At 35.6% G+C, this 144,179-nt stretch overlaps 1 protein-coding gene, 2 non-coding genes and 1 pseudogene across 4 annotated transcripts; 2 read left to right on the forward strand and 2 right to left on the reverse strand.

Annotated features, from left to right (window-relative positions):
* Positions 1 to 3,320: 3,320 nt before the first annotated feature.
* Fut8 (fucosyltransferase 8) lies at positions 3,321 to 105,493 on the reverse strand. 2 transcript variants are annotated; one of them, XM_042691830.1, is made up of 9 exons: positions 105,267 to 105,493; positions 70,416 to 70,531; positions 70,126 to 70,288; positions 66,545 to 66,659; positions 51,448 to 51,685; positions 20,809 to 21,055; positions 19,100 to 19,276; positions 10,719 to 10,869; positions 3,321 to 4,308 (listed from the first exon to the last, which is right to left on the reverse strand). In XM_042691830.1, the coding sequence occupies exons 1-9, from the start codon at positions 105,467 to 105,469 to the stop codon at positions 3,991 to 3,993; spliced, it is 1,728 nt and encodes a 575-aa protein (XP_042547764.1). In that variant the 5' UTR covers positions 105,470 to 105,493; the 3' UTR covers positions 3,321 to 3,990. The 2 variants fall into 2 exon arrangements, with proteins under 2 accessions (XP_042547764.1, XP_042547765.1); XM_042691831.1 differs by lacking the exon at positions 105,267 to 105,493 and having other exon boundaries at positions 70,126 to 70,214; positions 70,416 to 70,494.
* On the forward strand, positions 8,584 to 8,690 carry LOC122118002. The gene has a single exon (XR_006149282.1). It is a non-coding gene; the product is annotated as a U6 spliceosomal RNA (small nuclear RNA).
* On the forward strand, positions 81,822 to 82,603 carry LOC122117984 (annotated as a pseudogene).
* LOC122118004 lies at positions 105,088 to 105,190 on the reverse strand. Its single transcript, XR_006149284.1, has one exon. It is a non-coding gene; the product is annotated as a U6 spliceosomal RNA (small nuclear RNA).
* Positions 105,494 to 144,179: the final 38,686 nt, after the last annotated feature.

Raw genomic sequence — 144,179 nt, forward strand, 5'->3', positions numbered from 1 at the left:
GAACAATGCAATCACTTATATGAGATCCTTTTCTGTAAAGGTGGTAGGAATACAAAATTAAGATAATCTTAAGGATAAAAAGAACAGAAACTGGACTGGAGGAAGGGGCAAGGCTGAATAAGCCAGCAGATACTAAAGAGTCAAAAGATTCTGATTCACATAAAGAGCAAAAATCACAAAGGGCAAGTACTCAAACATGTATATCTATTTATATCAATGACGGTTGAGCCAAACTTCCAAAGCCTGCCTCTCCCCTGCCCGGAGTCCCAAAACAGCTCCTCCATGTTTCCACAAGGGAGACTACTGCTAGAAACCGGTAAATATGGAGATAAATTCTCCTGTGTCCCCTTGGGACACTGCACTTTAAAATTTCCCTAGAATCTGAATCTGGAATAACTTAGGTTATTACAGCCAAATTCTGAAATTCATCAATCCTCAAACCACGTACCTATTTTGCACAGGTCTATTAATCCTACTGCAGGCTCCTGGGAGCACAAATGAAATTCACAGCTGGCTATGGTCAAGCAGAACTTACGCATTTCTTTTGCACTAAGAAGTCTTACTCTCAATGACACAGAAGCTTCAAGAGGCACCTTTTGGACCCCAGTATTTTCCTGCTCCCTGAATATAATGATTGTATTCTCTCAGAGCTAAATAATGACAGTAATGACTGTAGAACAGGGGTGGAGCCCCTGGAAATTTAAAACATCATTTGTAGATCATACATGATGATCAATATAGGTATACAGGCTAGTCCTTTACCAATAATTTTGCACGCCTTCTAAGTCTTGACAGAGGTTGGGAACTACACTCCAGGAGATGGCTTTGTAATGTGCTTTTTTTTTTCTTCTTGAACTTCAGTTGCCTCAGGAGTTAACACCATTTCTCAACTTTACTTGGAGGGAATCTAGTAGGTAGGCTTGGCTCTGTAAAATTGAAAAAAGTAAAACTCAGAAAAAAAAGCAACTTTCTTCTTATTCATTTGGGACACAGCAAAACCCTGGATAGGGTTAGCTTTTGTATACTCCTTCAGTATCCAGGTAGCACTGCAGTAGACCAGAACAGAAGGAACAGGAGGGACCTGACAAGCCCTTTTCCTTGTCTTTAATATGTAGGATTCTGTATTCCACATTCAATGAGACTAATAATGAATGGGCTCACTGTGGGACTAATCATGTGATTCCAGACAAGTCTTTTTTTCAGGAATGGGTCATCTAACAAGGAAAATATCTAAATCCTGATAATCTAATTCCAATGAAGATATATAAGCACTACAGTGGTGAGAACATATCAGCTTCTCCTAAATGGTAGTGTGTATAAAAGGGATCATCATCACATACATGATTTGCAAAACAAAACATAGCCCTAAGCTTCTCAGGAAGATGCACTCCAGTATTTCTTAGTCCTTCACATCTGTCCATTTGACAATTCTGTTCGTTCATCTTGTTGCCTGCTTGGGGCTACAAGCCAAGTCTAACAGAGGCTGTCGCTGGACTAACTAAACCTAACCCATTTTCACGTCAGTCTCTGCAGTTCCATTTCTTAAATGGTAGATGGAGTAAATGATACAGAACCAATTATCTAATGGATAATAACCACAAATTTCAATACAATACTAAAACAAAACAAAGCAAAAAACCAACCACACTATGTAGGGTGCTGAACAAAAAAATTAGGCAAGTTTTGGAGGGAGATTGAAACTTTAAAAAAGAGAACGGCACAAAAATTGAGTTACCCATTTTTATGGCTTTTCAGCTGATATAAAAAAATGTAGTTATTCTGGTTGAAGAATCATAGAACATCACACCAACTATAACTGCTAGAAAATGAAAATCTCAGAAATGGTACCCCAATTCTGTGTGTAAATTCAACCCAAATTTCTGGCTGACTCCTCAACTATGTAAAGGACAGAACCCAGATAAGCTGAAATGCTTGTTGCCAAGACATAGTTGATACATTGAGTCCAACAAAGTTAATGCTCCTAACATAAAATCAGAGGAATGTAACAGAACCTATAAAATTTACAATGTTTAGGAGTGAATCTAAAATTAGGTAACATGAAGAACCAAAACGTATATCCACCTCAAAAGAGAAATAGTTAAATATAAATTTTAGAACTGAAAAGACTATCCAAAATTAGGTCTTTTCCTCCATTTGGAAAATATTCCCATTTTCTTCAAATTTACATTCTTTGGTCCTTTCACCTGGAACTTGGTCTATTCAGAAAGAAATGAGACTGATTTACCTTTGGCTCTACTGCAAAGGCACAAGTGAAAACCACAGTTAGTGAATACAAGTTAGATCAGAGTTCGAGAAGAACTTATTTTAAAATTTACCTCTCCTGGGGATTGTTTCAAATGATTTTCATGTATCGGAAACTAAATGGAAAATTGCTTACTAACCCTGTAGATACTTAATTTTTGCTCTTTGGAAATCCTGAAAGATGGGGAGAAAATTGGGGATATTTGGTAGGAAGATTTCATTTAGTGAAGTTGTGCAGGCCAAAGCTTTTCTTTTGGGGATTCCTGAGACATAATACTAGGGCTGATGCTGGCTCCCACAAAGACCAAACTTTTCTTTCTAGAGGCAGAACACATGCTATGAAATGGTCTTGCAAGGAATCTGGAGGAGGCTGGTACTACATACAAACTGGAATGTTTTTAGGAGTAGAAAAGCTCAGAGAGAAAGCACCAAAGTCTTATGAAGTGATTATAACACAAAATTACTAAAATGAAGTATTTGGGAAAATTATCTCCAGGTTTATCATGGATCTCATACTAATGTCTCTGCTATGATCATTAAATTCTATATAGTCCAAGATATACACTTCAGAAAGACTCAGCTTTCCAACCTCAAAGAATCCTGGTACTTTCAAAAGCAGGGCAAAATAGGAAAGGGCACAGATTGGCTCCTGGCTGAAACAACAGGACCTAATTCACACACACACACACACACACAAAAGAACAAACACAGTAAGATTACCAAACAAACCTGAAATGGTTAGTTTTACAAATGGAGGTAACAGTTCCTTGGGAGCAAGGAGTATGGTTATTTCATTCAATTAAAACAAACCAACAATGTCTAAAATAAGAGAATGAAAGCTTCCCTAAACAATGTTCTTAGAAACTCTGTAATGTACACCAACTAAAATAAGTTTTCAATATTAAAATGGACCAGTTAAAACCTAATTAATTATTCTATCAGAAAGAGAAAAAAGTAAAATTGAAAAGCTAGGAAATTGTTTTTCTGTCATAGCTCTTCTAGTATAAAGCTGATTACCACATCATTCAGTGATAGAAAAATCTAGAAACTTTACAAAATTCCTTTTTAAAATTTATTTTGTTATCAAAGAGAATGTCCAGAAACATTGAATACTAAAGAATTTGTTCATGGCATCGTTTTACAAAAGTTCCTAATGGAAAGTGAATATTTTATTTTCTGATGTATCCTTCACTTATTAATGATGAGACTGAGAACTGAATTGATGCAATTACTTTAAAAAAATCTAGACAACCTTATAAAGGAAAAAAAATCCATTCTCATTCTGAATCTGTTGTCTGGAGTTATTTCGGTAGTCACACTGCCACCACTGGCTAAGAATGAACTTTCCCATGGGAGGGAGCCATTCTTGTCTTCTTAGTGAATCACACAGGTCTCTCAGATATAGGCACCATGTTTGAAGTCTTACGCATAATGTCTGTGTCACTTAAATTATATAATGTGGCAGTGTTTGTTTCATGGGCACATAATATTTAAAGAAGGGGCAAAGTAGAAAATAATCTGTTTCCATGTTATATGCAAGTACATTACTGTACTGTGCATGGGCATGAGGGCATGGTAAAGAGGAATTCCACCAAAAAATCAGCTGAGAGTTCCCAGTTGCTCTTGTTGCCAAGGGTATCTGTCATTTACCCAAGTAGTCTTCTTCATCTGAGGGTTGGCAGAAATGATGCCAACTGAGTTTTGCTGTCCATATCATACGCCTGAACTTTATTTTTCAGCCTCAGGATATGTAGGATATTTGACTGTTTCTATCTTCTCACGGACTTTGTAGGAGGGATACAGTCCTGTTCTTCCCAGTTTTCTGTTGACACCTTTAGAATAGCCATCCCAATGATTTCCAGCCACACCAATGATATCTCCAGGTTCCATGGGAATTTCCTCTTCAGTTCGAGGTTGGTGAGGGTAAATGGCAATTTGATTGTGGGCATTTTGGCCCCCAAAATAGTAGATGTCATCTAAGGAATGGAAGTTTGCAGAGGCATCAGGATGCAAAGTCTGCATGATTTCATAAGCAACTCGGCAGACCTTGGGAAAGAATGGGGAAAAAATTTGTTAGTACAGTGTATGATAGCTTTACCTCCTAAGCAATCTGAAAGCTGGTGGCCAAGGATGGGCCCCTAGACAGAGAGGGCTAAGAAGCAGTGAGGTCACAAGTTTTCAGTTTATGTTCTGTCAAATAATATCACAGTCATTCTTCATCTGTTTGTCTCTGTTAAAAAAAGTACACAAAAGACAAAAGCAATTTAAAATATTAATTCAGTTAATATTAACAAACATTTACTGAGAGCTATACAGATGTCTAGGTTGGGCACAAAAATGAGTGTTAGTACCCTGAAGGATTTTAGTTAGGATTAGGATTGTAAAAATTTAACACAAATGCTGTTGTTGCTCTATTTGCTTCATTTACTATTAGTCAATTGCACATTCTTTTCTGCTAACTTAGAACTTGATCTCAGAACCCTTCCACTAGAGATCTGTGTAATTACTGATAATCAACTCTCATTGGCAAGTTAGTTAAGACATAACTGCTATTTCTGTTCTAAAGAGTTTTAGGTGTACTGTGTACATAGTAGTATACTGACAAAAGTGTTTTGGGAAGGTACATCTCTATGATTAGTGTAGTTTTAAGGCTACTTCATAGGTTCTTCTATCCAAAGAGTATCTTCTCTGTCCGCTGAATGGCAGGTAAATTTCCACAATTTGAGTTTCATTCCTTGAGCTTGATAAGCTTGGTGATAAACTATGTCCTTTTAAGAATTAAGGAACAGATTTGGTATAAAGTAAATGGGTCCCAGAAACTTTTATAAAGAATAGGTAATGACAGAAGAGAGAGCAATCTTTTCCCTAGAAAATTCTTCCTTTTTACATTTAACTCAGGTAAAAATACATCCCTAATTTATTTCAAATTTTCTTAATCTCTAGCTAGTTGTGGTCATCTCAGTTAATGAAATTTCATTGTTTTCACATGAATACTTTTGCATTTATTTTAAATGGTATTATTACTAATAATCATTTACTTATAATGCAGCACTTTGGTATTACTCAGTAAACTTTTACAATGTTGTATTCATACAGATCAAAAAGAGAATGAAGATGCTTTTTGTTTTTGTTTTTTGTTTCAGTGCTGGGGATTGAACGCAGTGTCTGATCCATGCCAACTAAGTTTAGTATTATTTATACCCCTAATCCAAGATACACATTCTTTTTTTTTTTTACATGTTTAATAATAATTTTTATTTTTTTATTTTTATTTTTAAATTTTATTCTATTTTATTTTTTTTATTGTGAAAATACTGTACAGAGGGGTTACAATTACATGGGCAAGATAATGAGTACATTTCTTATCAAGCACTGCAGCCTCCTCCTTTGTTTCTCCTTCCTATCCCTTCCTATCCTCCCCTCACCTCCCCATCCAATCCAAGATACACATTCTTAACTGGTAGAATCAAATGGAATCTGATTAGGTTAACCATCACCTCATATTCCTGAAGAATATGAATTTTCCATACTTCAGGAAGTTCAGAGGGGCAATCTTGAAATGCTCCACATGAAGCTAAGGTTAGACAGGTTACTTCACCAACTAACAAGTCTATCTTGGGAATGTCAATACAATTGGAACCACTGGTAGAATATTGAAATCATAATCAAATGAGGCTCAAACATACTTGGAACTTTTAGTTCAGATTCAGCCAAAATCTACACAGAACAAGTGAAAGTAAGTGGGAACTCTGGAAAGAAAGGGGCTAAAATACTGTCATGTGCCACATAATGACATTTCAGCCAATGACAGACCACATAGACAATTATGATTCCACAGGATTTTCGCTTAGAGATGTCATAGTCATCTTAGTTCATATAAGCATATACCTTATTCATGAGTGTACCATCATGGTTATACAACACATGACTGTAATGTAAACAATGAAGCCCCAACCACGCAAACTAGAATAAAAAGGCAGAGGCTAATATTCATTAGCTTTTGCTGTCCAATATTGTTTTTAGGTTATCTGATGTAATCCTCTCAGTATTACCAGAAGATTCTATCATTATGCTCTCAAGCACACACACACACACACACACACACACACACACACACACACACACACACACACAAAAGAACCCTGCATTTAGGTAAATAATTAGAACATCGGAGGGTACATAGGTGTCCAAAAATTATCTGATGCATGCATAGTGTACTATGCTATAATAAATATTTTCTCCAGAATGGACATGCAAGATCATGGATGATATTTAATCTTGAAAGTCTGCATGTAACATTGAATAATAGTTGTCTTCTTCTACTGATGAACTGATCAATTTGTCAATTTAATGCAAAGGCCTAGAAAGATTACTATAGTGTTGAAGTTGGCATTCAATCAGCCTAGGTTTTTTTTCCTGGATTTTACCAATTCAAGTCATGTAGCACTAAAGCTTACAGTTGATGCTAATATTCTTTAGGTACTTGGTAGGTTACATAGATGAGAATAGTAGTCTATGTTGTATAAACATACAACATGACTACATATAATTTTTTAAATACATCACCAAGCATATTTACTACCCAAAGACAGCTACACAAAACAGGAGTCACACACCTATGTGAGGGAAACCCTCTTTGACCTTTACACTCCTCTGAAGACATTTACTGTTGATGATTCTGTCTCTGAGAAGCTTCTTTTCCTTTCTCTTGATAAGGGATAAGGGACATACATTTGCTTGGTTCTTCCCAATTGTTTTTGAGGATCTAGCTATGTACCTAACTGGCCAATTGGTAGGTATACACAGTAACCTCTATGCATACCTGACATCTCCTATTAGAATGAATAATTAGAGTTACTTTCCCAGGTGTGTACTTTCCCTGAGGTCTAGACTTTAGGACTACTTAAAGTCTATTCCTCAAGTCCAGGGGTCCAGAGTTTCCTAACCTATATACAATGGCATTTAGGGGCAAGGTAGCTAGTCTTTTTTTTGGGGGGGGGGGAGGGGGATCGGTCATGGGGCTTGAACTCTGGGCCTGGGTGCTGTCCCTCAGCTCTTCAGCTCAAGGCTAGTGCCCTACACTTGAGCCACAGTGCCATTTCCAGTTTTCTGGTGGGTTTATTGGAGATAAAGAGTTTCACGGACTACTTTCCTGCCTGGGCTGGCTTTGAACCATGATCCTCAGATCTCAGTCTCCCACATAGCTAGGATTACAGGTGTGAGCCACCGGTGCCTGGTGGTAGCTAGTCTTTGTTAACGAGGAGCTACACTGTGCATCATAGGATTTTTACCAGCATCCTTAGTCAGCAGTACCAACTCAAGTCGTGACAACATAAACATAAGCATTGCCTCAGTTAAGAAACACTGTTGCAGTCATAAGTCTAAAATAAGTCTAAAATAAGTCATAAGTCTAAAATAAACAATGTTTATGTGTAGATGGTACTGATACAGTAATGTATTCAGTGCTTTTGTTTTCTGTCTTCTGATCCTCTTGTTTTTTTCTTTGTCAGTACTGGGTCTTGATCTCAGAACCTCATACTTGTTCAGCTGTTGCTCTACTACTTAAGCCACACCTCTATGCTGGCCTTTTGATATTTATTTTGGAGATATCAGCTCACAGACTTTTCTGCCTGGGCTGGCTTCAAACCAGGATCCTCCCTCTGGATCTCAATCTCCTTAGCTAGGTTCAGAGACATGAGGCACGGATGCTTTGCAAATTACAGAACTGTTTGTTTACTTTGGTAGTACTAGGGGTTGGAATTTAGAGCCCCAAGCTTGCTAGGTGGCATGATACCACAGTGCTATGCCTTCAGTTCTTTAACCATTGTTAAGAACGCTATAGTGAGCCAGACCACAATAGGAAGAGCGTGCTTCCCCAAATAAAGAATACTGTTATAAAAAAGCTGGGCACTGGTGCCTACCCCAGCAATCCTAGCTATTTAGGAGGCTGAGATCTGAAGATCAAGTTTCAAAGCCAGCTTACGTAGGAGACTTATCTCCAATTAGCCAACAAAAAGCTGGAAGCTAAACTGTGGCTTAAGTGGTAGAGCACCAAACTAGAGGATAAAAGCAAGGGCAGAGCCCACATCCTGAGTTCAAGCTGCAAGGACTAGTATACACGCATAAAAAGGACACTACTATGTGTGGAAGGGAAATTCTTTTTCTGTTCCCTTTTTTTTTCTTTTAAATATGTGCTTTCAAACTTAAGACTTTATAACTAATTGTTACCCAAAAGCCAATCACCTGATGATGGAATTTTATCCAGGGTTGAAGAGAAACTCTACTGCTCTGCTCTGTTTTACACATAATAAAACCTCAAAAGTGCTCGCTTCGGCAGCACATATACTAAAATTGGAACAATACAGAGAAGATTAGCATGGCCCCTGCGCAAGGATGACACGCAAATTTGTGAAGCATTCCATATTTAAAAAAAACAAACAAAAAAAGCCCTCAAAGCATTGAGACCACAGATTCCAAGAAACAGTTCATATGAAGAAAGACTAATGCTGAGAGAACTCTTTGTATCCAAATAAATGAGATTCATGGGTTGGGAAGGTGGCTCAGTGGTAGAGTGCTTGCCTTGCATGCATGAGGCCCTGGGTTCCATTCCTCAGCACCACATAAGCAGAAAAAAAAGCTGGAAGTGGTGCCATGGCTCAAGTGGTAGAGTGCTAGCCTTGAGCTGAAGAGCTGAGGGACAGCACCCAGGCCCAGAGTTCGGGCCCCACGACCGGACCACCCCCTCAAACAAATGAGATTCATGCTTACATACTTTATTATTTCTAAAGAGTCTTGTTAGTCAAAGTTCAGCCAAAATAATTTATTCTCACTAGAACAAAAGCAAAACTATGTCCAAAAATAGACTTGAATACCTTGAAATGTCTTATGCCAAATTTCACAAACAAAAGGTTAACAGTAAAAATACTACATGTTCATATCTTGAGTGTTAGTTTGCCAAGTATGATCACGTCCATTATCACCTATCTAGTTGATGACTTTAGCAATTCTAGCACTTCTCTCATGTGTGGAAGTTAGAACTAATTTATAGTTGAACAAGTAAATAAATACATATGAGGTTGTAGGCAGGTGTATCCAAAGATATTGACTGAAGTATGATATCTGTAGGGGATAATTCAAATAGTCTAATAATACTTGGGTAGTACATAGTATTCTTATTCCATATTAAAGGGGATTGTAGCCTTTGCCTGGCTAAGTGTCTTTCTAAAATTCCTACCTTATACCAGGCATAGTGGTTCAGTCCTATGATCCCAGCACTCAGAAAGTGGAGGCAGGAAGATCATAAATTTGAAGCCAGCTTGGGCTATATAAAAGATCCTGATTCAAAAACCTCTGCATTTCTTTATTTTCTATGAAATCTATTCCAATGGAAATGATGTGGCTATTCTCTTTCATGTTTTCTTTTCTGTGCACTATCTCAATATTTAAGCACACTTTTTTTTTGGGTCCGGTCGTGGGGCCTGAACTCTGGGCCTGGGTACTGTCCCTCAGCTCTTCAGCTCAAGGCTAGTGCTCTACCACTTGAGCCACAGCGCCACTTCCGGCTTTTTTCTTTTTGCTTATGTGGTGCTAAGGAATCGAACCCAGGGCCTCATGCATGCAAGGCAAGCACTCTACCACTGAGCCACCTTCCCAGCCCCTTAAGCACACTTTTATTTTACACTAATTTATACTTTGGGGAAATTCTTCTTCAGTTGTTTCATGTGAGCATTTTGAGTCTGAATGAGGGCGAGGACTGTTATCTCCTTTCAAGTTCTCTCAGTGCCTTGTATAAACTTGAGTACAAACAGTCATTTAACAGCTGGTTAAATCAACTAACTAATAATATGTGCATAAGTGAGAAAGAATAAAATTCAAAATAAATATTGTTATATTGATATTCCACAGGGCATAGGCTGATGGGAAACCTTATAAAAATATACAACCAAACCTATAACCTATAATTATATGCAACAATTAAACTCAAAGAATGAATGTGATATTGTATGGCTTAAACTTAATATATAACTTCTTGCTTAGTAGAAATGTAATAAACTTGAAAAGGAATTTCATTCACTCTTTCTTCTCTTCTATAAAGCAATTAAATGAGGCAAAATGCTGGGCTCTGAAGTCTCTCAGTATCAGTGCAATGATGTGTTGAAATGGACAGATTCTGGTTACAAGCTGTTAACAAGCTGAGTACTTTAAGTGACTCTACTAACTGGCTTTAGTGGAGATGAATTCAACCATTGCTTGTAAACAACTAAATATGCAATGTACTCAAATACTGACTCTATGGAATCTTAATTCTTTCACAAAAGATGTTATTACTAAAAATAAAGAAAACTGTACCTGAGTCATGCTAACATTAAAAAACACACAAACATAGAACAATCATGTTTTTGACCCTGAAGTGTCCCCAAACAACTGTAATTTAAACATGTCCTACTGTTACTTACCTGTGATGAAAAAGTGCACACTAAGAAGTCTGCCTGAGAGAGAAAATGTATATCCAAGATCACACCCCGAAGTGAATTTTCTGTGTATCGATTGTGTAGTCCAGCTGACCAAGATATAGAATTATCACTGATAAATTCATAATTGGGGTACCTGGAGGAAGAAATAAATTTGTATATCATCACTGAGATTACAGTTTCTTATTAGGAGAGAGACCATCTTTTGATCAAGAGCTCTCTTCTTTGTAACAGCAAGGAGAGCATTTATTTAATAGAGACAGCATTGAGGTATCTTTGAATTCATCAGTGGAGTGGAAAGCATTTTAAAATGTGGTACATACTAAATATTATTGGAGCCAGGTATAGTGGTGCACATATATAATCTTAGTTTAGCAAGAGAATGGTCAATTTGAGGCTAGCTTGAGACACTGTCTAAAAAAATGTATTGCTGGTATATTATACAAAAAATACATACACACATCAAAATGTCCTTTTATCAATGCATGACAGAGTTGAAAGCCGAAGGTTCCTTATTCTCTTCGTAATGAGTATTTGATCACTGAACTGTAGAGTATACATACGATAAAATTTCATTATTTTTTTCATTTATAATTTGTGATAAATAAGATTTGGATAAACTTTATAAATTTCTTAGTCACTGATATTACAAGTTAATAATATAAATAAATAAATGCTTTAAAAATGTGTCAGACATAACAGTCTCCTCTAACTCTCTTAAACAATGATGATGGAAAAGGTAACCCAATGAATTTAGAAAGACAAATTCCATGTAGATATCCACCCAATAATAATATGTGATAGTTTACTTGAGGCGGGATATGTTTCAAAATATTAAAAGTCTGCCACATGTTCAAATGACTTAGATGTTTCACTGTTCTGCATATCAAGCAATCCATGGTCTCAATGCACACGTTATGCTGCAAGCCTTGGGCAGTTATATGAAAAGGGGATAACTGAAATCACTTTGTAGAATTAGTAAGAATTAATACTCTAAATATCTAAGTGCTGAGAAGAGTGCCTGACATGTTGTAAATATTAGCATTGATTATTAAAACAGCATTCACCAAAATATCCACCTAATTTTATTTCCTACTTCTTAAATGTCTATTCAGTATCACCTCAGCAGTGAGGAGTTTGGCAATTCCTATCTCTTTTTCCTGCTTAATTTTTCTCCACAGTTTGTCAGTTGACACAGTCATTGTTTGTTTATTGCCTACATCCATTTCCCACTTCAATTAGCCCTAACTGGATCTATAAGGGGAGACATTTCATCTGCTCTGTTCACTGTATTATTGTCAGCACCTAGAGAATTAGGAGTATAATAGAGGATAAATGTGTATTTCCTGAAAGAATAATAGTTCTTATTTAGAATCCTTGAAACATTAGGAGTCACTTTACGTGTCAGTCTTTTAAACAGTATTTCCCAAAAGTTAGGGTCACATCTTATTTTTCTTCACATGTCAGTAACAAGAAGTCTGAACAATGGTGTGCCTATAAATACAAGTGAGTGTTACATTTGTCTGGGATTTTATCCTAATCCCCTAACAGCTGCTTCAAATTTCTTGTCATTTTGCAGCTACCATAGAGCTTTTCTTCATTGCCTCTGTAACAATGACTGTAAATGCAAAGTTTCTGAACACTATTTCAGACTAGCATTCAGTGTTCAGATCTATTTGACCTTATTATTTGATATTTTGTCCTTCTTGGCTTAGAATTAGGGAGATGAAGAAAATTCTACTTTTGTTCTAAAAGAAAAAAACCCTGAAATATGTTTAGTATGATTCCTATGAAGCTACATACCAAGGTATGGGGCAGAAACAGTAACAGATACATCTGAAAATGCTTGAGGGTGAAAGAGAGGGGAACTGACAAAAGCAGTTCAGATTTTATCCTTGGATCAAGACTAATTTTGCCAGCATAGTGTGGGTACTCAGTGAAACAAAGGAAAGATCTGATTATTGAGAAGTGATGTTAATATTAGTAGCAGACGCTCTACAACTTGAGGCTACACCTCAGCTCTTTTTTGCAAAAAGGGTCACTCCTCTCTAGAACCAAAACAAAAAGATACCATAGTTTCTTAGACCTTTCGGTATATTTGAAAGATGACTCCCTGAAGAATACTGAAAGCGGGGGGGGGGGGGGGGGGGGGTTCAGGGAAGTGAGTAATGGGGAAGATTTTGCATAAATACTTTTTATGTTTTGCCCCTAAATACATCAGCAGTGGAATTCTTCTACCTTGAAGTTGCAGCGATGGTAATGAAATGTTTTTCTTTTTCTTCTTTATAAAAACCTGTTTTTAATCATCTAGAACTAGACTAAGAACTAGACTGCAGTATAAACTACATCAAGATTTTTTAAAATGTTTTTTAAAATGTCCTGGGATTTGAACGCAGAGCTTTGGCGCTATCCTTGAGCAAGTTTTTTGAGCCATAGTTTCACTTGTGGTATTTTGGTGGTTAAATGGAAATAAGAGTCTCATGGACTTTCCTGCCTGGGTTGGATTCAAACAGTGATCCTCAGATCATCTCAGTTTCCTGAGTAGCTACGATTATAGGTACCTAGTAAGGACATTTATTTATGCTATAATTACTGGCTGTATGTACATGCTCTCTACCACCTGGCTATTCTGTGGGGCAAGAAAGCCACATATCATCTTTTATTTGCCTTTGTATTGCTAGTGCTCGATATTTGCCTCCCATGTTACAGGAACAGAAATAGTAACTACACCACTTATTCCTTAGTCTTCATTTTACAGGGCAACCAAACACTTTACAAAAACTTTTAAATGATTTTTTCTTGCCTCTTCTCATTTTAATATACACAAGGAAGAATTCGTTTCACATTTTTTATAAAGAAAAAAACATGTAATTCTTTTATTAGTTTCTTTTCTTTTCTTTCTTTCTTTCTTTTTTTTTTCGGTTGTGGGGCCCGAACTCTGGACCTGGGCACTGTCCCTCAGCTCTTCAGCTCAAGGCGAGCGCTCTACCACTTGAGTCACAGCTCTGCCTCTTTTTTGCTTATTTTTTTCAGGTAGGGTTTCACTGGGCACTGGCATTAGATTCCTCCCTATGATTGCCACATAGCTTGGATTACAAGTCTGTCACCATGCCCTACTGGCCAAGATGAGGTTTTGCTAGCTTTTTGCCAGCCTTGAATTATGATCTTCCTGAGAGTTGCATCACAAGTAGCTATGATTATAGGCTACCATTCCTAACCCAACCTGGGAGAATTTTTTTCATTTATCTTTATTTTCAAAATATTGTGAAATATTCCAAAGGGGAGTTTTTATCAATGATAAAGTTTGCAAACAGCTTATAGTACTGAGTGTGGCCTTTTATCTCATGATGCTTTTCCTTAATGAACAAAAGTTCTTCCTCTTAATGAAATAATTTACTTTTTTCATTACTGTCAGGTGTTCAGCCTGTGCTACTTAACAAATCTTTCTCTACCATTCATCCAACCTTATTTTCAACTATGTGGAAAAAATTCTATTTAAAGTCTATCTCATAAACAAATTTCATCATTTTGTTTATCCTCCTTCCCAATCAGAATGGTATTTTTATAGTGTTTTCTAACTATTATTGTGGCTGTCCCATAGCAAAAGATATCCTCATCTTACCAATATCTATTATTAACAGATTCCCAGATATGGAAATATCATTTCTTCTCTCCATTCCACTTAAATGTCATGTGTTATAATCCTCTATGAAATCAAAATCTCTTTGGAGAGAGGAAAGGGAATAACAAAATGCTGAAGCAAGGACACAGGATGACCTATTGCAACAATGATACTCACAAGACACCATGTTGGAAATGAACTTTACAACTTTAGGAAGGGGAGGAGTGGAGGAAGTGGGGGAAGGAAGGGATAATAGGAGAAAAACAAAGGAGGGGGTGTAACAATGCTAGACAAGAAATGTACTACCCATTACCTTACTGATGTAACCTTAACCTCTCTGTACAGAATCTTTACAAAATAAAATTTACAAAAACAACAACAAAAAATATGGACTAGAAAACAAAAAAAAAATCGATATCTCTGGCCTATAATTGTTTAATTACTATAATTATTACATTGGATCATATATATCACTAGTGTTTTTACTTCAAAATATCATTTATCTTTCTTTTGTCCTTTATTTCTATTTGCATCCATCTATTCCAAGTGAAACTATTTTTTATTTTTCCTGAAGAACACTTTCTCATAATTCTATTGATAGAATTTCTTTGCCTAAATATGACATGGGCCTTTTTTTGTCTCATGTTTGAAAGCTACTTATCATTTTATGGCTTTCACAGTTTCTATGAGGTTAGCTGTAAGTCTGCTTGGCTCCCATTTGAAAGTAATATCTTCTTTTATGCTGTGGTCATTTTCATTTTTTCTCTTAGCTTTTTCTTTTTTTAAGTCATTTTATTATGTTGTGCCTGAAAGTGTATGTGTATATATGTGTGTGTGCATGTGTACTATACTTCTTGGTTTTTATGGCATACACTGAAATCTATAGATTAAGATTTATTTACTGCTTTGTCTGCCTAACCCCAAGAGTCAGCTGAAATCTCAGCTCAGAGTCAGTTGAAAGTTCTGCTCAGCAATTCAGTAGTACCAAACCAAACTGGAAGATTTCAAAGGCTTGTTTATCATTTTATTTCACCTTAATTTTCACTATCTTAGAAAACAATCTTGGATGTTAGGCACTGGTGGCTCACGCCTGTAATCCTAGCTACTCAGAAGGCTGAGATCTGAGGGCTGTGGTTCAAATCTAGCCCAAGCAGCATGAAAGTCTGTGAGACTCCTATAGTGATTACCATGGTTTCCTAAAATAGCAACAGAATTTTAAATTATATGTTTCGCTATCAAACTAATTGTGAGAGCTATAAAGCAGAGTTAAGTTATAGTAATAAAACATTTTAAAAATAATGGGAAAAATCTCCAGAAAATAATAGAGAGAAACAGCACTTAAATTTCTGAGAATATCTTAGAAATGATAGAAAATTAAAATGAGAGTATTTCCAAAAAGGAAAAAAAATCTGCATGAAATGTCACCCACTGTAATTTATAAAAGACTATAGAGAAAATTGCTGTCTAGACTGTCACCAGGACAGGAGTTGAAGCTGGTGACTACAAATAGGAAATTCAAGTTTTATTGTTCCCATAGTCCAAGTAGATACTGCTAACTTTACTACAAGAGCTGCTTATATACAAATGTCATGCTGTGCTACTGGATCGGTGCTACAAAATGTCATTATCCTTTAATGTAAATAGTTCAGCCTAGAAAATAATGCAAATATTTTATGTAAACTCTGTATCATTATTTATGAGTACACATAAAAACTGGGAGAGAATGAAGGAAAGGAAGACATTGTCCAAAAAGTAATGTACTTATTACTTGACATGAAATTGCAACCCCTCTGTACATCATCCTAAAATAACAACTGAAAATCTGAACTGGGCACTGGTGGTTCACGCCTGTAATCCTAGCTACTCAGGAGGCTGAGATCTGAGGATTGTGGTTCAAATCCAGCCTGGACAGGAAATCTGTGAGACTCAGAAAAAGCCAGAAGTGGCACTGTGGCTCAAGTGGTAGAGCACTAGCCTTGAGCACAAAGAGGCTTAGGGACAGAGCTCAGGCCCTGAGTTCAAACCACAGGACTAGAAAAAACAAATCCCTAATCGCCCCCCCCCCCCCCCCAAACTGAAGTAGAGGTATGGCTTCAAGTGGTAGGGCGCTAGCCTTGAGCAAAAAGAGCTCAGGGACGGTGCCCAGTCCCTGAGTTCAATCCCCACAACAGAAAAACAACAACAACAACAAGACATACGAAACAGTCTTACTGTCCAATATTAGGAGAACACATGGTGTTCAATGGTGAGCAATGGTAGATCTATACAGTGAATATAGTCACTAAAAATACTTTCATATTGTACCTCTCTAAAAAATACTGAAAGCAGATGGGAAACAATATTTTATGCAAATAGAATCTGAAAGAAAATCAGTATCTACACTTACATCAGAAAAAATAGACTTTAAATGAAAAACTGTAAAAGAAGAAGGCCAAAATATAATGTCAAAGAGGTCAGTTCTCAAGTAGTTATAAATGAGCACCAACATCAGACACCTAAATACACAAAGAAAATAGATCCAAAGGAAGAGATAGCTGAAAAAAAAAAATCAAGGAACTTCAATACCACAACTTTTTTAAATACTGGAAAATTCTAGATATAAAATCAGTAAGGAAACAATTTTACGTATGGCTAAGACTAACCGAACAGTTACTGTATCCAAAAGCAACAGAATACACATTTTTCTTAAATGCACACAGGACATTTTCCAGATCATATGTTACGCCACAAAACAAATCAATAAATTTAAAAAGTTTGATATTAAGTATTTTTTTTCTGCCTGTAAAGGAAATAAATGCAAATTTAACAACATGGTCCTGAACATCCAATGGGTCAAAGAACAAACCAAAATACATCTTGAAACAAGTAAGAAAGGAACACAACATACTAACACTTACACAGCAAAAGTGGTCTTGAAAGGGATATGGATAGTAATGAACACAACATAAAAATAAATAATATCATGTTTCATCTCAAGGAACCAGAAAAAGAAAAAAACTAATTAAGCTCAAATAAAGAAAGAAATAAAAAAAATCAGGAGAAATAAACAAAACAGAGATCACAAAAACAATTTAAAAAATCACAGAAGATGACTTTTTGAAAGAGAAAATCAGTAAGCCTTTAGCTAGATTAAAGAAGAAAAAAGGAAGATACAAATTAAATCAGCAATGAAAAGAAAGATTACAACTGATATAAAAGAATTACAAAGGATCACAAGGGACTAGTACAAGCAAATATACATCAACAAATTGGATACTCTAGAAGGAATGCATGAATTCTTAGAAACTCTACCATGACTGAATCAGGAACAAGCAAAAAATCAGAACAAACAGAACAGTAATGAGTAGTGAATTTGTAATAAAACATTAATACTGCTTTTAAACCCTTCCCAAAAACTGAAGAGGAAGGAATACTCCAAACCCCCCGCCCCCTAATTGTGGAGCTTGAACTCAGGGGCCTAGGCACTGTCCCTGAGCTTTTTTACTCAAGGCTAGCACTCTACCTTTTTAAGCCAGTTTTTCTAGTGGTTAACTGGAGATAAGTCTCATGGACTTTCCTGTGCAGCGCTGGCTTCAAACCATGATCCTCAGATCTCAGCCTCCTAGGTAACTAGGATTATAGGCCTGAGTCACTGGTGGCCCTCGAACTTTCTTTTTTTGTTAAGACTGAATGTTGGTACATCATTTTGGCTGGCCGCTAACTCATGATCCTTCTGTTGTGACCTGCTTACTGCTGGGATCACAGGTATGTGCAACCATGCCAAGAATACTCCCAAACACTAGGCTAGTCTTACCTTAATAACTAACCAAAGTCAGACAAGAACATTACAAGAAAAGAAAAATTCAAAACTACACTGCTGATGAACAGATGTAAAAATCCTCCACAAAATACCAGCAAACCAAATTCAACATTAGATTAAACAGATCCTCCACAATGATCAAATAGGATTTAATTTAGCAATTCAAAATAGCTCAACATATCTAATTCAACAAATGTGGTATGTATTATGAGAATGAAGAACAAAAAAAAACACATTATTATCTCAACTGACAGGAGAAAGCATTAGATAAAATCTGGTATCCATCTATGATAAATACTCAAAAGTAAGTTGTATTTTGGAGAAGTATATCAACACAATAAAGGCAATACTTGATGAGCCCATAGATAATATCAAACTCAACAGTGAAAAGTTGAGAACTATTCCTCTAAGATCTAGTACAGGAAAAGAAAAAAAGAGGGTGATGAGGCACCCTAAAGATTAAAAACAAGTTTGCAAACCATACATCAGATAAGAAACTAGTCTCCAAAATATGTAAAGGAACTCAAATATTCAAAAGCAAGAAAACAAATAACTGGACTCAAATATAGCAAAGAAACTTAACAGATACCTCTCAAAAGAAGAGATATAATTCAAGAGGCTGTAGTTAGGACAAATTTTTGGTATGGAACTGGCTTCCAGCAAAAAAAAAAAAAAAAAACTAAAAGGGGAGGGAGGAGGAAAGCTGGGGACATGGCTCAAGTGGGACATCTACCTGTATTTCAGTATGAAAAGTGAGATGTTACTATAAGGTATCAGATATAATTTGGTTAGATTATGATAGTCACACAAGATGTGGTCATTTGATCTTTAAAACCTCAGTAATTAGCGATAACATTTTGACAAGAATCACGTTATGTGAATAAAGGGTAATTTTCAACTAAGAGAGACAATCCTACTTTTGAACTATCAACTTGTCTAACTTACTTTGTTTTTGCTTCCTTTAATAAAGAAGGGTCATCAGTGGCCAAATACACTCTTTTCTTATCCACCTGCATTCTGCGTGCAAGAAGCTGAAAATGTTCTTCAACATGTACCATGTACTCCTCAATGGGATGGAAGGCTGCTTCTGTTCCCACTTTGTCTGTGCGTCTGACATGGACTCTGGAGGAGAAATTGAGATTTTTCTGATCATGTACATATCCATTTGTATTTTGGGTGTATTTAAATCATATCCCCAGACAAGGGGACATTATGGGTATCTTAAATAAATTTTTATTCATTTTTATCATTAGAAAAATATATTAAAAGGATCCTCACAAAATATTTGTTAGCACAAGATGAATTAGAAAATAAAGCTTTTGAAGAATGTTTTCTTATAGAGAAAGTAATTGGCATATCAGGAATAAAAGGGGACTAGGTAGCAAAATGCCCACCAGTTATTCACAAAGAAATAGAAATAGTTTATAAGGTTTATGAGACAAAAATGATACCAAGATTCACAGTTGTATTATAAAACATTAAAGATACTGTGTATACATTTTGATGCCAAAGGGTTTTTCATTATTTTACCCTGTAGAGTTATTATAATTGCCACCTTGTAGAATTTAAGGTTATCCCAGGAAAATATAGCCTGCATGGGTTTTTCCGTTAGCAAAGTTAAGGCAGGCAAATCTTTAAAAGAATTTTATTATTTTATGTTCATGGAGTAAAGTTCAAGTACTTTTGATGTGTTTATAATGAATTTCCTTTCTCCGTTTCACTCTATAGATGATGTAGATCTTACCTACTCTATTAAGGAAAAACCCTAAGATTATAAAATTAGGGACACAGATTTGCGTTGTCCTGCACTGCATATGGCATTGCGTTCTACTGCCTTTCCTTTCCCTTTTGGTACTGGAATATAAATGGAATAAAAATTTCTTTAGAAATAATCAAAGTCCAAGTTTGTTTTCACAAATAGACTGTCTTCCACCTCCAATTACAAAACCACTACTTGTGTAGAAAAAGTAGAATAATAACTTTGTATTCTTGTGGGTCCTGGCCAAGCTGCAGACCACTTTGTTTACATTGTACATTTCAAGTGGGGCTCTGATTTCACTGGGGTTATAGCCAACGTCCTGACTATTCTTTCCTTTGTATTCCAGACTACAGTCCAAATGTGAACACGATCACAGAACACCTATTCTGTTATCTTCTTCTTCCCACACTCTTAACCACTGCTTCTCTATGGAAATTGCAGTTGTTCAGTGTGCTCCATAAAGATGAAGTGGGGCAGAAAGAGTGATTACACTGAATTTCAATGAAAAGTTTCCTGAGAAACACTATTTAATATTCTGATTTCACCATGTACTTTCTTTAGCTCCAACATTTAGAATAGGGAGCAGTAATTTCTCTACATATAAAGACTAAGACACAAAGGAAGGTGTGGAGCCAGAAATGTGAAAACAAAAACTAAAGGAGATCTGTAATATGGAGGAAAAGTTGAAGAAAAATGAGCACTACTGAGCAATTTCTGTGCTGTTCTAAATGATCAAAGGAAGAATAGTCTTGTGTTCTAAGGTCAATTCTGGAACCTCTATTCTTTGGTGAGATTATGAAAATTATACTCTATTGTAAAGTTCAGAATACAAGGCAAACATACACAACCCTGCTACTTTCTATCATTGTTTGTGAAAAATAAATCAGATTCTTACCCAATAACTGGATGTTTGAAGCCAAGCTTCTTGGTGGCCTCTTCTATTTCCTTTTCCAGCCAAGGTTGTGGGCGAATCAAGTATTTGACAAACTGAGACACCCACCACACTGCAGGATCACCATGGACTCTTACGAGTCGGTCTGCGAGGTCTTCTGGCACAGCCAAGGGTAAATAGGGAGGACGAGGATGAAGACTGTCTACAATGGGGAGTTCGACCACTTGAACATTTTTGTCCTTTACTTCACCTGACAGAATATCAAAACATATCATCACTACACTATATTCCTTATATAGCTTCCATACTACAACAAAACTACAACAACTCAGTCTAGGGGCATTCTTCCTCTTAGGAACACTGAAGAAGAGGGATAGTTTTCGCTTTACAGGGGCAGGTAAGTTACCAGAACAAAAGTATCAGAGCTGAATTTCATATGCAGTTGGTCTACCTCTTAAGTTCATGGCATATAAGAAAATTAATGTCATGCTGTTATATTATCACTTTACACTCCTCAAAGTACTTAATCAGAGAAAAGCCAGTAGACACAAACAGCTAGACACAAAGTTGTTCATTATTTTGTTTTGGAATTAGACAAGAAAGTGTCCACAAAACTTTCTTCTTGCCATTATGCCAAATGGATTTTGCATTACTTTCGTGACAGCACAATGATGGAACTATCTAAATATTACAATTATAAACCAAGAACCTAAATCTTTTAAGGGGAAAAAGTAAGCTTTTCTGAAGTATTTTTTCTTGGGCAAATAGAGCTATTTTATTTTGAATTATGGTAATAATAAAAACTGTACTGCTTGATATTAAAGTTCAGAGATTGGATGATAATTTTTTAAATAACAATTACTTGCAAAATTCATCCTCTATACATAATTACAGCTGTTCTATCAATATAATGTAAAGAAAAAGCCTCAATACAATAGCCACCTTGAGTTGACTTTACATATTAACGATTACACAGTAATAGCCTAAAAAAAAAAAGATAAAGGCAGAGAGTTTTCACTAGCATAAATTGTACCAAGTTAAAAATTAATAACAGAAAACATTAGCCTAAACATAGAAAATGACTCCAGTTAAGACATCATTGTTCATAACAAATTAGAAACACAATGGTGGCTCAAGTCTATAATCCTAGCTACTCAGGAGGCTGAGATCTGAGAATAAGTACTTGAAGTGAGTTTCACATGAGTCTGGGCTGAATAGTGAGACTTTACCTCAAAAACACAAAAACAAAAACAAGTAAGCTTAGTATAATAAAGAATTAAAAACCTTAGAGTAATATTCTCTTCATATTTTATATAAAACTAATTTCAAGATTCTTAGGTCAAAATCTTTGAAATATGACATTCATTGCATGAATAAATGATACTATCAAATTTTTACCATTAGTATTATAGCTCATCTATGTAGGGTGCTTGTTGAGAAAGAACTGGATGCCTTTATCAGATCAGAAACTATAATTAAGAGCATGAGGGGAAAGAGTAAGCTGCAAAATCATAATAATCTTCCCTAAGGCAAAGAAAACTAGGGTATTTTCCCTATGTGGGGATAATCACAGAAGTAGGATATAACTGAAAGAAAGCATACATGAAACAAGAAAAAGACACTTCTTATAAAGAAAAGTTTAAAAAACGGAATAAAGAAAGGCCCCTAGCCTCATCCATTACAGTGAATTCTGCTTTCCAAAAGTGAAAGCAGTATTAATAGGGTTGCCTTTTCTTTGTGACTTCTTCCTAACTGAAAGAAGTTTAAGTAGCTCCAGATTCCACTTACATGAAGGTCTTACCATGACTGCCTCAAAGCCTCAACTTCCTTGTGGCTAGCCTTATCGACAGCTTTTATGAAGAAAGCAAAACTATACCAACACCTTCAAGATAGAGAATTTAGCTTCTATTTTTGCTCTTTGTTCAATCTTCTCTTAACATGCCCAAATATTCGCTGAATACTACTATATATCTACCATGGTGTTACTCTGAATACACAGTGATGACATGCTTCTTGCTATCCAAGTAAAAACTATTTATACTTGAGACAGGCTGAGTCTGAGTTTGAGGCCAAGCTAAACTATACCTACCAAGACCCTGTCTAAAACACAAAAACAAATAAGTAAAAAAAAAAAAACAAAACCCTATTATTAAAGATTTCCTCCAAACTTTACTCATGCTAGACTGTCTATAATGAAAAATATAATAAAATAATTAACTATCACCAACAAATATACTATCAAAATATATTAATACTCAACTGACTAGTAAAATATTAAGGCAAAGATATTTATATTTACAAATGAACATACTGGTAGAAAATAAAAGTTGTATCCCCAATAATAATATATTCTTTTTCTTTCATTTCTACTCTCGCTCTCTCTTCCTCCCATCCCTTCTTTTCTTTTCTTTTCTTCAGGGCCTTGTGTATATTATGCAAGCTCTATCACTGATCTACATTCTTAGTGTTAAAATACTATATGTGTTAAAATGAAGGAAAATAGCCCAGCACATGCTATGTTTAGAAGGTCCTCTCTTTTACTCTTTTTACTATATAACCTATTCTACTGTAATATGCACTTACTTTGTAAGTGGTCACAGTCTTATTCAATATTTAAATTTTAGTCATTTGTGTCCCAATATTAATTTACTGGATTGGGGACATGGCTCAAGTGGTAAAGCAGTATCTAATCCTAGACACTTGTCAAGTAGATATTGGGAGGATTATGGTTTCAAAATAGACCAAACAATAGACCAGTGAGATGGATACGGTGGTATGCATGTCATCCTAGGAGGCATAAACAGGAGAAATAAGGCCCATGTGGTTCAGACAAAAATAAGACTATTCAAAAAATAACTAGAGCAAAATGGCTGGGGTGTAGCTCAAATACAGTATTGATTTGTCAAATGCAACTCTATAAAAACTAAAAACTGATTTAATTTCTAAAACTTAAATGGATTTGCTTTATGTTAACCATAAATACAAATCCAGTGAAATTATACCCATACAATTAAACCACAGAGAGAGAGAGAGAGACAGAGAGACAGAGAGACAGAAGGGGGGGAGCAAGCGAGCATGTATGTTAAATAGTAGGTAGTTACTGTTGCTTATGGATGGCTCTGAGTCCAAGACAAACTATTGGCTGGGTGCCAGTAGTTCATGCCTGTAATCCTAGCTACTCAGGAGGCTGAGATCTGAGGACCGAGGTTCAAAGCCAGCCTGGACAGGAAAAAAGTCTGTGAGACTCTTTTTTTTTTTTTCTGTCAGTCATGGGGGCTTGAACTCTGGGCTTGGGCGCTGTCCCTCAGCTCTTCACCTCAAGGCAAGCACTCTGCCACTTCCGGTTTTCTAGTGGTTTATTGGAAATAAGAGTCTCACGGACTTTTCCTGCTCAGGCTGGCTTTGAACCGTGATCCTTAGATCTCAGTCTCCCAGTAGCTAGGATTACAGGTGTGAGCTACGGGTGCCGTCGAGACTCTTATCTCCAATAAACTACTTAGAAAAAGCCGGAAGTGGTGCTGTGGCTCAAGTGGTAGAGAACTAGCCTTGAGCACAAAGAGGCTCAGGGACAACACCAGGCTTGAGTTTAAGCCCCAAGACTGCCAAAAAAAAAAAAAAAAAATACAAAAACAAAAAAAGTGAGGATTTGTTTGCTTTATTCCCCCTAACATCTTCTGTGAATTTGAAACAAACTGAGAAACAAACAGGAATAGAGTAGCAATGAAAATACTACCTATGTAGCCAGTAAGAATGAAGATTGATTTTGTGGTTTAGGTTTATGACATCATGAACTTGCTAATAGTTCCCACCCTCTCCTAAGCAGCCTTAACCAACCAAAGCCTATTATGTTGTATAGTAGAAAAGAAACATGCCTGGAGAGATGTCCACGACAAGTAAGAAGTTAACCTACAATCCTAGCTCTAGGAGACTAAGATGCAGAGGATCTGAGGTTCAAAGTCAGCCCAGGCAGAAAAGTTACTTGAAACCACATCTCCAAAGTAACCAGCAAAAGCTAGTCTGAAAGCATGGTCCAGGCAGTAGAGCAACAGCCAAGCAAGCAAGTTCAAGCCCCAGTACCAGTAACCCCCACAAAACAAAACAGAACAACAAAACTAGAAATTCTAAGCTGTGCTTTGCATGTTTGGGTCCTCTTCCCAAGCTCACATGAGTCGAAGATCGATACAAACAGCAAAAAAAGTATTTCTGTAGTATTTCTGTACTTTTGTCTTTTAAGGAATGGAATTCATTTCATTTCTGAAGAAATTCTTTAGGAATAAAGGATTCACAATAGTACTACCTACTTCCTACCCTTGGACAATCCATGTGAGAGAGCTATTAAAGGTATTTGGAATCAGGTGCAACTGGCTCATGCTTGTAATCGCAGCTACTTGAGAGGTTGAGATTGGGAGACTCCTGGTCCAGGCCAGACTGGCCATACATACATGTGAGATCCCTCTCAACCAATCCTTAGGCGTTAGGCACAGTGTTCCCACCCATCATCCCAGCTACAGGAGAAGCTGAGATTGGGAGGATCAGAGGTTCAGGTCAGCCAGGTCAAAAAGGTCTGCAAGATTCCATCTTATCTCAACAGAAGAAGTTGGAAATATAGTGTACACTTGTCATCCCAGTTAAAACTAGAAGTGTACAATAAGCAGATTGCAGTCCAGGGATAATCCCTGGCAAAAACAATGCAAAGAAGGGCTGTGGGAATTGCTCAAGTGGTAGGGTTCCTCCCTAACAAGTGTGGAAGCCCCAAGTTCAAGCCCCAGTGCTGCCAAAAGTAAAAAAAGAAAGGTGTTTGATGTACAGTTGGATCTTTTACTTGACATATATTTAGAAAAGTTGAAAAAGTAAGTTTCTCACTAGGTGATTAAATGTTTAATGTATTTTCATGGTACTATCTAAAATTATCTAAAATGTCAACTAAGACCATCTCTAGTCATCTGCAGTCAGTTTAAGAGTTTGAGAAACACTAATTTATTTAAAATGTTTCATTTTAAATAATAGACTAAAAGAGGTTAAAAAAGGCCAGGATCAGATGTGAGTGTTTATTTCATTATTTACACTGCAGCCTACATTTTGGAAACCTACATTTAAAAATTTTACTTTTAGTTATTGATAATTTCATATATTTATGGGGTGCAGTGTGATGCAGAAAGGTTCAATCAAGCAAATTATCTATCACCTCACCAATTTACTTTTTGTGAAAAGAACTTTAAAATCAAATGCTTTTAGCAATTTTGAAAAACACAGTCAGAATGTATGTGGGTAAAAATCAGTGAAGTTTACAGGTAAAACAAATTGAACAAGAGGGCAGTACACACTCAGATAACAGGTGCAGACACATGAAAAGAGGTATACTGAGTGTTTTAACATTAGGGGTATTTATACCAAGTAAAACAGAGAAGGGGCTTTACCATCCCTTTAGACAAAGTCCTCCTTTTTCCTAGGTGCATAGTACATACTAATAATTCCTGTTGCTATAATACTCTTATGTTATCAGTTTAGCCCATAGAAATTAAATTCTGGATCCTTGCAACATAGACTTCTACTTCATGTTGCTGTTTGTTATTCATTACCTTCTAGATCAAGGCCCAGGTGTGAACCAGTTGTCTTGAAAATGAATAGATACACAATAATCATCCGAAGCAAGGACAAAGGCAAGAAAATAAGTCATCTTTTTTACTGTTTGTTATTGTCCAGTGAAGGATGAGGCTTCAAAAAACAATGTTTGTGTGCATCTAATCAAATCAGACATTAATACAATGCTTAATTATGAATTCCTGGTTTCTGCTTCCCATGTTAGATTTCCCTACTAACATTCCTGCCTCAACATTAGTAATGCTTTTATTCACTAACAACAAGCTATCCAAAAAAGAAATTGAGAATCAATCAGTTCCATTTACAATAGCACCAAATAAAAACTTTAAACCTTAGAATAAATTTTATCAATATAGATCTACATGCTGAAAAGTATAAAACACTGATGAAAGAAACTGAAGCAGCCACAGATAAATGGAAAGACAGTCTATATTCATAGACGGGAAACACTGGAAACATTAATATTATTAAAAGTCACAGTACTCAAAGTGATTTAAAGATGAATCCATTCCCTATCTAAACTTCTTTATTTTTCACAGAAACAAGGGGAAAAAAGCCTCCCCCAAAACTTGAATGGCTCCAAATAGCCAAACCAATCTTCAGAAAGAAAGGTAGGGAAAGAACAAAACAAAAACAAAAAACGCCAGAAGCATCACACTTACTGATTATAAATCAGATCACAAATCTATCAAAATAGTATGGTGAAGCTGGGTACTAGCAGTTTAGTTCATATCTGTAATCCTAGCTACTCAGGAGGCTGAGATCTAAGGATCACAGTTGAAAGCCAGCCCAGTGAGGAAAAACTATGAAACTCTTATCTACAATTCACCACTAAAAGTGGACCGGTGGCTCAAGTGGCAGAGTGCTATCTTGAACAGTAAATTTCAGGGACAGGATCAAGGCCCTGAATTCAAGCCCCAGTACTCACAGACACAGACACAGGCACACACACTCTTATGGTGTTGGCACAGAACAACAACAACAACAAAAATGACATACTGACCAATGCAACAGGACCAAAAACTGGTAAATAAATCCAAGTATTTATGGATAGTTGATTTTTCAATAAGGCAATCAGTTCCTTCTCTTCTTCCCACCTTCTCTCCCCCCCCCATCTATTCCTCTCTCCCTTTTTCCCTCTTTGAAAATGGTTTTGAGAAAAAATGCAAAAAATAATAAAATTCTTACACTATATACAAAAACTAACTCAAAATTATGAGAAGACTTAAACACAGGCCAGAAACTAAAACTACTAGAACAAAATACAGGTAAAGCTCTATGACTTTGGTTTGAGCAATGATTTCCTGGACAGAACTCCAAAATCACAGGCAACAAGTCAAAATAGACAAATGGAATTGCATCAAACTAAAATGCTACTACATAGCAAAGAAATAATTGAAAGTGAAAAGACAATCCAAAGACAATCCAAAGTGTTTGTAAACCATATATTAGATAAAGAGCTATCCCTAAATATTTAAGGACCTCAAAAGCAAGAAAACTTACTTTAAATAATATGAACAAAAGATGAATTATAAATCCCTAACAAATCTACAGAAAAATAATCAGCATCCCTGATCATAAGGAAAATATAAATTAAAACAATGAATTCATATCTATTAATAAAGAATAATAAATGTTGGCAAGGATGCAGAGGAAAAGAAACCCTTATGCAGTTAGTTGTGATGTAAATCAGTACAACTATTTTGAAGTCTACATTTTTTTAAAAAAGCACTTAAGTATGGTTCCTTTGATCAATCAAGAGAGTCCTGACACTAGTACTCAGAATCAACCTCCCCAAAGGTGATGTTTTTTATATATGAATCATATATAATCAGTGTCATCTAGCCTAGGCTTTATACAGTTGATTGCTCAGTTCAGCTTGACTTGATGTGGCCACCACTGATCATTTCAAGAATCCCTTTTATTTTTTTGTAGAATTATGGATTGAACTCTTGTTAATAATCTTGTTTATAAAGCCATTCTTTTTGCTAAGGACAAATAAGATAGGCTTGTTTGTACACTTAAGAGTCCTCTGCCAGAAGCTCAGCTCTTTGAATTGGTTTATATGCAAAGATTCAAGCAGATATGCCTAGAGAAATCCCTTCTTTGACAGCCAATTTATAAGAACCCCTTTCGAAGGGTTATTCAGTCATCCAAGTATCAGAACATATGGAGACTAGCCCTAGAACTAGCCAATTTGAATTATTCACCTTTACTAGACTCAGTAGAAAAGACTTGAGAAGTTTAACATCTACCATGAGAGAAAAAGTTCTGATGGCAAAAAAGACATTTCAATGGTGAACAGATTTTTGGTGTCAGTCTGTGAGATTCTTCTGTACTTGCTGTCATCTTCAGTTGATATTCAGCAGCTGTTAGCACTCTGGCTTCAGAGGAAAGCTCCTTGAAGTCAGAACTCATAAAATTCAGAGTGATGAAGACAAAGAGGTCTGGAGTAGGCCTGAGAAAAATCTTTGCTAAGACCGCATTACCTGGAACTTACTTTTTGCTTACGCAGGGAAGGGCATTATGAACAAGTTTTTGGTGATTCTGAACTGGAACAGATGTCTTCTTTTTAGACTCAAGCTTCCTAAAGATCTTCTTTAAATAGAGAAGGACAGAATAAGGTTTTAAATTCCTTTCCTATGAGTTGTTTGAATGGTTATAGTTACTAGATGCCATCACATTCAACAGTCATTTTGAGAACTATGCAAATTGTGGTGATTTATGGTCCTTTGAAGGTTGGAGAAAAGAGAGACATCAAGCGAAATATACTAAGGCAAAAGTCTATTTATGTAATGCCTTGTCTTGTAGCACACTTCAGACTTTAGAATCACAAAAAGTGATATTCAAATCAGTTACCACTTAACAGTATGTGACCTTGAATAGGTCATAATTCATCTCAGTTTCTTCACCTGGAAAATGGCATTAAGTAATATCATCTTAATCATTAGTAAAATGGGATTAATAATGAAACTTTACTTATGAATGATTAGATTATGAGTTTGTCGGGAGCCCTAAAGGGAGTCTCTCTGCATGATAGGTTTGACTATCTCACTGGAACATCTCGAGGCTGTTTACAGAATCCGGTCTTTTCATCCTGCCCCAAACAAACACCTGGTAGCTGCTAACGACCACCTTTTCACACTGCCCTAAGCAAACATCCTACAGCTGCTTCGGCCAATGAAAAAGCTTCCTTGAGGGCCAATGAAAAAGCTTCCTTATTCCAAGCATATAAATACCCCTGTGTGAAAAATAAAAATTGGCAGCTTGATCAGAATCCCTGTCTTGCTGTCCTTCTTCGTGTCTCTTGTCCCTTCATTCCTTCTCGCTTAGGTTCATTGCCCTGGTTGAAGTCCTGCGGGTCGGGATAATGAGTGATTAACAAAGAAGCAGAGGAACAGAAGGCCATGGGAAGGCAAGAGTTTGATTCCATCAAATGTATTAGAGAGCTATACTCCAACTTCACAACTTTCACATCCCCTAAGGATGAAATTACAACAGGTATGCAGTTTAAATCCACTGGTCTTGGACCCATGAAGTAACCACAAGCAGGAGAAAAGCTTGGCATCTCTTGTTTCCATTTTGTATTTATGTTCTATGCAGTGAGCTATTCTCTCTGTAATCACCATGGGATCCAGAATTGGCAAGACTTATGGATAACATCTTTACAAGGAAAAATGCCCCCAAATGAAGAACAAATAACAAAACCTCTTCAGCACGGACCACCAGACAGACAACAGTAATTTGTTTATTCTGGCCAGATTTTTGACAGTGATAATGACTTCTCCTGGAAGTCTCCCCAAAATAAAGGCTGAGATGGTGATCAATTTGGCCATGGCTAGGACTCTCTCCCTGCCCAAGTCATTTATTTAAACCTAATGCTCACATATGTACCTGCAGGATGGCTGAAGATAGACTGAAGTGCTTGCTTTGCTTCTTCCTATAATGGGCTCATGCCACTGTGTATAAAATATCCTTTCTCTGCCCTTCATCACTACTTGTCTCTTCTTTTGGCAAGTGGCTGGGTCTGACATGTACAACCCCTTGACTTTTGGTTGGAGTTGACCTGATATTGTAGGACTTTCAGGACTGGTGCATCCCCTTCAGGGAGTGAAGAAAAAAAAAAAAAGAAATGTTGCAGATAAAAAGCTGAGCATAATACTCTATACAGTGTAATTCTCAAAAAATGACATTTCTTTGTATTGGGGTCATTTCTGCTAAGTAGTCCCAAGAAGCCAGGTATAGTCTGGTTAGAAAGAGATTATTTGCCAAAATATATTCTCTGAAAAACATATGACAGTGCTCCATTTTAGTGAATACTTTATGTAAGATGTGTATCTTTTATTCATGCTGCTTACAACAGGCAATAAATCAACAAGCAGCTTTTATCTTTTCCAAATATTCAGCAAATCATCAAACTGAATAAGAAGGACTCAAGTTATATTTATAAAGACTATCTGGACTTACGAGAGATTTACATTCATTTTAAGAGTATTAGCCAAATACTATTAATTAAATTCTGAGTAAATTATCAGACTTGATAGAATAAAATGGAATCAAGCCTGAAAGTAACTAGCTATGGCGGGACATCTAATGGCATGGTAGGGGTAAGGGAGTAATGAATATTATAGGTGGCCATTCAAAAATATATAAGAGTTGGGGATGTACCTCAATTAGTAGAACATCTGCCCAGCAAGAATGAGACCAAGTTCAGACTCCAATTAGTATCTCTAGCTACAAAACCAAACCAAAACTTATATTTAAAAAAAAAGCAAGCAGAAAACTCCAGAGATGTATGAGTTCTGTTCCTTGATATTTTAATAATGATAAGATAAATATTCATATTCACATTTAAGGACAGAGATCTGCCTCATTTAAAATGCAGAAAAAAGATACACTAATAAAATGTCAACCTAGCTAGGTGCTACATGGTGGCTCATGCTTATAATCCTAGCTACTCAGGAGGCTGAGATTTGATGATTGTGGTTCAAAGCCAGCCCAGGCAGGAAAGTCTGTGAGACTCTTTATTTCCAATTAACCACCCGAAAACTGGAAGTGGTGCTGTGGCTCAACTAGTAGAGCACTTGAGCTGAAGAACTCAGGGACAGAGTCCAGGCCCAGAGTTCAAGCCCCATGACTGACAAATAAACAAACAAATAAATAAGTAAAATGTTCACATCAAGGCTAGTTCTCTTGGTTTTACTGTATCTGATAGAGACCTCTTGTACTGGGCTGGGATGTAGTTCAGTGGCAAAGCGCTTGCCTAGCAAGTGCAACGTCCTGGGTTTGATCCCCAGTACCAAAAAAGAAAAGACAAAAAAAATACAGTTAAAAAAAAAAACCCAAACAAAAAAAGAGACCTCTTGTATTAAATGGGTAACTGTCATCTGTCATGAATTCTATCATACTCTACTAAAGCAACAACTCAAGACTATTGCTACTGCCAGTTTGAAGGCTTCAACCAATTGAGGGAAAAGTTCTAAAAACTGCAGTGTTTGCACCATTCTTAGAAACTAGCATATCACACTGTGGGAATGAGCAGGCAGCATTCTTACGAGGTGCTTGCTGTTTTTACTAGAAACAGAAATGCCTTGCAAAGGCAAGTGGATTTATGGTTCACTGCCTTTAATGACATTCTGACAGATTTAATTCTGGGCTGGGAACTAAAACAACAGTTAATGAAAAATATGTAGCATCTTAGTAAGTCATATAGTTTAGATAAGGCAGGAAGGACAATGTCAAAAGAAAAGTAGACCAAAGAGTTTGTTTGATCATGCCACTAAACAGGCTCCCTATAGTCATCTTGAATTTGTTCTTGGAAACAAATTTAGTTTTTTTGTATGTGTGTAGATACAGAGATAATTATCTCTATAGCTTTATCTCTGTATCTACAAATCTACAAATCAAGAAGTTGTATTCTTTAGCAGATTGTTTATAAAGGAGATACTGCCAAAAGCCTCTGATGACTAATAAGTCAGTCTACAGCGTTAGAAGTTTAGGAGAGCTAGAAGTTTAGGAGAGTTGTTTTGGTTTGTTTGTTCTGGTTTTTCTTTTTTTAAGTTAAGTTAGTACTTCTTCCTAACTCAGAACCTCTCAGCCCAAAGGATCCAGCACAACGATCTCACAACAGCTTCTTTCACTGACAGGACAAGAAGAAGAGGAACAGAAAGCCAGGGGAAGGCAAGGGTTTAATTCCACCAAATGTATAAGAGAGCTACACTCCAACCTCAACTTTCCCATAATCTCTTATTGAACTTCACAATCCTCCTTTCAGCTTTCCCTGATTCCTTCAGTATGTCAAAACTCCTTTAAGAAATAGCCAACAGGAACAGGCTAAATGGAATAGTCTTATTCCTTGAGAATCCCTGAAAGAATCAACTGTTCTCAGCATCTCATAGCCTAGAGCTGTTGTCATGCCATTGGAGTTGGTAGGCAGGCTGGATTCTCTTATACTAAGGGGAAAATGTTATAACTACAATGGTTCATATAGTTGGAGAATTAACAATGAGATGTTTCATATTGGATTTAAGGCTATCTGTAATTTTTCTGCTAAATAATCACCTGATCAGAAGGCCCAATTTGGATTTCCTAAGGATAGATAAAGGGCAATGGAGATGCTAAAATACAAAAATTTTAACTAAAAATTCTGATGTTTAAATTAGAGAAAATGAAAACACACAGTTATGTTGATAAATAAAATAATAACAAAACAGTTCATAATATGGAAGAAGGTAATTGGCATAGCATAGCGCTTCAATGCCGCACAAAGTGCTGATAAAATAAACCTACATTTTAGCCAACTTCAGCAAGGACTGGGGCAGCAAGTTTCCCTAGTTAGTATTTTAAGCTACAAAATACCAGGAATTTCAAGAGTTATCCTACCATCACTTCCATCTATAACCTTTTATAGATGGAAGGGGAATACTGGAGTTTGAACTCAGAGCCTTGTGTTTGCTAAATGGGTACTCTGCCACTTGAATCATATTCCTATAACTCATCTTTAACTCCTGCTGCATCTGCTTTCCCAGCTGCCTTCAATTACACATGGTAAAAAAAGAAGTTGGGATGTGGGCTATGCCTTAAGATACCAAGCCACAGCTGCTTTTGTCATGAATATTACTAATACTGTATAAGTCCCCTTATTTTCCCTTTCTTCTCAGTTAATAACTCTACAAAGAGAGCTAGTATTTTTACATCAATAAACTTCTGATGGCATAGCTGAGACAAATACTACCCAAAGCATAATTCAAAAAAGATCAGTTTTCTCTTTGTAGTACAGCAGGGGAGAGACAGGGGATAGCCAAATATAAAGAAAAAGAACTATGAAGCAAAATGTACGAAATCTTAGGGACTAGAGTGTGAAAAGGGGAAGAAGGAAGATACATGCAATGAACGGGGCAAAGAAATGTTTGACATAGTGGGAAGTAGTATTTGACTTGTTACTGCTTTAAAAAGACAACACTTTGTATAATTTGATATTTTCCCATGAAATTTCTCATTTATGCTTAAAAATGGGATATCACCACCATCTTCCTTAAAATTTGAGCTAAAAATTGTAAAAGAAGACTTTTGTCTTTCCACTGTCAAGAAGTTTATTTACTCTTTTTTACTCTATATATGCTGTTTAAGATGGAGATATAGTTAAGTATCATAGGCTACATACAGTCTTACCTGGTAGATCTCCAAACCACTTTAACATATTCCTATCTTCATCTCATGTTGTAAATTATGGGACCAGAATCTATTCTTTCCATAGCTTTACTCCTTCTCAAAGACCTAATTCTTCTTTGTTGCCTTAGCAACTACCACTATCCTAGGCACATAAAAAGCAGAAAATGAATGCTAATTGAATGAGTGAATTTAATGACAAAAGTGCTGTAATTAACAGGGATTCCAGTCTTCTGAAAGGAAATAATAACTTAATTAGATAATAATTAAGCCTATAACCCAGCATCATAACCCAATGTTACAGGTAAATTTTGAAATTTGTGAGTATTAGTTTTACCATTTTCTAAGATGCAAAAACATCCACATTACTGTTTTTTACTTTATTTACAACTTCCAATTTGCTAATATTTTGAGGCCTCAAATACCTAGAAAATGGTATCTAAATACTATGTGGTCACATCTATTCTTCTCATTGCTGGCAAATTACTTTAGAAACACACAGACACTTGGTCTTAGATTCATCAAACATTTCATTAATACAAACATTAGCTAAGTAATATATAACAGGAAAAGAGATATTATTCTTGCTTTTATTAATTTTGCTGTTTTTTCCACTGCAGACTTTCTAGTGATTAGCACATATTTTTCCTAGATATAAAGAATTATCTCTGGGACTGATAAACACAATAGAATACTAATTAAATGTACTGGATTTAATAGTTAATTTTGACATGACATACTAAACCAGAAAAAACTGTTTTAGCCATATTTACTCATTCAGAACTTTGTCTCACACTGTGTATTAACGAAATAGATAATGAAATTTACGTAAAAATTTTACTTTGCATATTTCCATATATCACAACAGAAAATCTAAAACACAAGCATTACATTTAAATGAACTTTCATATTCCTTTTTTATTTCTATTGGTGATCATTATAATAAAGCATTATTGGAAAATACTATTTCCAGTTCCACAGAATTTTCACGTTAGTTCAGCTTATACTCAACAGAGCTCTCTGTTCTTAACAATGTCTGCCTTCAAGGGAAACCAGTTTAACAGAGCTGAACCTACTTGATTTTTATCAAAGCTTGATCTAAGAAAAAGAAATTGCCCAAATCAGGCTCACTACAAGACTGAGAATTCATCTTAGTATATTCCCCCTTCCTCCACATCATACTACCACAGCAAGAGGGCTGATGAATAACAATGAAGGATTACAACTAAGCAAACTGCCACGTTAAGGAGTCTATGAGAAAGTCTAAAGACAACAGGGTGGGAGTGAGAGTAAGGGGAAGATTAAAAAACAAGAAAGATCAGGGCCTAGCAGTATGGCATAGAAGTAAAGCCACAGCTATGAGTGGAAAAAGTTGAGCAAGAGCAAGAGTCTCTGAATTCAAATTCCAGTATAGCACCAAAACAAAAACAAAACACTCAAGATCCCTAGCGGAAACCTGAGGACTTGAGTCTATGCTACAGTGAACAGTAAGCATAATCTGATTTCTAGTCAGATAAACATAAAACCTCACACTAAACGTGTACCTGTCTCAGTTCCTTTTATCCAGATATATGATACTGTAGTAGGAAGACCCCTACTCAGGCAGGCAAGCCCACCTAGTCGTCTGGAGTGACAGAGCCCACCGCAACTAAGTTGTTATTAAAGAAGCAACTTTATTGAGAAGGTTCCTACACTGACTGGCCAGGGCCACAGCACAGGCTCGGGAGCTGATAACTGCAACCCCGAGCGGCCCACGTACTTAGGTTTTTAAAGGCAAAAATCACAAGGCGAAGCCTGGTCACGTAGGCGACCAATGAGATTGTCACACACCCAAAAGATTGTACAGTCATACCAGACCACATGCAGATGGCCAATGAGGTTACACTTGTCACATAATGGCTGTTTAAACCAGCCTATCACTTTTGGTTTAAATGGCTCACAAATTCAACGGTAAGGTGGAGCTTAAGGTAAGCATACACAAAGGAGGAGTTTAGTGGAGTTTAACATAAGCACGTGAAAAAGGCGGAGTTTATGGTAAACTCGTGATGTTGCCAGTAAGAGCCAGATTACTGGCTATCTGTTTAATCTGTCAGTCTTTAACAGAACAATGAAGGTGGGTTAAATTGTTAAGGGGAGGGGGGCCTAGAGGCATTCTTTCCATTCCAAGAACTGGGCTAGTTGAAGCCAAGGTCGAGTTAACCTTGTTTAGAGGTTTTTTCCCCCTAAAATCCCTAAAAGAAAGGCAAAGCCTGGAAAGAAGCTGTACTAGCTCGAGTCTCCTCTCAGGGCCTACTTCAATACTTAGCTTTCATTAAGGTAAAAGGTTAAAAAGCAAAATCAGAACAACCACCACAAAAAGCAGTCTGAAAAGATAAACTATCAGGACCAGACTCATTCATGGTAGAGAATTCAAAATAGTCAGTTTAAGAATTTAAAATAACAATGAGTAATATGCTTAGAACTTTAATGGAAAAAGTGGACAACATGTAAGAACAGATGAGTAATGTAAACAGAGAGCTTCCTGTTTCCATCATGTGAGTATGTGAGTATGCAGTAAGAAAGTCTGTAAGCTGGGAAAAGGCCCCTTACCAAGAATTGAAATCTGCTGTCACTTTCATCTTGGACAACATTAGGAACTGTCTGTTGTTTAAACCACCCAGTTTATGGTATTTTGTTATTGCAGGCTAAGTAGATAAGGACAGTCACTCTGGAAGACAGTTTGGCAATTTCTTACAAAGCTGAATGAATATGATTTTATCGTATGATCCTGCAATCTCACTCCTGGGTACATATGCAAATGAGATGAAAATTATGACCCTATAAAAACCTGCACACAAATAACTATACTAGCTTTATTCATAATTGCTAAAAATTGGAAGCAATCAAAATGTTCTTCAATAGGTAAGTGGATAAACAAACTTTTATATATCCATACAATATAATACAATTCAGGAAATAAAGGAATTAACTGTCAAGTCACAAAAAGAAATGCAGGAGCCTTGAAGGAAAAAAAAAAAGGAGCCAAGCAGAAAAGAGATTGTATTTATTATTCCAAATATATGACATTCTAGAAAAGGAAAAAAACCTGCAGACAAAAAGATTGGAGGTTTCCAGGGATGAGAGGGAGAGAAGGATGAATAGATAAAACACAGGAATTACTAAAGCTTATCTGTATTTTATATAATGATGTAAATGTGGAAGTATGAGTACACAACTATCAAAGGCCAAAGAACTGTATAACAGAAATAATACACTCAGACCTTACTTAATAATTATACATTGGTACCAGTTCATTGATTTTAACAAATACACAACAGCAGTGCCAATACTAATAGTAGAAACTGGGGTGTGCAAGGTATCCAGGGTTGTATGTGTATGTGTAAGTGTACACACACACAATGTGTGCACACATGTGCATGTAGAACTGAACTCTACTTTCTATTCAATTTGTCAGTATGCCTAAAACTGCCTAAGAAATAAATCTATTAGGCCAGCGCCAGTGGCTCACGCCTGTAATCCAAGCTACTCAGGAGGCTGAGATCTGAGGATCGCAGTTCAAAGCCAGCCAGGACAGGAAAGTCCGTGAGACTCTTACCTCCAATAAACCACTAGAAAACTGGAAGTGGCCCTGTGGCTGAAGCAGTGGAGTGCTTGCCTTGAGTTCAGGAGCGCAAGGACAATGGCCAAGCCCAGAGTTCAAGCCCCATGACCAACAAAAAAAATAGAAAATAAAAAAATAAATCTATTAGCAAGACATTGTGATTCATGGCTATAATCTTAGCTATTCAAGAGGCCAAGACCTAGCAAATAGTGGTTAAAAGCCAGTCTGGGGAGACTGGTTAATGAGACTTTCTTTATCTGTAATTAATCAGCAAAAGGCTAGGCTGAATATGTGGTTCAAGTAGAAGACAACCAATCATGAGTAAGAGTATGAGGCTTGAATTCAAGCCCAAGTCTGGCAAAAAAAAAAAAAGTCTGTTAATTAAAAAGTATATTCAAGAGTGACCAAAAGAACGCTATAGACACACATATTTATATGTTTTTATTAGCATTTTTACTGTCTTCTTGATATTTTCTGCACTTCTAGTTTCATCAGCAATAAATATTCATTATTTTATGTTTGAAATTTTTATTTCAAACTAACGAATTCAAACAGAACAAATAAATTTGGCATCACTAGAATATGATCCAGAAGAAATAAAACTGGAAATTCTGGTCTAGTATATATCTCGAAATTTCTTCTTTTGTCCTATAATAATTAAAAATAGTACTACCTCTTTCTGGGGTTGTTTTCTTAACAGAAAAAAATGAGAAAAACTCTGAAGATAAGACATAAAAAGGATGATGTTTTAGTAACTTAAATACTATTATTAAGAATGGGGAAAGAATTTTTCTCTTAACTAAAGAGCAGGTTTAGCTTGGAAAGGATTCAATGAAACCTTTAACCAACTAACAAAAGCCAAATATATCTGAAATTAGAAACACAAAGAAAGAGTTCCATTAAATCAAAAGTCTTTTAAGTCCAACTGTAAGGCTATAATGAGAAAACAGCTAAAATTAAATAAAGAATGATTCAAAGGTTACCTGAAACTTCACAACTTAGAAAGAAACTTGTTCTGTCTGAACAAATTTAATTTCTCTTTCAATATAGATGTTTTCAAAAGTTTATAATCAAGAATTTTCTAGTTAATATTGATATATGAAAATATACCAATACTAGGGCTGGGAAGGTGGCTCAGTGGTAGAGTGCTTGCCTTGCATGCATGAGGCATGCACCACATAAGCAGGAAAACCCGGAAATGGTGCTGTGGCTCAAGTGGTAGAGAGCCTTGAGCTGAAGAGCTGAGGGACAAGCACCCAGGCCCAGAGTTCAAGCCCCACAATGGACAAAAAAAAAAGAAAGAAAAGTAAAAACAGAAAAAATATACCAATACTAATCAGTGAAAATATAACAGGTACTTAATCTGCTTTTGCTGAAAAGCACTGACTCCTTACTTGGGACCTTGAATTATCTAAAAGCAAGAGAAAAGCCTGGCATTCCCATTTTCACATATATATATATATATATATATATATATATATATACACACACACATAATTGTTTTGAGACATTCACCTTGGATCCAGTGAAGACTTACTGTTAACATGTTTACAAGGAAGGATGAAGAACCCACTTCCAAAGAAAAGGAACATCATAGCCAGACAACAAAACTTTATTTATCTTGACCAGATTTCCATTTTTAATTTTTCCAGAATCCCTCCATAGTGACCAGTATAGCCATACTTTTGACCAGACCTGTTAATCATTACATATAACTTTTGTGCACCTCCCCTCCAATTCTTCTCCTACTTAAACCTAAAGCTGATGTCTGCCTTCTGAAGGCGGGCTGAAGTGCTTTCCTGCTACGACTGCCTATGCTTTGTAATGAACCTATTTTCTCTGTTCTTCGTGTGATCACTCCTCTTTTTATTTCGCATATTGGGGCCAGTAGACAGACCTAACATTTGAAACTTGGGCCCAGGGCCAAAACTGTGATTACGGAAATAAAAAGTTCTGTATCTTTCATAACAAATAGGTATTTAAAATTTGCACGTAACTAACATTTTCTTGTTCTTTTCTCATCGATGGACTTTTGAGACTTAAACTGATAATCAAGCCCTATCTTATATTGATGGTGTTTTCAGTTGCTTGAGAAAAAAATCAAGCATTGTTCAGTCTGTTTTGTTTTTGTTGGTCATGGAGCTTGAACTCTGGGTCTGGGTGCTGTCCCTCAGTTCCTCTTCAGCTGAAGGCCAGCACTTTCCACTTGAGTCACCATGCCACTTTCGGCCTTTTTTGTTTTTGTGGTGCTGAGGAATGGAACCCAGGGCTTCATGCATGTGAGACAAGCACTCTACCACTGCGCCACTTTCCAGCCCTATTCAGTCTGTTTTGGTTTGCAAAACAAAAATAAAACTAATTCTGAATATTAACAACATTGTTTGTGGATATGGTTTTGATGTAATAACATCATTAATAGATCTCAAATATTAATTTAATCTCACTTAAATAACTTTTAATAGTACTAGGTTCACTATAATATGTATGCTTTCCCATTATAAGGCAGAAAGACTTATTACATACTGAATGTTTCATTTAAAAAAATGCACTCAAGAACAGATGTCAGGGCTGGGAGAGTGGCTCAGTGGTAGCGCGCTTGCCTTGCATGCTTGAGGCCCTGGGTTCGATTCCTTAGTATCACATAAGCAAAAAGAAAAAAGCCAGAAGTGGAGCTGTGGCTCAAGTAGTAGAGCGCTAGCCTTGAGCTGAAGAGCTGAGCAACAGTGCCCAGGCCCAGATTCAGGCCCCACAACCGGACCCAAACAAACAAACAAAAAAGAACAGATGTCACAGACTAGATTTTGCATTGCCCAAGTGAGGGGATGCTAAGAATGAATTTAAAATTTTAATTTAAGAATGCCTAGGCACCAGAGGTAAACAGCACAATTGCTTAAAATGCTAAATAAAGCCAGCTGCTCAAAAGGGCAAGCTCCATGGTGGTTTTAATTATTTACCATCATGCAACAAAAAGCAACACAAAGGCTATTTGATAAGATGTTTTATCTACATGGTAGACTGTGATGTTTGCTCATCATTTTAGTACCCTGATGTTAAATAATGATAGCATGACACTGAACTATCCAAAATGATGGAAAAGTAACTTTTAAAATATTTACTCATGCTTGTAATCCTAGTTATTTATTAGGAAGCTGAGATCCAAAAGGTCTTGGTTGGGAGCAAGCCTGAGCAAAAAAGTCCATGATACTCAATCTATAACAGCAAAAAAGCCAAGCTGCAGATGTGGCTTAAGTTGTAGAGAGTCAGCTAAGCAAGTGCAGCAAGTATTGAGGCCCTGAGTTCAAACAACCAGCCCCCACCTTCCCACATCTGCCAAAATACTAGTTACCTACAATACGACCTCATTTAATCAATATAGGAGAGAGTTGACTTCATCTGTGTAATGGCCAGTGAAAGTGAACTCTTCTACCCAATGCTGACAGGAAAAATTGTGTCCAAATCTCTTTTTTGAGTGGGAATACTTGGTGGCAAGTTGCAAAAAATATGTTGTTTCATATTCTATTTACAAAAGAGGTTTTAAAATGACAAAAAAAAAGGCTTGGTAGCTATTCACAGGAATTTAAGATATGAGAATTAAGGTTCAAAGTCAGCCTGCAAAGAAAAGTTCAAGAGACTCTTATCTTCAATTAACCAACAAAACATTGGAAGTGGAAGTGTAGTTCAAGTGGTAGAGTACCAGCCCTCAACTTGAGTTCAAGCCCTGGTACTGAGACACATTATACATGTATACATGCACATGCGTGTGCATACGTACATACATAATATCTTAGCTTTCTTTTACCTTTTCTTTCTTTCTCTTTTTTTCTTTCTTTCTTTCTTTCTCTTTCTTCTTCCTTCCTTCCCTCCCTCCCTTCCTTCTCTCTAGCTTTGCTCTAGAAAGAATGAAAGAAGTAAGAACAATGGCCTTGTAAGCAAATTCTAAAGATTTGTCTTTCTTACTTGTGATTTCTAGTGCAAAGTAATATTTGATTAATTTAAAGTGAACAGATTAAAACGTAAAACTTGATAACAACATATTGTGCTGTTATCTTTAAAATGCTAGTTTGCCCTTGGTAAGATAATTCCATCAAAATATATCTTTATAGAACCATTTCTTTCTCTGTTATTTTTAGAGAATGACATAATAAATATAGTGCAAACTGTTTTATAGCCACAACTCATAAAGACTGCATTCAAATGGTCTCAGAATGATTCTTTTCTTCCCTTTCTTTAATCATCTCAGCATATTCTTAATACCTATTGGCAATTCATTTCTATGGAACAGAACACCAAGGAAATTTTTAACAAATGATAAGGCAAATAAATGCATTAATTTACGAGTGTGTTTTTAAATGCATCTGTGGCTAATACCATTTGTAACTCAATCACATAAATAATTCTGCTATTAAATAGAGAACAACATGATAATAGGCATATTATAGTAAAACATATTGGTCTTCTTTATCAAACAGCTGGAACTGATATCAAATATACATTTGGATGTATAATCAATGTCAAACAAAATATGTAAACTAATATAAAACACAGAACCAAAACTGTATTTTATTGTTATTGTATGTTCTTCTCAGGCTAAAGGAAATATTCAAAGACGAGATTCCATCAAATGAAAAACATCAATTTCTATATCCCCAGAAGAATAGGAAAGACTAATCTTCCCATATAAAGATTAATTAGCTCAATGATTACATATTAATATTAATGATATTCAGAAAAAGAAATAGCTTAAAGCTATTTTCAGATTTTTTTAATGTCATGAATATAGACATAACATTTATTACTTCTATGATAGGTGCAAGTCTGCATAAACTAAACAATTAGGGAATCTGTGCCTTGTTGGTCTTTAATTTTGATGTTAGAAATATTTTTGAATCAACATGGAATAATTTAACCTTTTCTCTGTTTGAGAATACAATACTTCAAAAATCCAAATACTGGATTAATTATTTAACTGTCATATTTAAAATTGTGCTAGGAGAAAATTTTCCAATGTAGTTGGTTTACATAAATACATATCTCCACAACCACATGTGTGTGCATGGCGTCCTGGGGATTGAAACCAGGCCTTGTACATGCTAATACACTGCCCCTGGCCTACCTCCTGCCATCCCAATGTACTATCAAGTTCCTCTGTGCTTCACTTAGGAAGTACAAATCTTTCACAGAGGTATTTAGTATATCTTTGGTACCATTTGTTAAATCGAGTAATAATTCAATCTTGTGCCATTGCCTTAATACAACTAAAAATTTTCCTAATAATTCTAAGTTGACTAGTTTTTTTGTTTGTTTTACCGTTGTAGGCTGAACTCTGGGCCTAGGCGCTGTCCCTCAGCTCTTCAGCTCAAGGCCAGCACTCTGCCACTTGAGCCACAGTTCCAATTCCAGCTTTTTCTGCTTATGTGGTGCTGAGGAATTGAACCCAGGGCCTCATGCACACGAGGCAAGACATGGCAAGCATATGCATCATTGGTCAAGCACTATAAGTGTGGCAAGAATTCCATACCTAAGATTTCTGGTTCAAAATAGCACTTCTAACTTCTGTAGCTGGAATGACTACACTCTCTCTGTCCCTTAGGATACTGTTTAAAAATTTATAACACCATTAGCCACATTTTCTACCTGGAAATAAGATTTTTTGAATGTTTGCATTTATTTTCTGTTCAGATTGGGAGCTTCTTGAGTACAGGAATTCTAATCATCTATACAAAGGCTGGCAACCTTTTTTTTTTTTTTTAGCAAAAGGCTAGATAGCAAATATTTTATATTTTGTAGGCTTATAAGCACTTTTAAATGTGGCACTCTTATAAAACTAGGCTATGAAGATAATGGGGGGACAATTATTTGCTGGTCCACTAGCACAGGACTTTATTAGAGGCAACATTTTGATGTCAGACTGGGCTTCTGTATCTTAATAGCTGTATTACTTCTGGTAAATTACCCACCTATATAAAATGTGACTAATATAGGTTTATTGTGAATACTAAATGAGATAAAATATGTGAAGTTCTTAGTACTGATACACAGTAAGGCTCACTAAATGTTAGCTGTTGCTATATGATTACTTTCGTAGTCTCTGAACTAAGCAGTATTCAATAAATGTTTAATAAAATGAAGATATTAAAATTTTTATTTGGTGGAGATGGGATGGTGGCTCAGTAGTAGAGTGCTTGCCTTGCATACATTAGGCCCTGGGTTCGATTCCTCAGTACCACATAAGCAGAAAAAGCCAGAAGTAGCACTGTGGCTCAAGTGATAGAGTACTAGCCTTGAGCTGAAGAGCTGAGGGACAGTGCTCAGGCCCAGAGTTCAGGCCCCACGACCTACTAAAAAAAAAAAAGAAAAGAAAAATAAATAAATAAATAAATAAAATGTTTATTCGGGAAGAATGCCTTATTTTATTCCATGAAGTAATTTTTTAAACTTTTTTGAGGTTGAGTATATAGTGTACAGCAAGTGCTCTAAGGTCTAGGGTTGATCCTCATTTCTGCAAAAATAATTAAATTTTTCAGCAAGTGCTCTTAAATGAGTGTTTTTCACTTAGTTATTTTCAGTTTTTCTGTAAGCATTAGAAATAAAAAAATTTGATAAGTGCCTTTTAATATTAGGACTTAGGAAGACTTTAATTATTAATTTATTTTTTGTCAGTACTGAGGTTCAAACTCAGTTCCTCACATCTGCTTGATAGGCAAGGTGTCTAGTCCTTTTTTTCTGCTGGAAATGTTTTAGATAGGGCCTGGCTTCCTGCCCTGGAATGTACCTGGGGATGATCCACCTGTTAGGCTTCCTGGAAGCTAGGAGAACAGGCGCATCCTATGGAGTTTACTGAGACAGGATTCCCCACACTCAACTGCTTGGGCTGGCCTCCAAGTGAGATCCCAACAACCTCAACCTCCTAAGTAAGCTAGGATTATAGGCTTGAGTGACTGGGACCCTAAACAGTGGGATGAATCAATCTATATTGATTGATTCAAATATAAAGTCCTTACATAATAAAATTTGTCATAGTAAGACACCATGAAAGTTAAGTCTGGTGGGATTTTGTTATAAACAACAAGGCTTTATCTTAAAAACATTTTTCAAATTTTCATGCATATAATCTCATTTAATCCTGATTAGCGAATTAAATCACATTAACCAGGGTAATATTTGATAGATTTTAAAACAAATTAAAGGGCTATGGATACAGTACAATGAAAGAGTACTTATTTAGTGTATTCAAAATACCCACACAAAATGTGGGTATGTACCCATGCATACACACACATGAAATTTCAGAAAATACTTTGAAATAGGCAATTTAATTTTTTTTAATGTTGAGTAATTACTGGCCAGTATTATTAGACAATGAAGAAACAAAAAAGAAATATGACAAACGTCTCAAATAATTAATCATCAAAGCGACACATAAACCAATGACAAAAAAACAAATATGCAGCTGGGCACTGGGAAATCACACTTATAATCCTAGCTACTCAGGAGGCTGAGATCTGAGGATCCCCATGATCTCAGTTCAAAGTCATGCTAGCAAAATTTGAGACTCATATCTCCAACTAGCTAGCAAAAAGCAAGAAGCAAAGCTATGGATCAAGTGGTAGAAGACTGGCCTTGAGCAAAAAAGCCAAGAGTGTGAAGCTCTCAGCTTAAGCCACGGAAATGGCATTAAGGAAAAAAAACAAGAAACAAAATAAAAAATGAAAACAAGGTTACCTGAAGGGAAATACTTTAAAGAAAACAATACTAAAAGATAAACAGGATTTTGTAAACTCCAGTGGAGGAGAGATATTCTAAAATGAAGAAATTATAATTTCTCATTGTAACAAAAGTACACAGAACTTCCAAGGGATACATTCGGAGGTGGACTAGTAAGAAATGTAGTGCAGGACAGTGAGAAGTACATGTGAAGGGGGTTTACAGACATGTCCTGCTGTACCTGGATTATATGTTGAGATGGGGTCTTGATGACTTTTTGCTCTGACTGGCCTCAAATCATAATCCTCCCAATCTATGCCTCTGGAATAGCTGGAATTACTAATGTCAGCTAGTGTACCTAGCTTAAGTATAGTATTTATATGGTATAATGTGAGGATGTTTAATAAATATTATGATACTCAATAGCAAGTTCCTGAGGGGCAGAGGCTGGGTTATACATATCTTTACAACCCTTCAAACATCTTTCTAAATTCTCAAGTTTTAACTGAATGACTAGAGCACTTCCTTACTTATGGTACTAACTCATATTTGAAATTTTAATAGTAAAATCATAAATGTACCCATTATTTGCATCAGTATATTTCTGGCAGTTTTTTCGTGTGTGTGTGCGTGCGCACACATGCATGCACACGTGCACACGCGTGGTATGTGTATGTGTTGGTACTGGGGCTTGAATTCAAGGCCTGTGTTCTTGCTTGGATTTTTGCTTAATGCTGGTGCTCTACCACATGATTAATTTTGTTGATTAATTGAAAATAAGTGTTGGACTTTTCTGTTTGGGCTGGCTTCAAACTACAATCCTCAAATCTCATCTTCCTGAATAGCTAGGATTACTGGTGTGAACCATTAAGTGCTCAGCTTGGCAGTTTTACTTTCTAAAAAATCAAGCTATACTTCAAAATTGAGCAATAATCATAATAACCCTAACTATAATATTGTATATTTGGTCAAAAGACATAGTACTACGATGTAAAATTTCTTTTCCCAGGGAATACAAATGGCATTAAGTTTAAACGCTACTTATATTAAACTTTTAATTAAAAAGAAACATCTCTTTAAGAGTATATTGAGTATATTTATCTCAATGTTTAAAACCTGATGTGATTCATAATAATTTAATCAAATGTTTAAGGACACACATATAGCATACAAGACATATCAGTGTTTACAAAAACATTTCCAGTTTCTGAGAACGTTATCAAGACTATGTGCCTCAGATACATCATAGGAAATAAGGGGACCTCACTGACTACTAGCTCTAGCAGTGTTTGATTGGGTCTAAACAGACTTCATGAGATTTTTCAAAAATGTTTCCAATGAAATTGTTCCCACTTCTAAGTGACTTTGGTGCTTAGCATGTCTTGCTTCTTCCCAAACCAAATCTTTTTCTCTGAACTCATTCTGCCAGAACCTGCCTAAAAAGAGTATATTGCTTAAAAAGATTCATTCTTAGCAACACACTGCTAAAAAAAAAAAATCTATAATTTAATGTAAGCATCTAAGACAGCTTGAAGGGAAATGTTTTGAAATTTGGAATGAGATATGGGAGATATGTTTTATTTATTTCATTTACTGTGTTTAATGTGCTCTGGTCAAGTGCTTGGCAATGCATAAATAACCCAGAAATATAGGTCCGAAAACCACACACCTTTTATTTCAAAATAAAATGAGCAATTAAAACTCTCAGGTAGAATGGGGCTTCTGAGCGTCCACCCTTCCCAACTGCAAAGAGGAAAAAACTCAACACCACTGAGAATAAGAAACCTTGATTAAATCCATGAATGAAGTTTGATGTTCTATTAAATTTTCATTTTATACAATTCTATATCTTGTTCATTATTTAAAAATGATTTCACCTCTTTAACATTAAATAAAATTGATAGGCCAGGAATATGTACAATGTTACATTGTGGCAATTACAAACTTCTGATTCACTTCCTCCAGGATTATTTCTACCTCAACTTGAGAAGCATTGTGGCACAAATATGAAAGTAAGTATGTACAATTGTGTGCAATATGGAGCACAGAAAAAGTATGGAGGAAATTTTAGCTCCTTAATGCCCATATATTTCTAGCTATAAAAGAACTCTCACAGGCATATTTCTATCTCCTTAAATGGGAACTAAAGATAAAGGAAACACTATAGTACAAAGCAGTTTGAGTTCTTCTGAGGCACCTAAATATTCTAAAACTGTCATTCTAAATTCCTGAAATAAGGGTCTTTCTTGAAACCAGGTGCTGGTGGCACACACCTGTAATCCTAGATACTAAGGAGGCTGAGATCTGAGGATTAAAGTTATCCTGGGCAGGAAAGTCCATGAAACTCTTATCTCCAATTAACCATCAAAGAGCTGGAACTGGAGCTGTGGCTCAAGTGTGATAGCTCCAAGCCTTGAATGGAAAAGCTAAGGAACAGAGAGAGCCCAGACCCTAAGTTCAAGTTGGAATACCAGAGCACACGTGTACACACACACACACACACACACACACACACACACACAGAGGTCAGTGACCTCAGAGAAGTACAGGGCAGAGATATGTCTTAGACCTTCAGAGCAGGGATAGCAAGCTTTCCAAACATGTATGGTTGCAACACACTTGTTCCCCACAACAATGCCAGTTTTAAAAATCCCTAATTATATCAAGTCAGCATTACAGGTGAGAGGAGATCTTTCAGCTCTAGAATGTTGGAAAAGAAAACATAGTGAGCAGCACTAGAGGCTCAGAGAAGCACACAGAGTCAGAGTGATCAAGAATCTCACTGTGATGAAGTGATGGGTTTACTGGGCACAGGGCTTTTCTACTGCCTCAAAGTTATTCTCAGAACTTATTTTTCCTATCTAGATTTCTTTCTTTTTTTTTTTTTCCATCTAACTTTGTGTGTAACTTTAACATGGAGAAACTATAATATTTTTATCAAGGCCTGATTTTCATCTTAAAGATGTTTCCTGTTGTTGAAGATTGTAATTTAATAATTATGTTAAATAATCATGTCTATGTTTTACATTTTAAGGACCAAATATATACAATGAAAATAAGTTTTATGAGAAAAATCGAACCATCAATAGCTCTTACTCATTCTCCTTTGTGACTACAACCAAACAAAGATGGACAGGGAGTAAGGCACCCACTACATAAGATCACTGTCTTTTCTTTTCTTGAATTCTTTTCTTTTCTTTTTCTTGTACAGCCTGGGGCTTGAACTCAGTGTATGCACTGTCCCTGAGCATTTTTGCTTCATGCCAGTTAGTGCTCTACCATTTTCAGCCACAGCCCCACTTCAAGTTTTCTGGTGGTTAATTGGAGATAGGAATCATGGACTTTCCTGCCAGGGCTGGCTTTGAACTGCGATCCTCAGATCTCAGCCCCCTGAGTAACTAGGATTACAGGTGTGAGCCACCAGCACCTGGCTCATTAAGATTGTTTTTGTTGTTGCTGTTTTTTGGAGGCTAAACTCTCAGGTTCAAAAGCTAAAGTTAACTGATGAAGTTCAGAAAACTAAAAATAACAGCTCAGCATCCTTTCTTCTCCTCCCATCATCTAGCAAGACATATTGATGTTCTAAATTCCTAGAATAAAAATATTTCTTGCTAGGTGCTGGGTGGCTTATGTCTGTTAATCCTAGTTACTCAGAAGGCTGAGATCCAAAGACTGAAATTTGAAGCCAGCCTGGGCAGATAAGTCTGTGAAACTCTTATCTCCAATTAATTAACATTTAAAAAAAAAAGCCAAAGTGGAGGTTGGTTCAAGTGGTAGAGCCGTAGCCTTGAACATAAAAGCTCAGGGACAGCACCTAAGTCCTAAGTTCAAGCACCAAAACTAGCGCACGCGCATGCACATGCGCATGCACGTGCGCACACACACACGCGCACACACACACGCACACGCACACAGAGTTGTGAACCATAAATGGGAAAGCATATCTTAAGAAACTTCATGGAAGTTGAATCAGACAAAAGTCTTTATGCACTTAAAATGCTTGTTTAGGTCTGTACAAGAGACTTAAAGTCATGTGTGCATTTAAGTTTCCACTAATCAGAAGCTGAACTATTACTGTAAAGAATTATAGTAGCCTATCTAACAGGTGATTTTTAATCACCTTATTGCTTAATATTAGTTTGTCCATCAGTGGCACCTGAGATTGGTCACTTATTAAAGGTATAAGCTGGAAAATTTATATGATAGTAGACACAGAATCTTTATAAACATTAGTTTCATCCTATTTACAGTATAATTTAATATGTGCTCTGGATTTTTTTTTTTGCTATGGATTTTCCTTGTGACTTGAGATAGTTGCTTCAATTTAATAATGCATTGATAACACCAGGAAGTAGCTGAAAGCAATATGACTTCTTATCAATTTGTCTACTCGGAACAAAAACAACAGCTTTGCTATCTAAATAAAAACTAACTGGGTTTGGTGAGAAAAAATTTCTACAATCATGAAAATGGAAATCCTGAAAGAGAAACTTGTCCTTAAAAGCATTTGTAAGCACTCAATATTCAAAAGTTACAATGATCTGCTTCTAATTTTCCTAACAACTTCATGTTCTCTTGCTTCTTTCATCACGTTATGCACACAGACTAAAAATTCTTCTACTGGGACTGGGAAGGTGGCTCAGTGGTAGAGCGCTTGCCTTGCATGCACGAGGCCCTGGGTTCGATTCCTCAGCACCACATAAGCAAAAAGAAAAAAGCCGGAAGTGGCGCTGTGGCTCAAGTGGTAGAGTGCTAGCCTTGAGCTGAAGAGCTGAGGGACAGCGCCCAGGCCCAGAGTTCAGGCCCCACGACCAGACACCCTCCTCCCCCCCCCCAAAAAAAAGAAAAAAAAAATTCTTCTACTATGTCCTGACAGGCTGCCTCCAAGTTACATTTTAGGTCTGTTTAAAAAAAATAATAATGCTTCCAAAAGAACCTCAAATAGTTATTCACCATGTGGTTTGGAGTATTCTTCACTTGTCCCCACCACTTTATTACATTTTGATTGTTCATCCTCTTTGCCTCTAAACTGCCCCTTAAAAGAGACTACATTTGTGTGCTTTATGTAAGAGCCAAAGGCATGGAAGTAGTACAGCATCTGCCTCGCAACCATGAGGGCCTGAATTCCAGTCCCAGCTCTGAAATTAAAAGGCGGTCCAGATTCTGGGTGTGGTAGTGCATTCTTATAATCCCAGAATGCAGGAGGCTGAAGCTGGACGATAAAAATGTCAGGACAGCTGGGATTACATAGTGAGACTCTCAAAAAAGAAGATGGGTATAGTAGTACCTACCTGCACCACCACCACCACCACCACCACCACCACCACCACTACTACCACTATTATTACTACTACAACTAATGGGTAGGTAGAGGTAGGAGGAAGCATTGTTTGAGGTAGCTATCTGAAAAACTAAAGCAAAAAGGGATGGGGGTAGAGTTCACAGGTAGAACACTTGCTTAACAAGTGTAAGGCTCTGAGTAAAATCCTCAGTACTAGAAAAAAGAAAAAGGCAAAGCAAAAGGAAAAGGAAAAGATGGAGGAAGGGAGGAAAAAAGGGAAGGAGGAAGGAAAAGAGAGTGGAAAGGTCAATGTCTGAAAATTTTGTCTACTTTTATACAATAATTATGATGGCAAATGAGTTTAATAATGTGAGAGCATCCTATAAAGTAAAAGCTGTATCATTATCATCATAATTAAAAGTCTAGATTTTACTCCTTGAAGTAAAAGTGAATTTCCTAAACCACAATTTAAAATAAACATCAGAAATGAAATAGATCATAAAATACATTTTTATTTATTTTTTCAGATAGTGTGGTACTGCTGGCCTCAAACTTGTAATCTTCTTGCCTCAGCCTCCAAACTGCTGGGATTATAAGCATGCACCATCATATGTGGCCATAAAACATGCTTTTGATTAGAAAACACTTGTTTTCTTTGTAAATTTTATTTGGTAATGGATAGCATTCATGGATCCAGAAGAAAAGGTGCTTATGATCCAAAAACCTATATTTAGAAATCTGATACTTTGATCATACAAAAAAACTGACATGCTGCACGGCTCCTTACCTGACCAGTGTCCTGTGGTGATGCCAGTTCTGTCCGTGCATGTCTCACTTACAGGCCTAAACACAGTCTCCCATCCACCAGTAGCATAGCGCCAATTCTGGGATTCCAGGATGAGTGTCCGCTGGGTGCCATATGCAATCATAAAGCAGTAAACTACATGATGGAGTTGACAACCATAGCCACAGCCTTTGTTGATGTTACATACCAGCTTCTTGGCTTTGCTGCAGTCCTTGGGATTCTGTCAGAGAAAATAACAAGCAAAAATGAAAATAAAGTTGTTCGGAGACATTAACATGTCTTTAGATGTCATGAGTATCAAAAATGATGTAAGCAGGAACTGGTCCCATATAATTCTTCTTAAGCCAAGAATTCAGTTTTAAGGATTAGATCCAATAAAAATTTTATGTAAAATGACAACTTCTTTGTAGGGAGACAGAAGCCAAAAAGGACAATTACTAAGAAAATATCGCTAAATAAATAAAAAACAAAGCAGTCATATTAAAAATACTTTCTTAGAGCTGGGTGCTGATGGCTCACGCTTGTAATCCTAGCTACTTAGGAGGCTGAGATTTGAGGATCACAGTTCAAAGCCAGTCTGGGCAGGAAAGTAGTCCATGCAACTCTTGTCTCCAATTAACCATCAGAAAACCAGAAGTGGCACTGTGATAGAGCATTTACCTTGAGCTGAAGAGCTGAGGGACAGTGCCCAGGCCCAGAGTTCAAGCCCCACTACTGACAAAAAAAAAAAAAAAACTTCCTTAAAAATAATAAAAATAGCTAGGTGCTTGTGGTTCATGCCTGTAATCCTTGCTACTCAGGAGGCTGAGATTTGATGATCGTGGTTCAAAGTCAGCCCAGGCAGGAAAGTCTGTGAGACTCTTACCTACAATTAACTACCAAAAAAGACAGAAGTGGAGCAGTGGCTCAAATGGAAGAGCATTAGCCTTGAGTACATAAACTCAGAGACAGTTCACAGACCGTGAGTCCAAGGTCCTAGCCTGGCAAATATACATATAATGGGATTTTTTTGTTGTTTTTAGGGTCATAGGGCTTGAACTCTGAGCTGAGTGCTAGCTAAAGGCCAGCACTCTACCACTTGAGCCATAGCGCCACTTCTGGCTTTTTCTGCTTATGTGGTTCTGAGGAATCAAACCCAGGCTTCATGCATGCAAGGCAAGCACTCTACCACTGAGCCACCTTCCCAGCCCTATATATATGTATTATAATTCAAAAATTTTTAATGTGTTCCTACTTTTCTGTAACTGAGAACATATAAGTGTGATTACATAACCCTAACTCAAAGTTACAAACATACTTAATGGTGGAAGTAAAAATCATTCATTTCCAGCACCACTTCAGATTCTGAACTTACTTTCTGTAATAAAACTAAAGAAGAAGTTGTAATTTATCTTTTAATTTATCTCCAGAGTTCTACGTGCTACAAACAAAACCTACTTTTTCATTAGGAAGTAAAAAACACTCAGTAAAGACATTGTGGAATTCAACAACTGTAAAACATTAGTCAGAGAGTTTCTTTTTAAAACAAACACGATGCTTGCTACCAGCAATTTTTATAACTGAATACATAATATGTTTTATACTATCTTGATATTGATTTGAATTTTTAATTGGGAGGTCCATTTTTCTATTTCTATACATTGCCATAAAAATGGTTGGCTGATATGAGAATGTCTTTTATCCCAATGGTAAAGTTTCAATTCTGCTCTAATTTGTGTGAGTTATTACTAAACATCCTTAGGGATTTTAGTTCCTCATATAACAAGTTGTTTTGACAAGCATTCTTTAGTCTGAGTGTTCCAAGCTTTTTTTTTCTGCAAGCAAAGAGAGGATGGTGCCTCTAGGAACAGAATCTATTTTCCTCATACAGCAAGAGGCAAGGTAATTACTTCTTAATTTATATGAGCCTTGAATAAAGCATTCAACAAACTTCAAATCTAAAACTATATTCTAGGGATATCATCTGTTCTCTTCAGTAGAGTTCACCTTACAAAAGCTAAGATGGTAGGCTATGAAGCCATTCTGAAGAAAAGCTGAAAAAGGAAAATACATTCAAGTACCTCCAAAAGAGATAGCTTTTATACTCAAATGTATCAGAGCAAGCTGGTCTTTTGTAGATCAAAGAAGAACCAATGCGAACCTTAAGAAGAGTTAACCCTCTTATATATCCAAAAGATTTAGTCAATATTGTTTCTACAATCAAGCACAAATTACTTATCCTTTTTTATTTGAGACTATGAATTCTTATAGTAATATTTTTCATTTGAGACTGTGGCAGACTCGTACAGTAATAATCCCATCTTGTTGTTTCAGCCACAAAAGATTAGGAAAAGGAAAGTATATAAGAATGGGAAAACTATATCGTTTAATTTCTGTATCATAACAACAAAGATTCTGGAAGCAAATGATGCTCTCAAACTGATCCACAGCTTTATCCAAAGTTTATCAAGGGTGTAGATACAAACATTTGTCAATTTTTCATGATTTGTAACAAAAGCACTTGAATATTTCCAGAATTCATTATGAATAAAAAGTCTATATATTCTTCAATAACCTTTTTCTTTTGAACACTTTTTAGATGTACTGAATCACTGTAAAAATAGTACAGACTGCTACTATATGCCCATTTCCCTTATTATTACATCATACCTTGACCTTTTGTCTTAAAAAAGAAATGAGGGATCATAATTATTGGAATAGCTGATCTTTACTTTGGAAACTATAGATCTTTTATTTAAAAGAAGACTTATATCTGTAGATAAGAAAATCACAGTTACTATGTCTTAAGAATTTTATTAGAACTCAGGGTTTTGGACATAAAAGTTATAAGACAAAGGAAAGGGAAATTTATAAAAGAATTTGTAGACCTCTAATCAAGCTGGAGAGCGAATATATTAATTTTTCAGGTGACATAAGGGGAAAACATTATACTAGACTCTGAAATGAAAAAAGGTTTACATATGAAAGATAATCAATGAAGACAAGACAGAGTAGTTAAAAAAAGAAAATGACTAGAATACTAAATAAATAAAACTGAAAGAATAAAGCCACATCTCATTTTTTCCCAAACTACTTATATCCTTTCTAAAGGATATTTTTTGAACATCCAGAAAAAAATCAGAGGATAGTGAGAAACAGATACGTTGTATTGGTAAAACAAATTAAAATCTGGGGGGGAGGGGGGACTCACTACTTCTAAGGAAAGCAGAGAGGATTAAAAACAAGAGGCAACTCTGAGATATGCAGTGATTTATTCTAGTGGAAAGGAACTTTGAAGGAAATCCTTGATGTGAACGAAGTCTATGTTGTACATCACTGTTAAAGAAACAACAAACATAAGAGTTACAAAGTCTATAAAAAGTTTTGTAATCTTCAAATTTCTTATCAAATAACATGTCAATGGTCATGATTCGGTTTTACACTACCAAGCTGATAGCTAGAGGTGTGACTTGTCCATGGGAAAAAAATGTAAAGGAGGGGCCTCATTACCAAAGAAAGCTTCCCTTTAATTGTTCCACTACTTGACTAGGGTAGTTGTTTCTGGTAATAAAATGCATTTTTTCTTATTTAATGCACTCATATAAAATGCCTACCAGTTATGCAAGACTGCAGCAATGTGGCTGTTTTATACTGGGAGTCTCATCAATTGTCCCCTCCACTAACCCTCCTCCCACCTTACACATGTGGGATTCTGATAAAGTTAGTGGAGGAAGCTCACTAGGAAGTACTTCTTATCTGGGAATGGAAAAATGAGAGAATACAGATAAAAAATGTCCCAATGAGTCCCATGGGAAGACTTTCATTCACTCTACTCTTCAGCCTTGAGTGTCAGTCATTAAGCAATTTCAAATAAACTTAAATTCATTAATGTATCTGATATATGTAGTAAATCTTCAAAAATGATAGCAATGGAAAATGAAAGCACACATATAAATAATTACTGGAGCAATTTAAATGTTCTAAGATTGTGATAATTGAAGAATTTTTGAAAAATCCACTTTCAGCTAAAATGAAGGATTCTAGATAAAACTGAATTTAGGCTAAACCTTGAAAGATGTAATTTATTACATGAAATGTCTTTAAAATTATTAAGTAGTTGTCCATACTTTAAAAGTATGAAAAAATCAGTTAAAATATAACCTCTATAAAAATCATGTTTATAATGTGAGATTATTTTATATGAGATCTTCTTAAAGCCAGATTCATCAATGGGCAGATTTAGTCTAGCTCCTTGTAGTAATAATTTATAGCAATCCAAATTTTAGAAATAGGATATAAATTTAACAAAATACTTCAGAAAACATGCGCTAATGAAAGAGCTTTGTAGAGAGGCTTAGGGTGTGATTTTTGTCCTAATGAAAATTCTGCTATGAACTCAATTGTATGACTTTGCTTCAATTAATGTATTTAAAACTGAACAACTCTCCCTGTTCAATCTACCCTTCTCTCAGAGATAATGATGATGGCTGAATAAGATGATACATACTCCACACTGGTATGAACTACCATATCATTTATAATCTGAGAGGCTTTTTTTCACACTGGGTGAATACAATTTGGGGACAATAGTTGGGACTGAACCCAGGACTTTATACATGCTAAGCACATGTTTACTCAAGCTACATTCCCAGTCTAAATCATAGATTTTTACTATTTATAAAGGTTTTCCTTACAAAACTAAAGTATTCTTAGGACAAATGTTTCAGGCACAATGTAATTCCCTCCCTTTATCTGTCCAGGGTTACTATGAAACAAAAACATTACAGGAAAAGGCTAAATCCACAAGAAATGAAAATATTTAGTCAATATAAACTAGACATAATCATATCAAATTTCTCTTATAGTGAATGCTCAATGACTATACTTCAGCCTATTTACATTTTAAAAGACAAAAAGAAGATAACCACAATCACAAAAATAAGTAAGTAGTGCGCAATCCAGAATTTAGAATTCAGACCTCACAATCTATTTTCCACTGTCCTTATCTATTCTCCCAAGATGTCTCTTTAACACAAGATGTAACAAAAAGTTCAGGCTTAGAGTGCCTTATATGGCTACTTTTGTAAGTTTAGGATTAAGAATCAGAACCCTAGGGAATCATTCCAGCAACTCTCTTGAGAACATTTCTTCCTGAAAGGAGATAAGCTACAGATAGCTCCCATTTACAATGAGGAGAGTTCAGTAACAACAAAGGAATGTATTAGGCCAGGTAAGTTAAATTTTACTGTGCTCTCCGTCTAAACACAAGACTATAAAGAGGTTTTTAATTTATTTGCTTAAAAAGATTTGCAATATCCAGTTTGTGGTGATAAGGAAAAAAAGATTCATTAATAGTGAGGTGAAAACATTTCATTGTATTGGAAACAATGTAATTTTCTCTAAAATTATTTTCAAAACCAAAGCTGAAAAGGTAATGAAGCAAATAAGTGAACTGAAGCACTGTATGGTGGTAATTAAAATGAAGACTTTGGGCACACTTAACATCCATAAAAGAGGAAGTTAAAAGGCATTCTCCTTTTTAAAAGCCAAGACTGGAAATTAACTCCCTAACAACATATTACAGAAATATTTCCCTAGCAAAGTTAAGACTGTATGAAGGTGTCCTTTCCAATCCTGAAATAGTGATCAGCTGTAAGTAATAACAGCAACACGACAGCCCAGACAGAAGAAATTACCAAGTGTTTCAGGAAATCAAATTCCTTCTAAGTATTGTGTAAATCCAGTAGAAAATAACAGATAAATGAGAGGCATTTAAGGAACTGCTATACTGTTCCAGGTGGTCCTAGAAAGCCTCCAAATCAGACTCCTAATGATGAGTACACCAGAACAATCTTGGTAATATATTCTACAAGGGCCATAAAAAAATCTAAAGAGACAGATTCTGCCCATCCTGTGTGTGTGTGTGTGTGTGTGTGTGTGTGTGTGTGTGACACACACACACACACACACACGCAAAAGATCTATCTCCTCAAGTATTTCAACTTTTCTTCACAAGTTTACAACTCCAATTCCCAGGTCTTAGAATCAGCTTAAGTAGTAAAGTTAAACAGCATGCTTAGAATATTAAGACTAAATTCTAGAAAGATCCTCCCTACCATTTCAGAATCATGTTTTCCTCAAAAGGCAGGTACTCTTTTCTAAAAAACTGGAGAAAGAAGGGAGGAAAAAGAGGGGAAAAAAGGAAACAGTAAAAGTGCCCACATGCCAAAGAAATGTAAGCCTTAGGGAAGATAATGAGATGAAACAGTTGCCCAAGGGAAACTGGATGGCACTATTCCTTGCAAAGACTGCAGTAGTTTTATTTCAAATGAAAGTCAGAGTAAGTTTTGCTATTTTGCTGGCTTTTCTATTCCACACAATGACATCCTTCTGGGTAGTATTGGTACTTAAGGCACTTAGCTACTCACTGGATTAATCGAACAATAAATTAAATCACATGTCTCTAGGAGGGAGATAATTCTCATCTCTCTATGCAACTGCCCCTACACCGAGAATCTACTAGTAGCTGAGCATAAATTTCTTTGAACTAATCAGTTATTATTTTTCAATGAGAAAGAGGTCTTAAGATCACTTTTATCAAACTGCCTCCAGTTAAGAGTATTCTAACCAATTCACCTTATTTTCTTTAATCTCCAAAATCCTTAATATTGTAACTTTTTACTTTCAAGTAATTTAAGATCCGTAATAAATTATAAAAGTAGTACAGAGAATTACTGTTTAGCTTTCATGAGATGTCAATTAATGACAGTACATTTTAAAAAGCAAGATGCTGGGGGAGGCTGGGAAGGGATGTGAAGGGTAAACCAAAGGAGGAGGCTGCAATGCTTGGTAAGAAATGTACGCATTATCCTGCCCATGTAATTGTAACCCCTCTGTACAGTATGTTCACAAATAAAATTAAATTAAATTAAAAAAAATAAAATAAAATAAAAATAAAAAGCAAGATGCTGGTGACTCAAGCCTGTAATCCTAGCCACAATTAAAAGCCAGCCAGGCAGGAAAGCCCATGAGACTCTTATATCCAATTAACTACCAAAAAGCAGGAAGTTGAGCTGTGACTCAAGTGGCAAAATATTGCCCTGGAACACAAAAGCTCAGGGACAGATCTCAGGTCTTTCAAGCCTCAGTACTTTATCTCTCTCTCACCACACACACACACACACACACACACACACACACACACACACACACACACACACACACACACACACACACACACACACACACACACACACACACACACACACACACACACACACACACACACACACACACACACACACACACACACACACACACTGGCATTACCTAATACTATTAGCTAAATTCCAGGCTTTATATAAATTCTACCAGTTGTTTTTTTTTTTGTTTTTTTTTTTTTATTTTATTTTATTTGAGAACATACTGTACAGAGGGGTTACAATTACATGGGCAGGATAATGCATACATTTCTTACCAAGCATTGCATCCTCCTCCTTTGTTTCTACCAGTTTTTATATATACTCATATTGTAACATATACCACCTCATATGACCCACACAACTATGCTATTCTTTTGAGTCACAGCTTTCCCCAAATCTTAATCCATGAAAACCACTGACTTGTAACACTGTGTTTTGAAATCTTGTTTTCCAATTATGTATTGCTATGGTGTGGAAATATGATAAACTTCTGTGTGCTGATTGATTATATCTACTGTGGCTAGTTAAATTCACTTAACTAATTCTAGGACTTTTGCTGTTATATTGTTGGAATTTTTCTACACTGATAATCATAGCCTAATTGCACCAAATAGAACTTTCATTATGATACTGAATAGTAGTGGTGAGAAAGTAATCCTTGTCTTGTTCCCAAGTTTAAAGGAGAAGCATTTAGTCTTTAATTAATAAATATGATGTTACTTGTTTGTGTGTGTGTTTTCTTTTTTAAATCAAGCTGAAGAGTATTCTTTCAATTCCTGGTTTGCTAAGTGTTTGATCAGGACTGAGCACTAGATTGCTATCAAAAACTTTCTTAATTGATAACTATATAGCTCTGTTTTCCTTCTTAAATCTGTTACTAGATTAACTAATTGACCATAGAGCTGTTAGACAGCCTCGCATTCCTGAAATAAATCCTAGTTGACCATGATATATCTATATATAGAGACCTCTCTCTGTGTGTATATATATATACATATTCTACATGTCTATTTATGTACATATTTATATATATATGTATACATCCCATATGTGTATGTGTACATATTCCACATGTGTGTATTTCTGTATATATATGTGTGTATATATACTTGTGGAATCAATTTAATAAGATTTTACTGAGGATTCTTTTTTTAGGGGGTGACAGTGTATATGGAAATTAGTTTTCTTTGACTATACTGTCTTTGACTAGTTTTGAAATCAGGAAATAGCTGTCCTCATAAATGAGTGGAAAGTATTTCCTTTTATTATTTGGAATAATTGGTATAATTTATTTTTAAGTGTTTTTTAGATATATTAGTTTTCTATTGTTGATAGCCATCATCACAAACTAAGTAGTTTAATACAGCATGTATTTATTATCTAACAGTTTCTGTGGGTCAAGAATCTGGCACAGCGTAGCTGGGTCTTCTGCTTTAAACAGAACAACAACCATGGTTTTATCTGAGCATGAGGCCCTGGCCTATTGCTAGTTATCTCAGCTATTTGCAATATGTATTTTCTTATTATTTCATCAAGCCAGCAAGAGAGAGTACTTATAGGTACTCTGCTGATGAAAAGAGTCTCCATGAAACGTCGTGTAAATGCCACATTCTACTACCTAGAAGCAAGTCACAAATAAGTGCCACACTAAAGAGAAGAAATTACACAAAGGCACTGGCAAAAGAAGCGATCAAAAGCCGCCAGCTTAGAATCTACCATGGAAGAATTAATTAAGTAAAAAGCAATTTTGGAAGATTATGAATTCAATTTCTTTAATCTTGAACAAGTTCTTAATGTTTGTGGTGTTCAAAGAAGTAGTCTAGAATTAAACATTTATAAGTTGATCATGCTATCATTGCTATATATTCCTTTGTCCTTTTGATTATTGTTTGAATAGTACATCATTCCATTATTTTACTTGAATCTAAGTCATATATAAGGTATAAAATCCCACGGATAAAGGTTTTTCTTCTGTAAAATATTTCCTTACAGTCTTTTAAATGTCTATAGTGAGAACCTCTCATTCATTTAATACTTTAATATATATTATCATATGTTAACCTTAATCTATGTTAGATCTTCATTTTCTTTGCTACCTTACTAAGTGTTGCCTTTTGTTTTTTGCTCCTTGGTAGTACTGGGGCTTGAATTCAGGGTCTCATGCTTGCTTGCTTGCTTGTTGAGCTGGCACTGTACCACTTGAGACACACTACCAGCCTGGTTTTTTCTTGTTATTTCTGACCAGGTTGGCTTCAAAAGACACTCCTCTGTATCTTAGCTTCATAAGTAACTAGGATTATAGGCATGAACCAATTACATTCAGCAATTTTATTGACTAAAAAACAACAACTGTTTTGTCACCCTTCTCTTTTTAATTTCCACCCTTTATAATTTCCTTCTTTCTTCTCATTTAGGATTAACCTTGCTCCTTTTAACAGGCTTTTCTCTTTTGTGTGGTAGAAGCTAATATTGTTTGCTTGAGAACTTTTCCATCTATAAGCACTTAAGTACTATAAATTTCCCTCTAGACTCTACTTTAGCTGATTTGTTGCATTTCATTTTCATGTTCATTGAGTTGATTGTATCATTTTATTTGATAAAATACTTCTTCATTATCTCATGATCTATTTAGAAATGAATTATTGAACTTTCAAATGTTTAGAAATGACTTTTATTATTTTTCTTCATTTATAATTTATGACTTGATAAAGGAATAAACTTCTGTGATTTTTACCGTTTTATGTTTGTTTTACTATTCAGGATATGATGTATTTAAGTATATGTACAATACATACTTGTTAAGAATGTATTTTTTGCTCTTGTTGGGTGAAATATGCTACAATTGTTTGCTCATTCCCATTGGTTGACAGTTGTTCAGTTCTTCTATATATTTGCTTATTTTCTGTCTGGTACTTCTATCAATCACTGACAGCAATGATAAAGTCTTCAACTGTATTTTGCTATTCTCTTTTCAGATCTTACAGATTTTATTTCATGTGTTTTGAAGTTCTCTTATTAAGCACACATAGAATTAAACATTTATAAGTTGATCATGCTATCATTGCTATATATTCCTTTGTCCTTTTGATTATTGTTTGAATAGTACATCATTCCATTATTTTACTTGAATCTAAGTCATATATAAGAAGTGAGTTTCTGGTGGGCACCATCGCTCACATCTATAATCCTAGATACTCAGGAGGCTGAGATCTGAGGATCATGGTCCAATGCCAGCCTGGGAAATAAAGTCTTTGGGACTCTTATTGCCAATTAACCATCTAAAAACCAGAAGTGGAGCTGTGGCTTGTAGATCACTGGTTGTGAGCAAAAAACGTCGGGGACAGTGCCTAGGCCCTGAGTCAAGCCTCAGTGTTGGGAAGAGAGGGAGGGAGGAGAAAGGGAGGGAGGGAGAGAGGAAGGGAAAGAGGGAGAGAGGAAGGGAGGGAGGAAGGGAGGGAGGGAGGGAGGGAGGGAGGGAAGAAAGAAGGAAGGAAGGAAGGAAGGAAGGAAGGAAGGAAGGAAGGAAGGAAGGAAGGAAGGAAGGAAGGAAGGAAGGAAGGGAGAAAGGAAGGAAGGAAGGAAGGAGAAAAAGAGAAAGAATTTGGGACAAAATATAGTTGAGTATTAAAAAAAATACCTATTTTACTAAATGAAAAAAAGGGACTGTTTTCCAATTTTTGTCTTAGAGTCTTCTCTTCCTCTGTCCCCTCCCCTTCGATGCACTTCCCTCCTTTCCTCATTGTTAATGAGAAACAACAATAAATATTATTAATGCTATTAAAAAACTAGTGAAACTCAAAGTTTTCAACTGCATCAGTAGTTCCAAAATAATCAATGAAAGTAACATAAAATTATGTGAATTATTTATCAAGAATACAGATATTTAAGTGGTAAAACCTTGCCAATTAGACATAAATATTAAAAACATTTGCTTTTAATGTTCTCTTTTCCTATTATTTTGTACACAGATACAAATTATTATGATCTTTTAAATCACTAGTGTAATTTCAAATGATCTATAAGTATATTGCCAAGATAAACTCATTCATCTGAACAACTTCTCACAGTAATAATATTATCATGATCAACAGAAAAAGAGTAGAGCAATGGCTTTATGAGCAGTAAGCTTGAGACAGAAAAAAGTATTACAAAATCATAGCCACAATTTTAATATCAAATAATACTTACAATATTTATGTCTGTGATGTGGGTCTAAAAGTTAGAGAAAAATGCGCAGTGTAGCTAGATTTTAAGGCTCAATACAATTTCTAAATAAGTTTCTTGATTAATTAAAATCATTTCATTCTATGGGGAAAATAATCTGTAAGTATTCAATATACCAGGCATCTATAATTCTTAGCCAAACCAGTTAATGGACTAAACAAGGAAAGCAGTTACAAAATTTTCAATAGTAAGTTTATGAATTGCTTAATTTTGTATAGATATCAAACAAAGACTTCTTCATTTATTCTATCTCTTTTTAACTCATAGCAGTACTGGGGTTTGAACTTGGGGCAAAATATTTGCTAGGCTGACAGCATACCACTTAAGCCACATCTCTGCCTTTTACTAGTTTTGAAAATAAACTTTAGTCAAGTTTTCTACTAAGTAGTATTGAATTGTGATCCTCTAGATCTTAGCCTCCTAAGTAGGTAGGATTATGGTATAAACCACTAGTACTCAGGGTCTTTAAACTCTTTAAAAAATATTATTTCCTAGTTTATACTCATATTCCAAATGTTACTGCTATCTCTCAGATTCTAAATTAAACTGTATAAAACTGCCTTTAGGATATGGTATAAATGGAACACAAATTAATTCTATGTTTAGACAAGGATCCTATTCCCCAAATATCTCATTATTTGACAAATTAATTCTTTTTTAAAGCAGCTGTGTCTCAAATTGTACTACAGGTAAAAACTTCCAAATAGAACATTATCTATTAGAATCAGTATTCCTAACTACATATATGTTTAATTTTGTTGGAATGGAAAAGAATGACTGTTTTCATCTCTATACAGATAAGAGGAAGAAATAGTGGGTGATTAATTTGTAATCCCTACTAATAATGTTAAAAATATAGTTCCTGAGTTCATGTACTATGTGATTTTTGTTTCTTTTGTAAGTTCTTTCCCCATGGTATAACCCCTGTTTTCACTGTATTTGATTCCAGTATTCTGTATCTTTTTCTTTTGTAAGTTCTTCCCCAATGGTATAACCCCTGTTTTCAGTGTATTTGATTCTGGTGTTCTGCATCTTGTATATACATTTGTTATAGTGGAATGCTTAAATGGTGATGCAGGCAGACCCATTTGTGATGATGAGATATACAGGACACTATGTTGAAAATGAACTTTACAATGTAGCCGTGTGTGGGGGGGGTGTTACGAGGAGGGGAGGAGGGAGGAGTTGGGGAGGGAAGTGATGGTTGGGGAAAATCAAAGGAGGAGGTAATTATATTTAACATAATTTAAATTTGTATAAATGAATTATTCACTATGAAATTAAATTATTTTTACTATAGAAATCTTTCAAAAATAATGAATTCAAGGATACACAATGAGAAAGTAGCACAATTTGAAGTTAAAACACACAAGCAAAAGTGGAAAATATTTCAAGGAGCTTTTAGTCTAGATGAAAAGAATCATATATTAAAAAGTTGAAAAAAAATTTACCCAACTTATGGTTGTTTTTTTTTTTTACTGAGATTGTTTGCATCTCCTTGAATATTAAACACTCACTTTTCATGGAAAAATATGAGAAAATGTAAAATAACTTTTTGTAAGGTATGTTTTATTGTTACTGTAAAGGTGATGTACAGAGGGGCTCCAGTTACATAAAAGAATTTGTTAAACACAGAAATTTAAGTAAAAGTCCAAGAAAAATGCCAAGTTGTATTATAAAAGATTATTTTAAAATACCAATGTAATTATAAATTACGAGTATGATTTACAAGTGAAATTCCTCAATACTGAAAATTAAGATAAAAACTAAAACCTAAGAGAAAGAAAAAAAGAAGAAGCAAAAGCAGCTGGCAGGTCCACAGTATAGAGAACTGAACCATGACCAGATAATAGTTTAAAAATAGTGGATATAAAAGTAAACGAATATGTGGAAATAGAAGATGCTGGGAAGCCATTATTATTTCCACTTTAAATAAAGAAAATGGTTCTGCACCACCAGCCATTCATAGTTCATTGAATAAGGACCCAGTTGGTAAGACATAATTATCTCTTCCCTACAGGAGGTAAAGTATTTCTTATTCTATAGATTCCACTGACGAACGGTTATGAGATTATGAGACCGAAACAGTATACCATGATCAAGTTGTTTTTAAACCTGATTTGCTATTTTTTCCCTACTTACATGTAGAAAAATATGTACCTTAAAATATACAGAAATGTGATTAATTGATATTTTGCCTCCAGTCTTAAATGGAAAGCAGAGTGTCAGTACACAGAAATTATGCCATCAGATGCAATAGGAAAGGATGGAGTTGAGTATTTTCAACTTTCAGCATTTTTCAGTTTCCAAGAATTCTACGAATTCTACAAATTCAGTCTCTTAGTTCCTTGTCAGTCAGTGATCCCATTACTGGAATTTCAGCTCCTGAACCTATTTGGAAGAGTCTATCAATTCTATTTTCCTAATCTCTTTCTCAAGTCTCCTCTCCACATCCTAGGCAAAATGTCACTTCTTCCTTGTACTATGATCCTTTTATCTTAAATAATCTCCAGGCTTATAATAGCTATACACTGCACAAAAGAAAATGTACTTTTCACTGGACTCATGTAATTGTAGTGCCTCTGTATATCACCTCTATAGTAACAATAAATTAACAAAAAATTAAAATTAGAAACCATTTTAAAAAATGAAAGCTGGGTGCCAGTGGCTCACACCTGTAATCCTAGCTACTCAGGAGGCTGAGATCTGAGGATCAAGGTTCAAAGCCAGCCCGGGCAGGAAAGTCCTTGAGACTCTTATCTCCAATAAACCACCAGAAAACCAGAAGTGGCACTATGGCTCAAGTGATAGAGTGCTAGCCTTGAGCTGAAGAGCTGAGGGACAGTACCCAGGCCCAGAGTTCAAGCCCCATGACCAAAAAACTAAATAAAAAAAAATGATAATTTCTTTACATATATGAAAGATAAAATTAATAAGGATTTAAAAAATAAAATTTGATTTAAAGGCTAGAAATGAGTTTACTAGTATTTCCTATATGTTGCTATAATGGTATTTAGGAAACAAAATTTCCAGTGACCATTCACTGCTATGCACTATCATGCTTAACCACTGTCATCTAATTTCTTTTTTATTTTTGTCAGTTGGGGGGCCTGAACTCTGGGACTGGGCGCTGTCCCTCAGCTCTTCAGCTCAAGGCTAGCACTCTACCTACTACTTGAGCCACAGCACCACTTCCGGTTTTCTGGTGGTTAATATTCTAGACAACCTGAAAAACCTCTGGGTTCCTGTACTGCTCTTTCCCTCTTATGATCCACTGCTCCCATCATCTTTTCCAGCTAGTCTTTTCCTCCATTTATGTGTGTCCAGGTCTTAAAATTACCCTTTACAGTTAGAATCAAATACAACCTCCACAAAATTGCCCTGAAGGTCTCCTTCCTCAAAATGCTATAAATATCTCATATACTTCTCTCCTGAAAAATAGCCATGTTCATAATTATAGATTTTGTGTATGTGTGTATAAGAAGCAACTCTTTTAGGGCCAGGACCTTGTTTTAGTCATCTTTATATTTCACTCAAGGCATATATGTAAAATGAGAATAATGTTAAAAGGCAAGTACTAGAAAAACTACAAGCAAACAATAATTCATACTTTGTATATTGTTATGATTTTTCTTCTTGTTCCACTTAGAAATTACATTCTAATTCAACCTTACCTGGAGATAAGTTATTCTCCGCTGGACCAACTCTGTGAGATCTTTGGCCTCTTTTTCCCGCCAATCACCTGCTCCATCTGTTTGACTGAGGTAGTATAGATCCGTCATTATAGACCTATAAATGCAAACAAAGTTGCAGGACCATCTTATTCATACTTTGTCAGTAGATTATACAGTCTTTAGAAGAGATCAAAATTCTTCATAATCATGAAGATTGATGCTTAAATTGATGTGGTACTCATCTTTTATTTTCTATCAAGGCAATTAAACTTTAGTCTCTGGCATCTGAGATTTAATTTAATAGTAAGTTTTTACTCTAGAAAAAAATATACTCATTTTTCTTCAAGTCTGAAATTAGGCAAGAAAGATCAAAGAACCAGAGAGAACTAATTCTCAATTTTAGATATGCCACTTACTTCTTTGTATCTTAGCAAAGTAATTTTGCTATCTCTGAGATTTAGTTATTTCATCTTAAAATAAACATCACCAAATTAAAATAATGCATGCAATACATATGTAACAATAAGTATGAAGTAGCAAGATATGTAATAAGTGGTAAGTCCTTCTTTTTTTTTTTTTTTAATGCCAAATGCCCTGAAAAAGTTGTTTCAGAGCTTTTACCTTCTGTCTGGAAAGAATAGATCAATAATTCTACAACTCAGAAGAAGGAGCTACTTGTGTTAGATTACTGTAATATGTGATAACTGCATAGCCAGTCATAAAACAATCCAATATCTATTTTCCTCTAAGACCCCAAAGGAGGGGCCTGATCAGAAGTACTCAGTCAATAGATGATAAGAGTAGCCCTGAACATACCTAGGAGGAAATAACAATAGTGTTGGTCATTTTTTTTAATTCCTGTTTCTCAACTAAATACTAAAACATTTAGTAACAGAGCAAATGGTAACCAATGGGAAAGTCATATTTGTCATCATAGAAACATAAATTCTTTTCCCACATTTTTTTCATCAGCAGTTGTTATGGTTTGTGTTCTTGATGATGGCCATTCTGAGTACAGTGAAATGAAATCTGTGTCATTTTGATTTGTTTTTCTTTTATGTCCAACATATTGATGGGTTTTTTCTTTCCTTTCTTTTCTTTCTCTTTTTTCTTCCTTCCTTTCCTTCTCCATTTTCTCCCCTTTCTTCCCTTTCTTTCTTCTTCCCTCTCTCCTTCCCCTCCCTTTCGTTACCTAGAAATTGGTACTATACTAACAGGGCAGTGCTGGAGATCAAATCCAGAACCTTGACCATGCTAAGCAAGTGTTCTATGACATCCCTAGCCCATTCCAATAAAGCTAGAAAAATGAAAACAAAAAACTAATAATCCTAAGAAAGAAACCCTTCAGAAGAAATAAAAGTCCTAAATAATTTTCCCTGTAGTCAGCATCTCTGTAAACCAAAAAATAAATAGTTCTTTTTCAGAATATCTTAATGTTTAAGAGAGACAATTTGCACACTATAATTTGGGCAAATGTAAAAATAAAAATAGGTAACACATGTACAATAGTAATGTGAAACATAAATAAATGGGGAAATTGTGGGGCATGTAGTAACTCTTTTATCTATTTTTATATATCTAATACTTTTGAAATAAATGAAAATACTGAAGTTTAATAATAATACACTTTTGTCTACACAAAAAATCAGCAGCCACATGCTTGAGGCTCATGCCTGTAATCCTAGCTACTCAGGAGGTTGAAATCAGGAGGATCATGATTCAAAACCAGCTGGATAGAAAAGCCTGTGAAACTGTGTCTCCAAAATAAGCAGCAAAAAGCAGAGCTGGAGGTGTGGCTCAACTGGTAAGAGTGTTAGCAGATCAAGTGTGATGACAAATTCTGTTACATATAACACATACACATACATATACAAACAAATCAGCAGACAGAAACATAAAAGTATATTTTAATTCCTTTTCTCAAGAATCTTGGAAATGGCCAGTATAAGAATATTTTCTATTCACTTCAAATCCTTCTGTTTTGTACATTCACTACTTAAAGGGTTATTTCTCTAATACTTGCTTATGTTTGCTCATTACTTACATTACTACATTGTAATCTGGCCTTGTGGAGTTAAATTATTACCCTATGTTGTATCCCAGATTCATTATAATTTATATTTAAGCAGCTGACACAGCTACCTGTAATTTCCATTTTGTTTTCAGTGAAATATTATTATTTAACATACACTAAATGGCATAATCCAACAAACAACAAAATGTAACAATGATTTATATCCATTTCTCATAAGCCATTTATTATGTTCATTTTTAATTTGTACAAAGCACACATACAAACTATATTTAGAAAATAAGTTTTAAAATTTAATTTCAAAAATTTAATTTCAAAATTATATTGTTTCATAAAAAAATCCTTAAAGATACCATCAGAAATCAGTAAATCTTTTTTACATACTACATACAAATACTGTATCAGATTATTTGAAAATCTTCATTTTTCTACAAAACTAAAATAAGCAACGCATACAGGCATAAAGCTCCAGCTAATGGCAGTTTGGTGCCTGGAATCAATGTAACTTTAGAATAATGCACTAAGGATATACTTGGTCAACATATGGCCTAATACAGCCTGATGCCAGAGGGGCTAAAAATTTCAAAGGACAGCCTAATGTTGAACCTAATAACTCAGTGGCCCTTTAATAGTATGTTACTATAATTCTGTAGAACCATTAACATTAAAATATGATCCAATCCACTGAGTTTTGTTTGTAACTTCACTTAAAACAACGGAGCAATTTTTCAAAATCATATCATTGATGATGTTAATATCTATGAAACTCTTGTTTGTATGAGCAATTTGTTTCCTTTTCCCAGTAGTAGGCTGTGCTAATATAACAATTTTTCTTTTATTGTTCACTAATGAGACAGAAATTGCTATAAGAATCCTACTGAGAACTTAAGACTTTAAATATAACAGGCCAAAGAATAGGTTTCACTGTATTTATAATGATTCTCGGGTATTTTATTTTGCATGAACACAGCAGCACTATAACATTTTCTTTTCTATGGATGATAAACTACATATTCTTTAGAGATGTGTAAATAGGAGAAAGAAATTTAAGTAGGCAGATCTCAGGTTCCCCTTTCTATCAACTAGACAGACAGTGATTTAAAAAAATAGACTTCTTTATCCAAAACTTGTTTACCTTTAATTAGAAATCCTCAGATGTATTATTTAAAAATTTTTAGTGTTTGAATTAGAAATATACTGCAGAAAAATACTGGAACCTTGTAGGAATTCTGCAGTGCAAAACCACACATTCTAACTACTGATTGTATATGAAGGACATTTACTGGAAAATACTTTAATACACTATTGAATATCACTAATATCTTTAGAGTTTATATCACATAAAGATTCCTAGAAAAACATTTTCAATAATGTTTTCCCATTATTTAATTTGGTTGATTTGGCAACTGCTATCCTTTGATACCTCAGGTTGTCCACTGTTCTTAAAAATCCTGTCATTCACCATTCAGCAAAAAAATTAAAGTTCCTTTCCCATTCCCAAATTACCATGTATACAAAAGCTCCAATGAAATTACATGGAAAATAGTACCTTTCATGATGCCCTATATCCGAAAGAAATTCATCTGTATGTCTTTGGAGTTCATTCCCTTCTAGAGTCTTTAATTTCTTCAATTCACTCTGTAGAAAAAACCAGAGCTCTTTAGCTCCATTTTCAATTCTCCTTCTAAGGATTTCATGATCTTTCCCCAGACCTACAGTCAAAAAATAGAAAGATCAGCATTTCCCACAATTTGGTAAAAGAAAATTTTCAATTGCTTGTGCTAAATCCAATATACAGAGTAGTAGAAAAAAAAAACAAAAAACAGCAGAATCACTCACCATTTCTGGTTTGTTTTTTGTAATTTTCAATCTGTTCTTTGGCCTTAAGAAGCTGCTCTTCTAAAACACGTACCCTTCCTGTTGCTGGCCCCTGATCAATGGGACCTTCTGGTATCCTAGAGTTAAGGGAAGAAAATATAAACATTTAGCTTTTAAGTTACGAAAGAAGATACATTCTTACTTTGTTATACCATATTTAGTAGCTCTACAAATGGTTAAACATGCCACAAAAGAGGTACCAGCTAAATTTTCTCCCCAAATGTACAAATTAACCACAAATATTGGCATAAAAATGAACAAAACCAGACAAATAATCTCATTCAGAGTTGCAATGGTCTAGGGGTTAATAAACCTTTAAGAAACTGTGCTAAAACCTCTAGTTCTATTAGTTGCAGTGCCACAATTTGTGGCAAAGTGGTCAATTCCTCATTAATATCAAAAATGGTGAAGTAAAAGATTAATGAGAACATGTCTTCGGACATATACAAATTATCAAATACTAAGTAATTCAGTAACAATCACAGTATCAAACTATGTAAACTGGTGTTTCAATTCATGAGTTTAAATTACTAAGCACCGGTTTTTTGTTGTTGTTGTTGTTGTTGTTTGGGGGTCCGGTCGTGGGGCCTGAACTCTGGGCCTGGGCGCTGTCCCTCAGCTCTTCAGCTCAAGGCTAGCACTCTACCACTTGAGCCACAGCACCACTTCCGGCTTTTTTCTTTTTGCTTATGTGGTGCCGAGGAATCGAACCCAGGGCCTCGAGCATGCAAAGCAAGCGTTCTACCACTGAGCCACCTTCCCAGCCCATAAGCACCGGTTTTATAGGGAGGGGACTCACAAAAGTAGATGAACTACAGTATAAAAACTGTTTTAGCTCATTAATTTCTATCTGTAACCAAAACAAATTCCATCCATTAATATAAAACGTCAGAAAATGACCAAGAAACTGTAAGACCTTTATTATTTCCACCGATTTGCTCCATTTCTTTCCAAATTTTGCTTATTTCTAACACATTTGCTTTTATGTGTCTTTCTGAAATATTCTGTATTTTCTTTTCCCATGAATAAATAAAATTTTGTACTATGTTAAACAACAGTCTTCCAAAGATATTCATATCCACATGCTCATCTCTGGAATCTATACATTTTATCTTATATGGCAGAAGAAATCTTAAGTAAATGATTAAGGATTCTGAAATTGTGATACAAGATTGTCCAGCATTATTTAAGTGGGCCATAAATGTCATCACAAGGAGTGATGTGATGAGGTACAGAGAGATTTTAACTAAGGAATAGTAAAAGGTTATATGGCTGCTTGCTACCTTGAAAACAGAAGAAGAAATAAGGAATTTTCTTCCTTGGAAAAGAAGTGGGAAAAGGCAAAGGCACCTTGATTCTGGAATCAATAAAACTCCTAACAGACTTCTGGCCATTGGGAATAAATATATCCATACTTTTGCAGTCCTGAAGATTAAATAATGGCTGATTTTTCTTCCAAACTCTATTTAAATAAGAAAGTATCTGTGAAAGTATTTACCATACTGTCGGATAATAACTTTATTAAGGCTATTATGTAATGAGCTCTAGTCTTAAAATTTACTCTTGCCCACAATATCTTTAAGTGAATTTAATTTTTAAGTTATAGTTGGCAGAACTTAAACTCAGATCTCAACATAGTCCCTTGGTGCAAATACTAATGAGGTAGTTTTTTAAAATAGTTTTTCTAACATTTTTTAATCTAAATGATGAAGCTAAATTAACTACTAATTATCTACACTACCAATGTTCAGAAGTTACTGTTGCAGCTTTTAGTAAAGAAGTTATTATTGCAGTTTTATCAAAATAATTATAATTTCCCAAGAAATTATTGCATTAACATTGAAAAGGACTATGAATGAAGAGGCTTTCATCTGTAGATACACAATGAATATCATGATAAGATAAAAATAGTAGTTATTTGTACAACTATCCAATTTATAAACACATATTTATACACATTTACAAATGCAGCATGTCCTGATAATGTAGTTTTCAAAATGGTGTTTTTTAAAAACTTGGTCTTTAATTCCTTTCACAATTAGATGGTTAGTTTCGAGAAAACCATGTGAAAACAAAAATAATGTTTTACCTCTTGGGATTTACCTTGGCAGCAATATGCTGTAGAACAAAGATGTCATTTTTTAGAATATAATTTAGCGATACAAAATAAGTAGGAAATGCAATGTTCTATTATATTTACTATGCAAAGACATACAGGACCTCTACTTCTGGCTAAGGTAGAGAAAGAGATCAGATTTACTATCCTGCCAGAAAGTAATTAAAATTTAATCATACTATTTTTTTAAATGCTCTAATAAAAATTGGGTAACAAAAGGCAGTGCTCCCCATAGAAGAAAAACAAATGAGAACCTTACAAGTGTTCTAACTTACGGCTTTGGGTTTTAGGGTTTTTTTTGGGGGGGGGGGAGGAGTACGTTTTTGTTTTGGTGCCAGTCTTGAGCTTAAACTCAGGGTCTAAGCACTATCTCTGAGCTTTTATGCTCAAGGCTAGCACTCTACCACTTGAGCCACAGCTCCACTTCTGGCTTTTTGGTAGTTGCAGAAAAGAGTCTCACAGACTTTCCTGCCCAGCTGGTTTTGAACCAAGATACTCAGATCTCAACCTCCTAAGTAGCTAGGATTACAGGTCTGAGCCTGCTTAACTTACTATTTTAAGAAAATTTTCACACTGAATACGGAGAAGAGAAAACCTAAGTGGAGCTTAGTCAATCCCCTGAATTTAAGAAGTAGAGTTAATAGTAAAAGTTTGGAGAATGGAGTCTTATAGATAAGAACCTAAGCCACAACTCCAGAGACCTGCAGAAGTCTTGAGAATCAGCAGAGTACTCATCAACAGAGATAAGGATGTGTTGAGAAATGGCTTGGGAAACTGTCTAAAGGGATCAGTGAGCTGGGCACCAGTGGTTCACAAATAAAATCCTACTGTTAAGAAGTCTGGACTTTGGAAGACTGAAGTTGGAATGCAGCCAGGAAAGAAAAGTCTGCAGAGATTCTATCTCCAATAAACCAACAAAATGCAAGATAGAAGGTATGGCTCACGTAAGTGGTAGAGCGCAACCGAAGTGGCGCTGGAGGCTTTGAGGACAAGCATGCATGAGGCATGCGCGCGCACGCACACACACACACACACACACAAGCATGCATGAGGCATGCGCGCGCGCGCGCACGCGCACACACACACACACACACACACACACACACACACACACACACACACACACACACACACACACAGAGTAGAGGGACTTAGTGGAAGAAACAATGTTGTATGGGGAGAGTTACTGATCCTATCAGCCAAACTAGAAAATGTCCTAATTCCTGAGCAGTAGATAAAATGCTAAGATGGATTTGGCCTCAGCAGTGTGGAAATTAGTTCTACACTAAATATTTGTTTAGGTGCTACTTAACAATTCTTAAAAGCAATAGACTAATCACTTAAAGAGAGATTTCTCAGAAAAGTAAAAATAGTCAATAGACACAAGAAGAAATGTTCAACATCTCTGGCCATAAAGGAAACAAACAATAACAAATGCTAGCAAGGATGCAGCCAAAAGGGAACGCTAATCCACTACTGGTGGAAACTTTTCCAACACTCTGGAAAGCAGTTTGGAGTTTACTCAAAAAAAAAAAAAACTAAACTAAATATAGAACTACCCTATAACCTAGCAATCCTACTCCTGGGCATTTATCCAAAAGATCACAAACCAGGTTACAATAAAGCCGCCAACATAACCATTATTTACTGCAGTACTATTCACCATAGCTAAAGTATAGAATCAGCCTAGATGCCCCTCAATAGTCAAATGGATCTAGAAAATGAGGTATATATACACAATGGAATTTTATTCATTCATTAGAATGATATGGTACTATTTTTTAAGGAAATGGAAAACTTAGAAAAATTTATATTAACTGATGTCAGGCCCAGACAGACAAAAGTTGCATGGCTTTCCGCAAGTGTGGTAGCTAGAATTAGCTTATAAACAAGTAAACATGTTAGGTGGTTACGAAAGTATTATCTGAAATATGGTAGATTCTAGAGAGAATTCAAATAGTGTATTCCTTAGAAAGACAAAGCCAAAGACCAAGAAAATAAGCACCAAGTTGATATTTGCAAGATGGGAGTGAGACTAAGGGGAGAGGAGTAGACAAAGGAAGAGAAGAGGGCGGGGCAAAAGCAGTCAAGAAATCGATGTACAGTCTACAAAATTAATAAAGTAAAAAGAAGATGCAACGGGCAGGGATGAGAATGCTGAAAGGAGTGGCACGGATCAAGATGCATTATATTCATAAGCTGCTATGTTAAAGGGCAGCTCCTTCATACAAGTACTTAAAACAAAAAAAGGAGCAAACTATTTACCACTAAATAAATCACAAAAAAAATGTGTTATTTTGTTGTTTTGTTTTGTTGGTCTTGGGGCTTGAACTCTGGGCTTGGGCGCTGTCCTTGTGCTCTTCAGCTCAAGGCCAGCGCTCTACTGCTTGAGCTACAGCACCACTTCTGGTTTTCTAGCAGTTTATTGGAGATAAGAGTCTCACGAACTTTCCCGCCCGGGCTGGCTTTGAACCGAGATCCTCAGATCTCAGCCTCCTGAGTAGCTAGGATTACAGGCGTGAGCCACCGGCGCCTGGCACAAAAGAATGTTTTTAAGAATATCTGTATGACAACCTGGAGTAAGGAGAAAAATCAATCAGCCAATTAAAAACTGATAAAATTAATATAAAAGCAATGACTGTAACTGGCTGGGCTAGGTATATAACCCACTTGTTCAGTGCTGGTTAAGTGGGGGTTCTATCCCAGTATTACAAAAGATAGAGATATGGAGTGAAAGCCCATCTCTGTGGTAGGACACTAGCATGTTTCAAGGTCCTAGGTTCAATCCTGAGAGGAGAGAGAAAAACAGAGAGAAAGGACAAAGATAGAGGGAATACTAAAAGTACAGTAGAAGCCCAAATTGAACTTGAGATGAATATACAATGCTTAAAATTTAAAAAAATACAACAAATGAGATTTATTGCAGATAATACACCCTTGGGGGCGGGGGGGGGGGGGGGGCCAGTCTTGAAGTTTGAACTCAGCCTGGGCACTGTTCCTGAGCTCCTTTTGCTCAAGACTAGCACTCTGCCACTTGAGCCACAGCACCACTTCCAGTTTTTTCTGAGCAGATTATTGGAAATAAGTCTCATGGACTTTCCCACTCCAGCTGGTTGTGAACCATGATCCTCAGACCTCGGCCTCCTAAGTAGCTAGGATTACAGGCTAAACCACCAGCACCTGGCTTACATTACATCTTATATTTAAAGAGAAAAAAAAGGAGCAAATGAAATTCTAGTTATATAGAAGGAAAAATAATAAAGAGTAGAGAAGAAATCAATGAAATAGAAATAAGAAAGGTAATGGAAAAAAATCTGTGGAACCAAGAAAAGTCAACAGAACTGACAAAATTTTCCCTACATGACCAAGTAGTAAATATTTTAGGTTTTCAGGCCAACAGGTAAAATCTACGCTACTACACAGATATGTAACAAATATTTAAAAGTAAAGACTTAGCCAGGTACCAGTGGCTTACACCTATAATCCTAGCTACTAAGGAGGCTGGATCTAAGAATTGTGGTTCAAAACTAGCCCAAGCAGGGCAGTCTATAAGACTTTTACATCCAATTAATCACCAAAAAAGCCAGAAGTAGAGCTGTGGCTCAAGTGGTAGAGTGCTAGCCCTATATAAAAAAAGCAAAGGGACAGAGCCCAGACCCTGAGCCACAGTACCAACATAATGAATAAATAAAGTGTGAATGAGTGAATGATAGCACTTTTAAATGTAAAATCATTCTTGTGACTCATTTAAGATGAGGTGATTGTCCAGGATTTAGACTTACAGCTACTCTGCCAAGCCCTATGCTGAACAGACTGTCTGATCATGAAACAAAAAGAGTATTTCTCAACTCATTCTATAAAACCAGTATTACTCCGATGTCAAAACCAGACAACGAGTCTATGAAAAAAGAAAAGCCTGGACTAATATTCCTCATAAAGAGGGATTCAAAATTATTTTTTTTTTTTAACAAAATGGAGTTTGAGCTCTGGACGGTTTTGCTTTTAGTTACTTTTTGAATAAGTTCTCGCATTTTTGCCTGGAGCCAGCCTTGACCTCAATCTTCCTATCTATGATTCTCATGCATCTTGGATTTCTGACATGCATTACTACACTTGGCTTCTTGGCTTGAGACAATATAAGTAACTTTTTGCCTACATTGGCCATAATTGCAATGGATTATAGGTATGGGCCACCATGCTTCACTTCAAAAAGTTTAAAATTTTTACAAATCAGCCAGGTACTAGTAGTTCACACCTGTAATCCTAGCTACTCAGGAGGCTGAGATCTGAAGATACCAGTTTGAAGCCAGCCAAAACAGGGAAATTCATGAGACTTTATCTCCAATAACAAAAACAAAGCCAGAAATGGAGCTGTGGTTCAGTGGTAGAGTGCTAGCCTTGAGCAGAAGAGGCTTTTTCATATAGGGCTGACACAATACCCAGGACCTGAGTTCAAGACCTAGGACTGACAAAAATAAAAAAATCATGTTAAAATATTTGTAAATCAAACCCAACCATATGTAATAAGTATAGTCAATATAATTAAATAAGATTTACCCTAGATACCAAATTTTATTTAATATTAAGTTATTTAAGTACATAACTTATTTAAATTACCAATTTAACTTATTTATTTACTTAAAAGTCAACATTATTTACAATTTTACAAAACACACATGACCACCATTACAGAAAAGATTTGACAAAATACCATCATGCATGTTAGGAAAAATGACACTAAACTAGAAAATTATTGAATCTCAACTAATAATGAGCATTTATTAAAAACTTGTCTCTAGTCAGGCGCCAGTGGACTCATGCCTACAACCTTAGCTACTTAGAAGGCTGAGATCTGAAGACAGCAATCTGAAGCCAACTCAGGCAGGAAAGTCCATGAGAATCGTATCTCCAACTACCAGCAAAAAGCCAGAGATGGAGCTGTTTCTAGCCTTGAGCAAAAAAGCTAAGGAACAGTGCCCAGGCCTAAAGTTCAAGTCCCAGGAACAGTACCAAAAACAAACAAAAAGAAAAGAAAAAAGAAGAGAGGAAAAGAAAAGGGAAGGAAAGAGAAAAGAAAACCCTATCTCCAAATACAGTCACATTCTAAGGTAGTAGGGCTTCAGCGTACTAATTTGAAAGACATACCCTAACCCATAGCATAGGAATGTAAAACTAAAACAATCCATTTACACAATATTGTTAAAGTGCTCTGAAGTTAAAGATGCACATATATTATGGTCTAGAATGTGTCCTAGGTAATTACCCTAAAGAAACTTTAACACATATACACAAGGAGACACTAGATGTCCATTAACAGAAGAATGGATAAATTGTAGTTATTCATGATCCATACTATAATCACAGAGCACATAGATGTAACATTATTATTATTATTGTTATTATTATTATTATTACTTTGCCAGTCATGGGGTTCTGGGCACTGTTTCTGAGCTGCTTTTGCTCAAGACTAGCACTCTACCACTTGAGCCACAGCATTGCTTCTGGCTTTTTCTGTTTATGTGGTACTGAGGAATCAAACCCAGGGCTTCATGCCTGCTAGGCAAGCGCTCTACCTATTATTTTTTAAAAACATATTATTTTTTAAAAAACCTGTTAAAGCCATATAAAATAACACATGTTCATGCATACATACTTACAACAATAACAATGTGGTCAGGAGGTATCTGCAACACTCAGAATAGTAATTCCTCAGAAAAGCTAGACTAAGAAAGGGAATTTTATCTATTTTTTTCCCTAACAATCTGAAGCAAATAGGAAAAAGTAGCAACATTTGTTCAATCTGAGTGACAGAGATCTGGAGTTAGATTGTTTTCTGAGCTAGCACATATTTAAGTACTCTTTAATAGCAGAAAAATCCTTTATAAAATTAGAATTAAAGTAAGCAGTTGTTTATCATTAATGAATTTGATTCTCAACTTCAGGCATCATATTAGTAATGTTAAAGTATTATCACTAAGAATATCAAGTGGATTATCTTTTTTGCAGAAGAAATTAACCAATTTATTTTTCAGGCAACTTACTCAAAGTTTTAGTCATTGCTATCAGAGTACATCTGCCAAAAAAAATTTAAAAAAAGATCATACATTTCACAAAAATAAACTTAACAAAAAAAATGGAAATCTATAAAGAGAATCAGTAATAGTGTCATGCTGTCAACAAACTACTAAGATTAACGTAACATAGACTACTATAAATATGAAAGAAACTGGCTGAAAACTGGAATTATATTCAATGACTCACAGATGCTCTTTTTTCCCCCCACATAGAATTTAAAGTGGCCACCCATGGGACTAGAATATTCCCAGAAAAAGCACAAGTAATTACATTTATTCAAATGTCAAGGTTTGCAAGAGTCTACCCAATTAGATGCATTGGAAAAGCCAGGTCCTGTATTGAGAGAAAATATTTATTATTTTATTTTTTGTCAATTGTGGGGCTTGAACTCTGGGCTTGGGTGCTGCCCCTGCAGTCTTCAGCTCAAAGCGAGCACTCTACCACTTGAGCCACAGCACCACTTCCAGTTTTCTAGTGGTTTATTGGAGGTAAGAGTCTCACCGAGTTTCCTGCCCCAGCTGGCTTTGAACTATGATCCTCAGATCTCAGCTTCCTGAGTAGCTAGGTTTATAGGCGTGAACCACAGGGCCCAGCTGAAAATATTTTTAATATACATTACTTCTTGTGACTGTACTTATCTTTTACCTCGCAAAAATTTCAAATTATTCATTTACAATATTCAAACTTTACTGTAACTGTCAGATTCAAATGAAATAAAGAAGAGGTAGAGAGTCAAGCTACCCCATGGAATCGCATGGAATAACCTGTATTCAAATTCAGTTCTAAGATACTATGATACAACATTAGATTGGTCTCAGTTCAATCCTCCAGAAAATATGTCTTTATTTTATTCTGACAAATGTGAGTTAAAGCATTCTTTCATAATTAGCAGCCAAAACCAGAACAATGTAAACTACATAGCTGCTCATGTTCCCTTCAAGTATGTTAAAATAAGGCATTTCTGAGGGGGAAAAAAAAAGTAAAAGTGAGGAAGTCAAGGTTTCATCTTCATTTAATTTATTCAGTTTTTTGACAGAAATCCAATTGCTTACCTATCTGCTCATTCTAGCACACTACTAATTTTATAAAATATTAGTTATTTTGAGATTTTTAATAAAAATAAAAGAATGTAGTTGGGGGACAGTGCCCAGGCCCTGAGTTCAGCCCCAGGACTGGCCAAAAAAAAAAAAAAAAGAATATAGTAGGTATTTTGGTTTTTTTTAAGTGCTAGGGACAGAATGCTTGGCCTTGCATGTGCTAGGCAAATGCTCTACCTTACATTGCCAGCCCAATGTACATTGCTTTTTTAAAAAGATACAAAATTATATATAATAAACAAGTATAGTCTCCATGAACTCAATAGAAGCAACAATGATTAACAGTATCTTTCCTACATGGTTTTTCTATAAATGATCTATATATTTTAGCAGTTACAGAATATTTACCCCATGGAAACATCTTAATTTATTAACTTACTCCCACTGTTGATTATTTAGGTTGTTTCTATGACTTACTAAATTAAGTTCCATTTGTCTCTCCTCCACATAACACTCAAATCTTCGGGCACTATTCCATACCTAGCATCTGACATTCTCTGACACATACAAGTTTCCCCATAACTATGTTTTTTATAAGTTAAACAGCCAATAACTTATCAGAGCTAGAAGGAAACAGAGTAAGTGGTAAAGGCAGAGGAAAAATAATAAGCTCTGTCATGTACCCATCTAAGCATAAATGAGAAATAAAAGGTACAGCATTTGTAAAATTGAAATGAGTAAATGGAAAATCCAATTATTTTTTCAAAAGTACAACTGATAAACTTTTTACAAACTCATGCTTTGCATTTAGAAATGAATACCTTTAAAAGAAGAAAATACATGTTAAAAATCATCAAGGGGAATTTGGACAATTATTCTTGGCTTACATGGTTAAAGTAAGTGTCCAATATTGGCTCTGTTAGAAAGTCATCCTATACTTTAAAATGTATATATATTTTTTACAAAGTTTGGAAGAAATTTTCTATAATACATTTCTTGATAGCAACAACAAATCCACGGGGCATTGGATTTTACTGTAAATTACTGAATTTTTTCAGAGCTTATGTAACAAGCAGACCTGATAAAAACAAACTTCCACTAGAAACCTCTTCTTAAAAATAATGAAAGCAGCTGGGCGCCGGTGGCTCACACCTGTAATCCTAGCTACTCAGGAGGCTGAGATCCGAGGATACAGTTCAAAGCCAGCCAGGGCAGGAAAGTCCGTTGAGACTCTTATCTTCAATAAACCACTAGAAAACCGAAAGTGGCACTGTGGCTCAAGTGGTAGAGCACTTGCCTTGAGCTGAAAAGCTGAGGGATAGCACCCAAGCCCAGAGTTCAAGCCCCATGGCCGACAAAAAAAAAAAAAAAAATGAAAGCAGTAAATAGCTTTAATAAGAAATTATGACTTTGGTTATTTATACAACTGTAAATCTTTGAGATACATAAAGTTCAAAGTAGGGTAAAATGATAATTACACTGTAATTATTGGTTTACTAAATGAAGACGAATGCTTAGGACAAAATGTTGAAAAGAAACATTTAAACCTTATAGACCACAGAATCCTCTGAATGTCTAGAACAAGAATCTAACCTGGACTAGTTCTAAGTATAGTCTTCCAGCACATAGCTATAAGGACTCATCATGGCAAAGGCACTAACTCAAGTACTTCATTATCCCATGCTAGTCACTCCCTAGCTTAAGAATTTAGAATACTTCAGAAAATACAATCAAACCACAAAACAAATTTCCTAAAAGGAGCTTTTGTTTCCATTCAAGTACACTTTTAATTTTTAAGATACACTTCTAGATAAAGATGAAGCAGAGCTGAATCACTAATTAAAGTAGAAATTTCTTCAACTGAGTAAACTAATCCATCATTTTTAAGTTTGGTCTTCAACAAAGTCTTAGACATGGTCAAAATTCAACATAATTCTTTGTTTGGTATATCTTTTAAAAAGGATAGCTGTTTTCTATAATAGCATCCTCATTTCTACCTAAAATTAGTTTCTAACTCTTTATCTTCTAAACTCTCTACAGGACTGCCCGGAGGCTAAGGATTTTGATGGCTTACTGGATAGAAAAAAATAAAGCTGAACTTCTTTCTGATCTACCATCAGCAATAGGACCAATGCTAGGATGCAGATTTTCATCAAAACCCTTATGGGGAATACCATCCATTCGAGGTTGAACCCTTGGATACTACAGAAAATGTAATAGGCCAAGATCCAGGATAAGGAAGGAATGCCTCCTGATTAGCAAAGACTTATGGTTGCTGGTAAGCAGCTGGAAGATGGATGTAGTTTATCTACCTACAATATTAAAAAGGAGTCCATTCTTCATCTGTTGGGAGCCAAAAGTTAAGTCTCTCAAACATGATAGGCTTAACTATCTCACTGGAACAACCTGAGGCTGAGTTTACAGAATCCCACCTTTTCACCACGCCCTAAGTAAACACCCTGCAGCTACTGAAGATCACCTTTTCACCACGCCCTAAGTCCAAGCATATAAATCCCTTATGTGAAAAATAAAAATTGGCAGCTTGATCAGAATCCTTGTCTTGCTGTCCTTCTTCGTGTCTCTTGTCCCTTCATTCCTTCTCGCTTAGGTTCACCGCCCTCGTTGAAGTCCTGCGGGTCGGGACATTCATCTACTGTTGAGACCTCGGGGTAGTGCTAAGAAAAGGAAGAAGTCTTACACCACTCCCAAGAAGAACAAGCATAAGAGAAAAAATGCTAAACTGGTTGTCCTGAAATACTACAAGGTGGATGAAAATGGCAAAATTAGCCATCTTCATAAAGAGTGCCCTTCAGATGAATGTTGTGCTGGAGTTTTTATGGCTAGCCACTTTGACAGACATTATTATGGCAAGTTTTGCATAACTTACTGTTTCAACAAACCTGAAGACAAGTGATTGTGAATGAATAAAAGTCATAAACTAAAAAGAGAAATAAGAAAAAGAAAAAAGCTGAGTGATGGTGGCTTATGCCTGTAACCCTTAGCTACTCAGGAGGCTGAGATCTGAGGATCTCTACTCAGAGCCAATGGGGGCAGGAAAGACTCAGACTCTTATTTCCAATTAACCACAAGGAAGCTGGAAATGGAGCTGTGGCTCAAAGTGGTAGAGCACTAGCTTTGAGCAAAAAAACTCAAGAGACAGCACGTAGGCCCTGAGTTCAAGCCCCATTTACATGACCAAAAAAAAAAGAGATAACCTACTAAAGCTAGATCCTTATATATCACCCTGCACCAGAATCAACTCCAAATGGATCAAAGACCTCGGAGTCAAAGCAGACACTCTGAAAACATTACAGGATGGAATAGGAGAAACCCTCGATCTCCTTGGCGCAGACCGAAATTTTCTTAATAGAGACCCAGAAACACAACAAATCAAAGAAAGGTTGGACAAATGGGATTGCATGAAGTTGCAGAGCTTCTGCAGGGCAAAGGACATAGCTAGCAAGATCAATAGAAAGCCCACAGATTGGGAGAAGATCTTCACTAGCCATACAACGGACAAGGGTCTCATATCTAAAATATACTTGGAACTCAAAAAATTAAATCCCTCAACAACAAATCCTCAAAGAAACAACTGCCCAATAAATAAGTGAGCTAAAGACTTAAAGACAAACTTCTTTGAAAGGGAAAGAAGGATGGCCAATAGACACATGAAGAAATGCTCAACCTCCCTAGCCATAAAAGAAATGCAAAGCAAAACAACATTGAGATACCACTTCATTCCAGTTAGAATGGCTAAAATCAAGAACTCTAATAACAACAGATGCTGGAGGGGATGTGGACAGAAGGGAACCTTACTTCATTGTTGGTGGGAGTGTAACCTTGTTCAACCACTTTGGAAAGCAGTATGGAGGTTCCTCAAAAGACTCTACATAAAGCTCCCCTATGACCCAGCAATCCCACTTTTGGGCATTTTACCCAAATGTTTACAAATAAGACCACACTAAAGCTACCAGCACAACTATGTTTATTGCAGCATTATTTACTATAGCTAAGATATGGAACCAACCCAGATGCCCCTCAGTAGATGAATGGATCAAGAAAACGTGGTATATTTACACAATGGAATTCTATGCCTCCATCAGAAAGAATGACATTGCCCCATTTGTTAGGAAATGGAAAGGCTTGGAAAAAATTATATTAAGTGAAGTAAGCCAGGCCCAAAGAAACATAGGTCCCATGGTTTCCCTTATTTGCAATAACTAGTATATGTCTGAGTCAAGAAGAAAAGGTCAGATAAGGTGATGTTAGGGAAATGAACCCTGAGATATGTATTCAAATGTTTTTTTTTCTTTCATGCGATTGTTTCTAACACATTTATAAGATTATTTCTTTGTTGCTTTGTATGTCCCTCCCCCACAGTATAACCCCTGCTTTCACTGTATTTGATGTTGGTATAATTTGTGGAGGGGAAGGGGAAAAACAAATCGTTTAACTAGGGATACAGGTGGACCCATTGCAACAATGAGATGTACAAGTCATTATGTTGAAAACGAACTTTACAACTTTGGTGGGGGGGGGGGGAGCGGGGGGGGGGGGGAGGGAGCAGGGAGGAAGGAATGGGAAGGGGAAACAAAGGAGGAGGCCACAATGCTTGATAAGAAATGTATTCATTATCTTGCCTATGTAATTGTAACCCCTCTGTACAGTATTTTCACAATAAAAGAGATAACCTAGAAATCTAATTCATAAACCAACCACCAAAAACAAAAGTAGATAATTCTAAAGATCAGTCATATTCTGAATTATTAACATGAAATAATATTGAAGAAAGTAGACAGGTTAATATAATACTTTGGAATTAATTATATCATATACTGGTGACTCATAATGCCTATCTTCTCTAGAAACTTAGCTGAGAACTACAAATTGAGCTAGTCTTCCAAATAGTAGGGTAGACATCAAATCTCAGCAGTGGAGCATACTTTAAAAAATGCCAAAACAAAACAAGTTATAAAACAAAGGCAACCTGGCCTATTAGGAATAAGGAAAAGGTGTTGTTGGAGTTGCTTGCAGTGTAAAGGGTGCTGCTACTAGATTATATGATACACATATACACTAATACATACACACAAAATCTGCTTCAACAGTGCATTTATTCTCTTGGTTTATATACTAGAATAGGAGAAAGGCAATAATTTTAGCTGAGATATTAAAGCATTCTAACTTCAAGTTATAATACCTGAAGGACTAACACTAAGATAATGGTTCTCTTAAGCTTCCCCTCAAGTTACCAATGAAAAAGTGATGTTTGCAACATCACAATCATAGTAACACTACTTAACCTTTAATAGCTGAACAGCCTGTCATCAAACAGTACCAAGAAGCTTTGCCAATGCTAGTTAGTTTGCACAAAACCCCAGTGAGGTAAGCCTTTAGTTAAAGGCTCATCCTCTCAAAGAAAGACTTGAGGTTTCTTGTGTATTATGTTGTTATTTGGCTGATGTATATCGCAGTTGCCAGAACAATAGAAATGAAGCTCAAAGATATAATAATGCATTATAAACTCTCAGAATCATCTCAACTATAGGACAACTATATGTCAACTTTCTTTTTCTGCCTTACAATGAAAACAGACTAGTTATAGGCAAAATAATAATAAATAATTGACCATTAATACTACTAAGCCCAGGGTAAATCTGAAAATTTTTCATGTCAAGATGAAAACGTTTTAAATAGCTCAACATTCATTAAGTAATTTCATACAACCATTCTCATGAAAGAGCAATTAACCTTTTCTAGAAAAGTTTTTAGGACAAAAGTTTTGTTGCCAAAGTGGCAATAAAGTACTTTTCATTTTTCTCCATTATTTTAGAATACTATATTTTACATGTAGGTTTTAAACAAAAAATAGATAGAAGAACCTAAATTGAAGATTGTTTTCCCAAATGAATAGAGGAATTCTTTTTGTTGTCCCTAATGAAATAACAAATACAAATTCCTGAAATACAATAGTAACACCATCACCCCACCAAGACATTTTCTGGTGATGGTATAGGGATTGAACTCAGGGTCTCTTGCATGATTGCTGGGCTTTTTTCACTCACTGTTAGAGTTCTACCATTTGAGTTGCATCTCTGGTTCTGGGTGTGTGCGTGTGTGCGTGTGTGTGTGTGTATGTGTGTGTGTGTGTGTTTCGGGTGTGTGTGTGGTTCTGGGGGGGGGGTGTGTGTGTATGTGTGTGTGTGTGGTTAAAGATAAGAGGATTTTTCTGCCTCAGCTGGCTTTAGATTTCAATCTCTTGAGTAGTTCCAGCTTTCCATCAAATTTTTTTTTATCCAGGTACATGAAGTGACAGAAGGTCAAAAAGCATCACTACTCTTTGTTTTTAGGCATATATTATGTCAGGAAACATCTTTCTAAGAAATGCCAGGAGATGAAGAAAACAAAGGCTTAGGCACAATTTTGAACTGAGATATTAAATTATACTATTATTCTACTATTCTGAAAATCTTTTATTTTTGTCTGGAGGCAGTAGTCACAGCATCATGCTTGGGCATGGAGGAAAGAAGCTCAGAAGATCTTCTTTGGTTTGTTTGTTTTATATTTTTTGAGAAAAGGCCTCCCTCGGTAGCCCAAGCTGGCTTTAAATCCTTGATCCTTTTGCTTCAGCTTCTAGAGTGCTGGGATTTTATATATGTGCCACCAGACTGAGGACTGAGCAGTACTAGGTTCTTAATGTGTTCTCACTTTACAAATGAACCATCATTCTCTGATGTCCCTAATGCATTCAAGACACAAATCCACAGTTAGGAAATGGATTGCTGACATACTAGGTTCTAACATGATGCCTTGCAGGCAACGAAACTTTTCATTTTTAGTACTCCTCAGTTTGGTAAATTATGAAGGAGGATAAAAAGAGACAAGTTTCAAGGAAATTTCCCACTGCTATATATTATTTGGCTCCATTAAGTAAAAACAACTTCATATAAGATGTTAGGATTGTAGCAAAAGTATAAACTCCTCCCCTTTCAGTGAATGAATCTCTTTTTATTGAGTTACAAATGAACTAGATAAGCTGGATAAAAACATATTCAATACAAAGTCCTTTCCAGCCTCAAAGACTTAGAGAAATAATGTTTTTCATGATTATATAATTATGAACAGGACTGGGAAGGTGGCTCAGAGGTAGAGCGCTTGCCTTGCATGCATGAGGCCCTGGGTTCGATTCCTCAGCACCACATAAGCCAAAAAAAAAAAAAAAAAAGAAGAAGAAAAAAGCCGGAAATGGCGCTGTGGCTCAAGTGGTAGAGCGCTAGCCTTGAGCTGAAGAAGTGAGGGACAGTGCCCAGGCCCGGAGTTCAGGCCCCACGACCGGACCCCTCTCCCCCCCCAAAAAAGAAAAAGAATATAATTATGAACATACTAAGTTTTCAGTCCAAGAATTCAAGATCAAGTGAGTCTTATTTTTGTCTAAGATTATAAAGAAAATTGTATCAACTTATAAGGACCAAGTCAAACAGCTCCCAAAACCAAAGACAGAGATAAGAAATTACACAGGTTGGGGAAGAAGATCACTTGTATGTCATATACTCTTTCAGTTTCTTTACTCACAGGTAAGGAGGGTATCTCTGGAAGCATGTACAAGAAAGTCATAGCGAAGGGCATTTGCTTCTAAAAGGAGAACTAAGAGGCTAGGCTGGCAGGGAAACCCATTTTGAGATCATTTATCCTTTTACACTATTTCAATGTTTTACCATGTCTCTGAATTACCTTTTAAAACAAATGGAATCTCTTGTGGCATTAAAAATTATTGATTCAACAACTACTATAAAAGGAAAAAAAACGAGAAGATGTATCTTTAAACTGAGTGGATGAAAGTGAACCATTTTAAGTCATTGAAAGCAGGGCCCCCATAGTATAAAAGAGGATACAGATTTGAGGCCAGCCCCTATATAAAAGTTTGTGAGGCTCCATCTCAACAAGTGTTAGATGTGATGACTCATATGTATCATGACAGTTATGACAGGAAGACTTCACAACAGGAAACCTAGAGGGTCAGAGTCCAGGCAGCACCTAGATAAGAATTGAGACACCATCCCAAAACTCAACAGCAAAAATCAGGGCCTAAGGCATGGTTCAAAAAAAAGAGCACCTACCTAACAAGCTCAAAAGCTAGAGTTCAAACCCCAGTACTGTCAAAAAAAAAAAAAAAAGGAATGACGTCAAGAAGAAATAAAGTATCAGTAAACAGAAATTCAGAAGACTCAGATTAGCCAGGTTATAAAATAAATACTTGACTTACTCATTTTTTTTCTTACAACCGTAACTTTTTCCTCAATATGGAAAAAAAGTTATTTTATATGAAATCTAGCTTTTACTAAATACACGTAAGATTCTACTTGAAAAGCTCATCTTTATTTTTATTTATTTTATTGTTGTGCCAGTTCTGAGACTTGAACTCAGGGCCTCTTGCTCTTGTATTAGCTTTTTTGCTTAAGGCTGATGCTCTACCACTTGGGCCACAGCTTCACTTCTGGCTTTTTGGTGGTTAAGGGAAGAAAAGTCTATGGACTTTCCTACATAGGCTGCCTTTAAACCACAATCCTCACATCTCAGCCTCCCAAATAGCTAAAATTACAGCCCTAGCTAAGTTAACTAAGTACCTCCTTCCTTAATAAGCTTTATTATGACCATAATATACATATCAGGCTAAAATTACTGTAAAGTAACATCTAGAGGATCCCCAAAATATCTTCTAATTGGAAACAAAACAAAACACTGAGATCTGTGCCTGATAATCTATTTTTAAAAATAAAAAACGGGCTGGGAAGCTGGCTCAGTAGCAGAGTGTTTGCCTCGCATATGTGAGGCCCTGGGTTCAATTGCTCCACACCACATAAGCAGAAAAAAGCCAGAAGTGGTGCTATGGCTCAAGTGGTAGGGTGCTAGCCTTGAGCTGAAGAGCTAAGGGACAGCACCCAGGCCCAGAGTTCAGCCCCCACGAACGAAAAAAGTAAATAAATAAATAACAATTCCCTAAAACATTAAATATGAACTCAGGATAATTAACCAGTATTTCCTTCTGTATCTTTAAAGGTTCCTGTTGCTTATCTTCTGTTTTAATCACGCCTAAAATGTAGATACTCCTTTTTCCTTATCCTGGCCCATAAGCTCTTTTTTTAATTTTTTTTATTTTATATTTCTAAGTTGCGACTCATTCTACTGTTTACCTACTGATTAATACCTCATCACCACCCAGTGAGTTTTATAGACTGAGGAAGCACATACCAGTTATGGTTTCTATGCAAAATGAAAAGAACATATAAGCATCTAATTGGAAACAGAAGCTAACCTAACCAATGTCCACACTAACTTGTGAATGCGCTGACACATATTTGTCCTCTTTTTTATTGTTCTTTATATTTTTATTGTAAAGATGCTATACAGAAGGGTTACAGTTACATGAGCAAGGTAATGAGTACATTTCCTATCAAACATTGTTACCGCCTCCTTTGTTCTTCTCCTACCATCCCTTCCCTCCCACATCTCCAACAACCCCTCCCCTCACCAAGTTGTAAAGTTCGTTTTTTACGTAGTGTCTTGTACATCTCATTGTTACAATGGGTCATCCTGTATCCTTGTTTCAGCATTTTGTTATTTCCCTTCCCCTCCCCAAAGTAGAAAAATGTATATACAAGATGCAGGACACCAGAATCAAATACGGTGACAACAGGGGTTGTACCATGGAGGAAGAACATACAAAGAAACAACAAAAAAAATTCACATAGTACATTGTAAGTACATTAAAAAGAGCAAGAAAGATAAAATCTCTTGTGTCCCAATCTTGGGGTTCATTTCACTTAGCATCAGGTTATATGGTCATATGTACATAGTTTTTGACCTCTTCTGCTTGTCCTAGACATATACTACTAGTTATTGCAGATAAGGGACACCATGGGACCTATGTTTCTTTGAGTCTGACTTACTTCACTTAATGTAATTTTTACCAAGTCTTTTCATTTCCTAACAAATGGGCAATGTCATTTTTTCTGATGGAGACATAGAATTCAACTGTATATATACCACATTTTCTTGATCCATTCATCTGAGAGGCATGTGGTTGGTTCCATATCTTAACTATGGTAAATAATGCTGTGATAAACATAGTTGTGCTTGTAGCTTTAGTATGGCCTTGTTTGTGATCGTTTGGGTAAATCCCCAAAAGTGAGATTGCTGGGTCATAGGGGAGCTCTATGTGTAGTCTTTTGAGGAACCTCCAGTCTGGTTTGAAATGAGAGCTCTTCCAAGAACGGCTTTCTCTTCATTAAATTTTATTTTACAGAATGGCAGCCACATTTCTTTCTACAAGTTTCCCTTAGACTCAATGAATATATAACCAGTGAATACATAATATAAATTTTCCTTAGATTCACTAAATATACAACATGCAAGCTAATAAAATAATAATTTTCTCAGTATTCTATAATTTTTTTCACTTTTAAACCTGCTATAGGACAATCTGAAAACTATTTCATGATTCTTAACCAGGGCATACCATTTTAATTAATACAATCATAAAAGGCTGTCTTCAATTTGCCATCTTTTAAATTACCACTTGCTGTTTATTTCTTGAACATATGGGATAATACAGTAGTCTCTCTTGCATTTTAAAAATATCTCTTCAATCTTTTTAGACTACAGGGAAATCTCTTAAAGGAATTTTACTCTAAAGTTGCATATACATTTGATCACTAATGATCTAACATAAGACCTTCTTGGGTTAGATCTCTACCATTTTATGTGCCAATTTATAAAATGAAATATACATTGTAATCAACACTATTTTGGTACAAATCAATAAAAATACCTAAAAATGACCTATAATTTAACAAGTTTAATTAATGAATTTACTATTATACTTTAAGATGATAAAGCAGACAATGTTAGCAAGTCCTTCAACTTCTACCTTATCTATCCTTTTAAGACTTTCTGGCAATTCAGTCCTTATATTGTTTTTTAACAAATATTTTATCAACTATTGGATCATATATATATACATATATGTATATATATATATATACACTTAGTAATACAAAGTTTCAGAGCATACTATACTGGTGTTTTTTAAACACTAAATAGCAATGTGTAAATCTCACAGCTGCACTTCATTTTAGTATCTACCTCAACAGTCTCTGATATTACTACTGCAACACAAACCATGTAAATGTATCCTAAACTTGCATTAAATATGAGTATAAGTTCTTGCATGATTGATTATACTTCTTATGGCTGTTTGCAATGTCTCATGTATGCCTTAATAATAGCTACTAGAGATCAGGGAAAGGTCAAAGTAATTTTCTGGGCATGGCCTCATATTCTATTAGGAATTTAATAAGTGCATTTTAATGAAGAGAAGAAGAAAACCTACAGGCTTACACTGCATTTCTAAGTCTGTTATACTATGCAGGTTGCTTAATATTTAAATTAGTGATGATTATTCCTTTAACCCAGGAAGCTTAAGCAATCAATATTCATGAGGCATCTACTTTGTGGTGATAGATGGTACTTTCTATTGTACCAGCAGTTGGCTGCCTACTAGAAAATCACAGATTTAATGCAATAATTACAGCAGAAAAAGATAAGTATTAAGTTGACAACCACCAGCCACTTTAATGTAAACCTTGCTATCATCTACAGAATTGACTCAACAGCCATGTTGGCATTATGTGATCCTCTTTTTCCCCCATATTTGATTGGACACAGCACGCACATCTGGGATAAATTGGACTAGTTTCTTTCTCCTAGAAATTCAGAATTTGAACTGACAGACATTAGTTAATTTCCTATCATCATTTAGTTTATATAAACTAAGGTTAACTATGCTTGGTCCTGTGAACATCCAATCAATAAAAGCTAATTTTAGGGACAGGGAAAGGAGAATGAATAAGGAAGACATTCAAAGTGAATCAAAAATAAGGAAAAGAAAGCTAAAAAGACAAAGAGATGGAAGGAGGAAATGAAAGAAGGATAAAAGTACAGGAAAGAGGGCTGGGAAGGTGTCTCAGTGGTAGAGTGCTTGCCTTGCATGCATGAGGCTCTGGGTTCAATTCCTTAGCACCACATAAGCAGAAAAAGCCGAAGTGGTACTGTGGCTCAAGTGATAGCGCTAGCCTTGAGCTAAAATCAGGGCTCAAGGAAAGTGAGTTAACAGAGTTTACACTAGCTCAGAATTAAATAGCAAAGGTGAAATATAAATTCAGGTTTATGTGACAACAAAGCTTGAATAAAGGAGTGTGTAAATGAATGAGGTTTCAGAAACCCACATGCCAACTACAAACACATACACAAACTAGAGTTAAATACTGAAAGATGCAAAAGAATGGCATAAGACAAAATAATGTTCACTTGATATTAAATAATTACAGAAAAATCTATGTGAAAGCTGCTAGAAATTGGCACATAAGATACACTTAAATATTAGAAGAACTTAACTCTGAACTCACATTTTCAATCTTTTGACTTTATTTGCACTTTGATTTCTTCTACTTTTAAATGTCTCCAAAGATAGTGAAAGACAGTAAATTCACTTTCCTTAATCTCTAGGGCAGTTTCGGTTTAATATTGAGAAGTAAAAACTATTAGTTGCTGAATTAGATATAAATCTAAAAGATTAAAAGAAACAAATGTAAAACACTGTTTTATTGTTTATCTGCCTATTTTGCATCAGAAAGATGAGATCCTGGATATCAGAATATCCAGGAAAAAGGAAGTTTCTGTGCTCTCTGATTAATCTTTGATAATCAAGTTATTAATGTATATTCAATGCACTGCAATGTACTAAAGTATCTCATTTTCTATTCAACAACCTACATGAAACACGTTGCCTACCGTATATCAAGCACTTACAGAGCTTACTAGTTCTTCTTGTTGGTTATAATGGCAGTATACATTTTTCATTGTATGTGTGTTTTATCACGTGTGAGGCTGAATCAGTAAAACAGCAAAATGAACAAGGGCAGAGGCATGAAGCACGGCACTTCTGGAGAATTATGCCTTATTCTGCTTAAAGGTTGAACTTCAAGATGTAAATTAGGAAACATTAGGAGTAAACATCTAGAAATAATGAAATAAACATACTTCTGTTATTGGGTTTGAACACAGAGTCTCATACATGCTAGATAGTTAGTTTCACATTTATGTGGGAATGGGGAGCACTGAATTATGACTATCCTAAATATTACTTCCTTGTAGGTAGTACAAGGAAGAACTACCACACGAACTGTTGAGATAACAGTTTTGCTAACCTTTGCCTGGCCTAGCTTCTAATTATGATCCTCCTGACCTTTTGTCTCCCCAGTGTCTGAGATTATAAATTTTATCTCCTATGCACTGACAATAAACATATGTTCTATTATCGTGTTTCAGAAGAGCATAACATTTCTACCAAAAAAAATTTTTCAATGAAAGAAAGCATATGTTCACCATAAATAAAACATAGAACTATAACTGAAAATTTATTACCTGATATATTATTTTAACTAGAAAATTAAAGAAAAAATAGCACAACTGACCACACTAACATTTATGGTCCTTTCAAGCTATATGTTTATATGGCAGAATATGTTTAAGTACACTGTTGTATTTTCTATATCTCAAAGGCAATTCAAAACCATATATTAAATTAGAGCAACATGATTCTAATTTTCTCAACCAGATGTAATGGACTATAAAATAAATTGTATCCTGTCAAGACTAAGAAAATAAAAAATTGTCATAATGCTAGTATAACCTCTCCTTAACTACAATTTATATACAAATATACAAAAGAGTATTGTTAGAAAAGACAGTTGTCATAAATATCTTTTTTATTTGGCAACAGTGGTATCATTTAAGAGCTAAATTATGTGAAGATTAAAAGGGAAAATGACTGCAATCCTAGCTACTCAGGAGACTAAGAACCTGGATCACTGGTCAAAGCCAGACTGGGTTGCAAAATTCTTGAGATTCTTTGCTCTAATGAACAACCAGGAAACCAGAATTGGAGCTGTGGCTCAAAGTGGTAGAACACAAGCCTTGAGTAGAAAAGTTCAGAGACAGTACCCAGGCCTGATCAGTTCAAGCCTCATGAGCAACCAAAACAAAAAAAAAAAGGGGGGGGGGGGGGTAAAGGTGGGGAATGACTTCTATTATAAATAAACTAATTTATATATAACATCAAAAAAACTAATAATGAATCCTACATGATGCCAAAATCCAGCTGTATACTTACTGAAATAATGAAATGGCTATACTTCTTTCAAGGAAAGTCTTTCAAAGACTTTGATGAAGTAAGATATATTGGGCACTGCTCAGTGTTAAGTTACAGCCACTGGCAAACACAAGAAACTGAGACCTTAGTCCAACAAGCCCCACAGAAGTGAACTCCATTGACTATGTGACCTTGGAACTATATCTGTCCCCATTTAAACTTTGAAATGAAACTACAAGCCAGCCAACATCTTCTGCAGCTAGGCACGTTCACTTTAATCTATAGAAACTGTGAGATAAAATTTTATACTCTTTAAGTTTGGTAATGTGTTACACAGTGATAGGTAAGTAATATAATTGTTTAACAAGCTAGCTGTAAACAGTAGAATGTGTTTAATTTTTGTACTTCTAAGAAACCTAAATTACTAAAAAATGAAAGAAATCACCAAATTTGACACTCCTTCCTACCCCACAATTTATACAGGACCATTGTAACTGTTACACAATTTCCTTTGTTTATATTATGCAATATATAATACATTACATATTGTACATTATATAAATGTTATATATTTATATAACATATGTAACATTATATATAACATATTATACTATATTAAATATGTTATATATAACATGCATTTATATAGTATATTATATAATTTGTACAATATGACATATAATATATAATATTAATGGTCTATACTACCTGATTTATTAACTATAAAATAAAAGATGTCTACTTGACTGTCTTTACTCTTCAAAATCAGAGCTGGAGGTATAGCTCAATGTCAAAGCACTTGCTTACCATGTACAAGGCAACAATAACAATACCCAGTAATAACAGACACACACAAATACCCCCAAATGGCTATCTCCAGAAGTTTACACTGTTTTCCAAATACTGAGTTAATTTACTCTAAAAATCATTAATGTCAATGAATAAAGCAAGAAAGCAGGGTCTTACTCTACATAGTTGATTTCTACTGAGCAATCTTTGTTGAGGTAAACAGAGCTTGTAACGAAGAGGGAAAGGAATTTTTCTCAAGACAGCCTTCCAGCTGACACCATAAGAAACTCCTATAGCCCACAGTCTCCCTACATGCAATTCCAAATACACAGACTTATCTATTCATTATGGCAAGACCATCTAAAGGAGTTTTTAAGATATGCCTTGATCCAAATAACAGAGTTCAGCAGAATAGAAGGGCTTTCAATAGTAAATGTGTACTCTGCTGTAGAATGATACAGTAATCTACAAATGTCAGCTATACCAAGTTGATTGGTAGCTGAGATCATGTCAACTATATCCTTCCTGATTTTCTGCCTGCTTGACCTACCAATTACTGTAAGAGGGGCACTGAGCTTCTAGCTATAATACTAAATTTAGCTGTTTCTTCTAGCCTCACATATTTTTGTCTCATGTACTTGACACTCAGCTAAATACATACAAGTTAAAGACTGCTATGCCATTCTTTAAAGTGTTTACTCCTTTATCATTATGCAGTGTTCCTTCTTTACCTCTAATAGTCTCCCTTGTTGAGTATGCTTAGTGGTAAACAGGGAGGAAAGGAATCTGGCAGAGGACTTGCTTTCAGAGACATACTTTATGGCATATGATATGGCCTACTGGACCCACACAAATGTTACTTCTAGAGCTATCATAACAATGTGACTGAGAATGTGGATTATGCATAATAATCAATGTGCATACACACACACACACACACACACACACACACACACACGGAACCAAGTAACTTGAGAGAGAATGGTGAGCTTGGGACAGATGGAGGGGAAAAATGATGAAAGGGGTGGCATTAAGATGCATTGCATTTGAAAACTGACATGTTGAATTGAAACCCTTTGTACAATTACTTAAAATAATAAGAATTAAATTTAAAACATTAAAAATATGCACCCTGAAATCACAGCGCCTGGATCTGAACTCTATATCTAAAAATCACAGCTCTTGTACAAGCATCAGCAAATCACAGGACTATACTCCTCTGTATCACAAAACAGAGAAAATGTGAGGATTTATTCATACGTCTGTTGAAGTGATCATGAGTTAATATTCATACAGAGATTTGAATGCATCTGGATATACAGTAACACATATTGAGACATATCATTTTCATTGTCTTGCTGTTCTTGCTGCTACTGTTGTTAGGACAATTAATATGCTAGGAGTAAAAGGAGAAGCTAACATCTTTTTTTACATCTATTCTTACTGTGACCCAACACCTAGTCAATGAAATATATCACAATGAAATATATCACAACAATCCAGAGAAAAGTGCCATGAAATTTTTATCAGTTGCAGCAATCTTATGGGTAGCATTACAAGCTATTGACTATGTCTGTTCACTGATGGACCTGGCATTACAAAATCCATTTACTATAGGCTATAAGCAAAATGGATTGTTGTATTTTAATATCCAAATTCACTAAGTTCACTATTTCTCAGATGATTCTACCTTTTATCTTCCATACAGACCTCGATTTCTATATGCTGAATTGGCTTAAGACTTTTTAAGGTATATGAAAAGGCAATAGGTAATGATACTATGTCAGTGTTCTGATTGGACACACTGAACAGCAAGAAACAACTGACATACCTACTTTATGTCCCAAACCTCTTATTTAGCATTTCTCCAAATAAGGACACAGAAATTCATATCACTCAAGTATGAACACAATTGAAAGACCTTAACAAATGATAATAAGTATAACATCACTTTTTCTATGCACTTTGTCTGATAAGGTTCTGTCAAGAGTGTAAAAGTATTTATGTGATACTATGCTCTTCTACACCACATAACCAGTTACTGTTTTCCCTGCACTTAACCTGTGCACCACTGGTTGGAAAAGGAATTTTCCTACAATATGAGATTCTTGCTGATTATGCAAATAAACACATACTGATGTTATTCTCATTTTCTTCTCTTGAAATCCAGAGTTTAGGAAAATTATACAGCATCTAATGAATGATTTTTACTTTGTTCTGTATATTTTGTAGCAATAATTTCTATGTAGACAATTCCCCAAAGTATCTTTGACTTCTTTCTCTCCTTTTCACTCCCAGATTCTAGATTCATTTTCCAATTTTTTATTGGATACTTTTAGAAAGCACATTAAGCTCAATTGGAACACACAAAAAGCAGAGGCTTTTTAATTGAATGACAGTGAAAAGCAGGCAGTTGCTGGTGGCTCACACCTCTAAATCCTGGCTAACAGGGAGGCTTGAGAACAGAACAACTGCAGTTCCAGGCCAATCCAGGTAATAAATAAGTAGGTAAACAAGTAAAGTTCACAAGACCATCTTCAACCAACAGCTTGGCACACTATATTGGGAAGCTGAAATCTAAGGTCATATAAGAACTATGATCATAGGACCAGGCCAGCCTAGGCAAAATAAAGGAAAAAATGTCCATGAAACTCCATTTCAATGGAAAGAAGCTACAGGTGGTGGCAAATGCCTATCATCCAGCTATGGTTAGAAGTAAAAATTGGAAAGATCAAGCTGGGCGCCAGTAACTCAAACTTGTAATCCTAGATTGGGAGGATCACAGATTGAGGTGAGCACAGGCAAAAGAGTTTGGGAGGTCTCAATTCACAGCTGGGCACAGTGGCATGTGCTTGTCATCCTATGCTATGTGTGAGGTTGAGACTGGTCGAATCATGTTTCCAAATCAGCTTGGGCAGAAAAATTCATGACATTCCTCACCACAGGATAACATAATGAAAGGCACTTGTCATCTCAGTAATGACAGGAAGCCTAAAATATGTATATCAAAGTTCAGGTGTATGCCCAGGCTGGAAGTAAGATCCTATTTCAAAAACATCCAGCACAAAATAGAGTTGGAAGCAAGGCTCAGTAGTAGAGTGCCTGTCTACCAAGTGTGAAGCTCTGAGTTCAAATCTCAGTGTCACAAACAAACAAATATAAGAAGGTGGCAGTCCAGATACTTGGACAGGAAGTGAGACCCTAAGAAATATAGCCCCATGGTAGAGCTTGTAGCAAGCATAAGGTAATGAGTTCAAATGCACTACACACATAAATCAACATATTGAATTGAAATCCTTTTGTACAACTATTTAAAGATGATAAAAAATTAATTTATTTTTTCAAAGTTTCCAATTTTGGAGCACTTCAGATTTCACATTGTTATATAAGGGTACTCTTCTGATAACGTTGACAAAATATATTTTTTTTAAATTTGAAATACTTTCCAGTCCGAAGCATTCAGATAACGAATATTAAACATATTCTATCAAATAAGCCATTTTAAAAGTCAATGATTAAACTTCTTTATGAAAAAGCTTAGAACAGCAAAATCAGAGAGCATAAGACAGGAAATCATCAAATTAAGAATAGAAATCAATAAAACTGGAAAATGACATACAATAGAAACAATTTATTGAAAAATTCTATGAGCTGATAGCAACTTTACTAAGAATTGAGATAAGATAAACATGATGGATAAAAGGACCAAGTGATTATTTCTTAGTGATTTTTTTTAAAAAAAAGCCTATTACATGTGTACCTAAGGTGCTAGCAATTAAAAAGCAAGAATATAGTGCCTGAGTAAAGCTAAATTTAAGCATGTACTTCCAAAGCCAGTAGATTCAATCATTAATATTAATGTAAGTATGCTTTATCTCATGTCCAGATTAATATTGTATGAGACTACAACTCCAGACAAAAACTTTTCGAACTCCATAGGAAAATATAAATCTCCCTCAACCATTTTCCTCATGTCCTTCCTCTACAAAAAAACCCACCATTCCCTATTGTCTATACAGTTGATGCTCACAGCCTCAAGAGGCAACAATGACACATTTGCTCTTTGGCTGTTCCCAAGAACAAGAGGCCTTGTCCTTGTTCTTCTTGCCTGGAACACTACTGTAGAAGAAACCTGGACTATCTTGGTAGAAAGAGAATATGAAAGCAACCAGCTAATGTTTCCAACTAACCACCAAACATGTAAGCAAAGTCATCTTGGACTGCTCAGCTACATCAGATGAGTACATGACCACAGTGATTTGACAGCATGAATAAATAGAAAGAAAGCCTGAGGCTATCCCAATTGAAAAATCAAGAGTAAAATAAAGATTTAAAATATAATTAAACAGCAAATAAATGATTGTTGTTTGAAAACAGTGTCTTCATTCTATATTATATGTATGTGCATACATTTATATATATAACATAGTATGTATATTATACATTTAAAACATAGTTTGTATATTATACATTATATATATATATATATATAAAACATAGTATGTGTATTATATGCATCATATATGGGATTTGAACTCAGGGCCCCAAGCTTGCTAGGCAAGCACTCTACCACTGAGCTATGCCTAATAGATATGCAAATATGTATATACACATAAAATATTATAATGTAGGTATGTATATATTTATATATACATATATTTATATATGTATATATATTTATAATATATGCAATGTGTTAGATACATATAATTTTGTTTTATATCAGATTTAAAAAATATTTTTAAAACCGCAAAGCAACTCAACTTTTAAAAATAAGCAAGAGATTTGAAGAAACATCACTAAAGACATAATAATGACAAATACATGGGAAAAAGTTCAGCATCATTTATTATGGAAATAGGAACCTTGAAAAAATACTACCTTTATTGTTTATAAATAACCTGATATTTATAATAACATTATTTTTGTGTTACTGAAGGTTAACATAAAAATAATTGACAATGGCAAGCACTAGCAAGGACAAGAGAAAGAGGAAAACATTAAACTTTATTGATGAGAATTTCAAAATGGTACAGATACTGTACAAAACATTTGAGTAACTTCTTTTTTTTTTTTTTCCGGTCGTGGGGCCTGAACTCTGGGCCTGAGCGCTGTCCCTCAGCTCTTCAGCTCAAGGCTAGCACTCTACCACTTGAGCCACAGCGCCACTTCCAGCTATTTTCTTTTTGCTTATGTGGGGCTGAGGAATCGAACCCAGGGCCTCGCGCATGCAAGGCAAGTGCTCCACCACTGAGCCACCTTCCCAGCCCCCATTTGAGTAACTTCAACATGTACTTATCCTATTAAGCAGCAATACAATCCCTGAGGATCTAGCCAAGAAAAAATGAAAACTTAAGTTTGTACAAAAACTTATAAAGCAAAGATGAATAGTGCCTTTACTTTTAACTGTCAAAAACGGAAATGATTCAATCTCTTTCAACTGGTGATTAATTTTTAAAACAAAATTTTAAAAAAGATGATATATGTATACAATGGAATACTACTCAACATACATTAAAAAGGAATGAAAATTCTACTAGGCAGTTAAAAAGAATAAACTGCTCACATGCACAGTAATACTGAGGAATCTCAAATTCCTTAAGCTAAATGAAGAATGCATACTTCATGATTTCAAAAGGATACATATTGCATGATTTCATTTATATGACATTCCATTTATTTTCTTCTGTTTTTATTAATTTGTGTGGTATATGTGTGTGCACACGTGTATGTGTGTGTGTGTGTGTGTGTGTGTGCGCGCGTGCGTGCGCACGTGCACATGCAACAGTAGAAAGGCTTGAATTCAGGGCTTCACATTCCACCTTAGCGTTTTCATTTAAGGTTCTGCCACTCCTAAGGTTCTCCACACATACAGGAAGGCAAACCTATCAGCCAGTTCCACAGTTAGTACGTAGGAACAGAATTTGACTACAAAAGACTACAACCTAATTCTGGGAAGTGGTAGAATGCTTGGTTGTGGTGATTACATGAATGTAAACATTTGCCAAAATTCATAAACTTTACTGCATGAAAATGAGGAAATCAGACTAACACAATCATATACATACACACCCATATCACTCTCCTTACCAGATTATGCTTGCTTGTACAATTGCATCCTTCAAAGAAATGATTTCTAAATTGTTTTTCTAAATATGTAACAGTCTTAAAAAAAAAAAAACAACAAATTCTAACTGAAAGGTTAACTGCTTCAAAATTATCTTGAGTAATTTCAGGTTTCTATGTTGCTCTCCAACTCCAGTCTACCTCCTTATTTCAAAGAAATTATTTAGTATTACATTTACTGAATTAATGTTTATTTTTTGAGTTATAAAAACAATTTCTTTTAAGAAAACACATGCAAACACTTGAATACAATATATTAGCTGAATTACACTATGGAAACAATGTCCTCTATCACTCTTTCTCTCATCCATGTTCTCACTATAAAATGAAATCCTACTAAAAGAAACACAATTCTCCCCAAAAGTCTGTGGGACAGCCTAATAAGTTTTTTCTTCCCTAAAGTGAGAAAGTAACCATTTATTTATTTTACTAAAATAATATGCACATACACACACGCACATAATGAATCAAGTTTAGGCTCTGTTTCTATATTGTACTTATATGACATCATGATATGTATGACTTGATGATACTAAGTACTTCAGCTCTGAAAAGCTGACTCTGCATTTAATTATAGTATCTGGGAATTTAATTTCAATATATAAAAAATACAAGTGGGAAATTTAAAATGAGTCTGAGGAAAGGGAACAGATGGAAAATGATGAAAGGGGAGACTCTGAACAGGAAGCACAGAATACTTACATGGACACATTAAATTGAACTCCTTTGTTACACAACCTTTTGAAGTCTAGAAAAAAACTAAGTTAATTTTTTTAAATGCAAAGAACATGATTTAAGAGATCCAATGATTATTTTCTTTTTTTTGTCAGTGCGGGGCTTGAACTCAGGGCTTGTGTACTGTCCCTGAGTATTTTTTGTTCAAGGATAGCACTTTACCACCTGAGCCACAGAGCCACTTCCAGTTTTCTGGTAGTTAATTGGAGAAAAGAGTCTCAGGGACTTTCCTGCCAGGTTGGCTTTGAACTGCAATCCTCAGATCTTGGCTTCCTGAGTAGCTAGGATTACAGGCATGTACAGGATTACAATACCTGGCCCAATGATTACTTTCTAGAGGGCCAACCCATATAAGACAAGCTTTCCATGCAATAAAAACAACATGCCTGGCAATTAGAAATAAACAAATGGAAGTATCAGTATTGAATATGATATAAAGGGGGGAATCTTCACTTATGAGCCTAAATTAAGTTTAATGCAACATCTTTTTCTGAGGAGCAAAATTCCCATGATGTAGAACAAGATTTTACTACAAAACAAATGGCAAAATTAACTTGCAGCTATTCTTGGTGATTTTTCTGAAACTTATATCTGAGATTTTTTTTTTTTGGTCATTAATTTCTCTCTTTTCTGCTTATGGAGACAATATAGCTCATCAGAGCCCAAACTGTGGAGCCATTTTAATGGAATTCAAAAAAGCTTTACCATTTGTGAAAAGTGTGACTTTGAGCATATCAAACTACTTAACATCCCTATGATTCTTATCTGTAAAATGGTTATGAAAAAGGTACTAGTATCTTATAATCCATGCAAAATTCTTGGCAAGTTCCTGCACATAAAAAACTCTCAATAGAGGGGACCAAATTCCAGCCTTTTACCCCTATTGTCGACGCTCCTTGTCAGCAGGAAGTAGCCAGAGAGAATCTTCACCCTTTTTCATAATTATCAAAAGGCTAGAATGTAAGGTCTGCTCCTGGATGGCGAGCAGACTCCACCCTCCTCACAGCAAAGTCTCTACCCAGTACCTGCATTACCTAGGCAACTGGCATACCTGGAAGAGGTCACATCTGCATGCGCCCAGGTCACATCTGAATTTGATGTGGCCACATCTTTCTCCGCCCATTCCCTAGATAAGGCCTAGCCCAGGCCCAGACGCTCTCTTTTCTAGCTCTCTTCTCTTTTCTAGCTCTTTTCTCTCTCTTTCCCAGCTCTCTCTTCTCTTCTCTAGCTCTTTCTTTCCCACTTCTCTTTCTCAGCTCTCTCTTCTCTTTTCTAGCTCTCTCTCAGCTCTTTCCCAGGTCTTTTGCCAGCCGCGTGGAGTGCCAACCAGGCCTGGTCCCAGCGGGTCTACTGAATAAACCTACCCCTTACCTGAAAAAAAAAACAAAAAAACTCCCAATAAATGATAGCCATCATTATTAATCCTTAAATTACCAATCTTTGCTTCTCATAAAGAATGAGTGAATATAAAGCTTTGTTGAAAGATTGCCTATTCTATGATCTATTCTGATTATTCCCCAATAAAATGAGAGACACTTCCTGAAGTTTTATGTCCCACTTTGTACACTGATGACTCACACTACTAGTACTATAACATGACAAGGATGAAGTTTCATTAACTTTTATAAAACTTTTAACCTGAGTATGACTAAAAATATCACCAATTAGCAAGGACAGGGGGGAGAAACTGGAGAAAAGTGAAGGAAGGGGTAACATTGTACAAAAGAGAAACGTACATCTTACCTGAATTGTGAAATGGTAGCCCCTCTGTACAACACTCTTATAGTAACAATTAAATTAAATTAAAAAAGAGAAGTCAACCCAAAGTAAAAGATTATTAATTAAAATATTACAAAGAAAAAGGCCTCAGAACTAGAGAAAAAAAGGAAACATCTATATTCTAAAGAAAGAATGAAATACAATGAGGTAGAGGAATAAAAGAATAAAATGGGAGACCTGCAGGCAGCCTCTATAGCTCAAGGGTATAGAGTAAAACACTGCCAACTATTTTTTTGGGGGGTGTTGGTTGTGGAACACTGTCCCTGAGCCCCTTTGTGCTCAAGACTAGGGCTCTACCACTTGAGCCACAGCATCACTTCCAGTTCTTAAGTGGTTAATTGGAGATAAGAGTCCCACTTTTCTGCCAGGGCTGGCTTCAAACCTTGCTCCTCAGTTTAGCCTTCTGAGTGGCTAAGATTACAGGCATGAGCCACAAGCACCCAGTTATTTTCTTTCTTCAGTCTCTATAACATGGCTCTCTCCCACTATTTACCCAAATATTCTTAGCATTATTTGCACAACTGGATGTTTTTACTTTTCATTTGTAAATTTGTTTCTCATAAAACCATGAACTTTTAGCTTTTTCTCTATACCACTTACCTTTGAGTCAATTATTACCATCATCCTAACAACTCTCAAATCTTCATTTCTAGGCTTCTTTTTTTTTTGAGAAAGCAAGTACTATATATAAGATTATCCTCACATGTAGAAGAATTACAAGTTTTAGACAAACTTAACTTTGAAACACAGAGAAATCATCTATATAACATCACGTTTATTTTTTCTATGAAACTAGGAAACTTTTTTTCAAACCAAAATACATGCCACATCTTTTGTATACTAGAGGTAACAATGATAATAATTCTACACATTCTAGATCCAGGTATTTTAACAATAAACTTTTCTTCACTTTAAGAAAGTATCATCAGGAAATAGAACTATGGCTCAACGTGATAAGAGCTCTAGCTTTGAGCCCAGGCCCTGAGTTCAAGCCCCACAACTGACACACATACCTCAACACACACCCCCAAAGAAAGAAGGGAGGGAAGGAGGGAGAGAGAAGAGAAAAAGAGAAGGAAGGAAGGAAGGAAGGAAGGAAGGAAGGAAGGAAGGAAGGAAGGAAGGAAGGAAGGAAAGGAGGGAGAGAGGGAGGGAGGGAAAGGGGGAGGGATAGTGTCAGACTAACTCAGTTTTCCAAAACTTGTGTTTGTTATAGTCCGTATAAAAACAATTTTCACTATGTGCTACTTTAACCCATATAATGTCTGGATTAATATATCAAAATTATCAATTAAATACAAGTACATAGGTTAGAAGGTACTGTTTTCTTATTAAGATTCATATGCAAAATAAGATTTGCTACTCTGAAAACATTCACTAGAGTATATAGAGGTTATCAATGATTAAAAGAAAAATCCTACCACAATATTTAAATTTCTGCCAACACATCAATTTTTAGAAATTATTAAGAATACTTCAATAGTTAAACTGAAAAAATAAAACAATGAACTTTTTTCTTTTGTCGGTCATGGGGCTTGAACTCTGGGCCTGGGCGCTGTGCCTCAGCTCTTCAGCTCAAGGCTAGTGCTCTACCACTTGAGCCAAAGTGCTACTTCAGGTTTTCTGGTAGTTAATTGGAAATGAGAGTCTCATGGACTTTCCTGCCTGGGCTGGCTTTAAACCATGATCCTCATATCTCAGCCACCTGAGTAGCTGGGATTACAGGTGTAAGCCACCAGTGCCCCGATCAATGAACTTTAAAAAAAAATATATATGAAACATGTCATGAATTTTCATGCCATCCCAGCACAGGGCCCATGCTAGTCTTATATTATTCGAATTTTAGTATATGTGATGCTGAAGCAAGCACTCAAAGAACTTTTTTATCCCTGAAAAAAAAAAAGTACAATACTTTATCTTTCTTCCTTCAATAGTTTCGAACCTACCGGAGGGATTCAGCCATCCGCCTCAAGTCTTCATTCTGTTGTTTTAAGCGTTCAAGCTTTGCCAGAATCTTGGACAGTTCTCGGCTAGAGTGGTCAGGGTGGTCATTATCTCGAACCAAATGACCACCTATATAAAATAACAAGGTCCCCCATGCAAAAAGAATGAGCATAATCCAACGCCAGGAACCAGTCCATGGCCGCATTTTCAGACTTTCAACTCAATCTCCTGGCTTCCTGAAGCTCAAAGAATTGAAAACATTGTAACTTTGTTTCTAGTCAGTATACAGGTAAGACTTCTGTTTCTTCAACACATGATCAGGTAAGACTTCTGTTGCTTCAACACATGATGCTTCTACACATTAGTCTCTCCGGTGATCCGGTGATCCTGTGTGGATCTTTCAAAGATCTTCCTGGAGATTTAAGTATGAAGCTTTAACTGTTCTTTGTTCCATGGGTTCTACATGCTGTGAAAACAGTAAGAAATGTATTTAAATATTTAGGATATCCAAGACAGCACATATTGAAACATAGGGAGTGTTGACTGGCCAACAGTCAAAAGCTCACTGTCTCCTCTTCTCTGCCCTCCCCAAACTTTCTTTGCTTGCTCAATAGTATAATGGAATATCACTATATAAAAGGGCTTACAGTCATGCCTTTTTGATCAGAGGGAACAGAAGTCCCTGAATTTTGGCAGAAACTCCAAAATTATTATAAGCACAGAAAAGCTATGATTTGGACACAGGATTAAGTAGTGTGTGATTCAATCTATACTGAAGACAAATCAAACTTCCTTGAAGATAATATAATTGAATAAACAATTAAAAAGTAAAAGCTTTAAATATGCATAACACATCAAACACAAACATTAAGGCTCATATCTTATTATGACAAGATATGTAGTGTTGAAAAATTCTATCATACCATAGACTACACCCATATAAATGCTATTTTATTCTAGGATATTAAGATATCTGTAAGATAACTAATTTTATGTTTTCCTTCATAGCAAAAATAACAACTAAGATAAACAAACAAAAGATGTTTTTCTAAAACAGAACATGAATCGCCAAGATTAATAAATGTTCTGAAATGTTTTATTTGGAACTATAACTTATTATTAGCACTCAAAGCCAAAAACATATAACTTGAGTAGTAACAAAAGTTTGCAGAAATAGGACTGGGAAGTTGGCTCAGTGGTACAGTGCTTGCCTTGCATGCATGAGGCCCTGGGTTCCATTCCTCAGCACCACGTAAGCAGAAAAAAGCCAGAAGGGGCACTGTGGCTCAAGTGGTAGAGTGCTCACCTTGAGCTGAAGAGTTGAGGGACAGTGCCCAAAGTTCAGCCCCCACGGCTAACAACAAAAAAAAGTTTGCAGAAATATAAATTTTATTATATAAGTACTTGGATTTTAACAACCATCAAAAATATCCAAGATTTTACTTTGCTCTATTACACACCAATATTAAAACAATGGAAGTTGCAAAAGCTAAGAAAAGTATAATAGCAACAAATAATTAACAGAGTTATTTTAATTCTGGTTTTGGAGAGATTTCCCAAAATTTTACTGTTTTTAGCCAATATATTTTTTAAATGGGATCAAAACTGAGTCAAAACTGAAAACTGAGTAACTTTCTATGGTGTTTTCTTAAAATAATTTAAAGAACAAGTATGAGATTATTTGCCTTATCTACTCATCACAGTAAATGTCTGCTTTCTTGGATTATTCTTTGTTTGAACTATGACTTCTAAAGTATAAATATAATTTGTACTCATTTTGTTCACTGAGCAGTTAATAGATACTAATGAAAACTATGAATAAGTGGCTCAGTGAGTGAGTGAGGGAATGACAGGTGCCATATATGACAGGCAAAGTAAGTCATATATCATAATATGAGATTTTTTTCACTGTGTTTTTCTTTTTCAAATTTTATTTTATTGCAAAGGTTTTATTGCAAATTTTATTTTATTGCAGAGGGATTAGTTACATAAGTAAGGTAATGAGTACATTTCTTGTCAATGTTACCCCTTCCCTCATTTTCTCCCCCTTTCCCTCAACCCCAAACTCCCCTCCCCACCCAAGCTGTAAAGTTCATTTCTAACATAGTGTCTAGTGAGTGTTTCTGTTGCATTGGTTCATCCTTTATCCTATTGGTTCTGATTCCCCTTACCTTCCCCAAATCAGATAAATTTATTGTATTATATATGCCAGATATGACATACAGAGTAAGTATATATCATAGCAAATATGAATGTAGACATGAGTACTAATATAAGTAAAATAGACTTACTAATGTCATTCTTTATCTTAAAATACACATAGAAACATACAGTGCCCAGTCTCTGAGTTCAAGCCCCAATACAGGCACAAAACAAACAAAAATTAACAACAAAAACATTGGAAATGGAGTTGTGCTCAAGTGATAGAGCAACAGCCTGCATGAAAAATCCAAGCAAGGGCTTGCCTTGCATGCATTAGGCCCTAGGTTGGATTCCTCAGCACCACATAAGCAGAAAATAGCCAGAAGTGGCGCTGTGGCTCAAGCAGTAGAGTGCTCGTCTGGAGCTGAAGAGCTGAGGGACAGAGCCCAGGCCCAGAGTTCAGCCCCTACAACCAACAACAACAACAACAAAAAAAGCCAAGTAAGAGCATCAAGTCCTGAGTTCAAGCAATGTGCACAATCTATAAAAATATATCCAAAAATAAAAAGTTTATATGAATGTACATTTTCAATTAACTTAACTTGGATCAATACCTATAAGGAGGATGTTTATACTGTTTATAAGATGTTTATAAAACATATAAACTTTATTCCAAAGTGGCTACACAATTATGAATTGTCATCAGCAATGAAGACAATTCCTACTCTTCTAGAATCTATCTGTTTTTCATATTGTCAGCTTTTTCAAAGGAAATTCCAATAGTTTAATAATACAACCATTTGTCTAAAAACAAATGACATAAAGCGTTTTTTTATGTGTTTCTCTGTCCTCCATATATCTCATTGATCAGTCTAGTAATACCTAAGACCTTTGGGTTTTGTTTTTTGGGGGTTTTGTGGGGGGGAGGGGGTTGCCAGTCCTAGGGCTTGAATTCAGGGCCTGGCTGCTGTCCCTAAGCATTTTTAGCTTGATGATAGTGCTCTTCCGTTTGGAGCCATTGCTCTACTCCCAGCTTTTTGGTGGTTATTTGGAGATAAAAATCTCACAGATCTTGCTCTTTTTTTTTTTTTTTGGGTCCGGTCGTGGGGCCTGAACTCTGGGCCTAGGCACTGTCCTTCAGCTCTTCAGCTCAAGGCTAGCGCTCTACCACTTGAGTCACAGCGCCACTTCCGGGTTTTTTCTTTTTGCTTATGTGGTGCTGAGGAATTGAACCCAGGGCCTCAGGCATGCAAGGCAAGCGCTCTACCACTGAGCCAACATCCCAGCCCTCTGGCTCTTTTTTCTAGCTCTTTTCTTTCCCACCTCTCTCTTTCCAAGCTCTCTCTTTCCCACCTCTCTTTCCCAGCTCTTTCCTAGCTCTCTCTCGCTCTCTCTTTCCCAGCTCTCTCTCTTTCCCAGCTCTCTTTCTCTTTCCCAGCTCTCCCAGCTCTCTTTCCCAGGCCTTTCTCCACTGCGTGGAGGACCAAGATGGCCTGGTGCCAGCCAGAACGATGAATAAACCTACCCCTTACCTGAATAAAAAAAAAAAAATCTAATGGATCGGATCTCAGCCTCCTCAGCTAAGATTACAGGCAAGAGCCTCAAATCCCTGGCTGATTTCTTTTTAAATGAACTATTGATATCCATAGTTTGTTTTCTTATTTTTGAGAATTAAAAAAAATTATATATCTTAGTATAAGTCTTTTCTAAGATACCTGATTTTCAAACATTTCCCAGCCTGCAGCCTGTCTGTTGTTATGGTTTGGGTAAGTGTCCCCAAAGGCCTGTGTGTGAAAGGCTTGGTTCCTAGCAAAGTTGTGGAAAGTTAGAACCATTAAGATGTAAGGTTACCCCTCTATCCCCCAGAATGGCATCCCCTAGAACCTTGATCTCCAATTAACTATCAAAATGCCTGAATTGGAGCTGTGGCTTAAGTGGTAGAGCACCAGCCTAGAGCAAAAATCTAAGAGTCAGTGCCCAGGACTTGAATTCAAGTCCTCGTACAGGCACAAAACAAATAAAAAATTAAAAACAAAAGACATACAAAAGGAATCAAAGATCAAGCGATATGTACAAAGGACTATGTCATTCAAATACTCCTTTGATCTCAATTCATTTTAAAGGTAAGTACTATTACAAAAATATATTCAACTCTTTCTTTGTGCTCAGCCTCCTTATAAAAAACAAATTTATAAAATTAAGTATTTATTAATACAAAAAGATAAGAAATGACTAGTTGAAATCAATTTCTAACCTATATAAAAGCACTTGGTGACACAACTAAAAATGTGGAAGGTGAAGGGAGAGAGAGAATAGAAGGAAATTTTCATAAAAACCCCTTCCAAAATTATAAAATTCAGTTTTCATCCCTTAGTCATCTATCAACTTTCATATTTCTTATCAACACATACATGCCACACATCCTGAATACATGAGTACAAAATACTTTACTAGTTCACAGAAACAAGCTAATTATCTTATAAATTAATCTTCCTAGTTACAAGGTACAAACATTTAATCACATTTATGAGATTTCTATCAGAAGTATCTCACTTACCTTAACAGTTACACATAATAAGACATCACATTGTGTTTACTGATGTAATTTACTTATATTATTCAAATGAACTTAAAAATCTGGCCTTGCCATTTATAACTTTCAGCCCTGAATAAATTAATAATGCTAAAAAGTGGTACTATCAATATATTCAAATGAAATGTATATATTTATTGTTTTCTCTTATTCTATGTAAACTATGCATACGCATATACTCTTGCACACATGTATTATTTGACTGGCACTAGGACGCAGTAGAAAGAGTAAAACATTCATCTTAATCATGAGCTATAAAACATATCAACAGCTTACCAAACTATAAATAAGAATAATAGTCATACAAACTCGCATAATTGTGAAGATCATAGGACAATACGTGTAAAAGTAATTTATAGCACTATAAAATAATTTATAAATACTAATATTAATTCTCCCTAGCTCATAAAAACCAAATATTCAAGCCTGCTGCCAGTTTCTAGAATATGCCAAGTTCTAACTCACTGTAAGGCTTTTGTTCGTGCTTCAATCTTCTACCACAACTGATTTCTTTGGCTTATTCTTATATTTCAGATCTCTACTTAAATATCATCACTTTTCAAAGGTGTATTGATTATGAAATGCTGGATACACGTGAGAAAAGCAATTCAAAATGACTTTTAAAAGAAATTTCACAATAGACAAAAAGTTTTTTAACATAATTATTTGATGCAATAGTAAAAAAAAAAAATCTCTTTTAAGCTGGGCACTGGTGGCTCATGCCTATAATCCTAGCTACTCAGGAGGCTGAGACCTGAGGATCAGGGTTCAAAGCCAGCCCAGGCAGGAAAGTCCATGAGACTCTTATCTCCAATTAACCACCAGAAAACTGGAAGTGGTACTGTAGACCAAAAGGTAGAGTGCTCGCCTTGAGCTGAAGAGCTGAGGGACAGCGCCCAGGCCCAGAGTTCAAGCCCCCCAGCCAACAACAACAACAAAAAAAATCTTTTAATCTTTCTATTTTGTTATATTAGCATGTCATCTTTTGTCCTTAGGCTAGTATTTTTCATAGCATCACCCTAATTCCAGTTATGCATAATTATCTGCAAAAGAATATGCATAATTATCTGCAAAGGAATAACTGTTCATCTCTTCCAGTCTTTTTTTTTTTTTTTTTTTTTTGTCGGTCTGGGGCTTGAACTCTGGGCCTGGGCACTATCCCCCTCAGCTCTTCAGCTCAAGGTGAGCGCTCTACCACTTGAGCTACAGCGCACTTCCAGTTTTCTGGTGGTTTATTGGAGATAGGAGTCTCACGGTCTCTCCTGCCCGGGCTGGCTTTGAACTGCGATCCTCAGATCTCAGCCTCCTGAGTAGCTAGGATTACCACGTGAGCCACCAGCGCCGGGCTCTTCCAGTCTTAATCATTTGAAGAAAGATACTTACACAAGTAGAGACATCCAGAACTTTCCTGTTGGAGAATGGGGTGGCTTGGAAAGGCAGGAGTATGATAATAAACAGTGAACAGTAAACAAAGCACATGTAATACGGAAATATTAAGCTTTTAATTTGTAAAGGAAACAATGGGCCCTAACGTTGGGCAGCAGGCAAAATGAAGAAGGAAGAAAAAAGGAAGAAGAAAGGAAGAGAGAGGAAAGAGGAGGGAAGAGGGAAGAAGGAGGAGGAGGAGGAAGAGAAAGAGGTGGAGGAGGAGGAGGAGGAGGAAGAAGAGGAGGAAGAAGAGGCAGCAGCAACCCACAGCATCACTCTTGGGCTTTAAGCAGAAAAGCAAAGCCTGGGTGAACTCTCCAAGCACACAAATTGGTACTCTGCAATGTGGATAACAAGCAATCTGCACAACAAGCACACAGTAGAGAAAGGGCCCCCATAGTTAAGTTTGCTCAATGGTAATGTGGAAAATCATTTTACAGGCAAACTTTTTAGCCAGGGGAAGCAGAAGTGCCTGAATTTTGGCAGAAACCCAAGAATCAGTATAAGCTCAGGAAACTGTGATTTGAACACAGATTCAGGGACACAGCTATAAGTAGTGAGAACTGTGATTCAGGCTGCAATAGGAAGCAATGGGATATCCTGCTGGGAAGAGAGGTCAAATCTTTGTAAGAAGAGTGAGATAAGCTGGGTGTGAATACAGGTAGAAGGCAGGGATCTAGAACTCAGACCACAGTGCCCCAGGCATTCATCATCACTCCGTACCTATGCCTCCAGCTCAGACTGCTTTGATTAGATCACTTCATACAATCTCTGTGTTATAGAAATCTTTAGAAACACAACTGATGTTGCATTTCTACACAGGCAGAGTACCTGTTGTTGAAGACCTCTACAAGGAAACTATAATGCACTAAAGAAAGAAATTGTAGAAAATACTAGAAGACATAAAGACACCCTCTCCCCACCCCAAGTTTACCAGTGAACAAAGCTAGTACTGTGGAAATGCTCATATTACCAAAAGGGATGAACAGAAACAGTACAATTCTTATCAAAATTTTAATGACATTCCTTTTTTTTTTTCCCAAGGGACATTCTTAAATAAACAGAAAAGGCAGAATCAGGCATAGTAATACATAGTAATACTCATGAGGCAAACAGATATAAGAAGGCAGAAGTCATTAGCAGCCAGGGAAGAGTAGACCTAATGTCAAAGTCAAACTAAAGCAAAAAGGTTCAAATGGTAGAGTTTGACTAGGAAATACAGAGTGCTGAGGTCCTGAGTTCAAACCCAATTATCATCAAAAAAGATAGATAGAAAATAAGTCCTCCCAAGGAAATACAAAAGATCCTTAGTCAAAGCAATCCTGAACAAAAACAACAACACCGGAGATATCACATTGCTGGACTTCAAACTACACCACAGAGCCATAATAACAAAAACAGCATTGTCAATTAGAACAAAAGCAAACACATAGACAAAAGGAAAAGAATACAAGACCCACAAATAAGCACATGCAGCTACAGTGACCTAATTCTTAACAGACACTGAAAAAACTAGATATCCACGTGTAAAAGACTGAATCTACACCAACTCACAATGGATCAAAACCCTTAAAAAAAATCTTTGCCAACTTTATACCTGACAAGGAATTGATGTCCAGAATATATAAAGAACTTATAAAAACATCAAAAGAGTAAATAATCCAATCAATAAATTAGCAAATAAATGAAACAAAAACACTTTTTAAATGAAGAGGTACAAATGACCAATAGATACACTTTAAAACTGCAATACCTTTAGCTATCAGAGAAATATAAATTAAAACCACATTGAGGTTCCATTTCACCCTAGTCAGAATGGCTAAAGTTAAGAAGATGGGAAGCAGGGAGCACTATCCTTTGATAGTATTGATGGAAATGTAAATTACTTCAGCTACTTTGGCAATCAGCATGGAAGTTCTTCAAAGAATTAAAAATAGAACTATCGGAAGTGGCGCTGTAGCTCAAGTGGTAGAGCACTCGCCTTGAGCTGAAGAGCTGAGGGACAGCGCCCAGGCCCAGAGTTCAAGCCCCACGACTGACAAAAAAAATAAAAATAAAAATAAATAGAACTATCATATGCTCTAGCTATACAACTTCTTGGCATGTAGTCAAAACAATCAAAGTCAGCTTACTACAAAACTACATACACATATCACTGCCCTATTCACAATAGTTAGGTTATGCAATCACAATCAGCTTTTGTGCCTATTACCTAACAAATGGATTTTTTTTAAAAAAAAAAGCAAACAATGGAGTTTAGTCATAGGAAGAATTGACATTTTATCATTTACAAGAAAATAGATTAAATTGGTTGGAAATCATCATTTAGGAAAAATAAGCCAGTTTCACAAAGGTAAATTTCTGCATTTTTTTTCTCTAATATGTGGAATCTAAGAAAGAAAAGAATGTGTAGAGTAAAAGGGGACGGGTTGGGATGTGAAGGGAGAAAGAAAAGTGGAAGGAGGGGAGATGAGAGCCAAGGGGGCAAATATGATCAAGTACATGCATATGAAAATTCCATAATGTAACCCTTGACTGTCAATGAATACATGGCTAATGAAAAAGTTCTTCCCATAGAATCTGCAGATCTAACCAGTCAAGTTTGAATCAGCCATCCCTTGTAAAATCAATGATTGACAAGTACAACAGGATTACCACAACTAGCTTTGCCCAGTCAGGATATATGCCTGAGAGTAGACTCTTGAACAAAACTGGGACACTAAAAATAAGAAAGGAATGACTTGCAACTACCTATAAGAATATTATGTCATGTTAAAAAAACAAAAAAAAAACCCACTCATACTTCCCATTACTTTTTTTTTTGGTACCAATCCTGGGGCTTGAACTCAGGGCCTAGGCACTGTCCTTGAGCTTTTATGCTCAAGGCTAGGACTCTACCACTTGAGCCATAGCTCTACCTCTGGCTTTGTGGTGGTTAATTGTGGATAAAGAGTCTTACTGACTTTCCTAACCGGGTTGGCTTCAAACTGCAATCCTCGGATCCCAGCCTCCTAAGTAGCTACGATTACAGGCATGAGCCACTGCACTGAGCACCCATTACTTTAAAACTTTTATTCACTACTTTTATTCTAACTACACTAAATATACTAATAATATTTATTATTCTAAATATTATAATATTCTAAATACTATAATTTTCCACAAGGACTTTTAAACTCTATCACTAAGTATGACAATTCACTGTTTATCCTATTGTTCAATTTTTTGAAGGATTAAAGCCTATTCTTTACTCCTAAAACAGCATTATCCCACTTCCTACACAAATTTAAGTTTTAATGTCTCCTCGAGGAAAAAAAAATAGGACACCATACTTTATATGAAATTTGACATTTAGATGCCAAGAGTCAACTCTTGCTATCACTTTGGAATAAACCTTTATCAAAAATTAATTTACTTGGAAAATCTTATTCTGGCCATGTTTGTTGATCTTATAGCAAGAAACAGCTAATTTTTCCTAACTCACAGTGAAAACCAGCATATTATATTTCATATTACTGGATTAAATATTATTTATCTGATTTGTAAGCTATTTAACCAAACGCAGCATGGTGGCTAAGGAGAAAATGCTATCGAATTTACCTTAAGAAATGTGAAAGTACTGTTGTAAATAAAGTACTGTATCCAAACTTAACAAGGATATCAGAATAGCCAGGTCCAGGAAAATCTCTATCAATGGTATCTTCATTTTTCACACATGCAAATTTTACTATTATTTCTATACTTGCAATGTATTATGTACAAGAGACATATCTGAATACTTTATACAGTAAACAGATGATGAACCTTTATAAAATTAGGAACTAGATTAACATCATAAGGAATTACTAATACTTTTACTACTTAGTCAGAAGATAGCATTAGAATTGAGTGAATTTTCTTAGAAAAATGAGGAATTAGGTAAGATTTGTGGGAAATTATTTGGAGCTATTGACCAAAAAAAGGGAAAAACTAGTAATTACAAAACTATGTAAATCCTCTAGAAAAAAATTTATCTGCAAATAAGTGATTAAATAAGAATGAATGATGGATGCTTGTGAAAGACAGAAAGTACTATAAAAATTCCACTCTCAATTTATAAAACACGTATTTCTAAAATACTACATGCATGAAATCCCAAAAGAAATCTAACACTTAATAAATTCTAACTGAACAATTAACAAAACACTGAATTATGTCAGGTTATAATTATGACAAACATGAAAGAAAAAATTGCTTTTTAAAGTATGTAGTTATATCAGGTGGCTTATATAAAGTCTATACATTTGGGTCTATGTCTATGGCCTAACACATAGAGCACATAGATTACCATTTCAAAATGTATCACTTTGTTTGTGAGATAAGTCTCAAAATGAATTTGAAAAAAAAGAAATCACCATATCGTGTCTAGAGCTGAAATAATGTAGTCTGAGCAGATACCATTGAGAAACAGTTATATTTCATCAATAAATACTACACAGTATTTCTGGGTGAGAAATCACCTAAAGAAATGATACTGATTTATTAACAAGGTTATGTCAATATTCACTAAAATATGGCTTACCTTTCTTCCCCTAGAACATAGAAGTTGATTAAAAAACCATGTAGTATTTCCAGAAAATGGTATTATTGCTTGATTCTGGGTCATGTAAATTATAACTGTTCAAAATGAGATAAAAAAAAGAACTGTTAATCATCTAGAAATATACATTTTGTTTGTGGTTAACATGAAACATTATCTCACATAAAGTCATTCAAATAAGATATTTCTGAGCTTGACTCTTCAGACACAGCTCCTTTGAAAGACTAAAGAAATAGTCAAAAATATTTAAACAATCCTGATCACTAAATGTAAACAGGTTTAGTTAAAAAAATTAAATTTAGTCATTATCCTACATTAATTTTCCTCCAAAAAAAGAACATGAAGGTTTAAAAAGGAAGTGGGAGGAGTAAACAGAAATATTCAAATAGGCTTCAAGGACAAAAAACATGTCCCACTCAAGAACGTATTTACAGTTCCTCATCTAGAATTCAACTAACATCCAACTGCAGCAATCAGCCAAGCTTGACAAATTAAAATAACAGTAATTTTGACAGATTATCTTCTATAAATATTCAAATATGGATGTTTGTGTGCATGCAGGGGTCTCCACATGCCAATCAAAATGCTTTGTTTAGGATTCTAAAATTGAGTCTTTTTTTCACCCTTCAGTAAGAATTCCCTGAATCCTTAACTTTCATGTTAGCTCTCAGCCCAGCTGATTGAGATAAATGATTTCTCTATCCACAGCCTGAATTAAAAATTTAAGGATAACACTAAATAAGCATCAACAACCAAAAGGAAAGTACCTGGAATCTTTCGTTTGTAAAAACAAAGAAAAAGATCTAGGAAAGGGGAAGGGTTGTGAGGATCAGGAAGGATAGCAACTGAATAATAGATTAACTTTATTCATGTGATTAGGTACACCTTGGTAGTGTAAAAATTCAGATATAAAGAGCAATTAACACATTCATAAATTGGATTCTATTCAAATTTCCATTAAGAAAGATTGCTATTTATTCTGCTCAGGGAAAAACCCTATGTTTTCATAATTTTAAGTATATGAAACTTGTTAAAAATGAGGAAATGTAATCAGTAGGAAATTCAAACTGAATATATTTTTTGAAACCCATAGCTAGTCCCATTATCAAGAATAATTAATAATAAGAGCAATAATGACTTTTAAGAAAACAAGTAATCAGATGCATTTGCTATTTCATCCTATCCCCCATTAGTTTCCCTTAAACATACATACTGAAAAGCTGCACACTTTCCAGAAAAACAAGATAAGACAAGCCTCTGCATCCAGAGCACTGTGGGGAAAAAACATATTCAGAGGTATATGCCCCACTGGTAAATTGCCCAAAATATTTCTAGACAGTTAAGGCAGGCTTGCAAGAAATGGTAATAATATGATCACTTCCTCAACCTTCAAAACCCAGACTCAACAGAAGATCTAAGCCAAACTAGTGGGGTCTCAAACCAGAGAAGAGAGGAAAGTATGGTTTAGAGATGAAGGAACTCACACTCACTCTCGGAGCATAGTGAATCAGAATGAAGCAATTTTACAAGCTCCTCCAAGTGATTCCTATGCTTGTTACCATATGAGATGCTCTGTGAGAAAGAGAATATTATAATGACAGAGAAGGCATAATCTGTTCCATGAATGGTTCCCATTGAAGGCCAAGGTTGAACCTCTGGCTATTAGTGTTATTCCTACCATTCTTTTTTATGTTATTTTATTTTTTATTTTTTGTGCCAGTACTGGGGCACTCAGGGGCTTGCATTGTCACTTTGATTTTCTGTTCAAGGCTGCATTCTTAACACTTGAGCCACACAGCCACATCTAGCTTCACTTCTCACTGAGTTTCACAGACTTTTCTGCTGGCTTGCAACTTTGATCCTTAGATCTCAGCTATTGAATAGCTAGGATTACAGGTGTAAACCACCAGTACTTGTTTTTGTTCTTTATTTTTTTTTTTTTTTGGGGGGGGGGAGGGTGTTGGATTTTTAAGTTTTAAGTTAGGGCTCTTAAAAAATAGAAACTCCTCAAGCGTCAAAGAATCAGTATCCAATGATTAAACCTCAAATTCCAAGAAAAACTATAACAGCTATTTCAGAGATTACCTTTTAGGCCCTGTTCTCATGCTCACAAGTCCCATTAACTACAAAACAATAATGAATCAATCACATAGTAAGTGACATTAACACATAGACAATGGTGTGGTCCCTTAAGTTTATAATGTCTAGTGACCTCATAACTTGTTTACATATACTTCATGAGCTTCACACAATGACAACATCATTTAACAATACATTTCCAAAATCTAGTCCCACCCCTTAGTGATTATATATCTGTTGTAAAATGAATAGCAACTGGCTTCCTTCCAAACCGCAGCATGATTATGATTTTGGTCCTAACAGTTAGGAAAGAGACCCAGAGACTAAAGGCACAGGCCATCATTTATCAGAAGAGGAGTCAGAAGATGAATGCAGGTTATTCAACTTTTGTTTCTCAAGTCCAAATTTCCCCTTTAATACTCATCCCTAAAAATATAACTCTGCAAACTATTTTTCTCTTTTATCAGAAATAAAGGTCACTAGAGATACGAGGTTGTTTTTGCTTTTGTGTCAGCAGTACCCTAGTCTAGGCCCTCAACTCCAACAGTAGCAGTTAGTGGAAGTCACCAGCTATTTCTAACATCCCCCAAAACAACACCATTCAGAAATACCAGCAGCAGCTGGTATGGTGGCTGCTTCCTACAATTCCCCACCCCTTTTGCATTTTTAACCCTTCTCACATCTGCAAATACATTCTGTATATTCAATTTTCTTGTCTGAACTATCTAGTATGGATTATTTTCCTGACCTTACCTTAATTAATCTATCATAACTTTGTGGACTAAATATCAATATAATCTTGATCACTTTAGAAATTTTTCCCAAAACAGATAATCCAAGAAAAAATACTTACTGCCTCTCCCTTAAAAGAGGTACCTGATTTGAAATATATAGAAGTATATTTGAGGGGCAGAGAAGGTGGTTCAGTGGTAGAGTGCTTGCCTTGCATGCATGAGGCCCTGGGTTCGATTCCCCAGCACCACATAAGCAAAAAGAAAAAAAAAAGCTGGAGGTGGCGCTACAGCTCAAGTGGTAGAGCGCTACCCTTGAGCTGAAGAGCTGAGGGACAGCACCCAAGCCCAGAGTTCAGGCCCCACAACCGGACCCCCCCCCCCCCAAAAAAAAAGAAGAAAGAGGAAAACACAACCTCAGAAAGCCACATAGTGAAACAAATATCATAGTAGAAACCCTCAAAAATATGAAGGCCAATAAAAAATACGAAACAAATACAAGTTTTCTTCTTTAAATTAAAAAAAAAAACAAGAATTTTAGAAGTAGAAGGAATTTTGCATTTCTTCCTCTGACATCAGTTTTGTTAATGAAGTTTTCTATCTAGCTTGGATTACAGTACTTTAAGGAAGCTGCTAAGAAATTAGAAAGAGTCCCAATAAGATAAAAATGATGAAAGGGAAAAGGAAACAGTATTCCTGAAGAAAGGTTCAAGGAGTCAAACTTTTTAGTCTAGTTTACTGAAAACTCCAGACCAATATATTATTTGACATTCAGTTTAAGAATCCTGACCAGCTGCACTTTATCACTGCAAAAGAAAAACAAAGTAGATGAAGACATAAAATGGAGCCTCTTAGCTTAGCAACTCCTTCAAATCATTAAAATGATGGTTCTGTATATAGGCCCACTGTATATAAGCACGACTTAGGATAATTTTGCCTATACAAAAAAATTATAATGATAATCATGGTCAAGAAAAGACTTGATTTAGCTGATGTGATACTTCAACGTATTTTTTTTTAAATCAAACGATTTTCAAGTGCTTAAAATACACTGAACAGAGGAGCTAAGAATCACTTAGAACCAGCCACCTTCAGATTACTGGAGAAATTTGTTAGCAAATCAGTATCTTAAAATGACTATTCCAAAACTACTGAAAAAGAATCCACCTGTAATCATTAGGCACATTAAAGTCTAATAACATTGTTCAATTTAAAACAGATGTGAGGACAGACAAGGGAGAAAAGGAGAAAGAAAGAAGTCAAACACCAATCTAAAAGTAATTTTTTAATTAAATTTTCTGAAATTTTAAACACAAAAGGGGTTGTACTCACTCTGTCAGAGTTCACTGAAAATACTGTAATAACAAATAATAATTACTGGGCATATTTTATACGTAGTTAATATTCTTTTTTTACAAATAAATGTAGTCTTCATAATCCCCATTTACAGCTCAGGCAAAAATGAGGTATTAAATAATTTGTTCCAAGTTACACTCTTAGTTAAGTGGACAAACCTGAGGAGTTAACTCAGATAGTCTATTTGAAAAACTATATTCTTTGCCATACAGCAATAAAATGTTTTCTAATAATCTTCTAAAACATTCTGTAATCATTGAAGAGAAAAATAATTATTGGTAATAAAACTTCTGTTATGGTTAAAAGAAATTACTGTGCTCTTCTCCAGTTTAAAAAACCCCAAAAACTATTATAAAATAAAGTGATATCTACCTATGTACAATGGAATTTTACACAGCCATTAGAAATAATATTATTATGTATTTGCAAGGAAATGGATGGTCCTAGAACAAATCATGTTAGGTGAGGTGAAGCAAGCTCAGAGAGACAAACGGTGCATATTTTCTCTCATATGTGGAAGCTGAATGCTAAATTATACAGGACTCTAGGCATTCACATACCATGAGACCAAAGGAGGATAACTCTTAGGAGAAAAACACAAAGGCTCAATGCCGATGTGCCTCTGATCATACAAAATAATATTTATTGAAATGGAAACAAGGTTTTTTTCTTTGTTGCTGGTTTTGTTTGCTTTTGGGTTTTTTATTTGGTATTGTTTGTTCCTTTGTATGTCTTTGGAAGTATAAGAGGAGGCACAGAAATGGAGGGACAAAGGGTAAAAAAATGCAGCAGTGGCACTCACTAAACACTATGATGAAAATGAGCTCTACAACTTATGGGTGGAGATGGGAGGGAAAAACTGGCAAGGAGCAAGGGAAAAGGTGACATTGTCCAAAAAGAAATGTACTCTTTACCTGACTTACATAAGTATAACCCCTCTGGCACATCATCTTTATAATCACAATTTAAAATTTTTAAGTAATATCATTTTATAACACTGTTAAGGGTCTGTGGCCAATAAAGCAGGAATATGACAGGAAAGGACAGTAACTCAGGTTGTTATAACTCCAATATTGTCCTTATGTTAGAATGTGTGACAAATATAAATATACCAATATTTATTACACAAGAGGCTACCTCACAGAAGCAAAAATGAATTTTATAATAACTACTTTCATTAACTATATTTGAGAAGTAACGTAAAACCCATATTAAGAGACACATTCTCCCTAGTATCTCTTAAATCCATTCTTCTACTACCACAATGTTAAACATCACCACCACTTCCAGTTATTTCTTACAATGAAAGTGGCATGAGCTTGGTCTGACGTTTCTCCTCTTCTGTATCTCACCACTCCCAACTTCTAAAAATGTTCTCTTTCTTTCCTTTTGTCATTACAGAAACTAAAAATCTAGTTCTGATAAGACTCAAATGCTACTGCTAAAAATGCTGAGGAAGATTTTTCTTTTTTTCTTTTTTTTGGGAGGGGGGAGGGGGTCCGGTTGTGGAGCCTGAACTCTGGGCCTGGGAGCTGTCCCTCAGCTCTTCAGCTCAAGGCTAGCGCTCTACCACTTGAGCCATAGCGCCACTTCTGGCTTTTTTCTTTTTGCTTATGTGGTGCTGAGGAATCAAACCCAGGGCCTCATGCATGCAAGGCAAGCGCTCTACCACTGAGCCACCTTCCCAGCCCCCTGAGGAAGATTTTTAAAGGACAGGTCAGATACACACTGTCAACAAAAAGTCTACAGAAAGTTTTAATAATTCATGTGAATTCTAAATAGTATGGCACAATGGTCCATGTTCTCAGATATAAATAACACATCATGTATTGACAAACAGACTAACTTTAAAACATGTAAAATGTTATCTTGTATTTTTTTTTTTTGTCGGTCATGGGGCTTGAACTCTGGGCCTGAGCACTGTCCCTCAGCTCTTCAGCTCAAGGCTAGTGGTTTATTGGAGGTAAGAGTTTCATGGACTTTCTGCCGGGGCTGGCTTTGAACCACGATCCTCAGATCTCAGCCTCCTGAGTAGCTAGGATTACAGGGGTGCGTCACCGGCGCCCGGCATTATCTTGTATTTAAAGCAGAGAATTATTAAGATATTTTCATTTCATTCAGTGTAAGCATACTCCTAAGAGAACTATACCGTACAGCTTTCATTAACAATGACAAAGTCCTGATAACCCAATTTCAGAATGAAACAGAACAAGATATTAGAAAGAGTCATTTAACCCATAAAAAAATTTATTTAAATAGATACTGAAATCAAAACAATTTGGGAAGTAAAGATACCAATCAAAAACTCAACAACATGTAGTCTTCTAAGACCTAAGTTTAAAATTATGATTTGAAGCAACTGTAAGAATAATAAGAGGGAAAGTCCATACCACACCAAATACTGTGAAGATATAACTTGGTTTCCCCACCAAAAAGAAAGCGGGGCGGGGGGAGTAAGATAAAGACTTCCCAGTAAGTCAAAAAATAAAATAAAATCCAAAAGAAGAATGTTCTTAATGTACAAAGTGATAGTCACACACACACACACACACACACACACACACACACACACACACACACACACACAGGCAGAGTATTAGAGTATTACTGGTATGACTCTTTCATTATTTGCTTAACTAATATGACTAATAAAATAGCCCAGACCAAAATGCTTTCAAAACTTCCATCAGCTTTTAATGATTCATGTTCTGTAAATTATTTGTAGGGCTTTTTTTTCCTGCTAGTTAGTACAAGTAATACTTCTTCCCCTTCTCTTTCTAGCTTAACTAATAACATGTTCTCAATCTGCCTTCCTTTCCATCCTACTCAGAGATTACATCATTAGAATAAAACATCAAAGATATACACCCCAAAAGGGCTACTTACTAAGCATTTAATAAGTAGTTATATCTGTTAAATAAGCAACATTTGCTGAATACTGGCTGAACGGTTGTCACTCACCAATTCTATTAACATAGAAAAATATACTTAACATGTCATATGTAAAATGGAAATGGAAAAAAAATGTTCCACCTCCCTCATCAATAAAATAGAAAACTTACCACACCAAAAAAAAAAGTACCTATTTAAAAATCACTAAAACTTCGATTTGGTTTTTGAGTTGCTAGCTTTCAGTGTTGGGGACTGAACCACCCAGGTCCTTGAACATTCAAGGCAAGTATGCCTCTCCCTCAAATCATTTTTCAATCATCAAAAAGAATAATTTAAAAAGATAACTCTCAGACTTCATAGTGAATGAGAATTATGACTAAGCTTGTAAAATTGTAGAATTTAGATTGGAGGGCCAGAAATTCTGATTCAGAGATTGAGTTTCTGACAAACCCCAAACTTGACATTTTAACAAGTTTTCTAGGTGATTACCCTGAAGATTATCCTTAAACATACACTAATAAACACTTCACCTTCAAATCCTGTCAACTTAGTCAATTAGGTCTGACCAGAATACCCATTTATATACCTTATGTTAGCTTCAATTTCAGGTTAAGCTACATCCTTGGAACCAACATAAAGTAACAGCAACCATTTATTGAACATCCATTATTAATGCCGTAACTTTTACATATGCCATTATACACATAGGATATTATGTAATTCAAAAATTGATCATTTATAATAATAGTTGCCATTATCTCCAATCTTCAAAACAATGCTGTTAGATGGTTACTATTATTTCTAAATCATAGTTGAGGAAAATGAAATTTAGTAATTTGTCCAGTCATGAAAGCAGAGAAAACATTCAAGATAATCCAAGTGACTGCATACTTGGAATTCACTATTAGAATCTAGACTAACTTCCTGAAGCAGGAAGGCAACAAGCATAGATACAAAATCTTTTTACTCAACATTTAATCAATTTACTGTCACCAGACATAACTAACTGCTTTTTTTAAAGAATTTTACTGAGCCATTCTCAGGTCAATCATGGCCTAGGTATATACTCACAAGTTCCTATCTAACTAAGAATTAAAGGATAAGATAGGACTGTGATGGGTTGCTTAGTGTTTTAATGTTTCATCCCATTTTAGAGTTATGAGTAAGGCAATCCATGTAATAACAGCTGCATAAAAAAATGATAGAAAATGTGAAAAGAGTAGTTGGAACACAGGAAGGACAATTCAAATCTTAGAGACTTCTATATTTCAGGCCCACAAAATAGCAAGATAATATAACAGGAAATTTAAAAAATCTCTATTTGGCATGGTATTTTCACTCAAACATTATAAATTCTGGTGCTCCTAATAATTAGTATTTTTATGCAAAGGTAATTTTAAAACACTCTACAATGTTTCTCAAAACATATTTTCCCATTAAATTCATCTTACATGGTTACTTTCCTTTTTCCAAGTATATTTCTAGCTTTCCTATTCCCACCACCTATCATCAAGTTAGCAGGCATTGCCCTTGCCCTACTTAAACCAAAGATACCTTGACAACAACAACCAAAAAAAAAGATAGTCATAGAAAGAACTTTATATTCTGATATCAACATATTACTAATGACTCAGAAAGTAGCCATGGTAAAATTTTATTTTATTCTACTGTTTTAATCTAGTGTTTCTCAACAAATAATGCAAGTCCTATAGCTGTTGTTTAGCTTTATAAGTCCTACAGACCACTCTCTAAGATATTTTTTTTAAATTAAAGTCATTAAAATTAGGCCAGTAGCCAAAGAAAATAGGATATGTAAAGGACAACATACAAAGAGCATCAGCCAAGAAGAACACATACCTCCCACTTGTTGCTTCATAAAATAAAATTTTTAATACTCTCCAATCTAAACTGCTAGTGATGATTCACTAAACTGCAACTGCCCATGAACCCTAGTGCTTCAGGTAGAAGAAGAACTGAAAGCATTTCCCTCTGCTGCAAATCTGCTCATAAAATATGTAAAACTATTTCCGTTATCTAAACTTTTACAAGGAATATAGTTCTATTTTACAGTTAGGAAAGATATATAATATATTGTTTAATGTAGTGAGTTTACTTAGCTCTTTTTTTTTTTTTTTTTTTTTCAAAAAAAAGAGGCAAAAGTAGCTTACACTTGAAATCTTAGTAACTCAAGAGGCAGAGATCAGGAGGATCACAGTTCCAAGGCAGCCTGGGCAAAAAGTTAGTGAGATCCCATCCATTATCTCAGCTAAGCAAGAAATGTAAATAGGGAGTATCATAAGCCAAGCCAATTCAGGCATAAATGCAAATCCCTATTTACAAAAAAATAAACTGTAACCAAAGAGTCATGACTTAAGTGGTAGAGTACTTGCCTTGAAAGCACAATGCCCTGAGGTCAAAACCTCAGTACCAGAGGAAATAATTCTTCTCTTTCACTTGAACTCTGTTATACTAAAATAAATCCTAGCTGAAACTTTTTGGGCTGGGGGGTGGGGTTGATTTTAGAAATACTCATCGAAGGAATGTAATATAAATCTCATGAAAGGCAATACACACATACACACACACACACACACACACACACACACACACACAGTGAAAGGTTCTAGGCAGAGGCACAGACTCGCTAAATCAATAAACATCATGCCAAGTACTATGAGCTTCTCCTACAAGCTACTTATGGAAAAAGCACTGGGCTCTATATAAAATCCAAGCCTAGAGCTGGCTATACAGCTCAATGGTAGAGTACTTGCTAAGGCTTCATCCCCAGCACTAGAGGGATTCCATTCCCATTTGTTAGCTACTGGACAGTCAAAATTTAGATATATCTGTCCCCTCTTGCTGAATAGCTCAAACAGCAGGAAAAAAATGTATGTATGTATACACACACACACACACACACACACACACAAAGGGACAAATGCTTACTTTGTCACTTGTGTGGAAGCTTACGTTTTACATTTCTTCTTCCTCATTATGCTATTATAGCATTGAACTAAGTCTATCACCCAAATGACATATATCAATGAAACCAATAAACAATACATACAATCTTCTCCAAATAATACTAATTGTGTATTTTCTTGGAAAAGCTGTATCATACAAAAATAAAAGCAAATGTTTCCCTCAAATGTAGAAAGACAGTTGGTCAAAAATCTTTGGAAACTCTTTAAGATCTAAAGAGTTCCTCAAAGATTAACATCATGAAAATGGCAATACTTCCCAAGGCTATCTACAAATTCAATGTGATACCTATCAAAATTCCAACCTCATTGTTCAAGGAAATAGAAGAGGCAATCCAAAAATTCATATGGAACAATAAAAGACCCCAAATAGCAAAAACGCTCCTCAATGGAAAGAACACTGCTGGAGGAATATCATTATCAAATTTCAAACTCTACTATAAAGCCATAGTAATCAAAACAGCTTGGTACTGACCTCAAGACCAATGGAATAGAATTGAAAACCCAGAAGTGAACCTACAGACCTATAGCCAACTAATCTTCGATAAGGGAGCTAAAATAACAGAAAGAAAGAAAGACAGCCTCTTCAGTAAATGGTGCTGACAAAATTGGTTAACTACTTGTAGAAAACGAAAGCTAGATCCTTATATATCACCCTGCACCAGAATCAACTCCAAATGGATCAAAGACCTCGGAGTCAAAGCAGACACTCTGAAAACATTACAGGATGGAATAGGAGAAACCCTATGTCTCCTTGGCACAGGCCGAAATTTTCTTAATAGAGATCCAAAAACATAACAAATCAAAGAAAGGTTGGACAAATAGGATTGCATGAAATTGCAGAGCTTCTGCATGGCAAAGGACATAGCTAGCAAGATCAATAGAAAGCCCACGGATTGGGAGAAGATCTTCACTAGCCATACAACGGACAAGGGTCTCATATCTAAAATATACTTGGAACTCAAAAAATTAAATCCCCCAACAACATATCCTCAAAGAAACAACTGCCCAATAAATAAGTGGGCTAAAGACTTAAAGACAAACTTCTCTGAATAGGAAAGAAGGATGTCCAATAGACACAAGAAGAAATGCCCAACCTCCCTAGCCATAAAAGAAATGCAAATCAAAACAACATTGAGATACCACCTCACAACAGTTAGAATGGCAAAAATCAAGAACTCTAACAACAGATGCTGGAGGGGATGTGGACAGAAGGGAACCTTACTTCATTGTTGGTGGGAGTGTAACCTTGTTCAACCACTTTGGAAAGCAGTATGGAGGTTCCTCAAAAGACTTACATAGAGCTCCCCTATGACCCAGCAATCCCAGTTTTGGGCATTTACCCAAATGTTTACAAACAAGACCACACTAAAGCTACCAGCACGACTATGTTTATTGCAGCATTATTTACCATACTAAGACATGGAACCAACCCAGTTGCCCCTCAGTAGATGAATGGATCAAGAAAATGTGGTATATTTACACAATGGAATTCTATGCCTCCATCAGAAAGAGTGACATTGCCCCATTTGTTAGGAAATGGAAAGGCTTGGAAAAAATTATATTAAGTGAAGTAAGCCAAGCCCAAAGAAACATAGGTCCCATGGTTTCCCTTATTTGCAATATCTAGTATATGTATGAGTCAAAGCAGAAAAGGTCAGATAATGTGATGTTAGGGAAATGAACCCATAGATATGTATTTAAATGTTTTTTTTCTTTTATGCATTTGTTTCTAATGCATTTATAAGATTATTTCTTTGTTGCTTTGTATGTCTCTCCCCCACAGTACAACCCCTGCTTTCACTGTATTTGATGTCGGTATAATTTGTGGAGGAGATGGGGAAAAACAAGTCGTTTAAGGATACAGGTGGACCCGTTGCAACAATGAGAAGTACAAGTTGTCATGTCGAAAAAGAAATTTACAACTTTGGTGTGGGGAGGGGGGGAGGGAGTTGGATGGGGGGTGGGGGGAGGCTGGGAAGGGATGTGAATGGTAAACAAAGGAGGAGGCTGCAATGCTTGATAAGAAATGTACTCATTATCTTGCCCATGTAATTGTAACCCCTCTGTACAGTATGTTCACAAAAAAGAAAAAGAAAAAAAATAAAGAGTTCCTCAGTCTGAAAATTAAAAATCCAAGTTTATTCATCCTGTAATAGGTGCTTCATTATTTTAATGCATATTTTTGCAGATATTTGCACTTGCACTTAAAAAGCTAAGAACTGTGTTCTATATTGCTTTGTACTCTCATCACATTTTTCTTGATTTTCCTTTTTTTATTAATAAGATTTTTTATTGTGAAAATACCATACAGAGGGGTTACAATTACATGAGCAAGGTAATGAGTACATTTCTTATCATCATTGTTGTCTCCTCCTTTGTTTCCCCTTACCATCCCTGTCCTCCCAGATCCCCCCAGCCCCCCACAAAATTGTAAAGTTCATTTTTCGACATAACGTCTTGTACATTTTTGTTGCAATAGGTCCAGACTGAAAGTGTTAAATTGTTAAGTTTTACAGAAGACTTCACATTTCCCCATGTGTGACTTAGCAATGACACTACAACTTTGAATCCGATTCTGAGTAGATAATACAGAACAACTGTGGTTAGAATCCAAGTTATATGATTACATCCTATGATTAATGTTCAGAATGACTAGCACCTGCAAGAGATGGTAACACCAAACTCTGCTCTTGCTCATAGTCTCCAATAACTCTTAAAGCCAACTCCAGAGAGAAGAATTAAACACTCAACTTTAAAATGCAATCTATTACCTAGATCATAAAGTTATAAAGGAGGAAGGCTAGGATATATATCTAGCTTCTGATTTATTACAATATTTTGCTCCAAAAATTAGGAAATTTGTAGAATTTGCTTTTAAATGAGATTTTTTTTAGTTTTCCTATTAAAGCAAAATTTCAAAAGATACTTCTAAACACAGATACAGGCTTTTAAAATTACTTGCAGTCAGCTTGTAATAGTGTCAACATTAGCTCAAATTTACACTGGAAACTATTACCCCTCTAAGTAATTTTAGCAGATGCCTGGGTCTTAATAAAAATCACTAAACTGCGTAAAATGTACACTTATCTATAAAATCCAGTGTAGAGGCAGGCTGATAAAATATTATTTAACAATGTAGAGCAGTAGACTAAAAGTTTCCCGGAATTTTAATAAAAAGTCACATGCAATCATCATCTTTACATGCAGTTAAACATATGGCACCCAGTTTCGAAAATCCTGAGCATACCACAACTTTTACAACTAAATTTGGGTTATTTGGGGCAAAGGAAAGAGATGCAAAAGAGTAGTAAACAGTATTTTAAACCCCCTATTTTGACTAAATCTGCAGCTGTAATTACAGCTGTTCTGAAGCTTTTCTTGGAACTGACTAATTTCATATTTTTAAAGAAATAGTAATCACAAAAGCAGTCTTAAAGAACTAAGGAATTTGATAAGATGATTTCTTCATAGCTAAAGCAATTTTTTCCTATATATTTTATACTCTTTTGGTTTAGTCTTGTAACTACTGAGTATAAACTGTTATATAAATGCAAAAAGCTTTTTCAGCTTCCTTGGATTTTAACATGTTTTGAAGAGAAAGAACACTGAATTTTTTCCCTTTGGTATTTACATCTCTTCTTTCTCATTATATTTTGTTTTATATAACTATGAAACAAGTCTATGACCCAAATGACATATATAAATAGTGCCAATAAAGAATGCATACAATTTTTTCTAAAGGATTCCAAATAATAATAATTGTACATTTTCTTGGAAAAGGATATAATATGCAATACAAGAGGAAATTATGTACATTTTAAGATATATTTTGTGGTTGTTTTTTTTTTGGTCAGTCATGGGGCTTGAACTCTGGGCCTGGCACTGTCCCTCATCTCTTCAGCTCAAGGCTAGCACTTTACCACTTGAACCACAGCACCACTTTTGTGTTACATTTTTATTCAAAGAGGGAATTCTTTTTTTAAAACGTATCTATAGAGGAAATATACTCATTATCTTAACTCATGTAACTGTAACCTTTCTGTACAGTATCTTTACAACAATATATATATGCGTCTATAGAAAATGTAAAATGCTTGGGCTGGGAAGGTGGCTCAATGGTAGAGCGCTTGCCTTGCATGCATGAGGCCCTGGGTTCGATTCCTCAGCACCACATAAGCAGAAAAAAAAAAAAAAGCTGGAAGTGGCACTGTGGCTCAAGTGGTAGAGCACTAGCCTTGAGCTGAAGAGCTGAGGGACAGCGCCCAGGCCTAGAGTTCAGGCCCCACGACCAGTCCAAAAAAAAAAAAGAAAGAAAGAAAATGTAAAATGCCCTCAATAGATAGAATTTTTCAACTGCATGTTGTCATTTCTACCAATAGAAAATTGAAAGTTCAATCAAGAGTAAATGGAGATTCTTTTTTTGAAAGAAATAACAAAGAATAAAAGCAGCTTTCACATTCCCCAAGATTTAAGATGTGAAACTAAAAAAAGAATTTCCTCATATAGAGAAGAATATTAGGATAGTGAACATTTGGTTCATATTACCAGAAGTCACAAATGGAGAAGCAGTAGTAAAGTAATATATACAAAGGAAGTTTCTCAGTGGCTTACTGTTTAATCATAGATAAATCTTATTCTAGTTTCCACTGGCCATCAAAAGGAGAAAGTAACATTATTAACATCATTTATTAAAAAATACTTAATAATATATGACAACACAAAAATATTAGTATCTGACACATTTAACCTGAGAATTTACAGTGAAATCAAATGTGTTTTCCATGGTGATGGTCAATATATATAAGTAGAATACCAAATGTATCATTTTCCTATTTTTTTCCTATTCAAGTTAGTTTCAAAAGTACAAGATGCCAGGCTCTGGTGGCTCATGCCTATAATCCTAGCTACTCAGAAGGCTGAGATCTGAGGATTGGGGTTTGAAGCCAGCACAGACAGAAAAGTCCCTATGAGACTCTTTATCTCCAAATAAACTACTCAAAAAAGTCGGAAGTGGTGCTATGGCTCAAGTGGTAGTATGCTAGCTTTAAGCACAAAGAAGCTCAGGGATGGCACCAGGCCCCAGAACTGAGGGAAAATTTTAAAAAAGTACAAAACAAGGAAGACACTAATGGCATGGCTCAGTAGTAGAGTATCTGTCTAACAAGCACAAAGCCTTACTTTCAAACCTTACATTTAAACAAAAAAAAAAAAAAAGTTCACCATCTGTAATGAATTTGATCAGAAAAGGTTAAAAAAAAAACTTCTACATTCTGAAAAGATAAGAAACACCCTGATAAACCTAGATGTGGTGACCAAATATTCAGACTTAGCTAATATCTAGATAGACCTGTGTCTTCCATAGATGCTAAACAACAAAGCCTGGCATTTAAATTAACTAAGAGAAACAAGAAGCCCCAAGGCAAAAAGCAAACTAGCAACCAGTAAGAAGACTAATGTGTTTCAAAAGGGACAAGTATAATTGCAAATTACAGATTATATTATAGGGGACTGGCTCATCAGTAGTCAAGTAGGATCTATTGGTTTCACATGCCTTTAATTCTAGCAGTTGGGAAGCTCAAGTGGAAAGATTACAAGTTTGAGGCCAGTCTGTACTACATAACAAGAACCTATATCCCAACACCCCAGCCCCAACAAGAAGAATGAACAGCTGCAGAAAATTGGTTGTGCACTGAAATCTACATGTATATAGAAATAGCTGATACTTTCAGTCACAAACTGAACTCCATGAAAAGCACATGCAAGTTTTGTAAGGTTGATGCATCTATCAGTGTTTGCAAACCAACTATCAAAAATGATCTCATTTGACTTCAACTAGACTCATTACAGAGGGATGAGGCAAAGTGAAAAAAGTAGATTGCAATTTAAATTCAAGATGTGTCATCAACTAAAATAGCTGCTGCAAAACCCTATTCAAATCTCTCTCCCAGGCATATCTACTCTGAAGCTTTTCATTATCACACATCATTGTTTCCTCTACTGAAGAGTACCTACCTAGCAGGATCTAAAACACTGTAAAGAAGGCAAGAAGCAAAAACTGGGAACTTAAGAGCAGTAAAAAAAAAAAAAAAAAAAAAAATTAATTCCTTAATCTCTTAAATTTCATAACTGCCTACTGAAATCAAGAACTTTAAAACTGTAAGGTTTTTGTATTTGGAAAGTTGGGGGTCAGGGAATAGAGACCTGGAAGAGGACTGAAAAGCCAAAGACAGAAAACTCTACTTGTGAAGACTGAAAAAACTGAGCATTCAGCCAGGCATGGTAGTACATGCCTATAATCTCAAGTTCAAGGCCAGGTCAAACAAAGTCAGTGAGACCCTACCTCAAAAACAAAATACAAAACCAAAAAGGATCTGGGCCATGGCTCAAAGAGGTAGAGTTTTCCTAGCATAAATCCTAGGGTCAATCCCCATTAAGCACTAAGAAGGGGCTTAAGAATTTTCCACTGGACTCTCACATCCTTGCCACTATAGCCCTATTAAAAAAAAAAATCCACCATCCTTTCTAAATTAGAATTCTTCCTCAGAATTCTCTTGCCTAACATTTTCTAACACAGTGTTATGCCCACAGGGCTCTGGTTCTTTTCAAACCATAAAAATTTCAGGTCAACCAGTAGAAATTTGCTTCCTTTTTGTTTTCTTAATAGTATCCAAGGTATTTATGAGTACTGCTTCTATGTTCAAATAATAGGAAAAATATGTAATTGAAAAATGCTTTTGTTAACCATTAAAAAATAAAAATGAATACATGTTCACACCAAAAAATAAATAAGACCAAGATAAACATTCGTTAAGTACCTAGCTTTAATAATGCAATGCACTTTCATGGAGTTGATTGTACTTAATCCTCACTACAACTTTTGAAATAAATATTCTTATGTTATTCAACTGATGAGAAATCAGAAACTTAATTTCAAAACTTTAACTATGCTAGGTATGGTGATGCACACCTGAAAACCTACAACTTGGAAGTAAAAATGGATGCTAGTAGCCATGTAACAGTGGCTCACACCTATAATCCTAGCTACTCAGGAGGCCAAGATCTGAGGATCGCAGTTCAAAGCATGGGCAAGAAGGTCCATGAGACTCGCATATACAATTAAACACCAAAAAAGCTGGAAGTGATGCTGTAACTCAAGTGGTTAAATGCTAGCCTTAAGCACAAAAGCTCTGGGAAAACACCCAGGCCCTAAGGTCAAGATGTGTGTGGTGCAGGGGGAGGAGGGGGGGAAATGCCAGTTTAGGCTGCATAAAAAGGCCTGTCTCAAAAGAAATTTACCCAGTTAACAAGTGGTAAATATAAGATTTTAAACTCAATTAGTTCAGTTCCTGAATCGAAGACATAAGCTACAGTGCCTTAGCTCCTACTACCAGTCTATAAGAAAAAACTGCTGTCTTCCAAGTACCTCAGTTTTGTTGGGTCTACTTACTGGCTTTTTAAAATCTTTCAGTAAGCTTCCATGCTTTAAAAATTGCTTGACATAATTCATCTCATTTCCATCCTTTCCTATACATTCATTCACCAATGAAACTTAAATATCCTTTAGATGTCTCTTATGTACTCATGTTGAACAAATTTCACAGCTAAAACTGACAGATTTCATCAGGATGTAGTCCCTAGACAGTTCTCAGCTTTTTATTCTGTTCTCCACATCAGTTTAATTAATAATTAGACTATTTAGTGTATATTAAAATTTATTTTTTGACTATTTAGAAATAATACTCAAAAAATGCTTGTCTAAAAGCATGTAGAATAGCTTTGTTGGAAAAATTCATCTTATTAGAAACAAAGCTTTCTGATACAAATTTGTATACAATAAAATCTTCCATTACCTAAGTTCACAGAAATCAAGAATTAGTAACAAGACCCAGATTTGCCTCTCACTTGAGGAAAAAAAAAAAAACTGTAGGAAACAACTACTCTCAAGAAACTGGACATCAAGAAAAAAAGAAAGGTGATTCCAAAGAGACAAGAAATGATGTAAACCTTATGACTGCCCCACTTTACCACTTCCAGAAACTTTCCAGGCAACAGCACAGGGAAGAAAAATCAAGGTAGAGCTAAGTAAGTTAATGAATGAGTTCATCTGAACTGATGAAACAAAATAGTTCAGATGCCATGAAGACCAAGGTACCTAATGCAGAAGAAAGTAACAGAGAAGCTACACTTAAGAAACAAAACAAAACAGAGATCTGCAGAAAGTTCAAATTTTGAAAGAATCCCAAATATTCATCTCAAATAACCCAAATACTCATCTCAAATATATGGCGAAGGAAACCATGTAAGACCACAATCAGAGGCTAAGACAAAAAAGAATTAGAGACTAGTGCCTAACACAGACCCAGGATAGTGATTGTTTCACAGTCAAAATCAAAATGCTATTAATTCATGACACATTATATGGAGAACTTAGGAAGGTTTTGCCTCAGTAGCAAAGACATATGCCACATAACAAATTACAAAAATCAAGTCTCAAATTATCTCCTAATAACTATATCCCAGACCAAGTCCAAGAATATTGCTAATAATACAATCAGATATTAGCAAAACTGCACATAGAAAGTTTCTGTGACAGTGCCTAGGCCCAGAGTTCAAGTCCCACAACCGACAAAAAAAAAAAAAAAAAAGAAAGAAAGTAAGTTTCAGAAGGCTGAAGTAGGAAAATCACTTGAGCCCAGGAATTCAAAACCAGACAGTAACAATCTAAACAAATTATTTAAATGAATAAATAAGATTACCAGGCATGAAGAAATACAAAAAAACAAGAATCATAATGAAGAAAACAATTTAATAAACCCACTTGCTATAATTAGTAACAAGAACATTACATAATTTTAAATGTGTTTTACATATTGAAAATATTAGAGACATAGACAAATTTTCAAATATTTAAATGAAACTTCTAGAGGTGAAAACTACTATATCTCAGATGAAAAAGCACCACAAGCTGGATTTGGTGTTAGCACACTTATAATTCCAGTTACTTGGAAGACCAAGTAACTTCCAATACTTGGAAGCCAACTCAGGCAAAGTGAGAAAGATACTATCGCATAAACCAAATAAGAACATACAATGGATAACTCAAGTGGTAGAACAGTTCGAGCATAAACTATATAAAATGAACAAATAATATAGAAGAAAATATTAATTAAGCTGGGAGAAAAAAGCAACAGAAACAATATAAAAATTAAAAATAGAAAAATCAATACAAAAAGAATGATAAGAGCAACAGTGAAATGTCAAGTAGCCAAAATATACATCATGAATAATTGGACTTATTTCATTATAGATCAATACTTAAAAATCAAGTTCATTAATTCAGGATATCAATTTTTTTTTTTTTTTTTTTTTTGTCAGTTGTGGGGCTTGAACTCTGGGCCTGGGCACTATCCCTCAGCTCTTCAGCTCAAGGCGAGCGCTCTACCACTTGAGCTACAGCGCCACTTCCGGTTTTCTGGTGGTTTGTTGGAGATAGGAGTCTCACGGTCTCTCCTGCCCGGGCTGGCTTTGAACCGCGATTCTCAGATCTCAGCCTCCTGAGTAGCTAGGATTACAGGCGTGAGCCACCAGCGCCCGGCAGGATATCAATTTTTTTAAAGAAACAATCAAAAAAGGAAAAAGAAGAGGATTATCACAGCAGACATGCAAAAATAAAAGCCTGTGATAAAACTCAATATCCATTATTAATTTTTTTCTGCAAACTTAGAAAAACTTAGAAAGAAATGAATTTAGAAAGAAACTTACAGACTTAGAAAGAAACTTGCTCAACCTAATAAATGGTGTCTTGAAAAATCACAAATATCTGCACTTTTCATCTAAGTTGTGAAGGAATGTATGCTATATCCCTAAGATTAGTAACAAGATTAAGATGTCTACTCTGACCATTTCTATTCAACATTATGCATTAGAAGTTCTAGCCATTGAAATCATGCAAGAAAAGAAAATAATAAAAGGCATCCAGTTTAGAATGGAGGAAATAAAATTCTATTCACAGAATACTTTTGTCTGTTAAAAATTCAGTTGAATCCATCAAAACACACACACACACACACACACACCACACACCACACACCACACACACACACACACACACACACACACACACACACACACACACACACACACACACACACACACACACACACGATACGTTTAGAAAGATTACTAGTCCAGAATGCAAAAATCAGTACTAGCAATAATCAGAAAATGGTTTTAGGTATATGTGAATAATAACAATACTGAAAAACATTAAACTGCTCAAAGAAGTAAAATTAAAACACTTCATTCATGGGTCAGAGAGTTAATTTTTATGATGCCAATTCTTTTCAAATGTATCTATATTCAATGCAATATCAGTTAAAATTTCCCTCACCTCTTCCCCTTTCCCTTACCCTATCCAGGGCTCACATGCCAATTTGTGGAAAGAATATAGTCCTATCTCACTGCAAGTAAAAGAAGCTGATCTAGAGATATATAACCATAGCTGCCTAATTCCTTGCCACATGGAACTTGACAGAAATCCATTCTTTAACAATACTAGTAAAAGCTGGTCACACAGAAATGGCTCAGTAAGACACTCTTCTTCAAACCAACCTGGTAGAGAATACAAGTATCTAGCACTGGACCATTGGCTACTGGTATTGAGCCCCACTAAGTACTGCAGGAGTCAGAAACTATGAAGATACACACCCTACAGAAACTGTGAATTGACACCGAGGAAATGAGACCGTGCTGCTGCAGTCTCGGCAGCAAGCAAACAGAATAAAAGAAGGAAAACCTGACTGCAGTGTCTTTATTAACTAAACTTAACATTATGCCCGATGGCAAAAAATGTAAGGGCCTGCTCCATTTCTACAAGAGAGGCAAAAAGAGTTCATTTAGAGCAAGGGCACAATAAATCAACCAAAATAATTATGAAAAAGAACAAATTACATGGGTAAACATCACCCAGTTGAAACAACTTATAATGCCACAGCAATTGGTATGGTAAAGGCATCAAGATAGGCAGAGGCCTATCTTGGTAACAAATATTTGTTACCAAATTTCTGATAAAAAGTCAAATAACATCTAGGTGCAGGGGCTCAAACCTGTTATCCTCGCTACTTAGATGTTAAGATCTGGGAGGTTAGCTAAGGCAAAAAAATAAATTCTCGACACTCCATCTCAACCAGTGTCTAGACACAACGTATCAATTATCCTAGCCACCAGGGAAACACAATGGCTGGATACAGTAGCTCATACCTATCATCCCCAGTGACACAAGAATTGCAACCCAAACCAACTAAGCATAAAGAGACCCTATCTTGAAAACAGTGTAAAAAGAAGCTAGAGATGTGACTCCTTGTGCCTAGAAGCACAAGGCCCTGAGTTCAATCCCCTGTACCACCAAAACCAAAAGAACAATCATTTTAGCAAATGGTATGAGAACAATTGAGTGAATCTAAAGAGGAGGGATTTTTTTCTCTACATTAACTTAAGTAACCTAAAATGTATTATAAGGCCTAAACTTAAAACATAAAACTCTAAAGATGTCCAGAAGAGAACATTAGAGAACACCTTTTGTCCTTGTATTAGGAAAATATATCATAGATACAAAAACACAATTCGTATATAAACGAACTAGACTTCATTAAAATTAAAAATGTTTGCTCTTCAAAATACCTTGTCAAAAGACAAGGTAGGGGGAAAAAAACAAAAAACAAAAACCTCTGCCAAGCATTATCAAGTCTGTATCTAGTAAAAGTATTTTCTAAGGGGAGAGAGAGACAAGGTCTCCATGTAGACCAGGTTGGACTAAAACTCACAATCCTGGGCTGTGTGAGATGGTACGCACTTGTAACCTCAACTATTTGGGAGGTAGAGACAGAAGGATCACAATTCAGTCCAATCCAAGCAATAGTAAAAAACCCTATTTGAAAAACAAATTAAAGCAGAAAGGGTTGGGGTAAAGGGGCAGGTGTGGCTCAAGTGAAAGAGCACTAGCCTGGGAAGTTTGAGGACGTGAGTTTACACCCCAGTACTCATGATCTTCATGCCTCCCAAGATCTGGGAGTATAGATATATGTCACCATGCTCACTCCTTTGATAAAAGAACCTATCAAGAATATATTAAAAGGACCTGCGTAAGCACAGCTACTTGACAGATGAAGATAGAAGAATTGTGGCTCAAGGCCAGCCATAGAAAGAAAATTCTTGAGAACTTACCTCAAAGGACAAACTAAGCATGGTGGGACCTGGTGTAATCTCAGGTAAGCAGAAGGGAAAGGTAAGAGGATTTCACTTGTCCAAAATCAGAGAACCTATCTAAAAAAATAAATAAAGCAAAAAGGTCTACTGTGTGGTAAACTCAATAGGTGAATGGGTAAACAAATTATAGCATATATCTATCTACATCAATTATCCATTTATTGTCACTCAGTTTTGAATGCACCTTTCAATATATGTTATGAAGTAATTATCTCTTTTAATATTCCTCCTTTAAGATGAATACCATATTAAGCTTTCTCATATAGAGTACTGAAGGGATTCTAAAGTAAAAGAAAATTCCTCCACACTATCTGTGGAGACATGTGGTTGTTAGGACTTCTGATGTAATACATCAACTACTTGTAGAATAGTCTCTTTGCAACCCTACAGCCTCAATCTGGCAAGAAGCTATTACATCTTTTTTTTGATATGGAAATCAGAGCCCTTGCATATGCTGAAGGCCTCTTGCCAACACTAGTCCTTACCCTTCCTCCATAGAGCTTTACTTAAAGCATAAACTGCCTGTATGCAAGAGTCACACCTCCAACAGCCTCTCTTGAGGTAAGACTCCAATGTAATACACACACTTTGAAAGTGATCTGCCCAGAAGGAAGAGATATTAAGATGGTATTTCAGGACCAGCCTGGGCAAACTGTTAAGGGAGACCTATCCCCTGATCTACCCCATCCCTCAAAAAGTCAAGCATGTTACTGAATACCTCCGACAACAGCTACTGGGAAGATAGACATGAGGATCAGGCTGTGAGGTCATTCAGCCAAAAGCAGGTTATTTCATTTAAAAAATACACTAAGATAATGTGATGTTAGGAAAATGAACCCTTAGATATGTATTTAAATGTTTTATCTTTCATGCATTTGTTTCTAACGCATTTATAAGATTATTTCTTTGTTGCTTTGTATGTCCCTCCCCCACAGTATAACCCCTGTTTTCACTATATTTGATGCTGGGGGGGGGGGGGGGATTGGATAGGGGGATGGGGGGGGGAAGGCTGGGAAGGGATGTGAAGGGTAAACAAAGGAGGAGGCTGCAATGCTTGATAAGAAATGCACTCATTATCTTGGCCACGTAATTGTAACCCCTCTGTACAGTATGTTCACAAAAAATTAAAATTAAAAAAATAAAAATAAAAATATACACTAAGAAACCAAAAACAGCCCAGAGCATGGCTTAAGTGGGAGAATGCTTGCCTAGAAAGTGTTGTTACTGGAGTACTTTTCTCAGGGTAGTCACTGAGTGTTAAAAATCTCCATGCTCTTCAAAAAAGTAAAAATATGATAGTCAATAGCCTATACGATTAAAGAGAACTTGAAATATAGCTAAAGCAAAGCATTTAATTGTTTATTCTGCTTAATTTGCATAGCTATATGTAACTAGTGGTCACCACCTTAGATAGTATAATTTCTATTTTTTTTTAGTATTTATTTGGTGGTGGGGTTTGAACCCATGAGCTTGAGCTTGCTAGGCAAGTATTCTACCATTTGAACGATGTCCCTAACCAACTCCAGATTGTTTAACCACCATGAATGGCTAAGCGACCTTCTATCACCTGTTCCTCTGTGCCTGTACCCTCTTTAAAACTCCCAAGCTAATAAAACAGCTAATCATTCATTAACCTCCTACTTACAAAACACAATGCCAAACACAAAAATCCTGTTAAGTAAGTTCACAGCCTGTACTTGCTAAATTATGTTACTACCATGAGCAACATTTTAGCTTTAACTTGCATTTATTTGCCTTTTTATTCTAATTAGATTGTAATTTGTATTTGCATACATTAGTAATACCACGAAGGGATTTCAGTGACATTTCCCCCATGTTTACAATGTATTCCAATGAATCCTACATATTTATTCTTCTTAAAGGAACTTCATCTGGTGTTTACAGTATCTCTTACTAACATTTATTTTGGTTTTAATTAGAGCAAGCATTTATAATAGGGTTAATCATTTATTATTTCACAAGTCTAATCAATGTGCAGTAAACTTCATCTTCCTCCTCCCTGCAGATTGTTTTAAATGGCAGATTATTAAACTAATAATATCATGTCACATTCTGGATTAGAAGCACTACAACTGATTTACTATAGCTTCTGGAATCATATTAATGCATTAAATAGAACATTATTGACAGGTATATTATATGATTGTAGAATACAATCCAGCAGAAAATCTAAAATAAGTACCTTTGTTCTTTTCCTTTTTTTTTTTTTTTTTTCCAGTCCTGGAGCTTGAATTCTGGGCCTGGGCACTGTCCCTGAGCTTCTTTGACTCAAGGTTAGTCCTCTACCACTTGAACCACAGCACCACTTACAGCTTTTTCTGAGTAGTTTATTGGATATTAGTGTCTCACAGACTTTCTTGCCTGGGCTGGCTTTGAATCTTGATCCTCAGATCTCAGCCTCCTGAATAGCCATGATTACAGGCACCTGGCAAGTTTCTTTCTTATTACATTAGTAAAAAGGCAATTTTACCCATCTCTTTCGTTCTCTAAAAATGCAACAAAAAATGGCAATTCTTCATGTCAACAATGACTGAGTTTTTACCATTATCAATACAAAAAAGTCTTGAAATTATTGAGTCCAAAGAAAAAGCTTTGTTGATGTGCTCCGAATCTCATGATTCACTAAAATAAACTTTATGTTTATGTGAGTTACTGTGGATGTGGCTAAAGTGGTAGAGCACTTGCCTAGAAAGCATGATGATCTGAGTTCAAATCCTAGTATTACAAAATGGCAGATATGAAACCATTAATATCATGTATTCTAGTATTATACAAAGTATTAAGGAAGGAAAAGGAAACTATTGATTTCTTTAACATGAAAAATTAAATTCCTTAGAATTTTATTTATGGTAACATCAATAAAAGGATAAATAGAAGAGCTGAGAGTATAGTCCAGTGATAGAATACTTGCTTATTACTATGTAAATGGCCCTAGGTTTAATTCCTAGGCACCACTAAAAAATAAGACTATCATAGGATTATACAGAAACTCAACTTTGAGGTAGCAGAACTAAAAAAAACTAGTGAGACTTGTTTGTTTCATGAAAATAAGGAGCCTATATGTAGACAAGCTAAGAACACAAAAAGCATATTATTAGCAAGAAACACAGGAACAATCAATGCTTTACCTTATAAGGTTCTAAAAGACTCACAAAAATCAAATAAGTAGGGAGGGGAAGGGAAATAACAAAATGTTGAAATAAGGATATAGGTTGACCCATTGTAATAATGAGATGTACAAGACACTATGTTGAAAACAAACTTTACAACTTGGGGGAGGAGGGGGTTGGGGAGGTAGGGAGCGAAGGGATCACAGGGGAAAAACAAAGGAGAAGGTAACAATGCTCAATAGGAAATGTACTCATTACCTTACCCATGTAACTGTAACCCCCCTGTACAGTATTTTTACAATAAAAAAATACACACAGAAAATCAAATAAGAGGAGCTACAGCTAAAAACCTACAACAATCTGGGGGGGTTGGGGAAAGACATCCTCTAGATATATTAAGTCAGCACTCAAGAACTTACTATCTACAGTTTGATTCGGTTTTTCAAGAAAAAAAAAAATTAGAAAGAGAATATAAGTGCCCAGCACAGAGTTAAGGCACTGGGAACAGCTCTTAGCAGTCTTTTATCAACTTTAATTTCCACCACAATATCTGAGCAATAAACTCAAGATTCAAGTCAATTGTAAAATATAAGGATTATATTTCTACTTTTGGTGCAGTGTTTGTTTCAAATTTGGGAGCATTTTGTATTATCAGATTAGGTATGTTCACCTGTATTCTGTCTCAGAAATATCTCTAAAAATGTTCTTGGTCTGTTAAGACATTTTTCCTACTTTAGAAATGTTCTCTGAGAACACAATATAGCATACTATTTTTCTATAAAGCAACTATGAAAGTTATATAATTCATCCAAAAATATTCAGAAACAAAGTAATAGTCTGAAGTTGTATCACTGCAACTTTAGTATCTATCTTAAGAGCAGGTACCTACACCAAGCAAATTCTGAATCAGAGAATAATATTATCTTAAGATTTTTTTTTATCTGCAGCAAATATTGAATATTCCTTGTGAATATTAAAATCGTGTTTCAAGCACTTTGAAAATCATAATTTCCTCAAGCATTACACTTTTATCCCAAATCTTCCTTCAAGAAAATTTACACTGACTTTGTCATGCCCAATATTTGGGCTTTTAAACTGGATTTTTAACATAGAAAAGGTCTTTTAATTTATTTGGCTTTTAGTAACTGTGAGAGCTCTGTATATAAGGCTTAATTATACAAATTTCCTTTGTATATTTCTGACCTACCACTATATTCAAGAAAATAAGGAAACATCACAAGTTTCAATATCCCCTCTTTTAGTAATTATATATCACTTCTCTTTCCACAGACTCAAAATGGCCCTATATTGTTATTGTAATCTTGTTCCCTAAGTACAAATGTCTGACAAATTTCTTTCTAGTTACTTTGTAATGACATTCTTTGTGTCAGGCACAGTGGTATATACCTGTAATTCCAATACTTGGGAGGCAGGGGCAGGAAGATTTCTAGTTCTAGGTCAACTTGGCTACACAGCAAGGCCAAGTCTCAAAAACAGAATAATGAAATAAAATGGAATGGGAATATAGCTCAGTGGTAGAGCACTTGCCTATTATGGCCCTGAGAGTTCAGTCTCTAGGGTCTGAGGCAGGAAGAAGGGAGAAGGAGGAAAGACAGGGAAGGGGGAAGAAATGGCAGGGAGAAAGGAGAGATGCAGGAAGGGGAGGAGTTAGGAAGAAATGCAATCCTGCGGCTGGGAAGGTGGCTCAGTGGTAGAGCGCTTGCCTTGCATGCCTGAGGCCCTGGGTTCGATTCCTCAGCACCACATAAGCAAAAAGAAAAAAGCCGGAAGTGGCGCTGTGACTCAAGTGGTAGAGCGCTAGCCTTGAGCTGAAGAGCTGAGGGACAGCACCCAGGCCCAGAGTTCAGGCCCCACAACCAGACCCAAAAAAGAAGAAGAAATGCAATCCTAACCCAAAAATGTGACATTAAATTCATATGATCTTTTTCAACAACAACAAGTTACTTCTTTTAATAAAGAATACAATCATGTTTTTAATTTTTAAATATATGACTGACTCAAAACATAAAACATCACAAGTGTTTTCTACTGATAACTGAATAAACTAACTATTGATAGATCCAATGGTAGAGCTGTCCGAACACAGTAGAACACTAAGTACACTACACTATAACAAAGGAAAGAAAAACTATTGACACATATAACTACTGACAGACACAGAAACATGGATGAATTTCAAAGGCATTATGCTAATTTTTGGAAGACTTAAAAACTACACATTCAATAATTTCATTAAGTAACATATTGAAAAAGGCAAACTTGAGGGGTAGAAAACAGATCTATGGTTGTTACAAACTACAATGGAAGGAAAGGTTAACTATAAAGGAACAACATGAATAAATTTAAAAAACAAACTGTTTTAATTGTCATGATGAATAAACACTGGCCAAAACTCACAGATTGAACACTAAAAATTAATTAATTAAAATGTTAATGTACTGAATGTTAACATGTGGACAAGGATACCTTTAAAGGACAACTGTTAAAATTGTTAGAGATTGACGGGCTCCAGCGGCTCATGCCTGTAATCCTAGGTACTCAAGAGGCTGAGATCAGAGGATTGCAGTTTGAAGCCAGCCTGGGCTAGAAAGTCCCTGAGACTCTTATCTCCAATTAACCACCAGAAAACTAGAAGTGGCACCGTGGCTCGAAGTGGTAGAGTGCTAACTTTTCAGTGAAAAAGTTCAGGAGCAGCGCCCAGTTCTGAGTTCAAGC

Source organism: Dipodomys spectabilis, unplaced genomic scaffold, assembly GCF_019054845.1.
Source record: "Dipodomys spectabilis isolate Male_0828 unplaced genomic scaffold, ASM1905484v1 ptg000146l, whole genome shotgun sequence".
In the NCBI taxonomy this organism is placed as follows: Eukaryota; Metazoa; Chordata; class Mammalia; order Rodentia; family Heteromyidae; genus Dipodomys; species Dipodomys spectabilis.

Excerpts from the sequence above, each read along its gene's own strand:
- Fut8 (XM_042691830.1), bottom strand. The coding sequence starts at position 105,469 with ATGCGGCCATGGACTGGTTCCTGGCGTTGGATTATGCTCATTCTTTTT. Across the intron at positions 66,660-70,125 it reads GATATAGGGCATCATGAAAG|GTCTATAATGACGGATCTAT; the intron begins GTACTATTTTCC and ends TTGCATTTATAG. Across the intron at positions 51,686-66,544 it reads GGAGAATAACTTATCTCCAG|AATCCCAAGGACTGCAGCAA; the intron begins GTAAGGTTGAAT and ends TTTCTCTGACAG.